This window comes from Lissotriton vulgaris, chromosome 11, assembly GCF_964263255.1.
Source record: "Lissotriton vulgaris chromosome 11, aLisVul1.2, whole genome shotgun sequence".
NCBI lineage: Eukaryota > Metazoa > Chordata > Amphibia > Caudata > Salamandridae > Lissotriton > Lissotriton vulgaris.
In genome coordinates, this window is record NC_141699.1 from 1,000,450,697 (window position 1) to 1,000,594,875 (window position 144,179).

Sequence of the window (144,179 nt, forward strand, 5' to 3'; positions counted from 1 at the left end):
CAGTCACTCCGCGACTCACATAAACTACATCAAAAAGGAATCACTTATTAGTAGGGCTCCCAGTTTTACGGTATTTATTTGTGTTTTTTTATTTTAGTCATCCTATCACCATGGTGTCTGCAAATCTTGGACCTTTTTGGCACCCTCGATCCATCTCTTGGTCTGTTGCATTCACTCGCACAGAACCTCCAAGGCTCTGGTCGTATCAGAGGGGCAATGAACCACCCCCAGGTCCATGACCTGGTGTAATCATAGGACTGTATATAGATATTTCCCAACAGCCCTTCGCAGTATCATAAGTACTAACCTACCCACTTAATAAAGTCTTCCCAAATTGCCCTTGACCGTCGTGGGTTGCATTTAATGTCCATGTTGCTTGTCCACTTAGCTACTTTTAACCATGCCATAGGGTGTGGGGGAGCAGGATCTAACCAATGTTTACAAATCTCCCATCTGGCCAAGAGCAACAGGTAGAAAGCTAGACCCCTTTGTCTACTATTCAGTATGTTATACGTGGCACTATCCACCCCTAAGAGTACCAAGGCCTCTGTGAAAACTATGCGTTGCCCTAAAATGTCCCTCATGATGGTTTCCACAATCTTCCAATATTCTTTTATCTCGGGGCATGTGAAGAAAACATGTACATCATTGGCTCTTAGAAGATTCTATCTCTTACATCAGGTGACCGGCTGTGACACAAACTTAGCCCCTCTTTGTGGAGTCCAGTACTGCCTGTTGATAACAAAGAAATGATGACGTTTAAAGTTTGCAGGCGTAACTATTGAGTATAATAATTTTAGAGAGTCCATCCAAAGAGATTGTATATTTTCTTCCTGGAGTAAATCCAACCAGATCGCATAAGGGGCCCCCAACTTCTCTTCCTCTGCCTCCAGGAATTGTCCATATCATTTTGACACTTCTTTACTTTTCAGGTTAACTTCCTGAAGGAGGACTTCAAAGTCCCATGACCCCCCTGTCTCCCGAGAGGCAGTTGAGAACCATGATAAAAGCTGCATTTACTTAAACCTATACAGTCTATTGCCCATTTCTGAATTCAGCACCGCCCAGGGTAACACACATTCTGTTGATATCATTCTCCCCTCTTAGTTATTCCTGCTTGTTTTTAGGGAAGACTCAGGCCCTCCCTCAAGCATTCCGGCGTCCCAGGGTATTCCGAGATTGAGGCGAATTCTGAGAAATATCCAATGTTTAGCTTCTTCCTTACTCCACACCAAAGACTCTTTTTAGAACCTTTAATCTTACTTTTTTTAAAGAATTTGGGCTCCAAATTTATATAGGAAAGCTACTGGTCCAAACTCTTTAATCATTTTCCCTTTTAGTAAGCCCCAGGTGGTACAATCGGGCTCCCCCAAAGGCATATAGAAGTTTTTTAATTGAAAAGCCATACAGTAGAGCCTGAGATCTGGGAGAGCTAACCCACCCTTCTTAAGAGTACGTCTTAACTTTTTCCAGAAAAGCCGCACACCACAAGATGCCCAGATGAAACTAGTTATTTTCCCCTGAATTCTAATAATTTATTCCTTGGGGAATTTGAGTGAGATGCAGTTGAATAGATATGTCAACTTCGGAAGAATAGACATTTTTACTAAGTTGACCCTCCGATAGATAGTTAAAGGTGAGTTCTTCCAACTGGATAATGCCCTGTCCACCTCCTTGGCCACCATCTTCAAGTTAGGTAATGGGATCTCTCAATTTTCTCAACTATGACTATCCCTAGATATTTCATCTGTGCACACACACTACCTCCCCAATCCTCCACATTCCAGCACATTACCTCTGTCTTAGATATATTTACTAAGTATCCAGATAGTGCCCCATATTCTTTTGTCAGCTGTTCCACCCTAGGTAATGTACGAGCCAGGACAGAGGTGTAGATTATCAGACCATCCCCATATAAAGCTATTTTGCTGCGCGAAGTGAGTAGGTGGATGGGGGCTATATGGTCATCTTTCCTCAAATTGTGCGCCAGAGGTTCGATATATATGTCAAACAGGAGGGGAGACATGGGGCAGCCCTGCCTCGACCCGCTGTAGATATTAAAACTCTTCATCAGGGAACCATTTAAGAGGATTTTAGCTGCAGTACACTTGTATAGCCTTCAGAGTGCCATAACAAAATTAGCACTAAAGCCCATTGATCCCAGAACTGCCCAAAGAAAGATCCCACCTACATGGTCGAAAGCCTTGGCGGCGTCTATAGTGATCACCAACAGGGGAATCAAATGCAAAACTGCTAAGTATATGGTCCCGATTAATGATAGTGTAAGTTCTTGAATTTGTCTTTCCGAGACAAATCCCTTCTGGTCTATATGTATCAGCTGGGGGCCACCTTTGCCAATCTCCCTTTCAAAATGCCAGTGTAAATTTTATAGTCTGCATTCAACAAGGAGATTGGTTCTTCCCCCGTATAGATTGAGTTAAAGATTGACTTCATTTCCTGAACTATTTCAACTATTGTTAGCTTGTATACCTCAGCCGGTAATGAGTCTGGGCCCGCCGCCTTTCCATTCCTCATATGCAAGTGCTGCTCTTTTATTACCCCCTCTGTGATTGGAGTGTCCATACTTTTCCTACCCTCTGTTGTAAGAGCGAGGAGTCTGACACTGTTTAGCCATTGCTTTAGGCTCTCCTCATAAGGGCGCTCTTCTTCCACATACATTTCAGAGAAGAGGCTTGCATTTCCTCTTCTTTATTTGTAATGTCGCCTTGGGGGTTAATAGCCAGCTCCCCAATGTAGTTTTGCGCTCGCTCGGCCTTCGACTTCCATGCTAACAATGCTCCAGCCTTCTCACCATACTCAAATTGTTTCATACGCCAGTTACCCACCTCTCTCTACATTTTGTCTCTAGATTAATCTTATAGTTTACTCTGGCTTCCTCCAAATGTTTCATGACCTCTTCTCTAGTCTGTATGTTCCCTGTCCCTTGCAGCAACTTGGCTTCTAGGGCCCCAACTTTTTCCTCCAATTTTCTCAACTCTGCCCTATCCACCTTATTCTTATAAGAGACCTGAATTTGTAGGGCGCCTGGTGCATAGGCCTTAAAAGTATCTCAAATAACACCAATGGGGGCTGAATGGGCATTATTGTGGAAGAACTCCGTAGTTGTTTTTTTCAGAAATTCCAATTAGCTTAACACTAACCACAGCATGATCAGAAATATGTCCTGGTGATATATGAACCTCTTTTGATTTCCCAGCCTAGGCTCTATCCACTAACACGTAGTCCAACCTTGAAAAATGATTATAATTTTTGCTATGGAAAGTGTAACCTGGCTTTTTCCCCATTAGATATCTCCCAGTATCTACCAGTCCCATTTCATGTATCATATGCTTAAGGGCCTGTCTTGTCTTTGGTGCTTGAGCTTGGGTTCCCCTCCTGCAAGTGGACCTATCCAATGTAGGGTTTAAAAGAGTATTAAAATCACCCCCTAGAACTATGCGGGTGTCAGGACTGGACTAAAGAAAACCCCTGTTAAGCTGAAATGTCTTCCTGTGATAGTTAAAATACACAGAAGCAGTCACAGTCGACCCTGTTGGTATTTGCCTAATCGATGGTCTTCCTGGCTGTTCTCCACCAAAATGATCGCAATATGGCGGAATTCCAAGATGTCCGCCGGTGCGAAGCTTAACTGAGTGGTCTAGTGTTCTAGGATTCTTCAGCAATCTCACCTGTGCTGAAGCATCCGCGTGCTGAGAAGTGTGCACTTCAACTGGAATTCGAAGTAAACGGTCGCCTTTTCCTGAGGCTGCCGTTTCCACTCATAGTATTCTGCGTAGTGAGTACTTGAGAGAATTTACTGATGTGTGACTTGTCCGCGGCTGCGGTAAGTCCAATTTCCTTAGTTTCTGGGATTTTGAAGAGGTTTCTGGAATAGCGAATTGTGCTAAGGTTGGGAAGCGCTTAAATTCCAGAGAGTTAAATTCATGAGCAAGCCCTGACAGAAGGTTTGAGAGAGCATTCCTGAGAGCATTAGCAGCACTAGAAATGCAGAAGTGTCGGCAGAGACTGAGCATTTGAAAGGAATTAAACGAACATTTCTGAGACATTTGTTCATACAAGAACAGTTACAGAGACAGAGTTAAGTAGCACTTTGGAGTTCATTTCCTGCGAGCAAGGAATGGGCAGTGTATCAACCTAGGATAGTACAGTCTTTCATTTAAAGGAAAGAAGAGAAGATCTTTCAGTATGTGGGTTTATATATATATATAAAATTACTTACCAGCTATGACGCATTTCTTCTTCTGGATGATTCTACTGGTACAACGTCGAGTAAGGGTTGAATCCAAAATCTAAGAAAGAAGAGTAGACATATTTTAAGGTATATTGAAGAGTTAGTTAAAAGAGAGTCAAGACACCAATATAAAATATTTGTTATATAACAGGAACTGTTCAATCTTATCTCTATAGTCTACATAGGAAAGAAAACACATTGTAGCCGCTACCAGACTACACCCAAAGAGAAAGGATATCCACTAAACTAGGACAGGTAATCAAGGTTTATAAACAGTTAATTAGCAAGAATTCTGATTTAGTGTTGTTGCTTAAAGTTGTTCTTTCCTTAGGAAGGTCGATACGAAGAAGTTGCAGACCAGTCCAGCTGAAGCAGTGTGTGGCGTTTTTCTCTTTTCTTCCCACTCCCCTTTTCCCCCTATTTGCTGCTTGGATGCTATAAGCGCTGAGTAGTGGAGTTTGGGAATTGAGGACTAAGCATCAGCTTCTGTGGAAGTACAGCGTTCTGGATCAGGTACTTGACAGCGGGTGGTTACCCCTACATGGGTCAATTGTAAATCCACGCTCTACGAGTGATCGTCGACATTTGGGACAAACTCTGTACCTGAGCATTTGAGAGTTGCTAAATCCCACTTACCTGAGCTGTCCGTTTAAGAGGAAATCAGCTTGACCCCTGACCCCCTCCTAATAAGTATTGCGACACCCTTGCAATATTCTGATTGGTTGGATACTGCATAACTTTCAACCCATCTCAGTTTAGTATAGAGACCCCCTGCCCTCACCTGCCGTTAGATGGGTTTCTTGCAAGATAGCACCTGGACTTTCGAGTCATCCAGGCATTTCATCACCTGCCTCTGTCAATTCTTAGATCTAAGGCCATTAACATTCCAGGTTGAGATTTGTAGCTTATTTTCATCCCCGCCCATCTACTTCGAATTGGGGAACATGGCGGCCGTGAGAGAAAGGGTTGCAGACCCCCGGAGAAGGGAGGAGAGCAGTCGTGTGTGAGAGCGCTCCCCTGCCACCCTCCCTCGCCTAGAACAATGAGCAGATTGTGATGGGGAATAAGCCGAACACTTATGGTACCTTCATGAACCACGGATGCAACTGCGCAGCGCTCGTTTGTGGAGCTGTCCAGGACAGGGAGGAGAAGAAAGAGAGGACCTTGTGTGGAAAAGGGCCACTGTGTTGTTGTGCTGCCTGCGGATAGCGCAAGTCCTCTTCCTGAGTGGCAGAGTCAGCACAAATTCCTCAGAGGAGGCCACAGATGAGAGGAGCAGGGTGAGGGAGACTCTTGCTAGTGTCTGCAATGTTACGAATCTCCCCAGAATGTCAGGGAAGGCTGGAAGGGAAGTACAGGAGGTCTCTTAGCACAACAGCAGTCCCATATGGAGAAAGAGTTTACCACCTCTAGAGAAAGTTGGTACCATCCCTGACAGGATTTCGAGGTACACTCTGGAGTAAATCTGGACCTCAGCCATGGTGGTCCCCCGTAAAACAAGTACTAACAAAGTAGAAGTGCCAACCCCAATAAAAGGCAGTGAGGGCTGGGAAATCTGTGAGGCAGCCCGGGAAGAGCCCAAGCGGAAGGGGGGGGGGGGGGAAATCACACTCCCACAAGTTAGGGTCACTCTATCTCTCAAACATATAATAAAGATTTGATCCACTCAATGGCATCGGGGGTGGAGGGCAGTAATATAGCAGCCGAGCCCCAGATGGAGCATGAGATGGACGGGAATAACCCGACGTAGATTGAAATCAGTGTAGCCCAAGAGGATAAAGGAGGTGCGGAAGCAGGAAGCAGGCACGGAGTGGAGGAGGGCATCCCTTTTCAGATACCAACGCAGAACAGTTTCAGTGTACTTGCATCTAGAGTTGAAGAGGTGGGTGAAGGGGGCAGCAGTATGATGCCTGTTGCATACCTGAGACCGGGGGCCTGAATTCACAACCCGAAACTCCACTGGCTCCATTGGCCTCCATCCTTCTTGACCTGAAAGAGTAACTTAGGAACAGGTTAAAGACTTTGGAAGCCAATCAAGCTGACATACAAGCTTCCTGCATGGCACTCGCACAAAAAACTGGATGACACTGCAGCACGGACGGGCATGTTAGAGGAAGAAGTTGGACTGTTGAGGAAGGATCTTGTTAAAAAATACTGAAGGGCTAGGAGCATTGGTTAAAGAAAACGCAAGCATTAGGGAAGATCTGGAAAGAATTGAGAATCATTCGAGGAGAAACAACTTGAGGGTTTTAAATATCCCAGAAGTGGAGCAGGGGACTAACATCAAAGATTTTATAATTAAATTACTAAAAGAGACTGTTTTGAAAGATAGACCAGACATTAATTTGGCCATGAAATACAACGAGTACATCGGGATCCTTTTAAGCAGAATTTTCAGCGGCAGAAGCCAAGGAAAATACTTGTAAATTTTCTCTCATATACAGTCAAAGAAACCATCTTGACGGCAGCATTGAGAAAGGGTCCATACACAGCTAAAACCGTTACTTTCTCTATCAAGTCGGACGTATGCCGCACAACGGATCTGAAGCAATGGAAGCTGGGTAAAAGGATGGAGGAGTTAAACAAACTTGGAGCTAAAGCTCAATTTATATTCCTGGCAATGCTTTGCGTCATGTGGAACAATCAGATACACAATTTTGGACAATAGAAGAAGCAGACAGTTTGATAGATAGTATAAAAAAGGGGGAAATATCCTGAGGATGGTGCTAAATTGGAATTAAAAATGAAGGAATGAGGTACTGGAGATTGGCTGATTGGTGGGGGCGAGAGGGGGCACTGTTATTATTACAGTTTAGAGAGGTATCTCCTTCTCTCCGGTATCCCAAAAGGCATCATGCCAGATAGTCAAGGGCGGGTTCCCATGGGAGGGAGAGGGGGATAAAGGAGGAGGGAAGGGCACTAGGTGGGGAGCAGTAGGACAAAAATAAAAATCAAATAGTCCCTAATATTTGTATCGTCTTGGTCCACCATCAAAATAGATCACTAAAGACCCCCAGGTCCTATAAAATTTGCCCAGTATATTTTTTTTAATATTTTCGTCTGTATTTATCCATAATTATTTTTTGCTCATTTTTTCTGTATTTATCACTGTTTGATTTTGTGTTTTCTGTATAAATGAAGTTGCAGTGGGTATTTTTTATGTTGATGGAGCAAGGATTCACACGTGAAGCGACTTGCTTGCATTCATGAACCTCGAATAACGTTAAAACACTAATCAACATGTTTTATTAATATCACATTACCAGATTCTAAATGGGTGTCCGAGAGAAGCTTGCTTTTGTGTTTTTCTAACTGTAATACGCTTGCATCTAAAATGGCTGCTGCTACGCGAGGGTTTCTACTGCGCATGCGTCTGTCACACTCAAGTAACATGACGTATTCTTTGCTTTGGAGGGAATCTGTCTGTTTTGCGCACTAGTATTAATATGGCTGCTCTGTTTTCTCACATGCAAGAAGCTTGCACTGCTGCTTTTGCTAAACTGTTCGTTCTGCCTAATCCTAACGCTAAAGTTAAATATAAATTAATGGGTATAGAGTAGAGATACATGGTATACAGTGTATTCATTTATTCTGTGTTCTAAAACTGCTTCTTTCTATTCTTTTATGAAACAATAAATTTGGGCCTGGGAGACGTTGTAACTCCATTTTGAAAGTTCTTCTGCGCATGACAAGGTCTAGAGAGAAGCTGAAAACATTTGTCATTGAATGGGAGCCAAAGACAGTCACAGCCAAGATGCACCTGGGAAGCTGACCCTTAACCCTGCCAGAGGAAGCTAAACTGTGCCCATTGTATTACAATGTATTCAATGTTAAAATTCCCCCTTGTTGGGTGGAATAAAGATGTCATGTAAAAATATATTGATGGGCGGGAACGTAAAATTAATATTCAACACTGAGGTATCAAAATTTGGTGTGGTGTGATGACCTCTCCTCATTCTTTGTCCAATCAAAATTGGGAATCCTTACACTTGCAACATTGGGGGGTGGTACACTGACCTGGAAAATAGTATAACTAGAGTAGGCTTAGTTAGTTAATTTGTCCGACTTGTCCGAATAGCTGACCTGTCACTGACCCAACGCACTCAATAGGTGGTCAAGAGCAGAGGGGCTGCGAAGCACTCAGTCAGAAGATTCGCTAACCCAATCAATGTCCGGAAAGCTGAGGTGCTGGCGAAGCACTTTGTCGGGGTTCTGGCTATCAGCTGCAGAGAGGGAGTAGCGCAGGCGTTGCAACTGAACTGCGGGTGCCGGTCTTAACCTTTGGTGGTCCTGTCTTGATCCAAATCTGGTTTTCCCTGTCCTGATTCTAATCTGCACCTGCTGGCCTACTGGCAACTGCAACTTTTGGGGTTCTCTTGTCTTTCAACTGACCCGTGGCCAGGGTTGGTCTTCACACCATTCTAGGTAAATATAAATCTGTGTGGGTTTGTCATTGTATTTTGTTCCTTCTCTTTACCCTCCCTAACGTGAAATTCTGATTACATATATATATACATGTTCCCTTTTCTTACCCGCCCTATGATTAGAATCTTTAGCAAAATTGTTTGATTATATAGCATGTTCCCTTTTCTTACCCGCCCTATGATTAGAATCTTTAGCAAAATTGTTTGATTATATAGCATGTTCCTTTTTCTTACCCTCCGTTTAAATAACTGCTCAAATCGTTTGATTATATAGCATGTTCATTTTTCTTACTCTCCCTTTGAATACATGCTAAAATCGTTTTATTAGCATGTTCCTTTTTCGTACCCTCCCTTATTTACCAATTGATCGAAATCAGTTTAAAACAGCTTTTGCATAGTTACATTCTGGTTCTGATTATCATTATTGAGAGTCTTGTGGTGTTTAATCCTTGGATCATGACCATTTAAGAAATTTAGATAAAAAGAGTTAAAACCTTCCAGAGTATGTGGTTATTATATGAGTGCAAATGTTATTGTATATTTATCTATCTTCAAACTAACTCCCTGATCCAATAGGTTACAGGTACCAGCGACAAGGATTGGTAAGTCAATGGTATAGGACATAGTAGGTAAAATATCTGGTAGTAGAGCAAAGGTTACCTGATTAAGAAAATGTGTTATTGATTATGGGCCAAGGCGAGTATGATAAAATTATAGTCGGGTGACCTACGCGCTTTATCAATGTAACTGATAACTGTATTCTCACATTTAAATGTCCAAAATGTCTTCAGCCGTGTACACTGCAACAGGCTTGCACCTGTATTGTAGATTAGCATACATAACTGTAGGTCTGCACTTATTTAGAAAATCTGTTAACTTTTTTCATCTCCCCTACCTCTCAATCTGTACACCTACTAACCTGGCACTCATGATTAGCATAGATCATCCCAAGAAGGCCTATTTTCCGTATTTTTCTGTCTTTAAAAATAAATAGAGAAGGAAAATAAATATTTTTCTGTCTGTATTTATCTGTAAAAAAAAAAGGAAAAATGGAAAACTGGAAGCCTTACTCATTGGTAGTTTACAAAGTATACTAATTCAACTTTTACGGTACCTTAATATATACGTTTAACACACAAAAACGTTCAGAAAACACTCACAATTACTGGAGAATATCATCAGGGATGTCATTTGAGATGTCTTGAGTGATGTCACTGACCATGTTATGAGTGATGTAATATGTAAGGTCATCAGCAGTGCATTATGGGGGCATAAGTTATAGCTAGCCCAGATAACTGTAACTGCTGAATTTCACTGGCTTTGTACGAGCAAAATCTGAGCCTAAGTATAACATCCAGGTAACTTTTGTTGTTTTTCAGTGAATCTCCAAGGTTTTCTATTTTCTAACTATAAGATAGATTTGCTTAACATAATGATACTTGCCATGCGTGGTAAAAGCATTTGTGGTAAAGGCTTTGCATGGTAAAGGCAGCAGTACAGAGGTTGTTGTCTGTCCACTGGAGACCAAATTATGGAGCACAGTAACTAAACTATGCAGAAAAGGGTAAGTTATGTGGCATAATGTATATTCTGTGGCAGTAAAACAACTATGCAGAAAAGGGTAAATTATGTGGCATCATGTACAGTCTGTGGCAGCATTTTGTTTAGCTGCTATAACATTTTAACAGATATTAATACTGGATGGCCACCTCTTAAGTAGCAGTTTAATATCTAAATAACCAAAAAAGGAGCAGCAAAGTAAACATAAAAAATCTAATACTGCATAGCACCATGTGTGTACTTGTTTTTAGTAACTTTTCATCCATTTAAGCTAAAAACCCTTTTGTTGAAAATTCAAATTATGCAGTATATTGTGGTAGCAAATATAGACATTTAATAACTATGCAGAAAACACTGCAGCCACATAATGTTGAATTACTAAGGCCCTTGATAATATTAAGTGTCTTCAACATATTGTCACAATAAGTGGCGTAAACAGCCAGAACGCGTTTCTCGCACATAGATGCGCTATTTTTCGGCTAGAATATTGTTATAAGTCAATTGGACAACAATAAAAATGCAAAAAAAGTTTTGTCTTTTGACTTGGGAGCAGCACACACTGTAATTTCACATCATTAACTTTTTGGAACCATTTTGGTGTACCAAATTTCTAGTGGTCTATTCCACTATAAAAACAGAATCCATTTTTAAACTGAATGAAAAATAAAAGAGGGCTGACGTGGCCCGTGCAGGTAAGAGCAGTGGAGCGGTGGGGCCGGTTGATGGGATATTTCAACAGACGACGACGTGGGAAAAATAATTATTTATTTAATTTTCCCTCATTGTAGTCTGTCAAAATCCCTCTTCCCTCCCACCCGGACCCATCACGCTTATCTGCACGGGCTGTGGCTGAAAGAGGGGTACAGTTCAGAAACATTTGGGAGCATATCAGCAAGGACTTTATGTCCGCTTTTTTTGGCTTTAAAAGTCAAAAAAGCGGAGATAAAACTATCGCCCTATTAACAAGAGGGTGCTAACATGCATAATCGCATGTAGGCACCCTTTTTCCCTACGCCTCCCTTTGCATCTCTAATGAGATGCAAAGTGGGCGTTTCTCCCCAAAATAACTGGAGAAATGTTGCTAACCGACATTTCTCCAATTATCAATCGGCACGCTAACAACCATAGCGATAAGAAAAGTAGCACTAACTGCGTTTATCGCTACTTTACTTACGCCTGCTTTTAGTTTGACTTAGCCATGATATCCAATGGAAGGTGGATATCATGGTTAAGTTTGCCATGCCTTATCAACAACGTAGCGCCAAACGCTGTGCGATTATCGCTGGATTCCCAGCGATAATTGCACATTTGGCAGCTAACTCGGGTATTTTTTATCGATCTGGAGATGAGCGTCGCTGATAGTGCTCTATCTCCGCGATAAAAACAAGCGATAGCCGGCGATAATTATCCTAGCGCTAAGTGCACTTAGCGATAATTATCGCCGGTTGTTGATGATATGCCCCTAATTTCCTTAAAAACACAGATTTAAGAGTAGCAAATCTAAAAAACAGCTGTCATTTTACAGTTGTAGCCAGACTAACAGTTACTGTTACTGTACAGAACCGAAGCCACTAAATCAGTGTGCAACTGATGCCATTTTGTGTTAGTGGTGCATAATATTCAACAAATTCCTATTAACTACAGCACTAAACTGGAAACACAATGTATTAGTAACATACTTGATCATCACATTGAATTTAATGCAAACATTAGTAGACACTGAAGGGAAACTGTGATGTTCAAATATTGTCAATAAAATATAGACAAAGCAATTGAGGTTAGTTACAATACTACCAGATACCTTCAAATTTAAGCAAGGTAATTCAAAATAGGAAATAAATAAAGTAGGAAATAAAAGAAGAGTACCAGAAGTTGTCTCAGTGTTTAACCTACTGATGGCAGTCAAACGTGCTAGTCTCCACCCTGCCTCCTCTCTTCCAAATACCACCCTTTAATCATAAGGTTCTGATCAATACTTGTAAATGTCAGATACCAAGTCAGTTGTTTAAGACTTTTCCCTTTGTAATGCATAAGTAGAAGATATTTTTAGACTAATATTTATTCTTTGTGATATATTCAGGCTGCCACATACTGCAATTGCCTGCTTCTAGTGGTTCTCCCTTCTAAGAGGTGGGACTTCCAGCAGCAAGGAAGTGCTGGTGTGCAGCTGGTGGGGAGCTTACATTTACTAGCTGCTGTTCAAGGCTAAAGGCAGTCCAGACTGCTAGGGGGTATCATTAATGCTTGCTGGTTGCTATATCCTGTCTATTCATTGCGATAGCCAAACACCAAACAATTCTCTGCTGCAGGAAAATCTACCTTTCTGGCAGGGAGGACATCTGGTTGCTTGTAGCGGATGCTACTTGACCCAGGTGGTGTTGGGGTGCAAAAAAAAAAAAAAACACTTACCTGAAAACATCCGCCCGCCACCTCTCCTCCATTCTCTTCTTCCTGTCACTGGTACGGCAGCAGGAAGCAGCAGGAAGCATCCGGGCTCCCGGGCTCCACTGAACCAATCACAACCCGTTGTGATTGGCCTGAGCGCCCTGGTTCGGCACTCAGACAGGGAATGGGAGGCTGGGGATGTTCCTCACCAGGTTGTGCATTACAGCCTGGTGAGGAAGATGCAAAGTATGCATGACTGTTTGGCCGGGCAAAGAGTGCCAGCCAAGCAGTCGTGTGCACTTAAGGAGTTCAAACCACTCCTCCCCATGTTCTGACCAGCCCTGCCCACCCCAAGAGCCACTGACTGCAATTGGAAAACTAAAATGATAATAACGATACAGTGAAATGCTTTTAAAATTGGTAAGTAAATTCGTGTTATTTTATTTTTCCTTTTGAGCAGTGGGGCGACGCTCCTCCACCTTAGAGGAGGAGCCGCCACTGCTGGCTGCAAGAAATCATTTGGGACACATTTATCAAGGGCTTTTATTGTCCTTGTGTCATGCAAGGTGACATAAGGGCAACGCAAGCCCTTAAGTCAGATTCACTATGCCCAGCACAGCCACCTTGCATGGCTATGTAAATCTGTAGTAACGCAAGACAGTGCAAGTGGCAGCCATGTATTATTTTGCAATAGAATAGCGTTCCATGGGTTCCGCATGGGTGTTCCCAAGCACCCACCCATGGTTTTTGGGGCATTCCCAAATTTACTAATACTAGTAAACCTGGGAATTTGTCAAAATGGTACACCTTCCCAGAGCAGGCATAACAAGGAGAAATATATATTTATTTCTCCTCACTTTTTCCTCTCGTTCTAGACAAGAAAAAGCCTCAGAGAATTGCTTTTTGCAGGAAGGTGTCCTTGCTTGCACAAAAAACAATTCTGTCTGTAAAATAGGCATCCTTGCACAATGGTGCAAGAATGCCTGCATTGGTACGGCGCAGAGACAGAATATTGACGTGGAAATATCGAATTGCAGTAATATCAACTCAAGAATATCAATGGTTGAAAATTTCGAGGTAAGTTTTCTCATTGTCAAAAATATCGAATTTAATATTATGCTAAAATATCGAATTTGTAAATGTTGATGTCAAAAATGTAGTTGTAAGTTATATTGAATTTTTGAATGTTAGTATTTTATTATTATTAAATTAGTATTAGGTATTATATGTTTAATTAATTAATTTATTTATAAAGCTTTATATAGCGCGAACTTGACCCAAGAGGGTATCGGAGCGCTTTACATCTAGGATCGTAGCGTTACAAGTTACATCAGATACAAGAGCAAAGTAAGGTACAGTACACATAAATAATGTTTCAATAATTCGTAGGAGGGAGGGGAGGAAGGAGTAATAGCGGGGAGACGAGGAGGAACAATGCCCAATGTCCGGCTGGGTAGGTGACCGTCAAGGGGGAAAACCAAGGCCAATCTCCTCATTAGCTGTCAAGCAGTTCCACTGGTCAGCGTTCAGGAATAGCAAGTTTTTAGTTTATTTGATTTCCGAAAATTATATAGCGCTATCTAGACCCTTAAGGTATCAGAGCGCATAACCAAGGGAACGTTGCATTAGAAGGTACATCAAAAGGATTATAAAGCACTGGCTAGACCCGTAGGTACTAGAGCGCTATAACAGAGGAACATTGCGTTACAAATAACATCAGTTACCATAGCGTAATAAGGTACAGTAAACAAACAACGAGGTTGAGGGAATTTATAGGAAAGGAGGGGAGGAAGGAGCTATAGCAGAAAGACGAAGAAGAACTGTGTCCAATGTCCGCAGAGAAAAATAGAGAGGACAAGGGGGGAGGTGGAGTGAAAAGGGAGAAGACAAGGGGGAAAATGGAAAAGAGATAAAGGGAAAGTAAGCCCAAAGACCAAGTGGGTAGGTGACAGCCAGGGAGATAATCCAAAGCCAGTCTCCTCTATAGCTCTCTAGGAAACTCCAACGGTCATCGGTCCAAAAGCTGGAAAGAAAGGCGACGAGGAGAAAGCAGAGCACCAGAAATATGATGAGGGGGTGGTGGATGAGACAGGGAGAAGGGGAGAAACTGTGTCCAAGGTCCGGCTGGGCAGGTGACAGTCAGGGGATGAATCAAGGCCGATCTCCTCATTAGCTGAACAGAGCAGCTCCACCGGGCATCGGACAAAATGCTCAGACTCCACTTCCAGGGTAGAGATCATGTATACTCCGGGGGAGACAAGTAGAGAGGGAAAGGAGGAGAGGGGGAGTGAGAAGTAAGTGGATGAAGGGGAAGATGGAATAAGAGATAAAGGGAAAGTCGGCCGAAAGACCGGAAGGGTAGGTGATGGTCAGGGAGGAAATCCAAAGCCAATCTACCCTATATCTATTTAGGAAGCTCCCAAGGGCATCGGTCAGAAAGAGGGAAAGAAAGGAGACAAGGAAAAGGCAGAACGGCAGTAATACGCAGGGGGGAAGGGTGAGACAGGGAGGAGGGGAGAAACTATGTCCAGTGTCCGGCTGGACAGGTGACGGTCAGGGGATGAACCAAGGCCGATCTTCTCAATTAGCTGAACAGAGCAACTTCACCGGGTGTCTGATAAAATGCTTGAATTCCGCTGTCCTGGTAGGGGTCAAGTGTACTCAGGGGAATGTCAGAATAGTGCGGGGGGAGCCATGGTAAGAGAAAATTCCAGATGTCCTCTTGAGGTCAGGCACAGTTTTGGCAGGGTTCTTTGCCCTCCACAGTGGGTGGAAGGGGGTCTGACGAGGTTTACCCGCAACCCTTTGAATTGTGGCCTGATTTTGAAAGCATCAGGCAGTTGTCAGGAAAATGAGTGGCATCTCGCTGTTCAATTTGAGGTAATATGTCACGAGGAGCCGCCCTTTTAGGGTCAGGCATTCATGGTTACGTGACCGTGTCTCGGTAATAAGTACAGTTTTCCACTCAGATGTAATTTGCGTTCTACTCACTGTGTCACCAGGTCTTATTAAAGAGGGCCTCGTTATCTTCTTGCCTCCATCTCCACTAACAGCTGCCCAGTCTATCAAAGGTAACTTCTGTACCGCCGATACACCCTGAAGGCCACCGATTCTGTGGGCACTTGTTATGCTGGACCCTCAGAGCAGTCAATTTACGGCCCTCTCAGAGGCGGGTCCCTCTCACGGTCCTTTCGATGTCTCTGGGAGACCCAGATTCAGCCCTCAGCGATCCTAGCGGCCAGGCATGCCTTCCATTGCAGTGTGGGTATTTAAAAAACTGACTTGTTAATTGACACTGCCCAGAGCCTAAAAGTACGTTATATGAAAACCGCTCCATTGTCGGGGCCTCGATCACGGCCCGACTAAGCCCCACCCACACCTCATCTCAGCACGGTTGGGGCATGCAGCGGGTCTCTGAAAGCTCTGCGGGTGCGCCTGTCATCCTGGAATCAGCGGGCACCCCAGTTAGTTCTTCTTTGCTCAGTCAACGGATTGCCCCACCATTTTGGAGGGTCTGAGCTCCGGCGGGCACCTGAGGGGCACCACGCTGATTGAGCAATGCGCCATCAGTCCATGCCCAGAAATAGTGTTCAGGGGGTCACGACTAGAGCCTCACACTGCTCAGTCACCTCGCGCCTCTGTGTGTTCTTCGATTCAGCCAATTGTCGCGGGGAGAGCAGCCATTTTGCGGGAATCCCTCCGGGGTGTCCGCAGTCCTCCAGCGGCCAAACGCTTCTCTCCCTGAGGACGCTCTGCTCCCGGTTCCGGAGCTCAGATGTTCCCCCACTTTTGGTTGCCCCGTGGGACGGACAGGGAGTGCTGCAGAAAGCCTCAGGCTATGAAAATTATGGGGCGAGGGACGCAATCTGGTCTGGAAACGAATCAATCAGTCAATCAATCAATCAATCAATCAGAGGGTTCTTGTAGAGCGCAGCTTGTTACCCCGGGGGGGGGGGTCTTCAGTCACTAGGTCCTGCCGTCCATGATCGAAGAGCCATGTCTTGAGCCTTTTCCTGAATTCCATAAGCAAAGGGCATGTGCCCAAGTAGAGGAAGAGGTCGTTCCAGGAATTGGCAGTGATGTAGGAGAAGGATTGACCTCTGCGTCGGTTCAGGTGGATGCAGGGCGCGTGGGCCGAGGCAAGGGAGGAAGAGCCGAGCTCCCTGGTGGTACGATAGAGAGCCAGGCGGTGGTTAAGGTAAGTGGGTCCAATGTTGTAGAGAGCCTTGTAAGTGTGAGTGAGGAGCTTGAAGAGGCATCTTTTCTGTACAGGGAGCCAGCAGAGGGTTCTGAGGTGGGGTGAGATGCTGGTTCTTCTAGGGAGGTTGAGTCTTGCTACGGTGCTGCTTTGCTGTAGTCCAGGAGCTGGTGATGAGGACCTGGGGCCTTATTTATGAAGGCCTTGCGCCGCTGGTGCGTCACTTTCTCCCATTTTAAAAGTGACGCACCGGTGGCGCAAGGCCTTCATAAATAAGGCCCCTGGGTCACAAACAGAAACCAAGTGCAAACATAGGGTCAAGCGGCCATATAGTTATTCATATATAACAGGTGTGCTTTATCCTGCTCCCATTTGGCAAAATATCCACAGAAAAAAAATGCGGTATCTCTCTGCACGTCCTAATCCTGGTTCAAGTGCAAAACGCTGTTTGCATCCGCTGGTGAATTGCCAATCACAAGAAGGATGCTAGAAAGCTGATCTAACGCTCAGTCAAAGGTATCACGTTAGATTAGTTTCGAGCACGGCTTTCGTGTTGGTGTTTAAATCCTGAGCATGCTGCAGTACAGGCAAGAAATTGCATTAAACGTAAACAAAGCGATTTTCGTAGCTTTCCGTTTCAGGTATTTCGCAGTGTTCCACTTGTAATATTTCATGGACTATACTTTCACCAACCTTCTTTTGAAATACACATTTAAATCCCCTCCTGAGACGTAGTTTGTGCTGAAGTGAAATGTAGAACACAGATAACGCCTTTTATCAAGTTAAAAAAAAGCTGAGCTGTGTCACAGGTAAGTGCCCGTACGGATTCCTGCCAACAGGACCTGGTCATTCCCAGAGGAATTATTAGGACGTGCTGCAAGGCTGGTACCAGCACGAGACGTGTTGTACTTTGCGTCTGTGCACTGTGCTTCCCGACTTCGGCACTAATATGATCTGCACAAATTATTTATTTTGGGCTTGGATCAACCGAACAAGTACAAGAATCTCGAGGTGGATAACAAGCATACATTTATTTCTGATGTAGGTGGGAGGAAGTTAACACATCTTTATATATGCAAGGTTGTTCCAATTAGAGATAAATTAGCATTACTTTGATGGAAGGAAGTGGCAGGAAAAAAAAACCTTGAAGAATTAAGCAAGATATGGAGCAAAGGTCAGCAGCACTTTACAGCATATGGGAAAAAAACTTCGACAACCACTAACAGTCAAAGTCAAAACAAACTTTTATTCGGCAAACATTACCATAAAAGTGCATAATTAAAACTTTTTATACAATCGTCATAGCAGCATTTAATAAGAATATTAAAAAGTAAATAAGTCAATCAAATAACACATTTAAAAAATACCATACAGAGTACAGAAAAATGTTATGCTTGTAAGCCAAATAACATCACCAGGAGTATCTCTTTCTAATACTGAGTGCCCCTCTGATAAAAATTAGTGACTGCACAACACATTTCGGGCGACTCTAACTGCTGAAGGTATTGGAAGCCCAATGTATATGACTTAAAATTAATTAGACGTAAAATTGGCACTAAAAACAGGAACATACTGTCTTATACAAAGAGCATAAGATGAAGTGAGGATTGGAGTGAGTGATTATCACTAGTCAGTGGCGGCTCCTCCGCTAAGGCAGAGGCACGTCGTCCCACTGCTCCGCAGCTGGAAACATAAAATGATAGTAACTTGCGTAATTATCATTTTATGTCTTCTTCTGCTGCGGCTGCTTTCTGTTAAGTCTCAAATGGGGTCAACCCAGTATCCCTAAGAACCTGGGCAGTTAATCAACATTTTAAAACAGTTGGTTCCTTCGGGTGTACAACATTTCTTTTTCTTACTCATAATGTATGTAGTGTGTAAAGCAAAGATCAGAATCCAACACCATCTATGTATTTATGTACTATTTTATGAATTATAGTCATTCCTAAATACTCTTTATAAATTGCAAGATAGGCTGTACAAAAAGGTGATAAAACAGTGCAAATAGTGACTTATAGTGCTCAGTGCTGGCGGCGCAAAAGTGACCAAACAACTGTACAATGATTATATACAAGGGGAATACAAACAATAATTTAACTTGGTCTGTACTGTTTCAATTATACCACTGTACACTGCATATGTCAATATTAAATACAGGATATTGATATAACAGATCCAAACATTTGTTGACGTTTCGACCCTCTACAAGCGCACATGGGGCGTCAGACACGGGTCTTCATCAGGACTAAGGGGGACAATGAACAGCCTTCATATAACCCAACCGGGTTCAAGGTGGAGCTTGAACTGTGTTCATCTGTCGGCGTTGCAGAAAATTCTCCCCCGACGAATATTCTATTTACCGGCTTGCTAATGATATATGCCAAGCCTTTCTCCTAACTGGGAATCGAAGTAAGTATTGTACCCAGCTGTAGTTTAAAAGCCGTTACAAGATTTACCGTGACGTAAATAATTAATTTACTCTCTTAATTTCTATGCAGGTAAGTACTTAATCAATAATAACTCAGATCGGATGAAAAAAGACAGAGTCCGTGGTGTTAGAGTTTCTAAGGGTTTTATTCCTCATAAAGGAATGGTCAAGACCAGGATATCATGTTCTGAACACCACAGGGGTGTCAGAAGGGATAGAGCGCTACCGTTTATTAACAATACATAGCTTATATACTTGATTTATACCATAAGAAGTAATGTAAGAGGCGTAACAGCTGAGAGAAGACAAGATAACAGTATACACGTGTTACTAGTACGTAACCAAGAGGCGTAAACTAGGCGTGAATCAGAGGTGTGTGCTGGAAACGTCACTGATAGGTGACGCAAGTGGGTGACACCAAGGGGTGGTGCTAACAGAATTGTTGCAGTGTCAGCAGAAATCGGAAGCTTGGATGCGCGCGCAGCTGCATGACGTGTGATTGACGGGGTGCAGGGGACTTGACATTTACACTGACGGAAAGAGACAGAAGTCTGGCATGTCAGATCAACTTGTACTTTTATCGTATCTGATATCTGATGTTTAGGAACCATACTATCTGGGCGGAAAGGTCTCTAGGGCAGAAGCTATTCTATGCTAACTGTGGATGCGTGTATAAGCGCCTAAGTGTCTACATGAGAAGCGTGGGGGCACGGGGCCTTCCATGGAAGCATGGTAACAGAGGCTATGAATTACTTGCATTGAGACAGGTCGGCCCTTTGGCTCTGCAGCTGGAGAGGATGTTTACAGAAACTAGTAGGCAGGAATGTATTTCTCGAGAGGCGGAACAGATAACTCGAAGGTTATAGTCAATCTTGGCAGAAAGCAGGCTGAGCTGAGCGCGAGGGGCCGCGCTGGAAGTAAGTCAGAGTTCACGGGTACAGAGGTAGCCTGGGCAGAGGCTGTCAGAGTCAGGAAGCCAAAAGAGGCTCGATGGCAGAAATCAGGGCCTTCTCTGTCAGAGCAGGAAAACACGTAAAGTGTACTACAAAAAGACGGTGGCATGGCATACTTAGGAACGGACTATATAATCCATTCAGGGTGGATCTGAAAGAGGACAAGTTAATGTTGGACGCAAATGTATTTGCGTCTTCATAGCTGGTACAGGAGGGAAGTTACATGCACTTTAAGCTGGTACATGGAGTCGGTGGGGTACGCGCTAGGGAACATAACATGACCAAAAATTTATATTTCCTCATTCCCTCCTTGTTCCCTACGGACCCTTCATGATATATCGATCCTCATAAATCGATCAGATTGTTCTTGTAACATCATTTGTTCTTCTTTCTTTCGTTTACGTTTTGAGAGAAAACTGGAATGTTCAATACATGACGTGGCACACAGTCCACAAATCGCTGGCCCACACTGCAGGCACAGGCAGCAACTGAATACTAGGACTAGGCCAATGCCTAGGAAGGATAGGATCTTCCATCCCCAAGCTGTTAACGTTGTCCAGAACCAACCGGACCAAGTCCAGGTGCCTGGATTCTGATGTATCTGATTTGCAATTTTATGGAGACGGGTGATAGCTTGATATACAGATGGTGCGTTTTGTGGTATGAAAACACAGCAACTTGACCCGATGACCTTACAGGCTCCACCTCTATCTGCCAAGATGACGTCAATAACAAGACGATTCTGAAGGACAACAACCCGCATGGCGGACTGCTCTTCGGTTAAGTTACCTAAGGCGGAGGCAGTTTCATTTACTACTGCTTCAAGTGTTCTAGTTAATCTGCGTATTAATTTACTATTCTGAACAGGTCCTAAAAAGAAAAAGAATCCTTTATTAAAGTCGGTGTACTGTTCCCATGCCGTTTCTGTGTAGTCGACAAGTGGGATATCTCTTCTGTGTCTATTTTTTACTAGATTAGTATTTCTGTGGTAATCAGGAGGAGCTAGAAAAACAGGTGGCAGAAGGAATGCGATGTAACAGGTACCATCCCAATCTGGAGGTAGACGTATGTATGCGGTATGGCCACAAACAAAGTAAGAGTGACTAATAGCTTTAAAAGACGATTTTCCATGATCACTGAATTCGACCACAGTAGTGCATTTACTATGACCTAAGTGTATTGAACCTTTCTTCTTGATACATAATTCACCAGTGACCGGCAATACGGACATAATGGGTAGAACTGGTGTAGCTTCGGATTCAACAGTAAGAATCATAAGGCTAATTGTATAATTACCTAATCCATATACTTCATTTTCTAGATCAGTTCCTATTCTAGTGGGGAGTCCCTCCTTATCTGGGTAACAGACGTCTAGCAGGACTAAGTTCATATTTCCCCAAACCCAACCCCCATCGAAAACAGCAATATCAGGATCTAAGGAATTAATTATTTTAAACCATGCTCCGCAGGAGCCATTGTGAGTGAACGGATACGGAAAGAGGGGCAGGGCTCCCTTGTAATTCTGGTAGGGAGGGAGTCGGCCACATATCCAGCAATTTGTAGCATTGTTAGTTTGATGAGAATGATGTAGCATACTAATGAATGTATTGTTGCGCAGCGCAAGTCTGAAGGAAAGCTCGTGTGGAGGTAACTCACTAAAAGTGTGTTCAGCAGATACATTATAGGCAGAATGTTCACGCTTGAAAATAGGATAATAGATGGGTAATACGATGCTGACAACAATAATTAGAATACTGAGAATAAACATGATTAATAGTGTCACTATACAGTGACTACGAAGTGATTTACAATATGTACTTTTCTTGGCCTCTCTCTCTCTCTCTCTATCTCGATCTAGGGGATACATGTCAGAGACTATTTAACCGATTCACCTAGGGGAGGACTTAAACAATTAAACTGTCTGACTTGCTAGATCGTAATTTCATGCGATATTGTTCTTGAGGAGTCTTTTCTCGTTCAGATTCTGTAAAGTCTTTTTGTTCGGCACAGTCTTTGGTGGGGGTGGACGAGTCTCGATCAGGTTTCAGTCCAGAGAATTTTTTTATATGACTCGTGTGTACCCACCCCTTTCTTCCTTCTATTTTCACGGCCGTCCTGGTTGTTAGAAGAACGGTCTTCGGGGACTTCCAGCGGGGCTCCAGCGAACTCTTTCTGTCGAAGTTGCGGACGAACACAAGGTCGCCAGGACGGACGTCGTGTGGCTTCACATCAGTGTTGTCAGGGAAGGCTGCGGCAACCTGTGAACGACATGATTGGAGTGCAGACATCAAGGAGGCAAGGTAATCTGTCAACATGTTACAATCAACATCAGTAATCTTTTTCGGAATGGGCGTCCCCCACATATTCCGTGGTCTGCCAAAGACCACCTCGTACGGGGATAGCCCTGATCTCGAATGGGCGACCATTCTCATGTAGAATAGTGCCACCGGCAGGGCGACTATCCAGTCGACCCCTTTCTCCTGACATATTTTGGCAAGGCGGATCTTTAGTGTCTGGTTATGCCTTTCTACAAGGCCTGCTGCTTCGGGATGTCGGACACAATGGAACTTCCACTGGTATCCCAGTAATAAGGAAACTTCTTTCATTAATGCAGATGAGAATGGCTGACCGTTATCTGAGTACACGACACGAGGCAAGCCGTATCGTGGGAAAAATTCACGAACCAGCTGCTTGGCAGTGGTCGGAGCAGTGTAATCTGGGACTGGGTATGCTTCGGTCCAGCGGGACAGAGCACAGACAACTACGAGAACATATTTAAATCCTCGACAACGGTCCATCTGGATATAATCCATCTGGAGGACTTCAAAAGGGTGATCGGGAGGATGAAATCCACCTTGCTCTACAGGGACGCTTTTACCTGGATTGAACTGACAACAGATCATGCAAGTACGCATTTTCTGTTTTGCTGCTGCTCGTAAGTGTTTATTGTTCCAGAGATTTTGTAAACTGTCTAACATCGCTTTCTCTCCTAGATGTGCAGGACTATGTGCTGTATTTATCATAACTTGAACCATAGAGTCAGGGAGAAACCATGTAGATTTTCCCTTCGTCATCCAACCTTGATCTGTTTGGATCCCTCCTAGTTCAATCCATTTCTTTATTTCTTCTGGAGTAGCATGTGTCTGAATATCGATAACATCTAGTGCAGGATCCCTGACTGTCATACAATTTGTCGGTCCTATTGCCTTTGTCGTATCAGTTGTCTGAGTGTGAGTCAGTGCTGTATGTTTTGCTGTCTGGTCTGCCAGGTCGTTACCCTGGGAAACAGAATCTGTGACTTTAGTATGTGCTTTACACTTCATGACGGATATGGCTGAAGGCAGATGTATCGCTTCTAACAGTGCTTGAATGAGAGGACCGTGTTGGATTTTGGCACCATGAGAGGTCAGAAAACCTTGTTCTTGCCACAGCATGCCGAAGTCGTGTACGACTCCGAACGCATAACGGGAATCAGTGTATATGTTGACATTTCTGTTCTTGGCTAGAATACAGGCTCGGGTCAGAGCGATGAGCTCTGCCGCTTGTGCAGACAGTGTGTCAATACGATGTGTGTCTTTAACTTCAGTTTCAGTGGTCACGGCATACGCGGCCACTAACTCTCCTGTACTTGTTCTCATACATGAACCATCCACATAAAGTGTCAGGTCTGGATTTGTCAATGGAACATCTGTTAAATCTCGTCGGGGCTTTGTTACTGCATTAATGACTTCTATGCAATCATGCGGAGCTGGATCTGTCATAACTGTAGGTAACAGTGTTGCTGGGTTCAGGATACTGCAGCGTCTGATTTCTATGTGTGGCTGGAATAGTGTCAATTCGTAACCTGTCAGTCGTGCTATAGTCAAGTGTTGAGTTTGGGTTCTGTTTAAAAGAACCTCTACAGAGTGTGGAACTTGTACTGTTAACTGATGGCCTAGAACAATTGAATCGCTCTGTCTGATTGCTAACGCTGTTGCTGCTACTGACTTTAGGCACGCAGGGAGTGCCTGGGCTACTGAATCCAATGTACTTGAAAAATAAGCGCAAGGCTTATGTGAACCTGCTTGATCTTGAGTGAGGACAGACAACGCTGTACCATCACGTTCTGTAACAAAAAGTGTAAACGGTTTGCTGTAACATGGTGTCGCTAAAACTGGTGCTTGGCATAATGCTTTCTTTAATTCCTCAAAGGCTTGAGTGTGTTCCTGAGTCCAAGGGAGGACAGTCGAAGTCGCTGCCTCCTGCGTCGTTAACTGGATAAGTGGTTTAGCTAGAAATGCATATTGAGGAATCCATTGTCTGCAGTACGAGGTGAGGCCTATAAAGGCCCGCACTTCCTTTTGTGTCTGGGGTCTTGGCATATTTACAATTAACTGAATGCGATCGGGAGTGAGCTGTCTCCCCACTTTGGACAGCAAGTGACCCAAGTACACAACTTGCTGAACACAGAATTGTAGCTTCGAAGGAGACACCTTGTGTCCCTTGTCGGCCAGGAAATGTAAAACTGTCAATGATGCTTGTTCACATTCGGGCTCACTTCGTGCGGTGATCAGTAGATCATCGACGTATTGCAATAAAGCGGTGTTAACTGGCATTTGAATACAATCTAATTGTCTTTTCAGTGCTTGACTATAGATGCTGGGGCTTTCTGTGAATCCTTGAGGTGCGCGGGAAAATTTGAAGCTTCGTCCATTTAAACTGAATCCGAAGAGATATTGGCTCTCCGGATCAATAGGTACACTGAAGAAAGCGTTCTTGAGGTCAATTACGGTAAAGAACGTTGCTTCTGAATCAATGGCAGTCAATAGGGAAGAGATATCGGGGACCACAGGGTACTGCGGTACAATGCATTTATTCAGCTCTCGAAGATCAATCACCAGCCGATATACTGGCGGTGCATTGGGGTCTGTACGTTTAAGAATTGGAATGATGGGTGAATTACAGATATTGGAGTCGGTCTCTACGACCACTCCCTGGGCAATAAGCTCTTCAATGATTTTCAGTAAAGCCACTACAGCATCGGGTGGTAACTTGTATTGTCTGATTCTGGGTAGAACAACTCCTGTCTTGAGTGTAACACGATATGGAGTGATATGCATACAACCTACATCAGCTGGGCCTTTTGCCCATAAGTGATCTGGTACATTTTTCAATCTGGCATCAAAATCGCGCAAAACATAATGACCCTTGAAATCCCGTAGAAAGAGTCTAACTCCCTCCGGGGAACAGCATATTATAGCTCCTAGAGCCTTCAGTGTTTTAATTCCTAACAGATTTTCTGGGCATGATTTCGTAAGTAACAAGTCTGTAACTCGTGATAACGGACCCACAGCCAGTGGTACTGGTTCCGATACTTCATTTACAATAGGCTGTCCTGAAAAACCAAGGGAAACATTCTGTGAGCCTGAGAGGGGTGCCCCTGGGACTTCATTGTGACTGATGGTAGTGCGACTTGCCCCTGTGTCAATTAAAAACTTTCTGTCTTTTCCCAATACGTGACTGTGTACATAAGGACCTTCTTGATCTACAGGAATTTCAATAAGAGGCAAACCACCTTCCCTCTCTAGGCTGTTTCATGTATATCGGGGGTAATCTGGATATGCAGATTGGGCATACTGGTACATCTGTTGTGAGACTTGCTGAGTCGCGGCAATGGGCTGTGGCTGTGGTACTGCTACTGTCTGTGCTGTGTGAGATGAAGCATGCATAGGCTGTGTATTCTGCATTGGCTGTACATTCTGTGAGGTCTGTTGCTGGACCTGATCTTGTCTAGGCGGATGCGGTCTTTCTTTAGTTTTACCTGTTGAGATGTTATGTTTCAGGACTGGGCATTCATGTACATAGTGACCTGGCTGTTTGCAGTAATTACATGTCCCTTTAACGGGAGCTGTATTGTGACTTGTCTGGGCCCCACCTTTTCTCTGGCCGTCGGCTGGGACCGTCTGAGCTACTAACATTTTCATCTTTGTGTCCTTCATACGCTTCTGTTCCTGATCTTGTTCTTCCCTAATTCTGTTCTGGTGATATTGTAACATTTGTAACATCTGGGATGGCGTATTTGCCTGCCAAGTACTTTCAACCTTGTACACTCTATTTTTAACTAATGGTAGGGAATTCTCGACTAATTTTGATACGAAAAGATGTGGATATGACTCGCTACTTGGTTGTAGGCCACTATTTATAATAAAACATTTCTCGAATCTTGAATAGAAGTCACTAGTATCTTCATCTTGTTTCTGTTTACAGGACGAGATTGCGTCCCAATCTTCCTTTCTAGTTGTCAATAATCTTGGCAAAACCTGTACTATTAATCCGGGCAATGCTTTAGTTTTGTCCCCAAGGCCTACTCCTGGGATTCGTTTGCTTTCTTCGTCCTCTATTTCTGCCCATGCTATCTTTGCCTCCCCTACCTCCCAATCTTTTTCCTTTAATTTCTCGTAAATGCCCGTGGGCAACAGTACTTTCAACATTTTCATAATATCATCATACGTATAATCCCCCATTAACAACATGTCTTTGAGCTCTCTGTGAAAACCTGCAGGGTCTTTATCATGACACGGGACTAATTTCTTCATTTCTAACAGTTCTAACTTAGTTAGTGGTGTGTGAACATACACACGCCTCAAGACTTGATCCGTACCCATAACTGGGTGTACTTCTCGTAAGGGGTTCTGACTTTCAATGCCACTCAGGCATTGCATGTGATACGTTTTTCTTTCTGGAGGTGGGGCGGGAACATATTCAGGACTTATAAAGGTGTTATATTTACGTCGTTGTTCTAGAATTATTTGTATTAACTTGGTACTGAAACCTCTCCATCTATCCATGAGTAGTGCTTCTAATGTTTCGTGTAAGGGACCTGGATCAGAATGGTTGTTCCTGAACTTGATGAGGAGGTGCTGAATCATGTATACACCTGCTAATTTCTGCTCGTCTGGGGAAAAGTTCAAGAATGTCTGTGCTAACGTATCGTCATTATATATGTCTGGGTTTTCGGCCCATAACACGGCTGACCGGGCTAGTTCCTGTTCATCCATAGAATTGAGTACATGGTACCCCATTCGGTCTCGAAGCCTTTTATCAGTTTCCTGGAACTGATGTTCAGAAGAATTCGGGTTTGTTAAAGCAGAGAGAAAAACTCTCTTGCTTTCCGGACGGATGCCTTTCCTAAGGTAGCTTCCCTTACCTACATACGCTATAGTATCTGTAGTCCTTCCTTGTTCGGTAAGTTCTTCTTCCTCCTCGGAGGAAGCTTTATCATTCCCTTTCTGATGTGCCGTTATCACTGCCCTTCTAATTTTCTGGTACATACTGGCTATGCAAGCCCCCCTGTCATGTTTTCCTTCGGCTATATTTTGACCCCACTTTGTTAGTCCATCTAATTCACTTTGATCTGTCTCGGGCCTGTCTCGTTCCCTTATTAGACAATTTATGAAAAATCGTAATATCTGTGCTTGAATGTCAACTTTCTGTTTATCCATGGCATCCTTGATACTGTCAGGGTCTTTCCCTGTCTGTATAAACTCATATATTCTATCGAGGCGCTCCTTCATTCCTACATAGCATAGCAAGATATCAGTGGCAGATCTTAACCGTAGTGATGCCAATATCATTAGATCGTTTTTTCCGGGTACTGGATCATATCTACAAACTGACATGTTTTCCTTTAATGCGTCAAGACGGGGAGACTGGAAAGGATTCTGCGTGTCCCTTAAATTGAATCTGTGTGTTAATGGCGGGGTCTGAGGACCCGCAGTCGCACCTCCTGAGGCGGATGCTTGGGTATTATCTCTCCGCGGAGTCTGTATCTGAACTTGAATTTGTCGTTTAGTAGGATCAGGTAGGACCTGTTTCGGTAGGTCAATCTTGAGTGCAGGAAGTGGTGGAGCTGGCGGAACAGGGGAAGTCTGTCGCGGTACTGGCGGAACATGATCTGGGGGCGTAGTGCCACCCCCATCCCTGTCAGTAGGCAGGGCACGAACAGGCAGATTGGTGTAAGCTGGTGCTACATCCTCTAGATAGGCATTTAAGAATATGTCTTTAGTAGTCTTATGCATTACTTTAGTTGGAACTAATGGTGGCGGTAAGTTTTTCGGTATTTCTGATAGGCCTTCAGATGTGCCCTCGGCCGCGAGATACATACAGTTTACAAGATTGTTTCGGGCACGGTCTATTTGTTCTGTTTTTACTCAGATCCCTTCAGTAACTAATTCATTCTCTTGGGCTTTTTCTGATTCTTTAAGTCTGTCTTCTCTACGGAGTGCTTTCTCAGCACGCTTACGTGATTCCTTACGCCAGAATTCTATGGCGTCTTTCTGGGATTGTCTAGCTTTCTTTTTCCATAATGCTTCTTCTACCTTCATGATGCACTCGGCATCCCATGTTCCGGTAACAGGCCATCTGTGTCTTTCGTCTAGGTGCTTGGTGTAATCGGCCCATAAATCTAGATATAGTATGGCGTCTATGCCATGTTTGTTGTACATAAAATTACCTGGAGTGTCCCTAGGGGGAATGGGAATTTCTTCCTCCAGTATCCCTTTCCTAGTTCCTATCTGTTTTAACTTGTTGAAAAACGGCATTTTGCTTACTTATTACTGAATGCTCAATCCTTACTATTTTAATACGAGTTACAGCTAGTTGTTACAAGAAACACAATAATACACATTTAAACAGTCACATTCAAACCACGACATTAATCACATAAGAAGACATTTAAAACATAGATGACTACCCCCCTATACTGGATGTACTGCTCAACAGTACAGATACACTGATGTAACAGTGCAGAAATTCGGAATACTAGATATACTGCTAAACAGTACAGATACACTGCCTAAAAACAGTGCAGACCGGACTTGCGTACCCAAACCCGTCTAGATACGACCCAGCAATGGTACTCACCGGGAAGCACGGAAACAGAAGGCCTCGGAAAACTCGACTGGACTCGACTCGGTACTTCGGAAAACTTCGGAGAACTTCGGAAAACTTCGGAAAACTTCGGAAAACTTCGGAAACCTGGTGGGCCTCTTGACACCTCGGACCTTGCTTCTTTCGGCTAGGCTCTGGTCGGGATCCTCCGCACTCCTCACCGCCTCGTCTGGGCACTGATCGCAGTCTTCGTCACCTCCTTGAGTCAGAGGGAGATGCAGGAAATCCTGCCAGTACGCGTAGGTTCCTTCTAACTGATGGCAGGGGACATAGCTTGCAACGCACCAACCGGCGCGTGAGGTGGGGGAGGGGTCCCTATTCGGGCGCCAAAATGACGTAAATAATTAATTTACTCTCTTAATTTCTATGCAGGTAAGTACTTAATCAATAATAACTCAGATCGGATGAAAAAAGACAGAGTCCGTGGTGTTAGAGTTTCTAAGGGTTTTATTCCTCATAAAGGAATGGTCAAGACCAGGATATCATGTTCTGAACACCACAGGGGTGTCAGAAGGGATAGAGCGCTACCGTTTATTAACAATACATAGCTTATATACTTGATTTATACCATAAGAAGTAATGTAAGAGGCGTAACAGCTGAGAGAAGACAAGATAACAGTATACACGTGTTACTAGTACGTAACCAAGAGGCGTAAACTAGGCGTGAATCAGAGGTGTGTGCTGGAAACGTCACTGATAGGTGACGCAAGTGGGTGGCACCAAGGGGTGGTGCTAACAGAATTGTTGCAGTGTCAGCAGAAATCGGAAGCTTGGATGCGCGCGCAGCTGCATGACGTGTGATTGACGGGGTGCAGGGGACTTGACATTTACACTGACGGAAAGAGACAGAAGTCTGGCATGTCAGATCAACTTGTACTTTTATCGTATCTGATATCTGATGTTTAGGAACCATACTATCTGGGCGGAAAGGTCTCTAGGGCAGAAGCTATTCTATGCTAACTGTGGATGCGTGTATAAGCGCCTAAGTGTCTACATGAGAAGCGTGGGGGCACGGGGCCTTCCATGGAAGCATGGTAACAGAGGCTATGAATTACTTGCATTGAGACAGGTCGGCCCTTTGGCTCTGCAGCTGGAGAGGATGTTTACAGAAACTAGTAGGCAGGAATGTATTTCTCGAGAGGCGGAACAGATAACTCGAAGGTTATAGTCAATCTTGGCAGAAAGCAGGCTGAGCTGAGCGCGAGGGGCCGCGCTGGAAGTAAGTCAGAGTTCACGGGTACAGAGGTAGCCTGGGCAGAGGCTGTCAGAGTCAGGAAGCCAAAAGAGGCTCGATGGCAGGAATCAGGGCCTTCTCTGTCAGAGCAGGAAAACACGTAAAGTGTACTACAAAAAGACGGTGGCATGGCATACTTAGGAACGGACTATATAATCCATTCAGGGTGGATCTGAAAGAGGACAAGTTAATGTTGGACGCAAATGTATTTGCGTCTTCATAGCTGGTACAGGAGGGAAGTTACATGCACTTTAAGCTGGTACATGGAGTCGGTGGGGTACGCGCTAGGGAACATAACATGACCAAAAATTTATATTTCCTCAACCGAACCGGGGATGGCTTTACTCTAGGTCCCACTTTGCTGATACTGTGCTTGGCAATGGATGCTTAACGCTGGAGGAGAGTTCTCTTCCTGCTCGGCGTAGCCCCAACCGAGTTTACTAATTTATAAAGAATATTTATGAATGACTATAATTCATGAAATAGTACATAAATACATAGATGGTGTTGGATTCTGATCTTTGCTTTACACACTACATACATTATGAGTAAGTAAAAGAAATGTTGTACACCCGAAGGAACCAGCGGCTGCTTTCAGGGCGGGCGGGAATACTTCGAGGACAGAGGAGATGGGGAGGAGTGGTTTGCCCACTCCTAAGTGCACATGACTGTTTGATCAGCCCTCTTGGGCCACCCAATACAGTCATGCGCACTTCCAATATTCTCTATGCATGCTGCATTACAGCCTGCATGGAGAACATGCCCAGGCTCCATTCCCTGGCTGAGCACCGCTCCACGGGGCTCGGATCAATCACAACGCTGCATTGCAGCATTGTGATTGGTTATCGGGAGCCGGGTGCTTCCTGCTGCTTCCTGTATTCTGCTGCAGGACTGGAGCAGGAAGAAGAGTAAGGTGGAGAGGCAGCGGCCAGCCGGCTGTCACAGATAAGTGTGTTTTTTCAATGTTTTTTTCACACACTCCCCACCCTCCCTGCCCCCGCCCCACCACTCCAGTCGGGTAGCAGTCGCTACTGTCACAGGTGCACAAAGGAAGGCTATCAAACCATGGGGCATATTACCAACAACTAGCGATAAATATCGCTATATTGGTTTAGCGGCAATATTTTTATCGCCGAGCTGCGGCGATTTTTATCGCTTAGGAACCTTGCTATTATCAAGGTTTATCTCTTAAGCGATAAAAATCGTCCGAAATGCATGAATATTGCTGAAAAGTCAGCGATATTCATGCATTACCGAGCTAATGCTCTTAGCCATGTTGTCCACCTACCATTGGATAACATGGCTAAGAACTGCTCAGGGCAGGTGTTAGCTTTTGGAGATATTCGCGCTTAGCGCGAATATCTCCAAAAGTTGGTAATAGGAGATAGCGATGTTAGCGACTGTTTCCAGTCGCTAACATCTTGGCTCGCCCACTTTGCATGTCATTAGTGATAAATATCATTGACATGCAAAGCGGGGCCCAAGATGGTCGCTATCTCCTACTAGCTGTCGCTAACTGGTGTTAGCGACAGCTAGGTAATAGGGAGATAATTTTATCTCCGCTTTCTTGGCTTTTAAAGCCAAAAAAGTGGAGATAAACCCCCTTGATAATATGCCCCCATGATCCTTGAAGCGGAAAAGCAAAGGAAAAATGCAAGGTACCCAAAATTTAATCTTGTTAAATAAGGACAAATATCTGTTCATGGAAGTCAACATCCTCAAGGCATTAGCACGGCAAGAGCCCTGAAATTGCTCATAAAAGAGAGACCTTATCTGAGCTTTTGTCACAGAGCCTAGTAATTCCGTATTATTATGCAACTCAGGTGCCTCCGGGCTCGAAAAAGTGCCGTTCAAATATGCTAGCCACGGGATATGAGCCACGTTGTTGAGGCTCATGCTTTTAATGAGACCGAGCTCACTTGATTGCCATATTTCTTTTCCAAGCAAAAGAGGTTCAAGTCATCTATATCTATACTACTATTATAAAGGAAGAACTTTGAACCTTTGAGGCGGGTAAACTCGAGAACCACAGCGCCAATCCACACACCCGATACATCGTTGTAATTGTCAGGGTGTGCAGATAGACATAGGCTATATAAATGAAAAAAATATAGGTTATTTAAAAAATTTACGAGAAACAAAAAGTAGTCCCATGGAAGTAGCGCCGGCCGTAACGTGCGTGCTGACATCAGGAGCACGGGGAGGAGCGGCGTCCAGGAGCACGAGGAGGAGCGGCGGACATGAGCGGGGAGGAGCGGCGGACAGGCGGGGAGGAGCGGTGAGGAGCGGTGGACAGGCTGGGAGGAGCGACGGACAGACGGGGAGGAACGGGGAGGAGCGGCGAGGAGCGGCGGACCGGTGAACTCAGGAGCGCGGGGAGGTGCGGCCGGTGAGGTAAGGCTCAGGGGGACCCACGGACAATGTCGGGGCGGGCCGGGGGTCCTGAAGCCTGATTGCTCCCGGACAAGGTCGGGACGGGCTGCTAGTACTAGATAATCCAGATAGGACAAGCCAACCACAGAATGACAAAAACAGGTGGCTGTGTCTGAAGTAATCGATAATACTATTTACAAAAAACTATTTTGTATCTTCTCAAGATAAGTATTGTTACAATACCCCCACACACCTGCCCCACAAGAGGCAACAGAAATGCATTTAGATTTAAAGGAGTCATAAATTCCTTCCCTAGCCTGTGCTCCAATGTAGTTGCAAAACTGAAAATCCCTTCAATAGCTCTAGAAAATTGCAATGCTCTTAGTGACAGCAAAGGTGTCCATTTAAGTTTGCGATCGAAAGGTATACCTAAATTGCTCAAACTTTAAAACTGGGGTTCCCTACATCAAATAGTTTTTTGATTTGGTAATTTTAGGGCCACAGATTTAAACCAATGACTTAGATTGGTTAACCCTCAAGTCTAGAGCACTTATCAACTGTAAAACCATCCAAAACCCGCTGAAGAGCATTTGCAGTTCTAGCTATAAGGACAGCATCATCAGCGTAAAGGAGCGTGGGGGTAAATCGATTCCCCACCCTCAGCATATCAGTCCCCTTTTTTCAGAGGTGGCCCTCAATGCTGTTTATATGAATTAAAAATAAAAATGGGGCTACAGTACATGCTTGTCGGACTCCCTGACTACTATTTATGGAGGATGTACAATCTCCAAGGTGTCCGAGTGCATTCTACGTAAAAGTATGACTAGAGGTTTTTCCATCTCCAAGCCTGCGAAGATGCTGAGTGATTATGGTGCCAAAAGCACTTGGCAAATCAATAAAAGCCAAGTGCAAAGCAGTATTTTTAGGATGGACGTATTTACCAATTAAAGGGAAAGATTAAGACATTGCTCAGTGGTTCCATTCCCTTGCCTAAACCCATACTGGGGGTCTGAAATAATATTATTGATCTTTGCCCAGTTCTCCAATCTCACCAAAAGTACCCTTCCTAAACTCTTCATGGTAGAGTCCAACAAGGATATTGGACGATTACAGGCAGGGCTCGACCTGTCCGCTCTTAACAAAAATTAATACAATGACTGCTTCCTTCCACGTAGGTAAAAGGGGTCTGGTTATTGTGACAAAGAACACATACGTGAGAAGTGGGGCCCATAGATCTATATCTTCTTTAAAAATGTCCACAGGAACGTCACCGGGCCAGGGGAGTTATCACTTTAACTCTTTCTAATAGCTGAAGTTACCTCATCAACCCTAATGGTCAAACTAAACTCTAAGGCCTTGGCCCTATCAAGCTGTGTCCTCTCCCAAAGATCTTGCTCTCTGCAGTGGTTGTTCTTAGAATCACATATTTGTGATAAATTTGAAACCCAAGATTCCACTGAAGTTAGATAATAAATCTTGGTCGAGGATCCTGATGCAAACATGTAAAAAGAATCTTCTTAAGTGGGAGGATCTCTTGAAGCTTGCAAAGAAAAAAAGCTCTAAAAGGTTTTTGGGAATAGTGAGAAAACATACTAAAACGCCTTTAGAGGAGAATACTATCTATTACAAATAAAAATGTAAGAACTTTTATATCTTCTTGAAGATACGCTGAAAAAGATAGAGCTCTTTTTGTTAGTGTGTCCGCAACACTGCTCAGAAATATGAGGTTACTGCCTCTAAATAATTTATACACATGGAAAAGATCATCACCATTGCTAGGACCAGATCATCCTTGCATATCTGAGAACCCATATGCTTTACACTTTTTAAAGAACACTGGTTGTTCTCGCGCAACTCTACTGGGCGAACCTGACCAACTCCTCTGTCACAAGTTACAGCCCTGTACAGTCTAAAGATTGCTCGAGTCCCTTTCTCAAAATCACAAGTAAGGATTTGGAAGATGCTATGTGGAGACGGTGCTCGAACTTTTCATAGATGAACACAACCTAGTAGAAGAGCTTCAGATGGCTTCAAGTCATAATGTAGCTCAGAAGCCACCGTTCTAAGAAAAGTTAAAGATGCACTTAACATGCTAGGCAAAGACAATGTGTGCCTCTCAATCTTCTATTCCGGTTGATAACTTTTCTCAAATGAAATCACCCCACTTTCCTGGAAATTCGTAAGTAGTGTGTGTTTGAATGGTACTGTCCTGGGTTGTTTTTTATCGTATCCTGAAATTCGATTTCAGACATTTTAATTGAGAAAATGTCTCTCCAACCCTTTTATGCTCCACCAAGGTGCACCTTAAGGATCTATTCTATCCCCCACTTTTTTTTGTGTTTAACTGGAACAACCTGCCTCCTCACTCAAAAACCCGGGGGCATATTACCAAGGGCCTTATCGCCGCTTTAGCGGGAATTTTTCCCGCTAAAGCGATAATTTTATCACCCTACTAGCAGCCCGTCCCGACCTTGTCCGGGAGCTTCCCCCTACCCCCGCCTGCCCCGACATTGCCCAGCAGCCCCTGCCCCCGCCCGCCCCGTCCCCCGCCTGCCGCCTGGCCCGACCCTCGCCTGGCCTGAGTCAATGGAGGTGTTAGTATCCGTCCCCTGCCTTCCCGGACCCCCGCCTGCCCCCGACATTGCCTTTTGTAACTCCCCGTCCCCCGCCTGGCCCGACACCCGCCTGCTTACCTCAGCCGCTGCTACTGAGTTGACAGCTCCGCGCCGCTCTGCTCCTCACCGCCTGTCCGCCGCCGCTCCTCCCCCGCGCCATGTCCGCCTCTCCGCAGGTCGCACCGCCGCTGGCCTGTCCGCTGCTCCTCACGTGACCGCTCCTCCCCCGCGCCATGTTCGCCGCTCCTCTGACGCCGCTCTGACGCCGCTCCTTGACGTGAGCACGCACGTCGCGGCCGGCGCTACTTTGGGGGGACTACATTTTTGTTAAAATAACATTTTTATATAAGGTTCATTTTTAAACTTTATATAGCCTATAACCATCTACACACCCTGACGATTTCTACGGTGTATCGGGTGTGTAGATTGGCGCAGTGGTTCCGGAGTTTACCCGCCTCAAAGCCTGAAAGTTTCTCCTTTATTATAGTAGTATAGATTACCTAGCTATCGCTAACACCAGTTAGCGACAGCTAGTAGGAAATAGCAATCATCTTGGGGCCTGCTTTGCATGTCAGCGATATTTATCGCTAATGACATGCAAAGTGGGCGTGCCAAGATGTTAGCGACTGGAAACAGTCGCTAACATCGATATCTCCTATTACCTACTTTTGGAAATTTTCGCGCTAAGCACGAATATCTCCAAAAGCTAACGCCTGCCCAGAGCAGTTCTTAGCCATGTTATCCAATGAGAGGTGGATAACATGGCTAAGAACATTAGCTCGGTAATGCATGAATATCGCTGACTTTTCAGCGATATTCATGCATTTCGGCCGATTTTTATCGCTTTTGAGATAAACCTTGATAATAGCAAGGTTTATCTGCAATTAAAATCGGCGGAGCTCGGCGATCATAATATTGCCGCTAAGCTAACATAGCGATAATTATCGCTAGTTGTTGGTAATATGCTCCCAGTTTCTTCCCAGCTAGGTTCACACCGCACTGCTTTTTGTCGAGTCCGTTCTCTTCTCCCCAACTGCAGTACAAAAAGCAGAATAGATGATGCAGAATTCTATGGTATTCCACAAGGCTCTTTCATACCCTGTCTTTTTTTCAACATTCGTGTGAAACTTAGCACAGCTTATTGAGCAGTATCAAGTAAAGTTCCAAGTTAATGCAGATGACACTCAATTACATTTCAGCTAGACAACAACTCAAACAACACTACTAACATCTCTTTAACTTAGACAACAGGATGTGGGAGCACACCGCTGACCTCTCAGGCAAAGTTCGCCCCTGGCATTCTGGGAAATGCAGTCTCTTTGTAGCTCGCTCCAATATTTTCGAGTATTTCGCCAAGGTTGGGCAGATAGTGCTGATCTCTAGACATGTGTTTCTGGTTTATTAACTGTCATCAGTAGAGAATACAGTCTTGTATTTTGGGGTTTGGTGAGTAGGCTGCCAAACATTATATCAGGTCCAGTACCTCTCACTGGCGTGCATGTGCTTCATCCACGAGCTCATCAGCTCAATGACTCACAGGAGTACTTTAAATAGACAACAGGATGTGGGAGCACACAGCTGACCTCTCAGGCAAAGTTCGCCCCTGGCATTCTGGGAAATGCAGTCTCTTGTAGCTCGCTTCGATATTTTCGAGTATTTCGCCAAGGTTGGCGCAGATAGTGCTTATCTCTAGACATGCGTTTCTGGTTTATTAACCGTCATCAGTAGAGAATACAGTCTTGTATTTTGGGGTTTGCTGAGTAGGCTGCCAAACATTATATCAGGTCCAGTACCTCTCACTGGCGCGCAGGTGCTTCATCCACAAGCTCGTCAGCTCAATGACTCACGGGAGTACTTTAAAGAGACAACAGGATGTGGGAGCACACCGCTGACCTCTCAGGCAAAGTTCGCCCCTGGCATTCTGGGAAATGCAGTCTCGTGTAGCTCGCTCCGATATTTTCGAGTACTTCGCCAAGGTTGGTGCAGATAGTGCTCGTGCTCGTGGATGAAGCACCTGCACGCCAGTGAGAGGTGCTGGACCTGATATAAGATCCGAGGCAGGGTAATTCTGTGGTGTTGGACGCTATGGGCCCCGACTTTGAGTTCCCTATGGGTAACGCTAAAAATATTATGGTCTGACTAAATAAAAAGGGCCGCTTAATAAATCTGGTGTCTGATTCTGTGTTTGCGCGTCAGACGCCTAATACAGAAGATGACTTAGCCCAGTGGAGTTGGGTAGCAAAAACGGTGAATACCAACTGTCCAGAGGTAGAAAGAAGTGCTCCTCCAAGGTAGCCAGGGGGGGTTACTTCTGTCCTGGAATGTGGCCGGCCTGGGGCATGATGAGGAAAAATTGAATTATTTAAAATCCTTAAATCCTCTGATTATATGCCTACAAGAGACTTGGGTATGCAAAGATTTTGATTGTAACGTTTTTTTCACTTTCTCTTGCTATGCTAAACACTCTGAAAGGGGACATGCTAGTGGGGGGTCTCCATTCTGCTTAAGAACAGTATTAATTGGAATCAGAACGTTTTTTACCATTCAACAAATCTCTGTATTTGCCTGAAGTTGGCATGTCTGGGAGAGTTGGCAGGCCACCTTCTTCCGGGTGGCAAATCTCTATATCCCCCCTGGGAAAAATCATGATCATCTGTTGAGCTTACTCTTTTTATATATCAATGAGATAGCCACCACGGAAGAATGCCCCTTAGTGGTATTAGTGCGAGATCTAAATGCAAAAATTTCTAATTCCGTGCAGGCAATATATGCTAACCCAGATAAAGAGGAAATCTGGCATGTTTCTGAATCCTTTTTACCAGATAAAATAAAAACAAATAAACCGGGATTCCTCCTGCTTGATAGCATTAGAAGCGCAGACTTGGTCTTCCTAAATGGGAGGATGCCAGTCGATAAAATAGCTCAATTTTCTTTTCATTCTCTTCGTACACAATGCCTATTGGACTACGTAGCCATTTCTTATAAAATGTTTGGGACCTGTGAACATTTAGAGGTTTTCCCGTCAGTATAGAGGGATCACAGTGTAATAAGCTTGACTTTGGCCTTTAATCTATCTGCACTGAATCAAGGGCACTTGTGCCAGGGCTCGGTGGTTTTTAATAAAGCTAATGGTCATTCATTTTGGACACAAAAAACACCGTTGGGGTAGGTGCGTTAGTGAAAAAAACTTTTCCAGGACAGCACGGCCATATTTCCGCTAATATCATACAATATTTTGAGGCACAAATGAGGGCAATAAAAAATCTAAGCTCAGAAACCTCTAGCCAACGTAGGGTAAATCAGGTTCCTCCTATCCTGAAGACATTAAACCAAGAAATTAACAATCTAGTTCGAAAGCAATATAAACAATTTTCAACAGGTATGCAACAGGAAATTAATCGCCTAAAGCGAGTTAGAGGCCGTTATAACTTAAGAGCAAAGACAAACAAGATGGATGCTAAATGGATAGGGTTGAGAGAAGCAGCGAGAGCCAAAGATTCAAAAAAGTATTGGCACCTGATTGCAGAATATTGTGATTCTAGACTGAGGGCACCCCCCATTCCTATCCCAGAAAGTGAGTGGGTGGACTATATTTCACTACTATATAAACTTAACAGCTCAGTGCCGGTAATAGAGGAGGCTGTCTGTGTTTATTATGGTCCCCCGTCAAGGGTTGAAGTGATGGGCAATATAAAGAACGCCAGAACGTCCAGCGCACAGGGACCGGACGGTATACCGATTACGCTAATTAAAAAGGAACCAGCTGCATGGGGAGCCTTCCTGGTGAAACTGTTTAACTTCTGTTTTCGATCGATTAGTATTCCCTCCTCTTGGAAGGGGAGCATTATAGTTCCGCTGTTTAAAAAGGGCCCAAAAAGGTCACCTACTAGCTTTAGACAAATCACGCGGCTGGATGCTTCGGGCAAATTATTTGCAAGAAGTATACTTCAGCATTTGAAGCAGTGGGCCCAAGACCAGAACATCTTACCACCAGAACAGGCAGGTTTCAGAAAGAACCATGGAACGCTGGATAACATTGTGGCTGTCCAGACCATGGTAGAGAAATATGTTTTCTCACGAAGCATGTTAGTCTACACAGTTTTCATTGATTTCTCCACGGCGTTTGATAAAGTGGATCGTCAGACGCTGTGGAGAAAGCTCTCCCATCTTGGTATGCCATACCATCTCCTAGGCCTCATAATAGAATTACAGACAGACACTTGGTGCCAAGTGATGAAGGGAGGCTCGCAGGGGCTTTCCTGTAGGATTAATACACATAATGGTCTTAAGCAGGGTTGCCTGTTGGCCCCTCTTTTGTTTTCCTTTAATATATATGACCTCCCCGAGAAATTAAACTCAGTGAGGGGGAACGCCCCTAAATTGGTACACTGTCCATTGACTCTCTACTATATGCAGATGACATTGCAATTTTTGATTGAACCCCTATTGGCTTGCAGCGTCGTCTAGATGCCCTGAGTAAATATGCAGAGGACGATTTTTTGAAAAGGAATATTGCTAAAGGCAAAATTTTAGTGTTTTGCAAGAAAGGTTTCAGAATAAAGAAAGGGTATAAGTGGTTGTTGGGGCCGGAAGAACTTGAATTGGTCAATACGTATCTGTATTTGGGGAAGGTTTTTTCAAAAAACGGGCGTGACTTAGAGCACATCAAACGGTGTGTTGATAAGGCGGCCTCCCAGGCTGGAGCTCTAAATAGATTTTATAAGACCTGTGGGAGACGTCATTTTGATCACGTTCTATCAGTATTTAAGGTCAAAATCCCCCCTACATTAACATATGCTGCAGAAGTATTGGATAGGAATAACTGGCTCGCTTTTGATAAGGCTGAAGGCCGTTTTTTCCGCCAAATTTGTAATTTAAATTCTTTGGCTGCCCCACATGTTCTTGGCTTGGAATTCCATTTAGTTTCTTCTAATACTTCATCTTTGGCAGCGGTCCTGAGGTGGGGGAACTCCCTCTACTGGGGGATGAGGGCACCCTAAGGGCCGCCTTGAAGTTGGAAATCTTTGTTAAATTAAAAGATAAATCAGCTTTTTTTCAGATCATTTGCCCATGCAAACCACTCATTTGGGCTTAATTTAGATTGTGATTGACCTATCTCTAAGTCTTTACTGAAGTTATTCCTAAAGAAGTCAGTAAGCACGATTAGTACAGTAAGAGATACAGCTTAAAGTCAACCTAAAGCCCGCAATGAGGTGATCTGTGTGAGTGCGATGGGGAGTAGACCCCAGCCCTATCTTTCATGGAATGTCCCACATGGAATTAGAAGCTTAATACTACTTTTAAGAACCAACCTGTTGCCCTTGAGAGAAGTAACAGGCATTTGGGAAAAAAAACTCCTAGAGAGGAGAGAATTTGTGAATTGTGCTGTTCCCAAATACAGGATCTTAATCATGTGCTATTTGTGTGTCCTGAACTTCTAATGGCAAGCCGAATGTTTTTGAGACCCTCATTTATCAAATGTATTATTCGTTCAGCTCAGGAGGCCCGATCTTTTGTGTTGTCCCCTCCAAATGAAATGGTTTGCCATAGAATATTTACATTTTTTAAAACATTCCTGGCCATTTATTAGAACTTTTTTTTTAAAGAGTTTAGTTGGTATGTGTAATGTTTGCTGGTTGGCCAATGTAGAATTTTGTATTTGTTATAAAGTATGTTTCTTTTATTGTATTAGTGTATTTATGTGGACCTCCGTAGGAGTTCCGTAACAAATAAACTAATTGAATTGAGTATTTATAGCTCTATGAACATGTTCTCCAGTCCCAGTCTCTGAACCCCCCCTCCCAGCTTCCTTACCTCTTTGATCCAGGGTCCATATAGCCCTATTAAGGTGTCTATGTCTCCCTCTGCCAATATCCACATATTCTAGTCACAGTGTCTCTGTCTCTCTAGCCAATGACTGTGCTGACTAGTAGAAGTTATTTCTCCCTGTGCCAAAATCTGTATCTGCCTGTCCTCAGTGTTAGTGTATCTTGGATCCAATGTGTGTTTCACCCTGACAGAGTGTCCATGACGCCAAGTACTTGTCCTTTCCCAGTATTCATGTCGCCCTGTCCAGTGTCCTTTTCTCCATGTCCCCCATGTGAGTGTCTGTCTGTCCCTGCATTCCAGTCTCCCTTTCCCAGTGTCAGTAATATCTTGTCCACATGTATGAGCCCTCTTGTCTATTTTTATCTGTCTTATGATGTTGGGGCTGCTAATTCCAGGGCATAACCCCCCACTAAAACGTAAACTCCAGCTGTGCTGACCACTTGGTTTCAAGGGACTGCAATTTTAAATGAGAGTGAAGAATAAGAGAAACAACACTGAAATCTCCACAGGTATCACTTGAGGAATTACTCAAGTGGGACTCACTAGGTTTTATAAGAGCTTAAATGAAAAAAATAGTCATTATAGAAATCTTGAAAATTGCTTGATTTGCCTAAACCTTTAAAAGAGGAACACAAAGAATTGCTGGATACTATAAGCCACACAATTTAAGAGGGGCAGCAATTCACAGATTTGGATTGGCTCTATATATCTGACTAAGAGTGAAAGTGAAAACATAGGAATTGGTAACTGTAGGCTGCCTCTTTAACAGCCATACCCCTTCATATGTTTTTTAGTGACTTTGGGCCAGATGTACAAAGCATTTTTCCGCTCGTGGCTGGTAAAATGCTTTTTCAAATGTTCAAAATGCCATTCAGTAACTTGTTGTTAGGGCGCCCCCTCTAAATACTGAATCGGTATGGTATGTATTACTGTTGTGCGACCGAATGTAAGTTGCAAAACCCATAACACATTTGCAGAGAATGTAAATAATAATATTTTTATCCACGGACTACTACCTACTCTTAAAAAATGAAACTTCAAGTTTCATTTTTTTTTTTTAAACGCATCCCATTTTCCTTTAAGGAAAACGGGTTGAATGTAAAAAAAAGATTTCTTTATTAAAAAGCAATCACAAACATGGTGGTCTGATGACCTCAGCAGGCCACCATCCCTGTGATGGCTGTGATTCCTAGTGGGTATCTCAATAACAGTCATGAGGTAAGCCGATGTACAATCTACATGGAATCCCTAAACGAAACTCAATGAGTTTCATATATTAGGAATGCTGACTTCCTAATTGCATTTCAGAGAGTATCACAATTAGGAAATAGATATTCCCAATGCTTGTACATCTGGCCCTATGATCAAGTCAAAATGTAGCTATGTTCTACGACAGCCTAAAGTATACAAAAAAGTAACGGATGGAATGTTTATATTAATCTCAGCCACTGGTAGTTACTTGGCAATTTATCACGGTTCATTGGTATTTTGCACACCATGCCACCCCAGTTTGGACCCACCCATATACAAATCAGTCTTGACCCTGCTGCTCATGGAAACAATCCAGCCCAAGCTGCCGGACCAGGCCTTCCCTGGCCAGAACACAAGAAAACCAGGATAGGCCCTCTGCATCCGCCTGAGTGCAAAGTGAAAATATACCGCCTGATTCATCAAGCTAAATTGCACTCGCAAAGGGCAAGATTCTCAGAATCTTGCCTTTTGCGAGTGCAATTTTTGCATTTGGGATTCATCATCCCAAATGCAAATTTCGCTATTTAAGAATTCGCACATTTGCGAAGAATTGAATTTAAGGAATCTCTATTTGAGATTCCTTAAATGCAATTCATGGAGCATTTTAAAATTGCGAAATGGCAATTTTGGGCCACTATTTACCGCGAGGTCAAACCTCTCTGTAAATAGCAAAAACTTAGAAAAATGCATTTAAATGCATTTTTCTAAGTTGCATGTTACACACACACATGTCCTTTGGACATGTGTGTGCGCAACACCAATGTAGATTACAGTTCAGGGGCGCTACAGGGTGTCCTTTGGACACCCCTGCACCCTTGAAATCGCATCCTTATTTGCGATTAGCTAATTGCTAATCGCAAATAAGGAATAACTCCCCATGCATTCCTATGGGCCTGTAGGCCCATAGGAATGCATGGGGAGTTATTCCTTATTAGCGATTAGCAATTAGCTAATCGCAAATAAGGAACATGTAGGAATCGCAATAATTATTGCAATTCCTACATGAATCCCGTTTTGCAAGTCCTTAATAGCGATTCGTTATGAATCGCTATTAGGGGCTCGCAAAACGGGAGAATAATGAATCAGGCTGATAGTAGCTGTGAACTGAAGGCAACCGCTGTAACACTCATACCCCTGCGTACAAGTTTTTAGTGACTTTGATGTTAGTCAAAATGTAGCTATGTTCAAAGACAGGGTTCTCTTTTCTAAAAGAAGAATTTGTGGCAAATGTCAGCATTTACCAGCAACTGTTCAGATGTAAGCAGAGGGAATACTCTTTAGAATCATCAATGGAAAAATTGACTTTTAAAAAATTATTTTACTCAGACAAGTGTAAGATAAATCAGAATCAAATGTGAACCCTAAGGTTTTTAAGCGCGTATTTTTTGGGAACTCCTAGGGTATTGTGTTCGTAGGACCATATCCCAGAGTTATGATTTCAGAGAAGACCAAATGCTACTAATGTCCTCAGCAATGTTTCTTACCTTACCCAATATTTTGTGTATTTGTGCATCATCCATCTGCAAATGTACTTGGTCCTCATTCAAGTAAATCACCTCAGCTTGGTGTTTACACTGAACTGAGTTGCAATCTACAAGATACCTTTATGTGGAGTTCAAGAAGTTACAATCCTGATCTCCCTGCAGCGATCTGAGATTATTTTACGCCATTCAATCCAAATCTAGTCATGATTCGATTCCTATCTGTTCCGAGGATTTTTATGAACAATTGTGTCATATTATACTGACCGGCCCAGCAGGATGAATATTGGTTCCTGAAGTTGCGCTCTGGGACTGGAAGAGCCCAAATTGATAGAAAATGAGGGATGGGCTACTGGGTCAATAAAGAACACATCAGTCTCCTGGCCACTGACACAAAGTCAATTATGTGATCATTCCAATACAGATTAGTCTAGAATCTGGATTCTCTGAGCTGCACCCCGACTGACAATTGAGTTGCAAAAAATAAAATTTGACATATGCCTTTGACTGCTTTGCCGAGCTGGGTGAGCCTTATCTAGAAGATATAATTAGGGTTGCTCCTGTTCTTTTGTGGCATAACATCTGGACGATGGAGGAATGTGCCTTTAATCGCTCTATTCTTAGGGACGTAATGAGTCTAGAGAATGGGGGTAAGTTGAGGTGGTTAAGCTATGTAATGACTTTTTTGGCTAACATAGGTCACCTGGAATATTATGAGAATCCCTCACTTATGAATCATGTTTCCAGGAAAACCCTCAAAGATATATGTAAGAGGTTTTTGTGCGACCAAACAATTAGTACAGAAATTTCGAAGAAAATTGTTGCCGCACATCAATTAATTATGACCTCAGAACATATGCAACCTTATATTAAATTACCCATGAATGCTTTTGAAAGATTTTCATTGACGCGCTTTAGATTTAATCTGTTTTTTAGATCTGTTAGCTTTCCTGTTATGAACACTTGGTGTAAACAACTCATTAAGTGCCCATGTGATGATCTGTCTGAACAGTCAGACATCCACATTCTTTTTTTCTGTAGATTTTATACAAACCCCAGAAAAAGATGAATTGTCCCTTTACTAAAGATTATGGACTATAACCAGTGTCGCCCTGCTTTCCTAGAATTACAACGGCTTGATAATATTTTAACAGTTGCATCTCTGTCTGTATATTTTAAAATCGTTTTTAAATTTCGGAAATCGATCACTTGAATGAACTGTAATTAGAACAAGCATATTCTATAAACTTGATTGAAATTTTACTGTGTTTTTACATGTACTTTCATGGTTGATTTTCTTGTAATAACCGAATAAAGTTTAAACTAACTGACTGACTGACTGCTTTGCAACCTCCTCTTCCAGGAGTTTGCAGTGAAAAAGGAAACTGGAAATTTGGTGGAATTTTGGATCTGCTTTTGGTGTCGTCAGGAGTGGGTTTGAATGGCATGCCTAAATCCCTGATCTCTTTAAAGATTTCAGTTAGGTCTGTTAGTTGAATTGAGATTTACTTGTTGAAGAAAGAGGCAGGCTATGGAGACATTGAGAAGAGTAATGCTTTAATTCTAGTAGCTGCCTGTGAAATATGGTTTTAGCTAGTTGGGTAAAGGACTTGAGGGTAGTATTAATGTGAAAAGGATCCAAAATTGTCCTGTAGAGTATCTCAGATAGTTGTAAATTTGTTTAAAATGGTAACCAGTCTTCGTTACGGTCTGCGTAACACACATACAGACTTGCTGACAGAAGGCCCTGAGACGCTCTGGTGGAGTCTAAAGATTAGCACAGACATGATACATGTCGAATGCAGCACAATATTGCTGGGAGGCTGGGAGGCTGGGAGACCTGGGTATTGGCGGTACAGTGTTGAGATGGCTCTCTTCCTACCTGGGTGACCGTACTCAGCAGGTATACACCCCTCCCTACACCTCCACCGCTAGACCACTTAAATGGGGAGTTCCACAGGGCTCCTCCCTGAGCCCGCTCTTGTTCAATGTTTACTTCTCCCCCTTGGCTAAACTGATTGCGCAAACTGGGATTAAATCCACCTCCTACGCTGACGACATTCAGTTACTCTTCACCTTTGATACCCCCACTGCCTCTGCCTTCGACCCATTGAAAAACTGTCTAAGAGACATCTCTAGCTGGATGGACTCCAATTCCCTCCGACTCAACGCTGGAAAGACAGAGATTCTGTTTTTTAACTCATCATCCCCTCTTGATTCTAATTTATGGTGGCCGGATGATCTCAGCCATGCCCCCACGCCTAAAGACTCGGTGAGAAACCTGGGAGTGCGCTGGGATAATCATCTCAGTTTCAACGCCCAGGTTCAAACAGTAGCAGCATCCTGTTTTGCTAAGATCAAGACAATTAGACGGCTCATCAACTACCTGCCGATGGACTGCCGTAAGACTGTGGTACAAGCCCTGATAATATCTCACCTGGACTACGCCAACGCACTATATCTTGGCATCACAGCAGGCCTATGCCACAAGTTACAGACTGTCCAGAATGCTGCTGCTCGGCTGGTGGAGAGAATTCCTGCCAGACATCACATCTCCCCACACCTCCGTAAACTCCACTGGCTCCCCATTTCCAAGAGATGTATCTTTAAGGCCATGACCCTGGCTTTTCGGGCCTCCAAGGGCAAAGGCTCGGCCCATCTGAAAAGCACTCTGAGACCGTATGTCAACACCAGGACATTACGCTCAAATTCCCTACTTCTGCTGGAAACCCCTAGATTTAAACGTACTCGCGCCGGAGGAAAAACATTCGAGGTCTGTGCCACTCGGTGTTGGAATAACCTCCCGGTTGCATTACGAGCCTGTCAAACCGAATTAGCATTCCGAAAGTCCCTGAAAACACATCTCTTCCCCATATAATGCCCCATTGGTGCCTAGCCTCTAAGTTCCATGATTTATCAGCGCCGGGACGCCCCGTTGGGGCAGCTGTTGCGCTTTACAAAATACACAAATAAATAAATAAATAAATAAATATTGCTTTCAGGACAGATTTATGGCACCCTATAAATTGCAGGGCTATGGTTTGTGTCCTCTGGTGTCACGGTCTGTTTTCAAACATGCTCAATTTTAGCTCCTCCTCTTTTTGATGCTGGAACCAGGCTGAAACTTTTACTTTCTTTAATTTGGGAGTGCTAGTTTATCATGAATATGGGCACAAATAGGTAAAGAAAATTCATAAGCTGAACAGTGCCTTTTCCATATGGTCGAGGGGTACGATTTGCAGTAAACATTTCTTGCTTTTCCAATGGTCTTACCATTATGGAGGGTGTTGATGTTTTCAGACTTTTAAGTAGTTTTGATAACATTAGATGTCATAAGCTAAGGTACCAGTCTGATAACATTAAAGGCCATAAGTAATTTCCCAGTGACCAGTTACGATGGTGTAGCAAACAATTTAAGTTGAGAAAATTGCATTTTGTGAAAATGTGTTCACCTGTTTATCCACCAAGAGGCTACTGTCACCCGTGATGATTATTTGATTGGATAAGTGTTACACCTGGGGTCCTCGGTGAGATATTTCCCCAGACATTTTGCCTTCACTCCCTAATTTTTGCTGAACTCGTTTTTATTGGCATTAAGACTGTGCACTTTTCCCCATTATCGAAGGCAAAGTGCGTGTGCTCTCTCCTTTAACCGCATCGCTGCTGCGGTGATTTTTGCGCTGTGCGGCTGTTTTCGATTAACCGCGATACATGACGAGCTCAGCTCGTCATCCGCACACGTCACCCGTGGCTGATGACGAGCTGAGCTCGTCATCAGCATCGAAGGTGTTAAACAGTGTAAAATTGGCATACACCCAATTAGCACATTTCATTTACTTATAAATCCCTAATAAATGGTACTAACTGTATCCAGAACCTCTCAATTGAATGCTGCAAGTGAGCGGCAGCACCGATTGTGCCACTCACTAAAGTAGCCCTGTAGAACATGCACCTGCAGTGTGTAGTGTCGTTTTTAAATACCATCATCTAGATTCATGAAGCATTTTTGCGGGCGCAAACGGTGCGAAGCGCAGAATTCGGCCGTTTGCGCCCGCAAAAATGGCATTTGAAATTCATCATTGGGTCATGTACTCGCAATTTGAGAAATCGCAAAAAAATGCGATTTTTCAAATTGCGATCGCATTTAAGGAATCTCAATTTGAGATTCCTTAAATGCTATTCATGACCCAATAAAAAATTGCGAATTCGCTATTTTTGCCGCTATTTACCGCGAAGTCAGACTTCGTGGTAAATAGCGAAAACTGAGAAAAATGCACTTTTGTGCATTTCTCTCAGTTGTATGTCACACACACACATATCCTTTGGGCATGTGTGTGCGCAACATAAATCTACATTTTCATTTCAGGGGTGCTACAGGGTGTCCTTTGGACACCCCTGGCACCCTTGAAATCGCATCCTTATTTGCGATTAGAAAATAGCTAATCGCAAATAAGGAATAACTCCCCATTCATTCCTATGGGCCTTTAGGCCCATATGAATGAGTGGGGAGTTATTCCTTATTTGCGATTAGCAATTTGCTTATCGCAAATAAGGAAAGTGTAGGAATCGCAATTTATTTAGCGATTCCTACATGAATCCCGTTTTGCAAGTCCTTAATAGCGATTATTAAGGAATCGCTATTTAGGACTCGCAAAACGGCTCCTTGATGAATCTGGCAGCATGTCAACATGGCAAAATAAGCCTTTTGCCACACATAAACCTTCTTTTTGAATACTTATAAGGTAGGTCCTGACTACCCGCAAGGCAGAGTGCATGACTATTAAAAGTGGGTTTAAGTTTTATATGTCCTGGCAGCGAAAAACTCATACTGTCGTTTTTCACTGCTGAAAGGCTATCTCTCTCATCGAGTAACACTGGGGTACCTTAATACGCTTAATAAGTTCTACATTTAGATTGGGACTACAAAGAGAATTACTACTCAAATGAATTGTAATTTAAACTACTCTGTAATGGTAAAGTCAGATTTTAAGTTACAATTTTGAATATTTGCCCAAACCATTTGTGGCTTACTGCCAATATCCTGTGTTGCATGACTTTGAAAGGCTCTCCTGTTGTGGGTTGTGTTGTGCTCTCTGCATTGAGAAAAAAAGAGGCCTAGGTGTGAGAGGAGAGAGTCTTCCTGACAAGATGGCTGAGGAAGAGTTGTGCCATGCCCTGATCACACTTCAAAGGGCCCCCCTGCTTGCATTAAACAGAAAGGAATTTGACACTGCCTAGATGCGTCACTTTGTAAATATGGCACAACGTGGCACATTGTTTACGTTGCCGCTGCGTCACGAAGAGTGACGCAACGGCAGCGCAAAAGTGTTACAAGGGACTCATAAATTAGGCCCTAGATTTTTTTGTCATGTAAACTTTATTAGTTTCATTATTCAAAATGAACAAATACAGTGCAATAAATTGCTTGCACGTTATGACATTACATGGCATAACTTTTACATACCTTCTTTACTTACCTATTTTCAAAGCCATTTAGCCACTTTCTCTCACAGTTATGCAACAATTACAAAGTTTACTGAATTTTCAAAGCTAGTTTACATAATTCGGTTTTACATTGTAGGGAAATGTAAGTATAGGTACAAGGGAGCTGCGGTTCGACGCTGACGGCTAATCCATTGGGAGAAGGATCCGTTTTCCTAAATAAATCTGATGATGGAAAAGAAAAATATCCAAGCAACATCGTCTTCTTCCACATGCCTCTACCCCCACTCCCCACGGCTTCCCTTCCCCGGGTAACTGTTTTCCTAGAATGCCTATCGAGGGGATAAATTGTAAATTAAGTGACTTAATTTGCATTAATGTGCTCAATTTAAGCATAAACATATTGCTAAGGCAAAAACAGACAGCAAAACTCCTGTTAAGGCAAATTGAACATTTTAAATATGTTTGAGGAACTGTGCAAAAAACACTTAAATATGGTGAAATGTCTCAAATTAAAATGTAAGCTTTATCTGTTTGGACCGAGTCTGACCGTCACTTTCATCATCGACAGCAGCTATGAACGTGTGAGCAGGCATATCTGTTTTATTACCAGAAATAGTTCTGAAATCAGAATCTACTTGATCGCTATTCACAAGCCTCCCACACAATAAAAATACATAATGCATGTACATTGCCCACTTTAATGTCTGTACAGATATCAATAATTCATTTGTGAATAAACACGTAGATACTTGTTAATAAATTCAGAGCGCGGGCTGTTTTGTCGATTCTCGATTTAGATTAAATTGTGAAGGTCTGTGGAAAGTACACCACGTTCTTCAAAGCTGACCTAGATATGTTAATTTTAGTTTTGAGCAGCACTATATGGAACGTCAACACAGCATTAAATTTCTCTTAACAGCCAGGGCCGTTCCTAGGACTTTTAGGGCCCTGGGAGTAAGGGAACATGTGAGGCCCCTCTAATATACATGCGATGTGACATCACAGGAAGTGACATCACATGACTATTAAACTTCTTTGTCATTGATCAAGTGACCTAGTGTTGATATCAGTAATATTATTAACCTCTTCGGTGCTCATGACGCTTCCGGCCGGCCGTCATGAGTCACAGTAGGCGTGTGCTCATGACGGACAGGAGCCGTCCGAAAGTTGCCGCTCCTCCGATCTCGGTGTTAATTCCCCACCTGTGCGGGAGAATTAATTAGAGGGCGGAGTTCGGACAGCTGCCGGCCGTCATGAGCACACGCCCACCATGATTTATGACGGCCGGGAGCCATCATGAGCACCACAGCGCCAAGCCCACCCCCTAGCCCCCCCCCCGCACTGCGGCGTAATTCACGCTGCGGCGAAGGGGTTATAAAATTAAAGACTCTAATTAAATTAGTCCATCTAGCGCTTGTTAACAGTATCAGATAAATGTGTTCGAAGATTGACATTATTGTGAATAATTAGAAATGAAATAGTTTGAATTCAGAAAATATGGGACAGAGTCAAATGTCAATTAAGCCTGTGAAAGGGGTAGTGGGCTTTAGAGGGCCATAAGTGTTCCGAAGATCTCTTCACACCACTTTCCTCTGCCACCTCTCTCTGAGACACTTACACTTTGTTATACCCACATCTTTGAGAAATCTTCCAGGTGCATATTTCAGACCCCTTCTCTTTCCTTTCTGAACCCTGTTTTCAGTTTCTCCTTCTGCACACATATTCTTGCCTTTGCTTCACTTTACCATTCTCCACGACACACACACAACACAGCCATTCACCTGTGAACACTGCATTTGCCCTGTCAATATTGCAACAGGAGTGTGTACCCCTTCCCATGCTTTTGCACATAATTACGAGTGCAATGTGTAAATGTCACCATTGTTCTCTGCCCTCCACAGAGATGCCAAGCAAGATTGGTTGAACAGATATTCTAAACACGTTTGTGATCCACTAGCAGCTAATGTGACAACCTCACATTCAACTCCAGTGCTCTCAATCATGGCCTATTTTGCTCACTCCCTCTCAATCTGTGCTCACACAAACACCTATAGACGAGCCGATACTCAGTGTGAAGAATAATAGTCTGATATGTTGAATGGCAAAAATACTAAAACAGAAAATCCAAGAAAAAGCAAACATTCTTAAGGAAGTAAGGGGCATATTACCAACAACTAGCGATAATTATCGCTATGTTGGTTTAGCGGCGATATTTTTATTGCCGAGCTGCGGCGATTTTTATCTCCTAAGCGATAAAAATCGTCCGAAATGCATGAATATCGCTGAAAAGTCAGCGATATTCGTGCATTACCGAGCTAATACTCTTAGCCATGTTATCCACCTACCATTGGATAACATGGCTAAGAACTGCTCAGGGGCAGGTGTTAGCTTTTGGAGATATTCGCGCTTAGCACGAATATCTCCAAAAGTTGGTAATAGGAGATAGCGATGTTAGCAACTGTTTCCAGTCGCTAACATCTTGGCACGCCCACTTTGCATGTCATTAGTGATAAATATCACTGACATGCAAAGCGGGGCCCAAGATGGTCGTTATCTCCTACTAGCTGTCGCTAACTGGTGTTAGCGACAGCTAGGTAATAGGGAGATAGTTTAATAAAACCCCCTTGATAATATGCCCCTAAATTAGGCAAGAAATGGGAAATGTAAATTGGAGCAACCGCACTGCCATGACTGACATGGATTACCGTCATGTTTTTTTACAGTCACTAGTGGGATATCTACCAGTGTTTTGCCCTGTAAAGAATATCAAAGTAAAGCATAATATAGATGTCTTTCAAAGTCAGATTTCAATTACTGCGGGCCGGAGTACCAAAGGGACCTGCCTCACTGAAAGCCCTGGCCCTGGGTTTATTTAGCTCACATTGGTTTGGTTTAGTGCTGCCTTTTAATGAATGCTTTTGTCTGCCCCAGACCTTGGAGACATAAGTTAGCGCTTTTGAGGCTATGGAGAGGGTCATCTTCCCTTGGGCCTCACAGTGATGGATCATACCTGCAATGAGGCCTAATGTAGTTATGACCCAGAGGACTCCAGGATAATTGAATCTCAACTCTTAAACAACTCTTAAGATACTTTCTGCTAACACCCATGAATATTCTCCTGGCCCTCATAGCTGCCATGTTTCCCAGGTCCATGCATGTTGTGCTGTTCCAGTCCTGGCTATTTTCTTTGATTTCTGGGACTTGTAGTCCTATTTTATAATGGAATAAACACAACTACAAGTCCCAGAATTCAAAATAAAAACCCGGGCTGCAGCAGCATATCTTGCATGGACCTTGGAAATTTGGCAGGGCTTGCTCCTTAGGGACCATAAGCCAACCTCCAAGCTCACTTGTTATTGCCCGAATCCTATTTTTATTTATTTTTAAATTCTATTATGTGTAAGAAAGAAATGACATCCTATAGCCTTTCCTATCACATCAGCAAGATTGTCACATAGTTCATTTTTGCAAAGTCCTCTCACTTAGCACTCGGAGAAAAAGTTTCCAGGAAACAATTTGTCTGAGTAAATCTTCTGACATTTGATGTCTGTCTTCGAACGAAATTTACAGGAATCTTTATTGCTCATTCACCTTCGGAACTCCAGCATTGTAATTTTGGGATACCGCAGCTCCCCCCCCACCACATACCTCCAGCACCTATGGTCTTCTTTATCTCCAATTCATTTTCTCTCTTATGCATGTACCTTATCTTCCTTCCTTTCTTTTGCCTCTTCCACATACTCTGTCCTCTCCCAGTGGACATCTTTACACTTTTCCTCTCCTTCTCCTTGTCTATGCATCCTCATTCCTCCTTTCCTTACTATTTCCCATATTCACTTCCTCATGGGTTGCTGTTATTCACTTCTCTCCATTATCCTCTTAGCTCTCTTCTCCTAGCCTCACTCCAACATCTTCTCTCGATTACCTTTCTCCTCTCAACCCACGCTGTCTCACATTTGAAGTCTTCCCATTTTCCCTCCATTGCTTTAATTTAGCTTTACACTTTTGCTCTGCAGTCTCCCATCCACTTATCTCCTTAAAATTTGAGCTTCTTTCAAGATTCTCCCCCATACTTTCTGTTTCGTAATGGGGTAAAAGACCAGTGTAAAGTGCACTGCAATGGGCTTTTCCTTATTACCCACAGTAAGGTTTTTAATAAATTGCAAACTTTACAGAACGCGGCAGCGCAAAATTCCCAAAAGCGAACAAGTGTCCCACTTTATTGCCAAGCTTCTTTGGCTCCAGGTGAAACAGAGGATAACATTCAAAGCATTTTGCACTGTATATAAGGCCCTGCATGGAAAAAACCCTTTCCCTTTTACTTACCTTTTTGCTCCCTTAGATCTGCATCAGCCAACCTTGTCTTAGTCCCTAGATTCAAACTTGCTAACTGGGGTGGCAAAGGTTTTGTGCTTGGAGCCGCAAAGGTCTGGAATAATCTCCCTTGGCACATAAAAACCAAACCAAAACTCTTGGCTTTCAGGAAGGCCCTCAAAACATGGCTTTTCGTCTTTGAACTTCTGATCCACTCACCTTTCACATTCAGCTAGCACCAAGAAGCCCTCTGGGGCATATGAGCAGTTTACAAAAACAGTTAACATAAAATAACATAACATAACATAACATATCATAACATAACATAACACTCCAGAACTAGATGTCAACACATACAGCAATGTGACAAGATAAAAGCAATATTTTAAAAGCATCTTTATTGCTCATTCACCTTTGGAACAACAGCAGGGTTCTTTTGGGGGTGCTGTAGCACCCAACTCACCCCGGGGGGTGCGGTGGGTGCGGGCAGCCCCGGGTGTCATCACTGAGGGGGGTGACAAAATGGCAAAAATATGTGTTTCTAAAATAACACTTTATTAAAAAAAAGAATATTATTTAAAATGAGTTTAATAACTTCGTCTGACAATTAATTAACCTCAACAAGTCAACATAATATGTAGAAACGTTTTAGTTCAGTCAACAAATGCAACGAAACACGGCTGAACTCGACACTGTGTTGTGGAGCACGTATGGATAAGTAAGGGGAGGGTGTATTTCTTTCCACCGAAGTCTGTCTCTGCAGTTTGTACTCGAGCGAGACGTAAACAACCAGTGACTCATTATCACTCAACCCGCAACCAATCCTATCCGCTGCCGTGCCGGTCAGTCACCCCACGTCATTCTGTTGAGTTAGTTGTACATTATTACTGAAGCTTATAAGTGCTGTGCTGAATTTATTTTTGTTAATTTTTTTAGTTCATTGATTCATTGTGATCATCCTCTTCTCTTTGATACTGAGTTTGGTAAGTAGCGTAAATTTTATGATGCCTGCTATTTGTTTGTACGTTAAGCCGGGGGTGACAAGAAATGTTCTGAACCGGGAATCACCTGACCTTGCTACGCCACGGAGTAGGGGCCTGTTTATTCAGAGTACATGGCTCCCTACATAGTCCACATCCTGGGCAATTACTAGCATCTCAGTTTTTGTCACAATCTTCCAGCCAATGGCAAACTAGTTTGGGTCATAGCATGAATGGGTGCACTCACGCATACACGCAAGGCACAGATGTGCAATTGCAGGGACTCATTTATGGAATTTTAGCATAGGGTAGCGTAGCAAGGCACCTTGCTGCGCTGCCCTATGCCAAATTCAAAGGGCAGGAATTAACCGTATTTAAGCAATAGGGTGCTTTCCTGTCCTTTCTGCCTGCCCTGGAACTGTTTTGGCAGCCTAGCGCCAATGAAGGCACTCTTACACCATGGTGCAAGGGTACCTCCATTGCAGGCAGGATTGTTTTTGTGGAGGAAGTGACTTCTTCCTGCACAAAAACAATCCTACAGGGCATTTTCCTCTTTCTATGTGTGCTGCACACAAGGAAAGAGGAAAAAACTAGGAGAAATTACATCACTTTGTAATCTGGGGCAGTGTAGAAAAGATGCACTGGATCCCTTGAGTAGTAATTCGTTATTCGCTGAAGAGCACAAAAGGACACAACCAGCATTTCTAGTCCCCTTCCTTCAGCTGACCAAAAGCGGCACACAGGTTGAACATAAACATTCCAAGAATGCTTGCCAGTCAAACATTCCTGGTATCTAAGCAACACAACACTTCCCCCTCCTTTTACACCAAGGAGGAAAAAAACACTAAAAAGAAAATAATACAATAGAATGCCAAGAAATAAAGAACATAAGAGAGAAGAAAAGATAAAACCAGAGAAGAATTCCAGGAAAGAAAAAAAAGAATATTAACCTGCAATAAAATTGTAAAATCACTAGACATTGTTTGATAATAAACAAGTAATAATCACTTAGTAATACAACTAATGAAATGCTAATAAAATTACAGTATTTACATATTATGAATTGCATATGACATAGTCTTTCAACCAACCAGGAACCGTCCTTTCCCTTACAAATCATTGTTTTAAATTCTGGTTAGATAAAGTATCAACATCAGTAATGGTCTCCTTGGTCACACCAGGAGTTCTTACATCGTCGTGCTCCTCAAACATGGCTGTTTCAACTCCTTCGTACATATTTCCACTGTGTGTACTAATTTTCAATGAGGACTGCCCATGTTTCTCAGAAACCAAAACAGATTCTCCAAGGTTCTCAGAAATCAAAACAGATTAATTCCCAACACCATCATCCAACAGGCAATCCCAATTGTTTCCTACTCAGCTTACATCACTCACATCCGTCCTTCTTACTTTTGCCACCCTTTTTAGATTCCAAACGTTACCATCTCTAAGTCTCACAGCATTATGCAATACTTCCACAACTTCCTCTGCATCAAAACAATGACTCTCCCCCCTACCAGCAAACCCAGGTTTCTTAACATGTACCCAGTAATCCACTTCAATCTTGATGGGTCTCACACCACCTTTCATGTCATAATATTGTTTACTCCTGTCATGCATATGTTCCATTCTGTTTCGTACTTCCTCCTTTGAGCAAGACTCAACTCCAGATGAACACAACCAACCTGGATTGAACTTGGAGCTAGGTTTGTGTCCATGCATAATTACAAATGGTGGTAACCCCTTGGCATCTATGCAAGTGGCGCGGTAGGCCCACACCATCTTACCCACTTGCGTGATCCAATCTTCACCTCCGTTCACAGCTAATTGGATGATGCCTTTGAAAACACAGTTAAACATCTCCACCATTCCATTTCCACTGGGATTATATAAGGATATGGTCATGGCTTAACACCCAACCTTTCAAAATACACACTAGCTTTATTAGATAAAAATGTAACTCTATTATCAGTTACAATACACGCAGGAATACCTTTGGACGTAAATGTTTTGTCCAAAAATTGTAATAACATATCCATATCAGCTTTGTCAACTACTTTGACCACAGGCCAACGTGAGAATAAGTCCATCAATACAATTAAATACTTCTGTAAACCATGAAGAGGATCACACAAAGGCCCCATGATGTCAATTGCTACAGTCTCCCATGGTTCCTTAGGAATAAATTATTCACACATTGGTGGCCTTAAGGTTTGCAAGGACTTATCGGCCTTACAGCAAGCACTGCACTCCCTTATCACTCTCTCAGCAACAGTATCCAACCCAAGCTACCAAAACAGACCTATTTAGAATTGATTTTGTTCTGCTGATCCCCGAATGCCCTTCATGGCATAATTCAACAATCTATATAACAGAAAGGAGGAGTACCATCGGAAAAGTCTCAAAAAGCGATTTTGGTGGGATGGTTTTCTAGTGGAAAAAAGAAGAAAGTCCTTCTTTGATTTTAATAAATCCCTCACTCACCGACCTAGTCGGTGACATGCTTCATCATCGGGGCCACCTTGACAGCCGAGTGCCATCAAGGTGTGCTGCGACACCTGGAATACAGTGGAGCTGGTATATGAGTGATGAGTGCAAGAAAAAAGTAAGTGTGTTAAAAATTGTCCTGGTATGGCTTATAGGAGAAATATTTTATTCTTAAGACTACTGAACAATATTAAAAACGTGTGTGTAGATACAATAATAGGTTATTTATGACCATGTGTATCTGTAATTAAGTGGAAGGTCTACATGTTTCAAACCGTAATGGAAATTGCCGGTTTTTCTTCAGGACCAAGAAAGGAAATGGGTGGTCAGTGTACACTAACGCCCTGCCATACCTGCATTCCTTTGTTCCCTGGTAACAAAAATAGTACAGGGCGAAAAGAGCTGTAACCCGGGGGTGGTTACGCTAAGAGTAAAAAATGACTCCTAATTTAGGGTCATTAGGCTGCACGGGATTAGAGGGAAGGGAGGCCACTGTTGGAAAACATATTAGTTTTCGAGTGGTATAGTCAAGCGGTATACCTGGTTTGCCCCTCCATGCAGGGGCGCATGGAGGGGCAAACTAGGTATAACGCTTGACTATACCACTCGAAAACTAATATGTTTTCCAACAGTGGCCTCCTTTCCCTCTAATCCCGTGCAGCCTAATGACCCTAAATTAGGAGTCATTTTTTACTCTTAGCGTAACCACCCCCGGGTTACAGCTCTTTTCGCCCTGTAACTATTGGGCTGCACGGGATTAGAGGGAAGGGAGGCCACTGTTGGAAAACATATTAGTTTTCGAGTGGTATAGTCAAGCGGTATACCTGGTTTGCCCCTCCATGCAGGGGCGCATGGAGGGGCAAACTAGGTATAACGCTTGACTATACCACTCGAAAACTAATATGTTTTCCAACAGTGGCCTCCTTTCCCTCTAATCCCGTGCAGCCTAATGACCCTAAATTAGGAGTCATTTTTTACTCTTAGCGTAACCACCCCCGGGTTACAGCTCTTTTCGCCCTGTAACTATTTTTGTTACCAGGGAACAAAGGAATGCAGGTATGGCAGGACGTTAGTGTACCCTGACCACCCATTTCCTTTCTTGGTCCTGAAGAAAAACCGGCAATTTCCATTACGGTTTGAAACATGTAGACCTTCTACTTAATTACAGATACACATTGTCATAAATAACCTATTATTGTATCTACACACACGTTTTTAATATTGTCCAGTAGTCTTAAGAATAAAATATTTCTCCTATAAGCCATACCAGGACAATTTTTAACACACTTACTTTTTTCTTGCACTCATCACTCATATACCAGCTCCACTGTATTCCAGGTGTCGCAGCACACCTTGATGGCACTCGGCTGTCAAGGTGGCCCCGATGATGAAGCATGTCACCGACTAGGTCGGTGAGTGAGGGGTTTATTAAAATCAAAGAAGGACTTTCTTCTTTTTTCCACTAGAAAACCATCCCACCAAAATCGCTTTTTGAGCCTTTTTCCGGTGGTACTCCTCCTTTCTGTTATATAGATACCTAGCCTAGGGGACCAGGAGTATTTTTCCGTCCACTCCGGTGGATTAAATCCCTTTACTCTCTTCATTTGTTTATTGTATAATTCAACAATCACCACACGTAAACTCTCAGGGGGAATAATTCTCTCACCTCTCAACAAAAGCCGATCATCCATGGTCAGTTCCTATCTGACTTCCCAGAAGGGTCTTGAGGCTTAACTGAGTGATTATTTCCTAGGCCAACCAATAATCACGCATGGAACAACTTCCTGCAGAACCAAATCCTTTTGAAACTCCAACTCTCACTTCTTATTAATTGCTAAACGCCCTTGATCATGATATCAACACCACTTGAAAATCCTTCCACTTATCAACCTCACACAGCTCCAGCATTACAGGCATTCTGGAGAGGGAGTCAGCCATAACATAATCCTTCCCCGGGGTATAAATAATCTTGTAAGTAAAATGTTGTATCCACATAGGTATTCTCATCAGTCTTGAGGAAACAGTGGCTGAACCTTCTGAGCGCAAGATTTTTATCAAGGGTTTGTGATAACATCTCAAGGTACAACCCTTACCCCAAATGAAGGATTTGAAGTGCTCTAAAGCCCAATTACAGGACAATGCTTCCTTTTTGATAAAAGGGTATTTTCCTCACAAGGAGATAAAGATCTAGAAGCATATGCAATTACATGTTCTTTCCCCATGTCATCCACCTGGGTCAAAACCACCTCCAGATCTTTACTACTCGCATCCGTAGTGATTATGCAGTTAGCTGCGGGGTCAAAACTGCTTAAGGCCGCAGCCTTAACAATTGCTGCCTTGCTGCCTTGATCATTTTAAATTCACTCTCAGTAGACCAATGAAACATGCAATCCTTCTTGAGTAACTGGCAAATGTTGTGTGTTTTATCAGCAAAGTTAGGAATTCACACAGAACTCTGCCATTCCTAAGAAGGACCTTACATCATCCTTGCTAACAAGTGTAGATGCACACTCAATAGCTGTTATTAGAGTGGGTTTTGGTTTAACACTAAATTCCTCTATCACATGCCCCAAATGCACTTCGAATGTTCCACAGTGAGACATTTGTTTTCTAAAATCGTTTGAACCTTAACCCCTTCTGTGCTGCGCGAATTTTGCCCCGGTGCTGAACGTTCCATTGGGCCTATGGAACCATGACGGAACGGTTCCGTCATAAGCACAGGCCACCTTACGCTCATGACGGAACCGTTCCGTCATGAGCATGGAAGGGGTTAAGAAGCCTAGATTTATGATCCCATCTATTTGCACCAAAAACCAGGTTGTCGTCCTGTTAAAAGGTAACCCCCTCTTCTCTATTAAAAAGCTGAAACATAGGTGCTGAAATATGGCTGCCGCCGAGGCTAAGCCAAAAGGCATACGCTTAAACTGATAGCAGCCGAACAGAGTAATAAACAATGTGAATTTAAATATGTGACCATTTAATTAATTTTGTGCAGAGGGAGCCTGTCAATCCCTATGTTGTTGTTTAAGTGGCACAAGTCCACACAAAGTCTAATTTTTCTGTTGCCCCCGTCTAGCAATAACTACCGGAGAAATCCAATCAGAGTCTTCAATAGGTTCATTTACATCAGAAATAATTAACTTCTCAAGTTCTTTGCAACTTCAACTCTCACCAATAAGTGAATATTGCGACATGTGTGTACTTTAGGAACCGCATCATCCTGGAGTCGGATTAGATGTTCAAAACCCAGAACGTTATCCAATTTATCACTAAAAACGGTGGGAAATTGTTCATGCATTCTTTCTCGCAACGTACTGCGCAGGTCTTCAGCACTCGTCACCAGTGTAGGAAAGATGCACTGGATCCTTTAAGTAATAAGGGGCAGATTTATGAGTTCTGGCGCATCTCTGCAAATCAGGAGGGATGCGCCAGAACTGATGCGTCACTCAATTCCCTCCTTGCGGCACCACAAATGCGCCGCATTTAGAATGCGGCGCACCATGGTGCAAGGAAGGGCAGATGCATGACGCATCTTGTGGTGTACGGGCGGCGCATTGCTGGAGTAGCGTCGCAAGTGCGACGCAACTCCTGCAATGTACAGAGGCCACCCATACATAACGTGGTGCGTCACTCCTTACGCCTGCTTCAAGCAGGCACAAGGATTTGACCCAGCAGCGTCGTAAAACTGACTCAGTGAAATCTTGTAGATTTCACTGCGTCAGTTTTACGGGGCTTTCCTACGAGGGAACGCCCACCCTACTACAGAACGCCCACATGAAACCTGACACAGGTTTCATGTGGCGCAGGGCTTTACAACGTGACGCATCTGCCTAGATGCGTCACTTTGTAAATAGGTTGCAGGGATGCGCCACGTTTCCGCGCCGTTGCGTGACGCAACAGCGGCGTAAACGTGGCGCAAGTCCGACATAAATCTGCCCCTAAATCTTTATTAACTGAAGAGCACGGAAGGACATGACCAGTATTTCCTGTGTCCTTCCTTCAACTGACCAAAAGAGACACACTGGTTGAACATAAACATTTCAGGAATGCTTGCTAGTCAAGCATTCCTGGTTTCTAAGCAACACCTCTAAGCAACACAACATGCAGCGTCAAATTCCATGGGTGTTGTGTGGGAAAACCCACCACAATCCCCATAGAATGCCTCCCAAGGGCAGAGTAAAACGACACTGCAATTTGCGCTGCGTCGCCTCACTCATTGTTTATGAGGCCAAGCCACGCAGGGTGGCTTTGCGTGGCTCAATACATTTTTTTGAGAGCCCTGCATCATGCATGCGTAACTTTACGTGGTGCAAAAGTGACGCAGGGCACTCATAAATAAGCCCTGCAGTGTATAAAGCACATACATTTAGTTTAGAATTTGTCCGAGCTGGTGCTTGAGATGAATCAGTGCTTGATTTGCAAAAGAATGAGTACTGGTATCCAAAGCTCTGCTCAGAAGTTGGTGCAATTATATATATTTGCACACCCAATACCAAGGCCGCATAGTCTTAAATCCACCTCATGTCTTTGTAATCCAATATCAGACACACCCTGCCTCTTAATCTCACTTTTGCAGGTTGCTATGTTCTTCCTTTGTGACGTTATTCCCTTTCTCTTCATCCGTCTTTTAGCTTAGTTTGTTTTTTCCTCTCTTGCTCTCTGTAAATTTTGGATGCAGAACAACATGAGCTGGTCCAGAAAAATGAAGGCTGGTGGCTACCACCGGCTTAAAATAAGCAATGAGCTGCAGGAAGCTGTGCTTGCAAAGAGATAAAGGAAACTTCTGTTCACTGTTTCTGAGCTCTGCTACCTGCAGTTCAATAACCAACTCAGAGAAATTCTGAGTTAAATATATGTTCTTTAGAAAGTGTAAATTGTATAAAACCACAGTGCTTCTGCTGTGCCTTACACAAGCACACAGACTCATGATATTGCCAAAGGAGTGCTACTTATATGAGGATTTTAAAGCTTAGTTTCTATTATAGTGCAAAAAGGTGTGGAAATTATAAAGCCTCAAAAAACCTGTAAAAAAGTAGCAACATTTGAATGTATTAACAAAAGGGTCACATCTTAAAAAATAAAATTGAAAAAGTTATCTTTAAATGTAACGTGCTAATGACGTTTCAGATCTTAGGCAAAGTGGACTATTGCCTAAGGCCCCACCTTTCAAGGATCTCACTGGTAAAGTAATCAGGATAGTCGCATCATAATAGCCGTGCATTAAAAAGAATATTTTTCTTTCATTCATTCATTTATTCTTTGTGATTGCAAGCCGAAGCCAGACAACTGCCTCACTTTCTGACACCCAGCCTTTCAGTAGTCTGAGAAGATTACCTGGTTCACACTGCGCTATCAATGTGCACTAACATTTGGTTACGCATAAATGCCCAACAGCCAAGTTCCACGGCATATGCCTTTATATTATGCAGTTACCACAAAAGCAGAGGGGATACTGTGGGGCATAACTACAAGCCCCTATCGCAACAGGATTGTCACTTAAAGTGACGTTCCTGTGGCGATATGTGCTTCGCCCTATTTACAAGGCAGCATTAAGCCACTTAACGTGGCTTAATGCTGCCTTCTAATTAAGGATCCCTTTCATGCTATACTTAGCGTGAAAGGGGAAGGCACTGGGAGTTGCGTTGGGCGATCCACCGAGATACCTATTGATTTTGCCGCTGCCCCATATTTACAAGGATGGCATAAATGGGAGGCAGCGCCAAAATTAAGACCAGGGAAAAACTAGTCTTAACTGGGCGAAATGACGAGAAATTTTTAATTTCTCCTCGTTTTTACTGTTTCCATGTGTGCAGCATTGTACTGCACACATAGAAACAGCAAAATGCCATTGATTGTTTAAACAATAATTTAAAAAAATGCAGCACACATAGAAGTTACAAAACAAAATGTTAAGATTCTTTATGTGAAGGAAGGGAGACCTTCATGCATTTAACCAATCTTCCCCTCAGCACAGGCACCCTTGCTCTATGGTGCAAGGGTGTCTGCTTTGGCGCTAGGCTGCTAAATGTAGCGCCAGCGCAAGAGGAAACAGGGGGCTGCACCATATTGTTGTAAATATGGTGCTGTCCTGCATTTTAGAAGTGGTGGAGTGCAGCGTTAAGCCAGGAAGGCTAACTCCGCACTCCGTTACTTCTTAGAAAATATGCCCCTCTGTGCTTATGGCACCTGGTACCATTCTGGTGAGATTATATTGTTAGAATTGCTCCATCACTCACTTGCAACAAACTAAGGGGCATATTTACAAGCCCTGACCACCACAAGAGCGTCACTTATTTTTACGGTGGGTTAGCACCATTTTCCATTTTTACTAGGTGGCGCTAAGCCCCTTTGGGTGGCTTAACGACACCTTGTAAATATGCCCCTTTCCCCCGCAGTCCTCTTCTGCAAAGGTGCATGCAATGGGTGTTGCTGTAGGTGTTCCACCTCAACACCCATTGCTTTTTGACACTGACCCAGATTTAAAAGGCTGAGGCAGATGCCAAAAACGAATGACATGGTATGGCAGGCATTAGAATGGCAGAACGAGGAGTAATTATTATTTTCTCCTCATTTTGGCTCTTTCCATGTGGGCTGCATTCTACAGGACCCATAGAAGGTGCAAATCACCATTACTGATTGTTTATGTGCAGGAATGTGTCCTTTCGTGCATATAAGCAATCATCCCTGCAGGGAAGGCACCCTTGCAACATTGCTGCATGGTGCATGTGCTGACGCTAGGCAGCAGTTTTTTTTCACCAGTGCTTGGGGAAACACAGAGGTGCGCAGTATTCTTGTGAGTATGGCGCATTCATGCGTTTTGAAAATGTCGGAGCGCGGCGCTACCAAATTTGGCACAGCCCACGCTCTGATATTTACTTGGGAATATGCCCCAAAACACCTGCCAAAAAGGTATTATTATTTTTTTTTATTATGTAATTTGATTAAGCGCACGGCTACCCCCACCGGGGGTGTCCCGGCGCTGTGGAAAGATACGGTAGTGACTAAGGCGGCTAGTAGCTGGAGAACAGGTATGTTTTTAATTTGGACCTGAATAGGAGTTCTGATTCAGTGAGTCTGAGGTTAAGTGGTAGGGAGTTCCACAGCTTAGCAGTGACCACCGCAAAAGCTCTGCCTCCTCTTCTAGAGCGATGGAAACGGGGAGGGAGCAGGAGACGGAGATGGTTAGATCTAAGGGAGCGGACTGATTAGACCTGCTTCAGTCTGTCTCTGAGATAGCCTGGTCCATTCTTATTAAGTGCTCTGAAGGCCAGGACCAGGGCTTTGAACTGGATGCGATGGGATATCTGAAGCCAGTGCAAGTTCTTTAGGTATGGGGGAATGGAGTGACGATAGGGGACGTGACAGATCAGTCTTGCCGCCGCGTTCTGGACAATCTGTAGTCAGTGACGTAGATATGCAGGAGCCCCTACATAAAGACTATTGGAATAGTCCAGATGTGAAGTGATGAGGGCGTGCACAACAGTCCTCATCGAGTCCCTAGACAAATAGGGGGAGATTTTTTAAATCATTTTTAATTTGCCAAAACAGGCAGATGTAACCTTTTGGATTTTTGTTTTGCATGATAGTTCATTGTCAATATAGAACCCAAGGTTCCGGGCTGAGTTGGCCGGGGTGGGGGGTGGGGGGTGGGTTCAACTCAGGTGGCCACCATGTGGAGGACAGCAGAGGGGTTTTCAGATTAAAAAATAGCACCTCAGTTTTATCGGTGTTCAGTTTTAATGTATTAGATGTCATCCATTGAACAATGTTGGTGAGGCAAGATTTAAATGTATCCAGTCCTTTGTCAGAGTGGTCTCTAAAGGAAAAAATCAGCTGAGTATCATCAGCGTAAGAGACCACTCTGACACCATAGGCTTCAACCACCCTTGCCAATGGTGACATGTAAACATTAAAAAAGAGAGGGCTGAGGGCCGACCCGTGGGGGATTCCTCAGCCAAGGGGCATCCACAGCCAAGGGGCATCTTATCTTTCGACAAGTAGGGGCGACAACATACCTGTTGCGTTCTACCTGACAGGAATGATTTTATCCAGGCCAGTGGTGTGCCCTGTATTCCTAAGTCACGCAGCCTTTCCAGTAGTATGGAGTGGGTCACGGTGTCGAAGGCCACGGACAGATCGAGGAGAACCAGCATGGCCACCTCATCTCTGTCCACGCTCTCTCTTATGGTCTCTGATACTTCCAGAAGGGCCGTTTCTGTGCTAGATCCAGATCTAAATCCGATTGAGTGTCATGCAAGAGGGTGTTGGAGTCCAGGTAGCCGGCCAATTGCTCCTGTACGATATTTTCCAGAATTTTGGCAGGTTTAGCGAAGAGAGAGATGGGTCGGTAGTTGCTAAGTACCGACGGGTCAGCATCCGCAATCTTCATTATGGGGATTAGCATTGCCTGTTTCCATTCCGACGGGAATTGGCCAGAGGAGAGGGAGGTATTCCAAATAGAGATTAGGGGGGTGATGATAAGTGGGCCCAGCTGCGAGAATATTTGGGCTGGGACGGGGTCTAGGGGAGAGCCAGATTTGCATTTTTGTATTCTGTGTTGGACAGAATCCCTTACGATTGATTTGTATGCATCAAATGTAGCAGTGCAGGTCGGTAGGGGAGGAAGGACTGATATCACCTCACCCTGCCCTTTAGACGGTGTAAAAGAGGAGAAAATATCTACAATTTTGTGATGAAAGAAGTGCAATAGGCCATCACAGAGTTCTTGACTCGGTGAGGAGAGACGGGTAAGGGCTGAAGGTTTTGTGAAGTCTTTCACAATTTGAAAAAGGGTTTTGGCCGAATTGTCAGCAGAGTTAATCTTGTTGGCAAAGTATTCCTTCATAGTGGCTTGTTTTAATTTGTGAAACCTTTTTAGCGCGGTTCTATATATATTTTTTTCGAGAGGATCATAAGTGTGTTGCCATTGGCGCTCAAGTTTTTTACATTTGCTTCTTTCCGAACGGAGCTCCGGGGAGAACCATGGGGCGGAAGGGTTCAATCTGGCAGAGGAGAGGGGGAGTAAGGGGGCGATCGCATCAATCGCTGTGCTAAGGGTGGAGTTGAGTTTTTTCACACAGGCGTCTAGATGTAAATGTAAATGTAAATTGATACTTGTATAGCGCACTACTCACCCGCAAGGGTCTCAAGGCGCTTGTACGAATACCGCTGTGGAACCCATCCTGGCTTTCCCTGTGAGGCGTCCACCCCCAAGGTGGAGGCCAGGCATCCTTAGCATTGTGGGGGCTTTTGTGGAGATTAAGCAAGCTATTGTCCAGAGTTGCAGAGTGGGACTCCATGATTGGAATAGGCACCGAGGCGAGAATTATCAGGTCCGTGGAATTTTGAGCCCAAGACCCGCTGAGGCTGGGAATTGAACCCTGGTCCCAGTCTAGACCTCTGCATCAGAGTCTACCGCTCTAATCATTGAGCCACACTTCTCCACACTTCTCCACCCAGATCTCCACCCAGATCCTTAGACGGGAGCCATTCCATGTTTGAGAGTACTGGTTCAAGAGCGTCGTAGGTGACTTTATGCCATTTCCTACCCAGGTTAGGTCTTACACTATTCGTGATTAATGGGGGTGGGATAGACAGGGTGAAAGGACTGAGCGAGTGGTCGGACCAGGCCAGAGGGCATGGTGCCAGAGTAGAGAGTGCTGACAGGCTCGAAAAGATCCAATCTAGGGTGTGGCCTGCCGTGTGGGTGGAACTATGAACTCTCAGGTGCAAGTTTATTCCAGCTAGTGTTTCTACCAGAGACCTCGCTTTTGGACAGGAAGCATCATCCACATGTAGGTTGAAGTCACCTAAGATGGTAAAATGCGGGTGTTTTAGGGCTAAGTCAGCAAGGGTGGCCAATAACTCAGTGAGGTGAGAGGGCTGGGTGCCCGGGGGGTTGTAGATTAGGGCGCCCGCTAGGATCAGATGAGTAGGGTCCGTGATACTGAAATACATTGCCTCGATAGGGCCTGAGTTAGGCAATTTCCTGGAGGTTATTTTCCATTGGGACCGAGAAATAATGGCGACCCCCCCCCCTCCCTCTTAAGTCCCTGGTCGATTAATCCCAGCAAAACGGTAGTCTGGGGGGATGCTAGCGATATGTCAGGGTTAGAGGACTCTTTAACCCACGTTTCGGTAAGGAACATCAGGTCCCATGAGTGGGTGGTGAGAGATAGCCAGATATCGCCTGCATGTCGCGGGAGGGAATGACAGTTGACGAGGCACGCCATGACCTGGCAATGCACGGTCTGGTGTTCTGTAGCGTTCTTTACTGGGGCAAATGGTAAGTGCTTCTAGAGGGAAGCCGCAGTCTTTGCATATGAAGTGGTTGACAAGTAGCTGAGAGGGGTTGCACTTAGAGTTGCAGCTACTGGTCTGCGGTCTTATGGCTAGCAATTGAGCCCTGAACCAGCGTGTTTGCCCTGTTAGGTGTCCACCGGCAGCCTGCCTGGCGCTGGACGCGGCACAGGCGCCGATGGGCGCAGACGGTCTTGCCTTAGGCGCGCCTTCGGCGTCCACTGCGCGTCCTAAAGTGCAACGCCTTAAATGGCTGGTGTACTGACCCCAGACTCCGCCCTCCCAGCATCCAGAGATTGCGATTGGCCGCCCCGCTTACCCTCCACAGCAATCGGGCAAACCCGTGGTGGACCGGGGTAGGGGGCGGAAGTAGCTGGAAGTAGCTGGTGTATCGAGCGGGTGCCGGGGATTCACAATGCACACACACAGGTAAAATTCAAAGTGATTAAAACTGATCGGGCAAAGTTAAAACATAGCGTGACCTGAAGCCGCAACCGCATTTAAAGACTGCGCGCGTCCAGGTGAGGCTGCTCAAGGAGTGTCAGCGACCGCAAGCTAGCTGATGAGAAGGTGGTAGCATTTTATTGTCTTTGGGACCTTCTTGTGCCAGGATTGGCTGGCCGTTCTGCAGGCAGATTGAGCGTTCTCAGCCTGGTGGCACTAATGCTCCTGCCTTGCACCACACCATGGATTGAAAGATTGTTGTTACACCTACTGCCACTCACCTTTCTGCTAGTTTCTGCAAGCTCTCAATGCTTGTGCAAAGGACTTGATCTAAAAAAGGAAAACTTGGCTGTCTCTCCTTAAGAAGAAAGGAATTTAGACCAGGACTTATGGAAAAACATGCTGAGGCTGTGATCTGACAGAAGCAGGAGTTAAACCAGAAAACTGACTTAGCTGAAACCCTGAGCTCCAGGCTTGGCTACTCCTCTTGATGCAGTGAGGGCCTTTGATTTACAAAGTGTGCAGAGGCAGCAGACTGTTGCTGCTGCCCATCCCGACTCAAGATTTCCAATCTGAGAGTGAAGCTCTGCCCTTTCACAGCTCCACATCTTCCCACAGAAAAACGGCTTTAGCGACTGCACCCAGCAAATGAGAGGAGGGGAAACAACCTTTACAACACAACTTTTACAATGCACTACCATTACAACAAAGCTTTTACAACGCAAGATCCATTACATGGCATGCCATTAAAACGCAACCATTACAATGCATGACACTACATGGCATACCACTACAACGCATATCATTACAACGCAGTCATTACAATGCATACCATTACAACGCATACCATCACAATGCATAGTACCCTTACACTATCCAAAACATACCCTACTGTTGCACCCACTGGAGTTAGAATAGTAAATTTTACCCCTACACTATCTAAAACTTACCTTACTGTTGCACCCCCTGGAGTTAGACTAGTAATTTTTACCCCTACACTATCCAACACTTACCCTACTGTTGCACCCACTGGAGTTAGACTAGTAATTTTTACCCCTACACTATCCAACACTTACCCTACTGTTGCACCCCCTGGAGTTAGAATAGTAATTTGTACCCCTACATTATCCAATACTTACCATACATGCAATGTAATGGTATGTGTTGTAATGGTATGCATTGTAAAGGTAGTATGTGTTGTAATGGAATGCGTTGTAAAGGTAGTTTTTAGACAATTCGTTGTAATGGCATGCATTGTAATGGAATGCGTTGTAAAGGATTTTGCGTTGTAAAAAATGTGTTGTGAAGGCATGCATTGTAAAAGTATGCGTTGTAGGGGGGCGGAGCTTGCCGGCGTCCATGAAAGACGTGTGAGCGCTGAGCTCCTCGCCTGAGCCCCTTTGAAATTCGACAAAACTATCCTTTCGGCGCCTAGCTGGCTCTGAAACCTGTGGTGGACTCTCCATCTACGTCCCGACCTGGAGAAGGGCTTTTCCCCGGTCGAAATCCGGTGTGGTGTCGCTTTGCTGTTTGGAGGAGGGCGGAGTGGCGGACCAGGCCGTAGTCCACGGTCTATCCTGAGAAGCCGCCCGAGCTGCGTCACGCTGCGTGCGGCCCGCGATACTAGAGTGGTGCCGGTCTGCCTCGAATGCGACTACACAGCTGGCCCTGCTGAGCGATATCAAGCCGAGTTCCCGAGAGCAGCCGTGCTGGCCTGACCCTCGTTTGTGCACCCGATGGGAGCAAAAGTGTTGGTGCTTTGAGGTACCATTGGACGCTGAAGGAAAGCACGGGCGGCCCGCCATCTCCCCGGGGAAGGTTACATCGGCCGTTGCCCGAACCTTTCACGTCTCCAGGACTGCTGTGGAGCTGCGGATTTGGAAGTGTTTTGGATTGTGGTGGCCCAACTGCTCGACATTGGTGTGGTCCGGTTCTGTAGGAGTGCTTGGTGGTGCCCCTCTCTGGCTTTTAGGCCTACCCGTACTGCGGGACGATTAGCCGCCATCTTGGACGCATTTCTTGCTGCGCAACATCTCGCCCTTCGGAGCGTGCTCTCCCAGTGTCTCCTCTCTACCCCACTAACACTCGCTGGCGTTATATTACTCGCTGAATGACAACCAGGAACACTATGGGGAAAGGCGACAAGAATCAACCCAAACTGTCGTTTGATCAGCGGAAAGCGAAAGGTGCTGAGGGGCCTGCCTCGGAGGCCTCGCCGCGGCCTACGGCATCCGACAGCACATTGTGTGCAGACATCCGTGAAATGCTGGGCACCATGGAAAAGGGCCTACAGGACAGCATGGCAGCGATTGGCACTAAAATCGACGCACTGTCATTTAGGATGGACCGCATGTCTGAAAGGGTGGATAAGCATGCTGAACGGCTGGATATGGCTGAACGGCGGCTAACGGAAGCGGAGGAAGCCCAAACAGAATGGGATAGAGACCGCAAGCAGTTTGGACGCCTCCTTCAGGTCATTCAAGACAAGACGGAGGACTTGGAGGCACGCTCAAGGCGCTCCAACGTTCGCATCACTGGGGTGGCGGAATCTACCAACACTGGCAAAATGGAGTTGTTCGTGGAGAAGCTGCTCCGGACACTGTTGGGGGAAGAGGTCTTCTCCCCTATGTTCATCGTCGAGAGGGCTCATCGCACGCTGGGGCCTAAACCGCAACCAGGACTCCCACCGCGACCGATAATTGCAAAGCTTTTGTACTATAGGGACAGAGATCTGGTGCTCCGGCTGGCGAGGGAGATAGGGACTTTGCAATTCGAGGGCATGAACATCTCCCTCTATCCGGACTTCACGGCGAGAGTGCAGGAAGAGAGGAAGCGCTTCGCCCCGTATAAGAAACAGATGAGAGACCTGGGGCTGGACTACGCCATGTTGTATCCTGCGAGACTCCGAATCAACAAGCAGGGACACTCACACTTTTTCACTGACCCTGCGGACTTGAAAAAATCTCTGAAGGAATGGGCCAAGGAACAACGCAACAGCCCGAGGAGCCAGCGTGAGGACTCGGATGAGGCTGCTACTATGGACGGCCAGGGGTAACTGAATGTGTGGACTCTTTGCTGGGTCGACTAGGCCCTTCTGTGTGATTGACTCTGCTGCAGGTGCTGTGCATCTCATTAATCGAAACTGTGGGGTACGATCTTGCTACTAGTGGACTGCATTGGGGGTATAACAGCTGCACGTTTTACTCTTGGCTGGTAGCTTGGGGGAAGGCTCTCCCGCGCTCGGGAGACTAGTTCTTTGATAGTGGGTTTCCTGAGCTGGTGAGGGTGCTGAATGGTATTGGGGGGCGGGGTGTTGGAGCCACCGAGGTTTGAGGTCCTTGACCCATCTGTACTGTTGTCTAGCTGGGAACCTCTGCCCCTGCGCTTTCGGCCTTTATTTTGGCTCTCCTGAGGGCTCCTTGAGTCTGTAGTGTTTTTTTTTTCCCTGGGGTAGGGGGATGGTGGGGGGTGGTGGGTCCTGTCTGACCGGGTTGGGGTTGGTCGGCTGTGGGTGGGTGAGTGGTTGCTCTACTCTTCTTTTGTTGATCATGTTCAGTATGTCTTTTGGGGTTTGTTGGGGGGAGGGTTCCGTGTGGCCTACTATCGGATTGTGTCTACTGTGCCACCTGTGCGACGCTGATTTGTTTCCTGCCCTGCGATGGTTGATGTTGAGACTCTAGGGCCGGAGAGTGGCCCCAACTCTCTCAGACTACTATCTTGGAATGTGAGGGGGCTGAATGATTTCCGTAAACTCAGGAAGGTACTAGCTTATTTGCAGCGGCACCGGGTGGATCTTGCCCTGCTCCAAGAAACGCACCTGCCTCTGACTAGTCCTATGTTGCTGACCAGGGGTCTGGGGAGTGCTTGTGTTGCTGCAGGGTTCACTACACATGCGAGGGGTGTGCTTACGTGGGCTAATCCCAAGTCTCAGTTGACATTGCAGAAGGTTGTTGTGGACCCGGAGGGTCGGTATGCTGTTACTCGCTGTGTGGGGAAAGGCCACGACTTGTTGGTTGTGAATGTGTATGGCCCCAATTACGACACACCCGCTTTTTACACCTCACTGGCGGACCTCTGTAGACAGTATGAAGGTTCCAGGTTGCTGTGGGAGGGAGACTTCAATTTCGTGTTGAACCCGGAGCTGGATAGGTCGGCTGGTGCTCCCAAGTCCCCGGCGGCCTCGGCGTTACTTATGCAGGCGGAGCTGGTGAAACTTGATCTGCTGGATGTGTGGCGTCATAGGCACCCGGGGATGGGTGGGTTCACTCATTACTCAGCCTATCATAATGTACACACGAGGATTGATTATTGGTTTGTCTCCCACTCCCTCCTTAATTCCGTGAGGGGGTGTGCAGTATTGCCCCGTACGTTATCTGACCACTCACCGCTGCTTTTGCTGTTAGAGGCCCCGGCTAGAAGGATACCCCCGTTCACCTGGAGGTTCCCCCCGTATTCACTGCTAGATGAGGCCTTCAGAGGGGAACTAGCTGAGGATATAGACACTTACTTCTCGACTAATGTGGGGTCTGTGGAAAGTGTCCAGGTGCTCTGGGATGCTTTCAAAGTGTATATACGTGGGATGACGATGGCCAAGCACTCAGGGGTGCTTAAGGCTATCAGACAGCGATTGAAATACCTGGAAACTCAACTGTCTGATCTGGAACGACAAGCGGGGGTGTGGGAGATACGAACATAACTGAGAGGCTTAAGTCCCTGCTATCGGAATTCCATGATGAGGCGGATAGGGAGATACAACATATGGGAAAATACGCCACAGCACGCACGTATGGGGAACAAGACCGCCCTGGCTCCCTGCTGGCTAAATTGATGCGAAATAGCAGACCGCCCCTGGTGGTTGAGGAGTTATTGACAGCTAGTGGTGAGGTGGTGACCGGGGAACAGGACATACTGGCGGAATTCCACGCTTATTATACCGCACTATATACGTCGAGATCAGGCCACCTAGAGGAGGAGATAGATGACTATCTGAGTTACATCCAGATGCCTTTTTTAGCCGATTGGCAACGAGAATTCCTGATGGCGCCATTCCAGAAAGAGGAGATTACGGAGGCGCTAGAGGGGATGAGGTCAGGCAGCGCACCGGGGTCGGATGGCCTTACGGTGGCCTTCTATAAGGCTTTTCTAGACAAATTAGTACCCTACTTGATGCTCCTCTTTGACGACATTTGTCAACAGGGTAGTATGTCGAAATCTATGAGGGAGGCGCTTCTCATCACCATCCCGAAGCCGGGTAAACCCCCTAACGAGTGTGGCTCGTATAGGCCGCTCTCACTGATTAACGTAGACGCCAAACTATATGCAAAAGTTCTGGCGGCCCGGTTGGCTCTACTTGTCCCAGACCTGGTTGCCCCGGAGCAGGCAGGGTTTGTCCCCGCTCGGAACTTGACTTACAATATTCGTACGGTGCTAGGCACCATTCAGCATGTCCGGCAGGAGAACAAGGCTGTGGCTATTTTCCTGGACATGGAAAAGGCCTTTGATTCAGTGGAGTGGCCATTTATGCTTAGGGTCCTGCGTAAGTATGGGCTTGGCGAACCTTTCCTTCAGATGCTAGGGGCCCTGTACTACAAGCCGACTGCGCGGCTAAAGATAGGGAACTCGGTCACTGCCCCAATTGAGATCAGCAGGGGCACTCGGCAGGGTTACCCCCTTTCCCCGCTTCTGTATGCTTTGGTGGCGGAACCTCTGGCCTGCGCCATTAGGGAATACCACGGGTTCGAGGGGATCAACTTCCCTACCTACCAGATTGGCATATCGACGTACGCCGACGATACTCTGTTATACGTTCGAGAGCCGGAGGTGAATCTGTCGTCTGTCTTGCGGGAAGTAGTGAGGTTCGGAGCCCTTTTGGGCCTTCGGGTCAATTGGAACAAGTCTGTGGCCCTCCCTCTGACCCCGGTGACCCTCCCATTTGACTCAGAATACCCGTTGCAATGGACCACGGACTCTATTCGTTATTTAGGGATCCGTATTCACACTGATCCTGAGATCCTGGTACGCGAGAACTATGGTGTTGCGTACACTAAACTTGTGGATGAGGCTCCCACTATCTCTGATGGGCAGGATAGCAATTATGAAGATGGTGGTTCTTCCCAGGTTCCTCTTTCTCTTTACTAACATACCTGTCGTGCTCTCGAAGGCCTTTTTCCGTCAGCTTACGCAGACGCTTATCAGGCTAGCGTGGGGGGGCAAACAGCCGAGGGTTCGATGGCAAACTTTAATGCTCCCCTAGGAACGAGGAGGCCTGGGGGCTCCTGATCTAGAACGGTACTACAGGATAGCACAGGGGGCTCATCTCCATACCTGGATCCATGGGGACCCTGGCATCCCACACGTGAAGCTGGAGCGTCTCTTCGCGGACCCCACCCCACTCCCGGCCACGATATGCTGTCCTGTTGATCGTAGGGTTGGTAATTTGGACTCTATCGCAGCCACGAACCACGCTTGGCATGAGCTAGTCCGCTCCCGGGATAGCTAGCTATTGTACTCTCCCCTTATGCGAGTGGAATGGGCGGTGTGGCTAGCCCCGCTGACAGAGAAGGGAGTCCTGAAGGCGTTAAAGGACTTGGGCATAGAAAAGGTGGGGGATTTCTTTTTGAATGGCACGGTGAAAACATCGCAACAGGTCCTCCGATCCCACTCTGGGATGACGCTGCTACACAGCTTTCAATATCATCGGGTCCGTAGGGCTTTGCAGGTGTTGCTGGGCCCGGAAATGGCAGAGCCGCAGGAAGTACTGGAGCTCACATATGTTATCAAGAACCCATCGTCCAGTAAGTTGGTAACAAACCTTAAGAAACTGGGGGACCGGCACCGGCAGTACCCGCTCTCCACGGCTAGATTGGCCTGGCAGTCTGATCTCCAGTTGACGATCTCCGATGAGATGTGGCAATACTGCTGTACGAATACTAGAAAGATCTCACTTAATAGTAGACATCGTCTGATACATTTTAAGTATTTACAGCGGGTCTACTACACACCGGAAAGATTGCACAGGTACGGATTGCGGGAGTCGGCGGAGTGTGAGCGATGCCACTTTCCCACGGCTGATTTCTTGCACATGTCCTGGACCTGCCCTAGTATTCATAAGTTTTGGCGGGAGGTATTCTCGGAAGTTAGTACGATGTTGGGAACAGAGGTTCTGCCGTGCCCGGCTCTAGCGCTGCTGGGTTTTTTCAAACCGTTGCCAGTGGCGGTGCGATGCTTGGCCGATATTGCTCTGCTGACGGCCAAGCGCCTGGTTGCGTTGTGCTGGATGAGGGGGCCGGTTCCCACTAAAAAGCATTGGGAGATGGATTTGCTGTATTGCTGTACACAGTCAGAGGTGTATAATGAACTGCTTCCCCCAAAGAGTCGCCCTAAGAATTTCTGGGGATTATATAGGGAATATCAGTGCGCCAAGGGGGGCGGTGAGTCGGACCCTGAAGGGGAGGAGTTGGATGTGCTGCAGGAGGGTGGGGTGGAGGCGGCGGAGGTCGGCATGTTACATGGTTGACTGTCCTCTTCCCGGTGATGGTTGTCTGGTTCCTTGCTACTGCTAGTTGAGAAGTTGGGCGCGTGATTCCCCGGGATGGTTGTACAAGGAGGGTGGTCTTCGTGGTCCCTTTCGAACACCGCATCACATCATTGGGCCCTCGGGTCCTTAGCCAAAGGTGCAATGTCCATCTGTAGAATTAGTAGTTATTGCAGGTGGGTGGGTGGACACAGGTAGGCTGGCTTGGTTGAGGGGTGGGGGGGGGTTCTTAGTTGTGGGCTTGTTGCACTCTTCTTCCTCCTTTTTTAAGGTATTTTGTTTCCGTGATTCTGAGACTTTGTTTAGCGCAAACGAGCTAACTGCATTATTTTTGCACACCAATCTATGGTCATGGGTGTCGATACTAGCATCAATGTTTTATTCTTGATAAGTGCCTGAAGCTATTCCTGCAGAATGGTTTGTCTTTCCTATGAGTACGCTGCCAGGCCTCCGGGATGCTGGCACTACGGCTGTGAATGAGACTTCTGCCCACTGTCCTAGGTGCTATCAATTGTTGCCGCCGGCCTCCGGGTTGTAGGCGATGAGTGCTGTGTGCTTACATCGAAGGTGCAATAAAGTATAAATTTAATTTTAAAAAAAAGTTTGCGTTGTAACGTCATACATCCAAGAAGAGGGAAGATTCAAGATTTGGTTATATATTTATAGATGTGAAGTCGCAAGGGATTCCAGTCTCCCGGCACCTAGAATTCCTCAATGCATAGTATGTCCAGGAAAGCCTCCTTACCTGGTGCTTCTCCTAGGTTGCATGACAGAACCACGCATGGCTAAACCACGCGTGCCTTAGGAACGCGGTTGGAACAACAAATACATATTAACCACGCATTCCTTTACCATGCAATCCCTACAACATCTTGCCATAGGGAAATCGCTGGACTTTGGAACAGTATAATTTACTATTCCAACTCCAGTCTGCGCAACAGTAGGTAAAGCATTGGACTTTAAAGTTCAACACCGCTTTACTTAAAGCATGTCTTTGTAAGGACGTGTGGCAAAGGAATGCGTGGTTAAGGCGCATCCGTTGTTCCGATTGCAGTGCAAAGGCATCGCAAGCTTCGGCTGTCATTGTTATTGCTGTTTCCTGCTTCTCCTAAGGCTCCAGACCTTGTTAGGGTCTAATCTACCATTACCACACTACTGTGCAGTGGCTGAACCTTTCCATTGTCATCCATTCCTCCTGATCTGAGCTTCTGTTGACACCTAGAACCTGTTCTGCCACTTCTGTGAGAATCAAAGGATTTTTGTGTCTGCATTTGATCTCCACAGCCCCTGCTGACATGTACTGCTCACCCCTGCAAGAGTATAAAGGTTCTCAGAACTTTTTCCAATCAGCCTCTGCCCAGTATCATCAGTGGAGTAACGTAAAAACATGGGGTGACCCTGCAGAATGTGACGCTGGCCCCTGAGTCTCGTATCTCACAGATACTCATTGACCTTGGGCGGAATGGGGCCCATTTAAAATGCTAGGGAGCACTTGAAGGGTTGGGACCCCCTGCCCCGTAGGGGCTGTAGGGGCCTGTGTTACGCCACTGAGCATCATCCAGCTGATCACCACACCCCACACCTAATTCAAGTTAAAAGCTGGATAGACTGAACTGTACATGATTGTGTTATTTGCACACACTTAAAGCAAGGAAGAAAGATTATTGCGTGCCTTTCTAATTCAGACACTTCAATTTGGGCCTTAATTAAAGTTTGGCAGACGGAGTACCTGGTTCCACTGACATGGCATTTCTAACTGTATATAGCACCTAGAAACCTGTCACTCTAGGAAGAAGCGGTCTGAGGGCCCCTAAGGCAGGAGACCTGACTTCTTCCTTGCTAATTAGCAATGATGCATGCATTTGGTACCAATAAATAAATTTCACTCTGTTTCTGAGCAAACCTGCTATGTCTAGTGAGTTTCATTCATTTGCTCCTGGGAGGGTGCCAGTATTTCCCCATGAGTACCCTGTCACAAATATGGTGGCTGTACCATCCGCCGTATCAGAGGAGCATTATTGCCTATGGCACTTACCGTGAACACAGCCTGATAGAGCAGAGAAGTGTTTATGCTCCCCTACTCTGTAACTTGAACTTGACTTACTTGTAGGTCTAATTGAACCTGTCTTATTACTTGTCATAATGATTGCTCAGTTGCCTTTGATGCCCATTGACACTGGAGTACTTGCCTCATGCATGGATTTATTTGATTCTATTATAGGCCAATTCAATCTGTTGTTGATTAATTGGGAAGCAATGTCCTACACCTAGGTCCTTCCAATCCTGCATAACTTGTCATGAATTACACAATCAGAAGCTGCTGTGAGGTCTACGAATGCTAAAAACAGCCTGCCCTGCTTTGCCAGCGTGTACTTCCCTACAATAATATGAAAATTTAGACTCTGCTCAACAGTACCTAGACCCTCTCGGAAACCAAATTGTAATTCATAAATTATCCTATTGTCTTCGACCCAATCCTGTAGTCTTTCAAGTAAGATACAACCATACCTCACCTACAATACCACAAGTTACGAACGACATCTCCTCGTAAGGTTTAGGATGAATTTATTCCATAGATTGGTCACACACCCCACAAGAAACAATTGGGCAAAAGTACTTCCTCCTTGTCCATGTGATGGCCACTCGCTGCAAACAACTTCCCATATTTTATTTTTTTGTATATTTTATCATAACCTTAGGAAAAAATGGCTCGTACCTTTTCTAAGGTCTACTGGTTTTAAACAATATCGCCCTGCATTGCTGTTTTTACAACTGCTACAAGGTGAATATTTGGTTTTCCTAGTGGCAAATTTTCTTAAATCTGTTGTTCGCCTTCGCTTAACCTTCGAGCACTTACCAGAATAAATTGCAACCCCAATTTAATAGATTCAACAAATAATGCTTAGACATTCAAGTCCAATTTGCAGGTTGCCAATCGAAGTATACTTTTTTATCTTGTAAATAATGTATTTTAAATGTATGAAAATATGTTTAATTGATGATTTGTATTTATGAAATATGTATGTTTGTAATGTATGCTTTTATGATTTGCAACTAAAATCGAATATAAAGCGATATTGAATTGAATTGAAGTAAGATTCACCCTACTACTTTGACCAAGGAATCTAATAATGATATGGGGCGATAACAACCCGGGTCCTGGCGATCGTCTTTTTTTGAAAACTGGAACCTGGATTGATTCAGATCAGCTTTCTATAAAATGAAAAGAACAGCTTGCTGTTATTACCCGAATTAAAAGTGGGCCCGTAGCAGCAAATTAGATTTATATAAATCTATGGGGACACCCTTGGGCCCGGGGCTTTTCCACCCATACTTGCCATTGTAGCACAGTTAACTTCTTCCAGTGTAAACTGGAGATCAATTGGACAAGTAGGAGATAACAATACGGTGTCATGTAGTGGTTGGATTCCCATAGATATTTCTTGCATGGTGCATTTATACATAGTAGAATAATGCTCCACCCACTGTTCTTCTGCTATTGCCATCTTTTCTACCACCTAATTTATTTTTCTGCACAGATAGGGCCTCTTTTATAGCTCCAGATATCTGCTGGAATGAATGCAAAACATTATCATAGGCTGTTGTTTCATCTAGGTAAGCTATAAAGGCGATTTACATTTGGTCACTACTTTCTATGGAATTTCCAGTTGCTCTACCATAGACCAGTACAGGGAATAACCATTTACTTTACTTAGGGCTATATTCTGTGCCGCATGAAAAAGTTTATCCTTAGTTTTTCACTATTTATTTAATAGTGTAAACGAAACACTTAATGGAAAGTGGTACCTCAGTGCATTTTTATGAGTTGTAAAAGGCTTTACCCTAGTTGAATGTCTATTTGACATCAATATATAGTCTGTAACCGAAAAACATCCTCTTCCATTAAAGGTGTGCCTGACGGGGACAGGCGGTATGCATAACTCATTGCCAAACCCTAAATCAAATCCAAACATAACTTTATTTTGGACGCAAACCTGCATCCTTCCCCCCATTTTTTGAACATAGAACAGAGTTAAAGTCCCCACCCCAAATTATAAACACATCTTTTGCACTACCATTTTGAGTAAATTTTAAGGCATTATCTATTTTTTTCATCGCCACCCGATCTGTTCAGCCAACATATAATTGTAAAAATGTATCAGAACAATACAATGCAACCTATCAATATGGAATACGATTAATTGATAATATATTAACTCTTTTTTCAATTAAAATGTTCTCATATTCACAAGATTTGAAACATATGTTGATAGCCCACCCTTAGACCTTCCATGTTTCACTGGAACAGCTGCAGTATGAAACGTTCTATAGCCATTGATGTGCACAACGTCCTCTGCCCAGGTTTCTTGAAACAACATTATGTTAAACTTCAATATGAAATCCAACCATAGTGTGTTAACGAGCTTTGAGCATTTGCCTGAAATATTCTAGAATACAAGATGACAAAGGTCTGAGTTGTTACTGCCTATAGTGTTTGCAACTTTGGCGTTGTCAGAGGATACCGGGGGAATAGAGAGAGTTACGGGGTTTGAGCACTTGACTTGGGTGGCTATATTATCCTCAGTAGTATGCAGGGTTCTAGCTACTTCGTAAATATAATTTGGAGATACTTTTTACAAGTTCAACTTATTTACTATATCAGGACTTGGGCCAGGATCAGGACTACATATTTGTGGCTCAATTATTGTGATTTGACTATATTCCTCAATTAGTGTAATGTGTGGATCTATTGCTTTTTTTAATCACTCTACCTCTTCTAGGGTTTGAAGACTGTCAAAGTGATTACTAACTGGAACATTATATTTGCGGTGTGCCATATCCAAATAGTTCCTGCTAGTAGGTCTTCTAAATTGTTCCTCCTTTGGTGGTTGATAAAAGTAGCCTAAAGGTACTATATTAATACCCTGAATTTTAATGAAATGGTTCCCTGCTCTCCTCAGAATACTTTTCACAAAGTATGTGGATTTAAATGTTAAAACCACACAGTCTCCTGGAAGGGTTTTATGAGCTTTACCAACCCAACTAACTCTTTTAACCATTTTAAATTCAACAGAAAGTGCTTCAGTTAGCCCTGTTTTTGTGCCCAACCAAAATAGAGATTTATTCCTCAAAGCATCCCAGGCTTTGGGTGTTGTATCGGAGGTTTGTGGACATTTGCCAGAATTATCGTATATGGAGTAGCTTCTGGTGGTAAGCCTAAACAAGCCAACTCTGGCTGTTCCCTGATTTGGGTTAGGGACGTGGTAGAATAGACGTTGCTTAGTTGAGTGAATAAAGGAGTGCTGGCATTTATTCCCTTCTCCTGGTTTACTCTGTCAATATCTACAAAAGAGGAATCAGATGAAGGCCTTATAGGTCCTGTCAAAGTTTTTGGGACCAATTTTGTTGTACGATCTTGAGAGTTAGTCCCTACACACTTTAAGTCCACTGAAAATGGTGGTCCTGGGGCTTGCCTAAAAGATATTCCCTTACCCATATTTGCCGGCGTATCGGCATTGCCCCTTGCTATATTATTGTTATTAAAGTGGTTGATATTTCCTAGGTTTTTGCTTAGAGTCTCCTCAATTGTTGTTAATCTCTCAGTTAAATTAGCTAGGGCATCTCTTAAATAGTTATCTTTCTCATCCAGCTTTACAGTTAGGTTTCCCATATCGTCCTTCGGTTTATAAGGCCGGGTATTTACAAGTAATTTTCCACAAGTGCCTGCCTCAGATGGAATTAGTGCTTAACCCGGTTAAGTGACTTTTTATGTGTCTTTACGTATGGAGTTCTTATTCCTAAATTAGAGTCCTTTAGCAACTACATCCGGATTTCTAGGGTAACAGGGGTTGTGTATCACGTTCCTGGTCACTAGCTAGTATTTGATCAGATACATTTTGGACACAGCCATTTGAGGACTGTTAAACTTCTGTTGTAACAGATGGACAAGCATGGTAGTCTTTGTCTGTTTTCGGGCCATTATTTGATGTTACCTCTGCTCGCAAGGTTTAAAAATTCAGTGTCTCTTCCACTGACAGTATCTGTTTTTTATTGCCCCCACTGCCCCTGTTAAATAATTCATAAGTGTCAAGTACAAGCCGCTACAGTTTTAGAAGTTGCCAGGGTTTTCTTGGTTTCTGCCTTTTTTTCCCCATTTTTCATTATATGTATGGAACTCGATGTTATAGGTATAATAACGGTTCATTCATCTTGAGGCAGTCCACCAGCTTAATGCCAGGTTAGATTCAAACCCAAAAGGCTACTAGGAAGCCTTTACAACAGGTATTCGGGTATTGAGTTCCTTATGAGATGCACTCACCAAGACTGAAAGGCGAGGCACTGAAGATCGCCAAAAAACCAAGCGAGGGGCCCAGCCCAGCCTCTGTCGGTATATGGCGGGCTAAGACGGGCCCGTCTTGGCCCGGTCTTTGCCCGGGCCGAGCCTAGGCACGCTCTGCATGCTCCCTGTGTGCATCCTGGGCTGCGGGACGCCTCCAAGGTTTTTATAGCGCTCCTGAGCTCGGTTTCTGGAGGAACCACTCCCCTCTCCACCAGGGATCAAGGGAGCTGAAAAAAGTGCTCACTGCAACAGCAGCAGTCCTTAATAGAGGGTTCCTATCTCTTTAATTGTATCCCTCTTGGGTTCCCAAAACCTAGTATTGATAAAATCCAGGGGAAAATAGTTCATTTTAGCTGGGCTGCTAGGGGGGCCGGACTGGCTTGGAAAACGCTTAGACGCAGGCTTCATGAGGGTGGCCTGCACCGCTGGACTTAAATCTGTACTGTGCAGCGCTCCAGTTCAAGAATGTCCGGATGTTGGGGGATGCTCCTGGATAAAATGGTTAGAGAATTGAGTTTGGTGCCCCTCAATTCTTTAAGAAGGTGCTGTTGAAAGTCTTGAGGTCTGCATTGAATTTATGGTACAGGTTTTGGAAAATGCTTAGCTTAGGTTATTACTCTGACTGTACCCCAATATGGGATTCCCCGGGTATCTCAGTCTGTTTGAAAGATGGCCTTAGTCTCAAATTAAGGTGGGCTGGAATCGCCACCCGAGCGGATTTGATGACAACTGAATGGCTGCTCCCCTGGGAAGTCCTAAGAGCGAAAGTTGGAGATAGCCTATCCAAGTTTACGCTTGTGGAATTATCCTCCTGGTTTGCGGCCTCAAAACAGGAGATAGGGGGTGACTGAGATTTCGAGCTTTCCCTCCAGGATGTTAGACCTAAGAAGTCAGGAGGTAGCAGCTTGGTATTGGAGACTCTTGACCACTGACAAAAAGGATTTAAAACATCTGTACTTAGTGTGAAAATATGTTTTTTAAGAGGTGGCTCTTCCACTGGTATGGAGTGACTCTCTGAAGCTCTTATATTCTGTTGTTAAACCAGCGAATTTAAATCGGAACCACTTTTTCACCATTAACCGGCTTTATTGGCTGCCATTTAAAATAGCGAAGTTTGCCCCTTTGCTCCCCCCCCCCCCCCAAATTCAGAAGGTATGGTTGTGTGGAAGCCAATGATGACCAACATTTCTTCCTGTGTCCCAGGAATAAGGAATTTTGGAGTGGAACAGCGCTTATCCTGAGAGATATCTTCGGGTGGTGAATGTCATGAATCCAATGTTTGTTATTTTGGGAATTGATACGATAACGCGTAATCTCCTGTGAAGGGAGCAGAGTGGGTTATTATTTTATCTGATTATACGGAGGGAAGTCTGCAAGATGTGGATTGATCCGCTACCCCGAAGGTTGAGGACTGGGTCAGGGTGGCTGTCTGAATTTGGCGTTCAGATTTGGGATGTAAAAACAGGCTGTTCATCTGAATTATGGCCCGATCTCGTTTAGTGGTGTAGGGACCAAGGTATTGGCCAAGTATTCCAATGATTACACCGCCGAGGCACCAGCAGAGGTGATAGTCCCGTCTGGACCTCAGGCGAATGCAGTAGTCCGCAGTAGTCCGCAGTTTGGATAGATAGAGCGGTCTGAGGTTTGAGACATGTTAGAACCGGCTGTCTCTAGTTGGCAGAGGTATACACTTCTGATAAATAGGGACACTCCTTTTCTAGTTAGGGCAAGGGGATCACACCCTTCGATAACCCCTGCTCACCCCCTTGGTAGCTTGGCAGAGCAGAACAGGCTTATCTCAGAGGCTGTGTGTTAAGCAATTATGACCACGTACAGTAATAAAGTGAATACACTACAAATGGACACGACACAGTAGTATTATAAAAATAAGTATTTTTATATAAGACTTAGCACAAGACCAAATAACGGCAAAACTGTATACAATCGGAATAAATACGTTCGGGAAGGAAAAAGGGGTAGTTCAAAGGTAGTTTCTTCTTTAGCACAATAGTCTTTTAGTATCAAGCAAATCTTCTTCTTGGAAACACAGTTCTTAGCAACAGGGTAACTCACACGGGAGCTACACAACGCTGGGCAGAGATAATCCACAGGTTCGGCGTCGACCGCGAGGAGCGCTGCGTCGGGCCGGGAGTCACACGGACCCCCAACAACACAGTACCTTAGGAAAATGAAGCACACGATGATCAGCGGCGTCGAGCAATCCGGCGTCGCGTCTTCGGTGTCGATCAGGCCTCAGCAGACGTTGTCGATGATGCAGTTGCACAGAGTGAGCAGCGCTCACGGCGTCGAAGGGCACACGGTTGATGCGATCAGCAGCGGGGCAGACACGAGGTCCTCTGGAGTTAGAGCCGTACTCCTACTCACTGGCGTTGCTGCTGGCGTCGGTTGGGCCCAGCGTCCGGTCGTCGTGCTGCTGTTCTTTTCAGAGGTGCTGGATTCACACTTCCAGCGGATAGCACTTTTTAGCAGGTGAAGTCTTTTGGCCCTGTGACTTCGGCAGGAGACTGGCACTCTTCCAGTCCTTGGAGATTTTCTTAGCAAGCTTGAGAGTACACACACAGTTCCTCTCTCCTGGTTCCTTGGCAAAAATAAAGAAGCACTGCAGGATTCCCCCAACAACAGCACACCGGCAGAAGGGGTAAGCAGTCCTTTAGATCAGCAGGCTTCTTGTCCTTGGTTACAGGGTTCCTTGTCAGAAGTGATCTACATTCTTGGTTCAGGGGTCCTCCTCTTATACCCCTTTTCGTCTTTGATCCCTTTGTCTATGCCGGGGATTTCCCAACACCCTGGGTCTGTGGTGGGTGGAGCTAGGCAGTGGCACCTGGCCTATTCATTGCGCCGGGCCGGGTCCTCAGACGCCCCGCAGGAGGTGGAGCCAGCATTGACACCGGCAGGAGCAGAGCTATCGTCCTCCTGGCAGGAGGTGGGGCCAGGATCGTCCAGGGCAGGCACAGAGCCATCAGTCGCTTGGCAGGAGGTGGAGCCAGCATTGTATCAGGCAAGGCAGGCTATCAACAACTACTCTCCCCCTACTCTCAACTTAATGTCCCACTCATCCCACACTGACTCATCCAGACCTCTTGGAGCCACCCCGCTCCTGTCACACACACGCAAGACCAGCAGAGACCAGATATGGTTAGACAAGAAAATAGACACTTTCTAAAAGTGCTATTCTCGAACCCAGAGTCCAAAAACCATCCACACCAACGGATGCGTAATTAAACCCCGAGTTCAGGGATACCAAACTCGACATTGCACCGTACCCTCCGAGCCAGCTAGGATCATAGCATTAATAATCCTGGCGGCCCATTCTATCCAACGGAGGGCAGGCTACCTCGCAATAGTGAAGCCCTAAGATGGCGGCACTTCACTATCAGGACAGACCAACTTGGTCAGGCTTGTCCTGCCTTACACTTACAATGCACCCTGCCCATGGGCCTACCATAGGGGTGACTAACATGAAGTTAAGGGAAGGTTGGAGGGGCTGGCAAGTAGGTATACCTGCGCAGCCGACGTGACAGTGCAAGACTGCACGTGGGTCTCGCAATGACCGACCCGTAGACATCCTTTTACAAGGCCGCTCCTGTGGGTGGCACAACACGTGCTGCAAGCCCACGAGCGGCATTTGCATTTACAAGCCCCGGCACTCCTGGTGCACTAGACTAGGGACTGACAGTAAACCAAATAAGCCAAACATGGATACAATAGATACATCATTTTAACATAGGGAGCACTTGCGCTATGGCACTGATCAGCAGTGACACGGCGCCCAAAGCATATACCAGCAAAACATCGTAAAACAGTAGAGGCAAACAGAAAAAATGGAGGAGAGACTCAAGCCAATGATGTCAGGTCTAACACGTGTCCCCTCCAGCTGAAATGTGGGGAGAACTACCCTTAACCTAGGGAGTCCTCATCACTAAGGCGGAAAAATCTGGACAGACCATCAGCATTGGCGTGATCTGTACCAGGGCGGTGTTCCACCGTAAAGTCCATCCCCTGTAGAGCAATGGACCACCTCAACAGTTTCGGATTCTCACCCCTCATTTGCATCAACCATCTGAGGGGCCTGTGGTCTGTCTGAACCCGGAAGTGAGTCCCAAACAGGTAGGGTCTTAACTTCTTCAGCGCCCAGACCACAGCAAATGCTTCTCTCTCTATCGCACTCCACCTCGTTTCCCTGGGAAGTAACCTCCTACTGATGAAGGCTACAGGCAAGTCTCGGCCCTCTTCATTCACCTGAGCTAGAACAGCCCCCACGCCATGCTCTGAAGCGTCCGTCTGAACAATGAATTATTTCGAAAAGTCGGGTGCCTGGAGTATAGGTGCTGTGCACATTGCAGTTTTCAGGGTGTCAAAGGCCGTTTGACAGGCATCAGTCCAGATCACGTTTCGTGGCTGCTTCCTGGAAGTCAGCGAAGTCAAGGGGTGCACAATGTTACCGTAGTCCTTGACAAACCTCCTGTAGTAACCCGTGAGTCCTAAGAAGGCTCTCACCTGTGTTTGGGTTTTGGGCGGTGCCCAAGCCAGGATGGTATCAATCTTGGGTTGCAGGGGGGCAACCTTGCCGCTCCCTACTTGGTGCCCCAAGTACACCACAGAACCCTGCCCAATCTGGCACTTACTGGCCTTGATTGTGAGGCCTGCTCCGCGCAGGGCCAACAACACTTCCTGGAGGTGGCGCAAGTGTTCCTCCCAGCTGGCGCTGAACACTGCGATGTCGTCCAGGTAGGCGGCGCTGAATTCCTCCAGTCCAGCCAAGACCTGGTTGACCAACCTCTGGAAGGTGGCAGGGGCATTCTTCATCCCAAAGGGCATTACCCGGAACTGGTATAGCCCATCTGGTGTGGAGAACGCCGACCTCTCTTTTGCCCCATCAGTCAAGGCGATCTGCCAGTACCCAGACGTTAAGTCAAACGTGCTAAGGTACCGGGCAGCCCCCAACCGATCGATGAGCTCATCAGCTCTGGGGATGGGGTGCGCGTCAGTCTTCGTGACTGAATTGAGTCCTCGGTAGTCCACGCAGAACCGCAGTTCCGGTGAAGCACCAGGTGCTGCAGCCTTCGGGACCAAGACCACTGGGCTGGCCCAAGGACTGCTAGAGGACTCAATCACCCCTAACGCGAACATTTTGGAGACCTCCTCCTTAATGTACGCTCGGACCTTGTCAGTCACCCTGTAAGCCTTGTGCTTCACAGGAGGGCTGTCTCCGGTGTCGACGTCATGGACACACCAATGCGTGACACCCGGAACCAAGGAAAACAGATCCGGGAATTGTCCCAACAGGTGGCGACAATCCTGTTTCTGCTCAAGGGTCAGTGTGTCAGAGAGGACCACACCATCCACTGACCCGTCTTGCTCTTTAGCATACAGGAGGTCAGGAAGAGGCTCACTCTCCTCCTCCGTTCCATCATCTGTAGCTAGGAGCATGCCCACTTCGGACCTTTTTAAGTGGGGCTTCAAACGGTTGACATGCAGGACCCGCAAGGGGTTCCTGGGAGATTTCAAGTCCACCAGGTAGGTGACATCGCTCTTCTTCTCCACAACCTTAAACGGTCCAGTCCACCTGTCCTTGAGCGCACAAGGTTCCACAGGGGACATGACCCACACTTCCTGACCAGGCTGAAGCTCTACCAGAGTGGCATTCCGGTCGTACCATCGCTTCATCTCCTCCTGGCTGGCCTCCAGATTTGCCTGAGCAAGTTCTCTGAAGCGCCGAGTCTGGTTCCGAAAGGCCAGCATGTAGCTGTATACATCCTGGGGAGGTTTCCTGGGAGATTGCTCCCAGCCTTCCTTGACCAGACTCAAAGGTCCTCTTACCGGGTGACCGTATAAGAGCTCAAAGGGGCTGAACCCTAGAGCCTTCTGCGGCACCTCACGGTAAGCAAACAACAGGCATGGCAAGAGGACGTCCCATTTCCGCCTCATTGGTTCTTCAAGACCCATAATCATGCCTTTCAGGGTCCGGTTGAATCTCTCAACCAGCCCATTTCCTTGAGGGTGGTAAGGAGTGGTGAACTTGTAGGTTACCCCACACTCCTTCCACAGAGACTTCATATAGTTCGAAATGAAGTTGGTGCCTCGGTCGGACACCACCTCTCTGGGGAACCCCATCCGGGAGAAAACACCCATCAGTGCCCGTCCCACCACGGGGGCCGTCACTGTCCTGAGAGGGATGGCTTCCGGGTACCTTGTGGCATGGTCCACCAAGACCAGGATGAACCTGTTGCCTAGGGCTGTCTTGGGGTCCAGGGGCCCAACAATGTCAATACCCACCCGGTCAAAGGGGGTGCTGACCACTGGAAAAGGTTGGAGGGGAGCCTTCTGCTTCCTTCCGCTTTTCCCACTTGCCTGGCAAGTGCGACAAGTCTTACAATGGATGTCTACATCCCTACGCATCTGAGGCCAATAAAAATGGGTGACAAGCCTGTCATAGGTCTTGTCCTGCCCTAGATGTCCAGCTAACGGTACGTCATGAGCCAAACCCAGTAGGAAGGCTCTGAAGCGCTGGGGTACCACCAGCACACGGGCTGACCCAGGCTCAGCAGCCTTAGGCTCGCTATACAGGAGGTCGTTCTCCCAGTACACAAAATGTGACCCTGACTGATCACCTGAGGATTGGGCTGAGGCCTGCTGCCTCATGCCCACAAGAGAAGGGCACACTTTCTGTTCCGCACAGAATTCCTCCCTGGAGGGACCACCATCCTGCTGCCAATGGGTCAGCTCGGGCAGATCTCCCAGTTCGGCAATTTGTTCCCCTGTGGGCTCCAGGGCATCCCCCTCAGGGTCTACCTCCTTCTGGACCACGGGAACAACGGGGGCCGGTTTCCCGCGCCTCCTGCCTCTTCTCTTCACAGCTGGGTCCTGGGCCGTACTTTCAGGCTCCGGGACCCCATCAACACCCTTACTCGCTGTCATGGATCGAGTGGTTGCACACACCCACTCTGGCACACCCAACATTTTCAAATGCGCCGCTCGCTCCACCTTAGCCCAAGGGGAGTCTTCCAAATCATTGCCCAGGAGACAGTCGACAGGCATGGCGGGCCTCACAGCAACCTGAAGAGTACCTGAAACTCCCCCCCATTCAAAGGAAACCTGAGCCACCTCACACTCTTTCCGGGAGTTATCGGCAGCTATCACGGGATAGAATGCGTGGGGAACCACCTGCTCTCTGGACACCAAGTGACACTTGACAGCTGTCACACTCACTCCGGTGTCTCTGAGGGCTTCCACTCTATGGCCATTAATGGTCACCCACTGCCTATATTTACTAGTGTTACTAGGCAGAGGGGGTGGAGGGACCATTTGCATGTCTCCTAGCGAGACCAGGGACATTTCTGCGGGACCCCTCCCACCGTGGACAACCATCTCCTCCCCTCCCAAGGCTACACTTGCCAACTGACGAGGGGGTGCACGCGGCGGTGCATTCGAATCCTTTTTGGGACACTGGGGGTCATAAAACCGGTGTCCCACCTGCCCACAACCGTAGCAGGTTAGGGGGCCCCTATGAACAGGTTTACCCGTCGGGCCCCTGACTTCTTCTCAGGGGGAGGCTGGGAACCTTTCCCTTGGTTCCCTTGGGGATTACTTTGGGGCCCTTTCTGAGACTCCTTCTGTTTTCCCTTGTCCCCCCCACTCTTCTGCTGGGGACCCTGCCCACCTTTGGCTGAGTCTCCCACTGGACCCTTGTGGACCCTGGTACTGACCCAGCGGTCCGCCTCCTCAGCAAGTTTTCTAGGGTTAGATATCTTGCTATCAATCAGGTGCTGGCGCAGCTCTGGAAAACAGTTATTAGACAAGTGCTCCCACGCAAACAAATCATAAAGAGCTTCATAACTTTCCACTTTGCTGCCCTTTACCCAACCATCCATGGCTCTGCAAAAATAAGACACATATTCAACCCACGTCGTACCAGGCAACTTCTTACATTCTCTAAAAGCTTGTCTGTACTGCTCGGGGGTTAAAACATATCGCAACATTAAAGCATCTTTCATATGAGCATACGACATCCTATCTGCAACAGGCATGTCTAACAGGGTATCTCTTCCCTCATTCACAAAGCGACCCCACAACCCCGCTCCCCAATTCTTCTCAGGGACCTGGTGGGCCAACAATGCTAACTCATACGCTTTAAACCATTGACCAATATCTTCATTCTTATTGTAATCTTTGATCACATCTTTCGGGAAGTAAAACTTACTTTCTGCAGGCTCGGATGGAATGCTGCCACCAGAGGGATTCAACTCTAACTTTTTAGCTTGGATATCCAGTTCCCTCAACCTGGCTTCACGCTCCAAAGCTAACTTCTCTCGTTCAAACTCCAACTTTTTGATCTCTAAATCAGCTTCCCTTCTACCTCTTGCATTTTCTAACTCCAACTGCCCATTTATCTTTAGCCTTGCCATCTCCATGTTGTAAGCTCGTTCTTTCGCCCTTTCTTCTCTTTCTTCAGGGGAAAGACCTTTGGAGGAAACACTGCTTCCGGGAGAGGGCACAGGTCCATTCACTGGCACCTCCTCATCCCCTTCCTCTGTGGGTACCACCACCACATCAGAGGGATTTCTGGATTCCCACCAGGCCTGTAATGCTTTATAAAAATCATCTTTTCTCGAGGGGCCGGTGGTAGGAACTTCAAACTGGTTGCAAAAGTGTTTCAGCTCATCTTTCTTGTATCTTTTGAGCTTACTCCTCTCGAACTCTTCAACAACAACGATAGCAGGGGCAGTGACTCCGTTGTCACTCATGGTTAAAACTGGCAGTGTTCAGAAAATCAAGTTTCAGGAAAGCGGAGAACAAAAATAGGATCCTTCCGAATCAGATTGTGACTGCGTTATGGTCTGCTTTCACTACGTAGCGCACACTAATCACTGTACATGGGTCATAAATGCAAGGTCCAAATCCTCACCGCTGCATCCAATGTTAGAACCGGCTGTCTCTAGTTGGCAGAGGTATACACTTCTGACAAATAGGGACACTCCTTTTCTAGTTAGGGCAAGGGGATCACACCCTTCGATAACCCCTGCTCACCCCCTTGGTAGCTTGGCAGAGCAGAACAGGCTTATCTCAGAGGCTGTGTGTTAAGCAATTATGACCACGTACAGTAATAAAGTGAATACACTACAAATGGACACGACACAGTAGTATTATAAAAATAAGTATTTTTATATAAGACTTAGCACAAGACCAAATAACGGCAAAACTGTACACAATCGGAATAAATACGTTCGGGAAGGAAAAAGGGGTAGTTCAAAGGTAGTTTCTTCTTTAGCACAATAGTCTTTTAGTATCAAGCAAATCTTCTTCTTGGAAGCACAGTTCTTAGCAACAGGGTAACTCACACGGGAGCTACACAACGCTGGGCAGAGATAATCCACAGGTTTGGCGTCGACCGCGAGGAGCGCTGTGTCAGGCCGGGAGTCACACGGACCCCCAACAACACAGTACCTTAGGAAAATGAAGTACACGATGATCAGCGGCGTCGAGCAATCCGGCGTCGCGTCTTCGGTGTCGATCAGGCCTCAGCAGACGTTGTCGATGATGCAGTTGCACAGAGTGAGCAGCGCTCACGGCGTCGAAGGGCACACGGTTGATGCGATCAGCAGCGGGGCAGACACGAGGTCCTCTGGAGTTAGAGCCGTACTCCTACTCACTGGCGTTGCTGCTGGCGTCGGTTGGGCCCAGCGTCCGGTCGTCGTGCTGCTGTTCTTTTCAGAGGTGCTGGATTCACACTTCCAGCGGATAGCACTTTTTAGCAGGTGAAGTCTTTTGGCCCTGTGACTTCGGCAGGAGACTGGCACTCTTCCAGTCCTTGGAGATTTTCTTAGCAAGCTTGAGAGTACACACACAGTCCCTCTCTCCTGGTTCCTTGGCAAAAATAAAGAAGCACTGCAGGATTCCCCCAACAACAGCACACCGGCAGAAGGGGTAAGCAGTCCTTTAGATCAGCAGGCTTCTTGTCCTTGGTTACAGGGTTCCTTGTCAGAAGTGATCTACATTCTTGGTTCAGGGGTCCTCCTCTTATACCCCTTTTCGTCTTTGATCCCTTTGTCTATGCCGGGGATTTCCCAACACCCTGGGTCTGTGGTGGGTGGAGCTAGGCAGTGGCACCTGGCCTATTCATTGCGCCGGGCCGGGTCCTCAGACGCCCCGCAGGAGGTGGAGCCAGCATTGACACCGGCAGGAGCAGAGCTATCGTCCTCCTGGCAGGAGGTGGGGCCAGGATCGTCCAGGGCAGGCACAGAGCCATCAGTCGCTTGGCAGGAGGTGGAGCCAGCATTGTATCAGGCAAGGCAGGCTATCAACAACTACTCTCCCCCTACTCTCAACTTAATGTCCCACTCATCCCACACTGACTCATCCAGACCTCTTGGAGCCACCCCGCTCCTGTCACACACACGCAAGACCAGCAGAGACCAGATATGGTTAGACAAGAAAATAGACACTTTCTAAAAGTGCTATTCTCGAACCCAGAGTCCAAAAACCATCCACACCAACGGATGCGTAATTAAACCCCGAGTTCAGGGATACCAAACTCGACATTGCACCGTACCCTCCGAGCCAGCTAGGATCATAGCATTAATAATCCCGGCGGCCCATTCTATCCAACGGAGGGCAGGCTACCTCGCAATAGTGAAGCCCTAAGATGGCGGCACTTCACTATCAGGACAGACCAACTTGGTCAGGCTTGTCCTGCCTTACACTTACAATGCACCCTGCCCATGGGCCTACCATAGGGGTGACTAACATGAAGTTAAGGGAAGGTTGGAGGGGCTGGCAAGTAGGTATACCTGCGCAGCCGACGTGACAGTGCAAGACTGCACGTGGGTCTCGCAATGACCGACCCGTAGACATCCTTTTACAAGGCCGCTCCTGTGGGTGGCACAACACGTGCTGCAAGCCCACGAGCGGCATTTGCATTTACAAGCCCCGGCACTCCTGGTGCACTAGACTAGGGACTGACAGTAAACCAAATAAGCCAAACATGGATACAATAGATACATCATTTTAACATAGGGAGCACTTGCGCTATGGCACTGATCAGCAGTGACACGGCGCCCAAAGCATATACCAGCAAAACATCGTAAAACAGTAGAGGCAAACAGAAAAAATGGAGGAGAGACTCAAGCCAATGATGTCAGGTCTAACAAGACACTATGGTGATATGAGGACAAAAAAAAGAAAAAGAGATTTGACATTGAACAATGGCTCCTCCTGTAAACCGAGGGTAAGGCTCGGGAGGATTTGGGAATTAGCGTCGCCACCCATTGGAATAATCATAACACTGTTCTTTTCACCAGTGCTTAGTTTGTAAAATATTAACTGCTGGGGCCCAAACCTTTGCTCATAAGCTGTCACCGGTGCAGTGGAATGTCATGGTAACAAATAATAAGACATGATTATCCCTCATGCATCTTTAGTCCATCACCACTCACTCCCTGCCCCTCAGACTCACTCCTGCATGCTCTTTATCGTTGATGCTTTCAGTCTTTGTCACTGTTTTTCCATCTTTCTCTACTTCCTTTTTTCCCCTTCTTGTATTTTTCTCTTCTTGTCCTGAGTCAAAGACTGATGAGGAAAATTAACCCCTTGCCTGCTTATGACGGAACCACGCCGTCATGAGCTACAGGTGGCGTGTGCTCATGACGACGTGGTTCCATCATGCTGCAGCCGCTCCGTCCACACGGCATTAATTCCCCGCCTGTGCGGGAGAATTAATGAGCGGGCGGGGCCGTGACGGAACCACGCCGTCATGAGAACACGGTGCCCGTGGCTCATGACGGTGTGGTTACGTCACGAGCACGGCAGTGCCGTGCTCAGCCCCCACCCCCTTTGTACCGCGGCAGAATTTGCGACGCGGCCAAGGGGTTAATTGTAGGCACCCCACAATATATCTGCCAGTGTTCCCCATCCGCAACTAGCTCAAATTAAGCACTGCTTTTCACCTCTCCTTCCAGTGAATTCAGCCCAGGTGTTTAGCTAAGGGAGGGGAGGATTAATAGCATGAAAGGAGCTTCTGGGTTGATGCTGGTTAATAGCATGAAAGGAGCTTCTGGGTTTGTCAGGGCAGTTGGCTCTAAGACCCCTTGGCCAAGCACGGACTGTGGGACCAAAGAGAAATAGGTAAGTACTTTATTTATTTATTTTTATTTTTAAAGTTTTATTTTGCCCACTCCCAGGTAATGTGAAAAACTCACACTGTCAATTTTGGAAAAGGTGATGGACAGAGTTTCTGAATGATGCAGAATACTCCTACCCAGTCAAGAGATCAGGGCTTGATCCATCACCATTTTTTAGCTCACTGCACCATCCCAGCTCAGAACCTGGCTATATGCAAATTAGTCTGTTCCTGTCCCAGTGCATGATGGGAACAGGGCAAACCAAACTACCAAGCCAATTCTTGTACTGGGAAGGAGACAAGCTACCGGGGACCGGTTTCTGGCATTTCAGCCGTCTTCGGCCCGGCTTGCTTGAATCCTGATGGTGCAATGAGCTAGGGACTCACGTCTGAGTATACCCTCCCACACTTAGTGTGGATAAAATCAATTTTGGAAAAGGTGATGGACAGAGTTTCTGAATGATGCAGAATACTCCTACCCAGTCAAGAGATCAGGGCTTGATCCATCACCATTTTTTAGCTCACTGCACCATCCCAGCTCAGAACCTGGCTATATGCAAATTAGTCTGTTCCTGTCCCAGTGCATGATGGGAACAGGGCAAACCAAACTACCAAGCCAATTCTTGTACTGGGAAGGAGACAAGCTACCGGGGACCGGTTTCTGGCATTTCAGCCGTCTTCGGCCCGGCTTGCTTGAATCCTGATGGTGCAATGAGCTAGGGACTCACGTCTGAGTATACCCTCCCACACTTAGTGTGGATAAAATCAATTTTGGAAAAGGTGATGGACAGAGTTTCTGAATGATGCAGAATACTCCTACCCAGTCAAGAGATCAGGGCTTGATCCATCACCATTTTTTAGCTCACTGCACCATCCCAGCTCAGAACCTGGCTATATGCAAATTAGTCTGTTCCTGTCCCAGTGCATGATGGGAACAGGGCAAACCAAACTACCAGGATTCAAGCAAGCCAGGCCGATGACGGCTGAAATGCCAGAAACCGGTCCCCGGTAGCTTGTCTCCTTTCTGGTGAAGAATTGGCTTGGTAGTTTGCTCTGCCCTGTCCCATCATGCGCTGGGACAGGAACAGACTAATTTGCATGTAGCCAGGTTCTGAGCTGGGATGGTGCAGTGAGCTAAAAAACGGTGATGGATCAAGCCCTGATCTCTTGACTGGGTAGGAGTATTCTGCATCATTCAGAAACTCTGTCCATCACCTTTTCCAAAATTGATTTTATCCACACTAAGTGTGGGAGGGTATACTCAGACGTGAGTCCCTAGCTCATTGCACCATCAGGATTCAAGCAAGCCAGGCCGATGACGGCTGAAATGCCAGAAACCGGTCCCCGGTAGCTTGTCTCCTTTCTGGTGAAGAATTGGCTTGGTAGTTTGCTCTGCCCTGTCCCATCATGCGCTGGGACAGGAACAGACTAATTTGCATGTAGCCAGGTTCTGAGCTGGGATGGTGCAGTGAGCTAAAAAACGGTGATGGATCAAGCCCTGATCTCTTGACTGGGTAGGAGTATTCTGCATCATTCAGAAACTCTGTCCATCACCTTTTCCAAAATTGATTTTATCCACACTAAGTGTGGGAGGGTATACTCAGACGTGAGTCCCTAGCTCATTGCACCATCAGGATTCAAGCAAGCCAGGCCGATGACGGCTGAAATGCCAGAAACCAGTCCCCGGTAGCTTGTCTCCTTTCTGGTGAAGAATTGGCTTGGTAGTTTGCTCTGCCCTGTCCCATCATGCGCTGGGACAGGAACAGACTAATTTGCATGTAGCCAGGTTCTGAGCTGGGATGGTGCAGTGAGCTAAAAAACGGTGATGGATCAAGCCCTGATCTCTTGACTGGGTAGGAGTATTCTGCATCATTCAGAAACTCTGTCCATCACCTTTTCCAAAATTGATTTTATCCACACTAAGTGTGGGAGGGTATACTCAGACGTGAGTCCCTAGCTCATTGCACCATCAGGATTCAAGCAAGCCAGGCCGATGACGGCTGAAATGCCAGAAACCGGTCCCCGGTAGCTTGTCTCCTTTCTGGTGAAGAATTGGCTTGGTAGTTTGCTCTGCCCTGTCCCATCATGCGCTGGGACAGGAACAGACTAATTTGCATGTAGCCAGGTTCTGAGCTGGGATGGTGCAGTGAGCTAAAAAACGGTGATGGATCAAGCCCTGATCTCTTGACTGGGTAGGAGTATTCTGCATCATTCAGAAACTCTGTCCATCACCTTTTCCAAAATTGATTTTATCCACACTAAGTGTGGGAGGGTATACTCAGACGTGAGTCCCTAGCTCATTGCACCATCAGGATTCAAGCAAGCCAGGCCGATGACGGCTGAAATGCCAGAAACCGGTCCCCGGTAGCTTGTCTCCTTTCTGGTGAAGAATTGGCTTGGTAGTTTGCTCTGCCCTGTCCCATCATGCGCTGGGACAGGAACAGACTAATTTGCATGTAGCCAGGTTCTGAGCTGGGATGGTGCAGTGAGCTAAAAAACGGTGATGGATCAAGCCCTGATCTCTTGACTGGGTAGGAGTATTCTGCATCATTCAGAAACTCTGTCCATCACCTTTTCCAAAATTGATTTTATCCACACTAAGTGTGGGAGGGTATACTCAGACGTGAGTCCCTAGCTCATTGCACCATCAGGATTCAAGCAAGCCAGGCCGATGACGGCTGAAATGCCAGAAACCGGTCCCCGGTAGCTTGTCTCCTTTCTGGTGAAGAATTGGCTTGGTAGTTTGCTCTGCCCTGCCCCATCATGCGCTGGGACAGGAACAGACTAATTTGCATGTAGCCAGGTTCTGAGCTGGGATGGTGCAGTGAGCTAAAAAACGGTGATGGATCAAGCCCTGATCTCTTGACTGGGTAGGAGTATTCTGCATCATTCAGAAACTCTGTCCATCACCTTTTCCAAAATTGATTTTATCCACACTAAGTGTGGGAGGGTATACTCAGACGTGAGTCCCTAGCTCATTGCACCATCAGGATTCAAGCAAGCCAGGCCGATGACGGCTGAAATGCCAGAAACCGGTCCCCGGTAGCTTGTCTCCTTTCTGGTGAAGAATTGGCTTGGTAGTTTGCTCTGCCCTGTCCCATCATGCGCTGGGACAGGAACAGACTAATTTGCATGTAGCCAGGTTCTGAGCTGGGATGGTGCAGTGAGCTAAAAAACGGTGATGGATCAAGCCCTGATCTCTTGACTGGGTAGGAGTATTCTGCATCATTCAGAAACTCTGTCCATCACCTTTTCCAAAATTGATTTTATCCACACTAAGTGTGGGAGGGTATACTCAGACGTGAGTCCCTAGCTCATTGCACCATCAGGATTCAAGCAAGCCAGGCCGATGACGGCTGAAATGCCAGAAACCGGTCCCCGGTAGCTTGTCTCCTTTCTGGTGAAGAATTGGCTTGGTAGTTTGCTCTGCCCTGTCCCATCATGCGCTGGGACAGGAACAGACTAATTTGCATGTAGCCAGGTTCTGAGCTGGGATGGTGCAGTGAGCTAAAAAACGGTGATGGATCAAGCCCTGATCTCTTGACTGGGTAGGAGTATTCTGCATCATTCAGAAACTCTGTCCATCACCTTTTCCAAAATTGATTTTATCCACACTAAGTGTGGGAGGGTATACTCAGACGTGAGTCCCTAGCTCATTGCACCATCAGGATTCAAGCAAGCCAGGCCGATGACGGCTGAAATGCCAGAAACCGGTCCCCGGTAGCTTGTCTCCTTTCTGGTGAAGAATTGGCTTGGTAGTTTGCTCTGCCCTGTCCCATCATGCGCTGGGACAGGAACAGACTAATTTGCATGTAGCCAGGTTCTGAGCTGGGATGGTGCAGTGAGCTAAAAAACGGTGATGGATCAAGCCCTGATCTCTTGACTGGGTAGGAGTATTCTGCATCATTCAGAAACTCTGTCCATCACCTTTTCCAAAATTGATTTTATCCACACTAAGTGTGGGAGGGTATACTCAGACGTGAGTCCCTAGCTCATTGCACCATCAGGATTCAAGCAAGCCAGGCCGATGACGGCTGAAATGCCAGAAACCGGTCCCCGGTAGCTTGTCTCCTTTCTGGTGAAGAATTGGCTTGGTAGTTTGCTCTGCCCTGTCCCATCATGCGCTGGGACAGGAACAGACTAATTTGCATGTAGCCAGGTTCTGAGCTGGGATGGTGCAGTGAGCTAAAAAACGGTGATGGATCAAGCCCTGATCTCTTGACTGGGTAGGAGTATTCTGCATCATTCAGAAACTCTGTCCATCACCTTTTCCAAAATTAAAAACTCACACTGTCTTCAGCCTCAATTCGAGAGCTCTTAAACTTAGCCCGTTAAAAATCTGTTTACATCGGACCACAATTGTGTTTATAATGGGCCACAATTGAGAGATTTGGGGTTGCGCCTCAGGGCATTCCTGGTTTCTAACAGTGCCTGAAAGTGGGTCAAAATATTCGCCTGATCAGCCCACCACTTTCAAATGCAAGCAGCCGCCACTGCTTTATTTGCTTAAATGGTGTTGTTGTTTTTTTTAAGCAAACAGTTTTTCGCACTGTAACCTGGATGCAGTGTGATGTCACAACACCACTATAATACATTTTTGCAATAGAAGTGTGACATGTTTTTTTTAGGAAATTAGAAATTTACCAACTATAAAACTAACGCAAGCATTGCAAAAAGTAAATAGATCTCAGCTTTATAGGGTTGAGCATTTGACTTTGCCAATACTCTTTTAATGCCGATCACATGCAAAGGTATGCATGTTGGCTCCCGTGAATGCATAGATGGCAATTTAGCAAGGGATTTTCTGTTAAAGAAAACCCATTTCGAGATGGCCACTGATGTGCGTGCATGCATTGTGAATGTCTGTGTGTACATCATGCATGTCAGCCATTTTTTATGTATTATTCTAACATTGCAAATTGCCATGTTAGAATGGTAAATTCAAAGTAAACAAGCATTTGCAATGCAATAGGTCTCACATTTACAAGAGTTTGAGCTATTGCCATTTTAAATGACAATGCCTTTTATTTATATTTTGTTTTTACACAGATAAATAAAAGAAGTTGTCATTTATAATGCCAACAGCTTAAACTCTCGCAAATGTGAGACCTATTGCATTGAAAACAGTTTGTGCTATAACATTTTTTTTTAAAGCGTTAGGTGGGAGTGTGTCCTGCCTGCAACTGTAGGCAGGTCAAAGCTATTTGAGAAAATAGTGCTCGGAGGCTGTAATTAAAGCCTACCGAGTAACAACACTCTAAACGGGGGGTGGGGGTCGCCATGGGAGCTTAGAAAATGAGACAAGGCGGTAGTAAGGGTAAGGATATGGTAATAAGCCTATTGACCAATGAATAGCCACAGTTTACAGTGCACAATGACACAAGCCAATGAAAAATATGGGCGGAGAGTGGGCTGAGCTTCAAGTTCCTACCTGAACACAGCAGGCCTGGCAGAGCAGCACATGCGCTGCCCAAGCTCGACCTAAAATAAGAAAGCAAAGTAAACACAAGTTACCGAGCAGCTCAGTAGTACTTTGCAGATGAAAGCTCCTCATAATAAATAAACAAATAAATAAATAAATGAGGTTAAACAGGAAGTGGTACGGGAAGTGGAGAGTGGGGGGAGACTAAAACGAGAGCTTGCAGGGGCTATAGAAATCAGCAAGGGGAGAGAGCAAGGAACCCCGTGCCCTGTAAAGGAGTGCTAAAGGCTATATATAAATGTGCCATCCAGTCAGCAGAGGACGGATGCAAATCACCAATTCAAAATACTGTGAGGCTGAAATGTTCCTAGACACAAAAAAGGGGGACATCGTAGAATTCAAAGCAGGCAGACGTCAGGCATAGCTGAAACTTAAAAATGACAGATTTGTACAGACATTTCAGTCTCTCGTGTATTTTTAATGTGCTACGGTTCACGGGTTTACTTGTATATTTCTTAACACGTTAAACCAATTGACTAAACCAACTCTGGAACTTTTTTCTATTAATAAAGGTTGAACCAGGCATGAGTCGTTTGTGCTATTCAACAAAAGAATGGCTGGGCCAGACATAATATAAATATTTCTTTTCTAATTCTAATTTAGAAAGCCAGTGAAGCGTCACTGTGTGTTTCTATGTAATTTAAAATTACTGGAATGCTGGGCCTGCGTACTGTTCCCGCTATTCACCTCTCAGTGAGTAAGATGGCGTCATCGTGCATTATTGTACAGTACGCTGTGTTCTTCCCTGCTGTCTTGCTGTTAGGGGCCTTTGTGAATATAGTCCGCTCTGACGGCGCACCCCGCCTCCTTGGGATTTTGGTCACACAGCAGAACCCCCCCCCCTCGTTCAGGCCGCTTTTGCCAGAGTGTGAAGTGTGCCTTGCGTTACACCTCATCCATGCACTTGTAAATGTTTAAAGCAGTCATGTCTTTCTATTCCTGTCTCGCGTGCTGGAGAGGGGGGGTTGCGTGGGGGGGTCGGATAGCAACACGATGGGCTCTGCAAGTTGAAGAGACAATTGCCTGCTGAAATAGAAGAAAGTGTAATAAGAATAGGTGCAATTAAGTATAGTACATGGCATCTGTTATTTAACACCCAAGCCTGGAGTTAAGCATTTAATTAGCATGATGGTAATTAGAGTGGATCAGTCTCTTCGGGATATTCTTTAAAGATGCATGAAAGTGTTTCCTGTGCGCAATTTAAGAATTTGCAATTATTTGAGAATTCCTAAATTGTGATTATATTTAGGGAATTGCAATTTGCGATTCCTTAAATGCAATGCTAGAAGAACTTTAAAATAGCGATTTCGCTATTTGGGACTGCAAATTACTGACAAATCAAACTTGTCTGTAATTTGCAAAAACTTCGAAAAATGCATTAAAATGCATTTTTTAAAGTTTTAAGTTACACACACACATGCCCTTGGGGCATGTGTGTGCGCAACATGGGTGCACAGTTCGATTTCAGGGGTGTAACAGGGTGTCCTTTTGACACCCTTGAAATTGCATGCGTAATTTCCGAGTACCTATTGGTACTCGCAAATTGTGCATGCAATCTCCCATTCATTTCTATGGACCTGTAGGCCCATAGGAATGAATTCCTTAATTGCAACTTGCAATTAAGCTAGTCGCAATTAAGGAATGTTTAGGAATCACGATTTTTATAGCGATTCCTACATGCATAGGCTTTTGCGATTCCTTAATTGCGTTTCCTTAATAATCGTAATTAAGGAATCGAAAAAAGCCTACCTTGATGCATGTGCCAGTTAGGGGCACATGCTTCAAACTTCATTTTTGCAATTACCAAATAGCGATTTTTAAGAAATCGCTATTTGGCAATCGCAAAATGCAATGCATCAAAACAGGCTACCAATGGTGATTCTCTAATTGTGATTTCTTAAGAATCACAATTAGGGAATCGCTATTTGCTATTGCAACTCCTTTCTTTCATATGAGCCTCATGGCCCATAGATGGGAATGGTCGTGCATTGCCTAAATTGCGATTACCTAATTGGTAATTGCAAATTAGGTAATGCAGAGGCAAGGGTGCCCAGGGGCTTAAGGCCCCCTGAGGCGCCCCTATCAAAAAATGTGCACATGTAAGGCACACACATGCCCTAGGGACATATGTGCACCACACAGCACTTTGAAAAATGCAGTTTTGTGCATTTTTCAAAGTATGTACATGGTTAACATCAACTTCAAATCGATGTTAATTAGCTTTTCCTAAATGTGCAGTTCGCATTTAGGAAAGGTTTCTTGCATGTGCATTAGGGAATCGCAAATTGCAATTCCCTATTTGCATTCGCCATTTAGGTAATCGCAAGATATTACAATTACCTAAATTACAAATCCCAAAAAAACTTTCATGCATAGCAAAGGCCATTTTGCGATTGTAAAAGGCTGATTTTTGCGAATCGCACTCTTTATGATAGCAAAACTGCTTGATGCATGTGCCCCTTAGTATTTCACACGTGAGTTGGTAGGGTGAAAACATGTAGGGTTGTATTCTTTATCGTAAGACCACTGTGCCATGAAAAGGGGCTTAGTGTTTCTTTTTCTTCTCCCTATATCACTTTGTCTTTTTCATTTATTATGACTCCTTACCTCCTTCTCATGTTTGAGAATATTGTCATTCCTTTCCTTTCCTTTCCTTTCCTTTCCTTTCCTTTCCTTTCCTTTCCTTTCCTTTCCTTTCCTTTCCTTTCCTTTCCTTTCCTTTCCTTTCCTTTCCTTTCCTTTCTTTTCCTTTCTTTTCCTTTCCTTTCCTTTCATTTCCCCTTCCCTTCCCATTACCCTTTCCTTCCCTCCTAATAAATGCTCTTGTGAATGAGCCCCACAGAGGTGATCATTTGCATATGGGATCTTTGGTGGCCTAAACAATGTCCAGGATCAGCTATATATCTGTCTGGCATGTCCCTTTTGACACATAAAGTGCTACTTCTGATACATGAGAGGGGCTATTACATCCTTTCCAAGGAAGTATGACTGTCTGATCTCATGACACCCACCTTCGCCTGAGTGTAACCCCCTGACAGAATTTGGAGAAACACAATCCCACAAGAACCTGACCTGTACAGAGCTTCACCTTGCTGTATGAAGCAGCCTTTGTCAACATGGCAGTGGAGCTGTTTGTTCAAAGAAACTCTGCACTGGGAAAACTATAGTCCAATATATGTATTAACCCCTTTGATGCTCATGACGGAACGGTTCCGTCATGAGCGTCGGTTGGCCTGTGCTCATGACGGAACCGTTCCGTCATGAGCCTGTTGGCTCATTAGAACCTTCAGCACAGCGCGAGAATTCGTGCCGCGCTGAATGTGTTAAAACAGTTACCAGTCCCCACCCCACCCACCCCATGGAAGCACACAATTGTGTAATCCCCAACCTTCACACTGCTACTGAAACAGTGACTTGGGCAGTTGATTATTAGATAACCCAGCCAAACTAATAGTTATTTTTGTGAGCCCGCAATGCTGATCACCAGAAATTGGTTAGGTGCTTACAAATTCTGCTTCGACTGGTAAAGGTGGGTTCCTATACAAATACACCTAATTATTGGCCTGACATATGAAACCACTTTGCAGTTGGAAACCCTATGATTTAGAAAATCATAGGGTTTGCAAACTAAAAAAAGCTTTTTTCAATGTACTAAATCACTTTTGTGATTTGGAAATGGCTTTCTGAATCACAAAAGGGGTTTCACAACTCATACTGAACCGCAGTTAGAAGGATTGGGTGAAAGGGGCGTCCCTGGCTATTTGCGATTCTCAATAAGATGCATCAATGTTTTCATTTGTGACCGTCATTTTATTGTAAGACCTGAGGCTCCTATTATGCTACTTTGATCTTGCTCTAATTAAACAGCAGCAGTCGAGAAATAAATAAAAAACTACAAATCCGATGAGGCCTGGGGACAGCCAGCCAATGGGAACACAACACGCAGTACAACAGTGGCCATAGTAGTACAGTACCATGCATAATACTCAGCTTAACTGCAAGCAATCCTCTTTTCTTGCTGCTCGCAGTCATGATAAGTATTATACATTTTACCTTTCACAATTGTCATCATATTGCTTGTTTTATTGTCATTTGAGTATATATTGCTGATTTCATGCTTGTTTACTGTTTTCCCCGATCAGCATATTGCCGCTTTACTACGAAGTGCTCTGTTCCTTGGGCTCTATCGCGTCTCGCACCGTGGCCGCCATTTTGTTGCAGTCCGAAACGCGCATAATCTCCTAAAGTGGCTTTTGCCCGGCTTTACCGTATTTTGACCCTTCTTTCATGACCCCTTGCCTACAGCTTTGCTCCAGTCCGTGTTCTCCGACTGGGACGTTTGCCCCTCCCAGAGGCACGGCCTCAGCTCCCAAGCCTTGACCTTCCTCTCACTCCCCTTTCATTTTCCTTCAGGTTGACATGCCCAGAAGGAGGCGTTTGTGTTTTTTCCCTCCCTCCTCTCAATCTTAACCTCTAGTTTGGTGTTTTTTATTAAAATAATACAACAATGGAGATAGATAGTTCTCCTTCCTTTCAAGAAAAAAATGATGAGGAGAATTCTCTAAAGGACAATCTGAATTCTTTTATTTAGGCTTCGGTGGAGCAGGATGTTGCCGCCTCCATGGACAAAGTAACAAAGAATATTGAGAATGCTATGATTAACCTAATGTCCAAAATCATTTGGGCCATTCTGTGGAGGAAAGCAGAAGGTGCAAGGCTATGGGATTCCCAATGGTAGCTAATATTAAGGCTACATCTAAAGCTAATGTGGCGCTACTGACTGGTGAGGTTTCCTCACACAAGGCAGAGGCGTGGTTCATTCAAGGCCTCCTTCCAAGGAGGGGAATAACACTTTGCGATCGGCTTAGTGTAAAGCAAAGTCTAAACATTGCAATATTAAATTGTCTCCTATTTTAATTACGCATATTCCTGATACGGATGATGATATGGGTGATCTGGATTCAGACAATGACAAAGATGGTATTGGGGACTTTTTTTTTGCACATCCACAAAGAAATCCAAGTTGTCTTCTCCCTCTCATAACCTTTTTGCACCCGAAATAGTATCTCTGACGGGGGTCCGACGTTTGATCCTAATTTGATTCATCATCCCAATTCCACTGAGTCATTCCCTTCTGAACACGTTGGAGATTACATTGCCTCTTGCCTACTCTTACCTCTAGGCAAGCAAACAAGATCTAAATTAAAGGAAGAATTTCCTAGACCTTCTTTACCTTCCAAATTACTGTCACTCCTACTATCGACCACTCTATGCTCACCTTCTTCTCAAAATTCGGCAAAGACCTCCACAAAGGGGTGAACAAAGCTTGGTCCACCTGTCAAGATAAACTTCTGGATATCGCTGGTCCTCTGGCTTGTATTTTTGACCTGGCAGAATCCGCAAAACTTGATTAGTCCTTTATTGAGCCTGAAGTTCTCTCTTTGTGATTCGAAAGAGCTTTTTGTTTGCTAGGCAATGCTTCTTCTGCCATAACGCATGACGTCAGAAAGAACTTTAGTTAAAATTGCTTCCCAAGTTGGTAAACTTTGCGTCAATAGACCCGGGAATTAAGGCGGAAGGTCTTCTGTTTGGAGATTCTTTCATAAAGGAGTTAAGCAATATGTGTCCACCTTTCAGTCCTTCGACAAGGTGCAACAGTCACGTGGGCAAGTTTTCTCTCAGAGTGTTTTCGCCAGGGCCTGTAGAGGCAGGAACTGCTTTATCGGCCACATTTACCACAACCAAGGTTTCAAAGGCTCCTTCAGCTCAGGATATCAAAACTGTAAGCCTCAATTCTATCCCCAGAGAGGTAGAGGATTCTGCGGTCGTTGACACAACACCGAAATAGGCAAGGCTTGCTTCTGGCCTTCCCAAAGGGGGCTGTTTCCAACTATTCATACCAACGTGGCAATCCCTAACGTCAGACCCATGTGTTTTGAACGCTGTCCAAGGTTATGCTACAGAACTGTATTACAGGCCATTTCAAATTATGTTTCCCTCCCCTCCAAAATCTGCTTCTGAAATGTCCAACCTCATTTCTCTGGAGACACAGTCTCTCCTACATACGCAGGCTATTCAAATGACCTTTCCCAATCCAGCAGGTTTCTTCAGCTCTATCTTTCTTGTCCAAAAGAAAAAGAAGAACATTAGAACAGTCATCAATCTCAGACAGTTCACCCAGTTTGTCCTTTATCGACATTTCAAGGTGGAGACTATTATCCTTGTTAGAGATTCTTTACTCCAGTTCAACTGGATTGTTTGTTTGGACCTTAAATGCTCTTATCTAACTGTACCCATTCTCCCAGACCACAGGAAATTCCTCCATTTTCAGTGGCAAGGTCAACCCTATCACTTTTCCTCTCCTCCTTTCATATTTTCCTCGCCACTATGCTGTGGTCAATTTGGTCAGAGCCCAAAGTATCCGGATCATCATTTATTTGGAAAATATTCTTATAATGAGCCAAAAACTGCTCACCCTCCAAACACAGGTGCATCTCACATGTTCCCTAATTTTGGACATGGGGTTTCTTATCAACACAGAGAAATCAATGTTAAACCCTTCAAAACAGTTGGAGTTCTTAGGTTTTTGATAAACTCTTCCAGGGCAAATCTTCATCTTCCTTCAGCAAAAAATCAAGACCATCAAATGCTAAATATTCCAGACCTTTTGGAGTTCGGTGATTTCTCTCGGAACTTCTGTCATCTTCCACACAGGCTATTTTTCCAGGCCTTCTTCACTATTGGACTCTTCAAAAACTAAAACTTCACTACCTATGCAGAGACTTCGCCTACTTCAACCTTGTTAGCTTAGATCCAGAATCCCGTTTAGAGCTTCAATGGTGGACAGACCATTTCGACACCTGGAATGGCAGAACCATCTTTGCCTCAGCCCCTGATCTTGTGTTAGAATCATATGCAAGTCGTATGGGGTGGGGCGCTAGATGTAAACTTACCTCAACTTGCATATTTGGTCAAGTGAGGAGTCCATATTCCATACCAACTGTTTAGAGATGCTGGCAAGCTTCTTTGCGATCAATAGCCTAGCAAAAAACAGGGTACACTGCTCTATCCTTCTGTGTGTGGGCAACATTTCTGCAGCCTGTTACATAAATCATTAGATCAAAGCCCCTGGCAGAACTAGCCAATGTTTTAGGGAATTCTGCCTTTTAAACAACATTTCTGTACACGCAGAATACTTGCCAAGAGATCTAAGCTCTGTAGCAGACTGGCATTCCAGCCACTTTCGAGACTTGGCGATTGGAAGCTTCATCCTTCAGTTATCAAGTCTCTGCTTCACAAATGAGATCCTTTCCATATAGACATTTTTGCCTCTAGACTAAATTGTCAACTTCCTCACTTCTTCAGTTGGCACGAGATCCCTTGGCTTCAGCTTCAGATGCTTTCTTCAGGACTGGTCCCTTTCAACCCATTACGCAGTCCCTCCTTTTTTAATGATCAGCAGAGTCTTGTCTCAGGTCAGACGCCAACAAACAATTCTGGTTTTGGTGGCTTCCTTCTGGAAATCACAAATTTGGTTTCCTCCTCTTCCGGCACTGGCGATCAATTTTCCCAGTTCTGCTACCTTCATTCTCCAACCTTCTCCTAGATCCCGTCAGCCTTCCCCACAAGCTGGTACTAGACAATTCACTCAGTCTCTCAGTTTGGAAGATAGCAGGAGCTCCCCATCTGTCCTTCTCATTTGACCAGAAGCTTCAGCTTACATCAATAGATCCTGGTATTACAAAAGCTTACAAGTCAGCTTGGTGTGTGGGAAAATGTGTCAATCCCTTTTCACCGGATATAATGTACCATGTTAATTTCAAGGCAGCCAACGCTAGTGGGAGAAAACCTTACCATACTATGAATCTTTACAGAGCTGCCATATCTAATAATCATTCTTACATCAATGGAAAACCAACAGGAGATTATTCACTCGTCTGTCGTCCATTAAAGGGAGAAACATTTTCCAATCTTCCTGTTCCTAAGTACATCATGTTGTGGAATGTTAATGTGGTTTAAAATGTGTTTATTTTGTGCCCGGATAATGCTAACCTTTCATTAAAAATGTGGTCAGCAAAGCTCACCATGCTAGTATGTCCGATATCTATCAAACGTTTGTCTGATGTTAATGCTATAGATATTTCTTCTCAACAGTTTACTCTAACACGTGTGCTTTTTATAGTTCGTAGACATAATAAAACAAATTTAACCAACAGTTTTCTATCCCTACTTTCTTGATCAACCCAAGCTTTAAATTGGACAATGTCTCATAGTAAATGGAAAGAACACAGTCAGACTCTCAGCTTCTAATTTAATTCGGAAAACCCCATAAACCAGTATCTTCCCTCCCCCTCGCTTGCTGGGTCAAGTGGGTCATGTGCCTGGCAGGTATTGAGACTTCCATTTTTGGTGCCCATTCCTCTAGAGGTGCCCTGGCCGTCAAAGCTTTTTGGGCAGGCTCCTGCTGGAGCACATTCTGAGATCAGCTGATTGGTCCAATAATAATGTTTTCCATACTTTCTTCTGTAAACCCGTGCATACTGCATCTTCTGTTGTAGTTAACATGCTTTGAAAAAGCATAAGAGGAGCCTCTGGTCTTGCAATAAAATGCAGATTTTCCTAGTAAGTTATGAAGGAAAGTCTTCATTTTATTAAAGACACAGAGGCGAGTATTATCCCACCACAACCTACGTTTTACTTGATGTTTCCTTCCCACATTGACAGCGACACCAGCACCTGGACTATTTCCTCGTGGAAGACCATTCCTCTTATGAATTTTCCAGATGTTCCTGTTTCTTCTTCTCCTTCATTTGCTATGTTGTGTCATAGAACTATTGAATTTTGCCAGGAACTGTTTACTTTTAAGTTGGCTCTTTTGATTGTTATATATTTTTCCTTTATTTATTGTTTAACCTTACCTTCTCGCACAAGAAAAGAGACTGTTTGCAGTCATGCTAAGTATTATACATGGTTCTGCAGTACTATTGGCCACTGTTGTATTCTGATTGGCTGCCTGGCCCCAGGCTTCATAGGATTCACCGTTTTTTATTTAGCTCTTGACAGCTGCTGTTTAATTAAAGCAAGATCAGAGAAGCATAGTACTCGCCACTGTGCCTTAAATACAATTAAGACTTTCCTTCATAATTTACTAGGAAAATCTACATTAGGGTTGCAAATAGTTGAACAGTTACTGACACTTTAAAGGAGGCGGTTACTGTTTTACAATTGATAAGCTTTCAACATTGAACAGCTTCCGAATTGGGAACTGTCTTACGACATCAGGAGAGGTAGGAAGTGGTAGGCAGAGACCCCAATATGCTTCCCTCAATGTCGCCCCAAACCTTTTAAAGAAGCCTCTTCTGCTCCTTTAAGAAACACGAGCCGCTTTAAAAATAAATGTCACCCATTCAGACATGCCAAGGCAGAGATAGTGATCAACATCTATATTTTTCTAGTCAGTCACAGGAGCTGCAAATAGAGACCTGCCTACTTAATATTCATTAAGCAAGTTATTCTACAACCCCCTGAGACTAGACATTTGAAAACGTAACTTATTGGTACATAGGTGGTCTCATTCTAAAATGAAAGACAGTTCCCAAAAAGGCAGTTTGCAATTTGAAACCACTATTTGTGACCTGCCTTTTTGTACATCCGGCCCAATGTGAGGTATGTGGGAGTCATGCTTGACTTATGTCTCATCATCACACACTCTGAACAGCCCCAGAATCATAGCATGAACCAAGAATTTCCATCAGGCTCGAAATGAGTATTTCCAGACAGAGGGAGCCAATGTAGAAGGGTTTTATCACAACCTGTTGGAGAGAAACTTGCTGAGCAATCGACAGAGCATGTTACTAATGCCATATGAGACAGAAGCACCAGGTGCTCCAAAGGGTGAAGAAGGCTTATTACACCAATCAGTGAAACTGAGGGGCATATTATCAAGGGGGTTTATCTCCGCTTTTTTGGCTTTAAAAGCCAAGAAAGCGGAGATAAAATGATCTCCCTATTACCTAGCTGTCGCTAACACCAGTTAGCGACAGCTAGTAGGAGATAGCGACCATCTTGGGCCCCGCTTTGCATGTCAGTGATATTTATCTCTAATGACATGCAAAGTGGGCGTGCCAAGATGTTAGCGACTAGAAACAGTCGCTAACATCGCTATCTCCTATTACCAACTTTTGGAGATATTCGTGCTAAGCGCGTATATCTCCAAAAGCTAACACCTGCCCTGAGCAGTTCTTAGCCATGTTATCCAATCGTAGGCGGATAACATGGCTAAGAGCATTATCTCGGTAATGCAGGAATATCGCTGACTTTTCAGCGATATTCATGCATTTCGGACGATTTTTATCGCTTAGGAGATATACCTTGATAATAGCAAGGCTCCTAAGCGATAAAAATCGCCGCAGCTCGGCGATAAAAATATCGCCGCTAAACCAACATAGCGATAATTATCGCTAGTTGTTGATAATATGCCCCTGAGAGTCTAAGGAAATATTTTTAGAAGTCTTGTGGGAAGTGATAGAACATAGAACAGTAGTGTTCGATGGCTTCCAAGCATCCCTATAACATGTGCATACCTTCCTTAAGGAAAAGATCCAAGAGTATTCTGTGATATTTACCTTCACCCCAATCTCACTTCCAACATTTTGACATCCTTCTTAAACACAAAGAAGAGCATACAAGGAGGTGGAAAGCATCAAAACATCAGGCATCCCAACCAAACCTTGCTCACCATCAACTGTAGAAGGTTTGCTTAACATACTTGGCTCAAATACGATAAAAACAATAAATGTATTTATCCAACAGGGTATATTGTAGACACCAGAGATGTAAATAATGACATAAGTAAACTCTTGTCGAATAAATCAATCCATGATCCCCTGGAACTAATGAGAAGGAAACTCATCTCGAATTTCAGCTTCCGAGGAACTCATCATGCTTGGCACGGTTGGGCTCCGGGTCTAAGAGTTCACAACAAAACAGAGAATTGAGCATCAGGCCAGATCGAGCATCAAAATTGCAGTAGCTGGCAGTAGGATTTGGGGTGGGCGTAATCACGTATAATTACCAAAGAACATAGCTTTAATTACGCAAGAAGAGCACTTCTGCGTTTAGCGCCATTTCTAGACCATTTCTAGACCATTCTAGACAAAAATGTCCCCTTGCATCCAAAATGGATGTAAGGAAGTAATTTGCACTAAGATATAGCACTAAATGCAACACGAGCAGCCACTCGCACTCACTAAATGTCCCCCAACTTACTACTGGCATTTAGCGCTATATTCTTAGTGCTCAGTGCACCCTAACGTCCATAATGGAGGGGAGGGTGCATTTTTTTGCACTAAGAAACAGTGCTAAATGCTGCATGAGATAAATAGTGAAAGCCAGCGCCACTCATGCTTGCTGAAAGTGCTCTTGCAGGAAGATTTTTCCCCAAAATTTACTCATATGCATATTTAATTGGTAACTCTATGTCAAAGAGTAATAAAGAATTACTAAAATTACTCGGGAGACATTGTTTACATCGAATGCACTACAACGCATTCCATTACAACGCGGTCGTTACAAAGACCGCGTGGTTACATCGCAAGTTGTTTCAACGACTTGTTGTAGAGGGCGCACTGGTGTTGGATTTACAATCCAACACCATCCCTGCTGTTGCACAAACTGGAGTAGGAATAGTAAATTATACTATTCCTGAGTCCAGAGCGCCACCTACAGCAAGTCGTTGTAACGACTTGTGCTGTAATTGTTCGTGTTGTAACAACGCGGTTGTTGAAACAACCGCGTTGTAATGGAATGCGTTGTAGCGCATTCGTTGTAAAGATATATATTCAAATTACTGTGATTACCCCGGCGTAATCGAAATTCTGCCCAGGCCTAATTAGGATAGGCCTGTCCTCATATCGGATTTTGGCCATCGGAAATCCGAATTATACTCAACCTTCCCACAACTTATGACTCCACAGACCATGAGATTCTAAGCATCTACAGAAGTTGGCATTTGCCACTGGTACTGCCCTACATGGAGTTCTTTAGAACCTCTCAAACCAATGGCAAGAGATCACAATTGGATTTTACACACCGCCAATTAGTTATATTAATTGTGGCATCAAACACAGTTCCATGTTGTCATCATTAGAGTCAGCAGACAAGTATTCTCACAGGTCCATCTTCAACTAGAAATATTTGTCTCTAATATGTGAAACAGTGTAAAAACCCCACAAATTACTACATCAATGTCATGTGGTGTAGAGTAGCAATAGAATTGAATTGCACATTCATTTTTTAGCTGTCAAACTAATATGCCTTAGTCTATCTTGGTCTAAACTAAGGTAAATGGATACAAGATGTTTAGTTAATGCCTTCTGCAAAATATAAGCCAAGTTGTTTATCCTACGGCTTAGGACATCTGTATCTTTGGTATTCAATAGACAAGGATGACTGTTGAATGCTGCACATATCTCGCTCTTGCTCTTTCTCTTGTCCTATTCTGTATTCATCCATGGTCAGTCATCAGTGGCATTTCATACTCTCATACATGATTCAATGATACCCATACAGTAGGCATTGTTATGTTGCTAAAGTCCAGTAATACCTTTATGTATACATTACATAAATCATAATGCTCATTCACGTTTCAGTATAGTAAGGATGCTATGAACAGGCCACAAATCTCACATATTGGTGTAATATTTGGTACATATGTGTACATTATTATGTAGGGCCTTTTCAATATGCCCTTAAGGTTTTTTTTTTTATTTCGGCACCCTAAGATACCATTGCTGCAATTAATGTTGGGCTGTGACGTGATTTCAAACTATTAATGAATATGTATCATGTGTGTATTGTATGTGTAAGATACTAAAAAAATAGGCAACTTGTCAAGTTGAAGACCTTGCTGAAATAATTACTTGCAAACATTGTTTACAGTTTTCATAGCCTTGTTATGTGCTTCAAATTGCAAGTACAAATTATTCATGAATGTACTTAGGGTTTATTCCATAAAATTGATGAACATAAGATGGCTGAACAATGTCTGCAAAAATCATAGTACTTAAATGGTAATCTTCAGATCAGTATCTGCAATGCCTCAGTACCTTAAGTAGATATATACTCAGAATGTACTATCCACAATGGTATCATATGTAAAACATTAGTAATACCCAGACTCCAGGACATTGTGGAATGCCCCAAAATGCAAAGCACAATATTCAGGCAGTACTCTCAAAACCCCACAGACATGATGTCCCAAATATTGCTCCACTGTGAGAATTTGTTCTGCTGTTTATGCGTACGTACCACTGCTGATTGCTGCCTTCCCTGCAGCGGCAACACGTGCCATGCAGGACCATATAGTAAATTGTAAAAAAAAAATGTAAATTGATACTTGCATAGCACACTACTCACCCGCAAGGGTCTCAAGGGGCTTGTACGAATACCGCTGTGGAACCCATCCTGGCTTTCCCTGTGAGGCGTCCACTCCTGGGCACCCCCAAGGTGGAGGTCAGGCATCCTTAGCGTTGTGGGGGCCGTTGTGGAGATTAAGCAAGCTATTGCCCAGAGTTGCAGAGTGGGACTCCATGATTGGAATAGGCACCGAGGCGAGAATTATCAGGTCCGTGAAATTTTTGAGCCCAAGGCCCGCCAAGGCTGGGAATTGAACCCTGGTCCCGGGCTAGACAACTGCATCAGGGTCTGCCGCTCTAACCATGTGGCAGATCTCTCTGTGAAACCGTTCTTCTTCCTCTACGGAGGGATCTCGAAGCAAATTATCCTGTAGGTGAGATCGACAGATGCCTTCGAGTTAGGACGCATGGTGGAGTATTTTGCACCAGCCTTTGGAGTAAGGTGTAGAGCTCTTCCACTACAGAGATTAACCTACACTGTCAGATAACTGCTGGAAGGGAAGATTGTACTACTGAAATTCGAGAATATGAATATTGTGATACAAGAATCTTGTGGACAAAATATCGAAAACAAAGATATTGAAAGGTAAGCATACAGAGGAAATATAGATTTATGATTCCTAACTCCGCATCTACATACCTTGGAGACAATTGCCTCGCCAAGGTACGTATAGGTGGAGAAAAGCTACACTTCCTTACATTTAGATATTTTAGTGACAATATTTTGTCCTGAATATTTCAATACAGTGATATTCTATCTTTGATATTCAGGGGGGCACCAGGAGGGATCTATCTGACGAGTGTTGAGACTCCTGGCATACAAATCACACTCAGAACCCAGCAGTAGGTGCATTAACTTTATTGATCTGCACAGTAGCATGTGCATTACTGACATTGTTTTGCAGTAGATACTTTCTCAGGTTTCTCAGTGTGGTCACAGGCTTTGCAGTTGGGGCTGGTATTTGATGGTGGTGGGGAGCATGTCGCAGGGGGAAATAAAAATAAAATTACACTTACTTGTCTGCCTCCACCTCCGCCTTCTCTTGGTCCTCTTCTGCCCGCTTCCAGGGCAGGAGGCCCCCGGCTCCCACCCTCCCGATAGCCAATCACAACACTGCAATTGGTCTGAGCGCCGTGGATTAGCGCTCACCAAGATAACGGGAAGCTGGGCATGTTTTCCAAACAGGTTGGAATAGCAGCCTAGATAGAGAACATGTAAAATGCCCATGACAGTTTGACCGGTCCAAGACGGCCGGTCAAAGCGTCCTGTGGACTCGGAGTGGGCAAACAACTCCTCCCCTCCCCAGCTCAGTGAGCAGAGCAGTCCCGCCCCACCCCAGCTGAGCAAGAACGTAAAAATAAAATAATAACAAAAAGTTATCATTTTATTTTTTACCTTTTTGACTTTCTCAGTGAGGCGACGCTCCTCCGCCTGTTAACCGGTATGCAATGAAACACAGATATCTGCAGGGGACGCACACCTACTTGTTTTCTGACTGGAATTAGAACCTGCAACCTGAAAACTGCACAGAGCTAAACCCGCATTCCTTCTTGTCACCACCACCATACGGGCCTTCTTTTTAGAGCCACACTTCTGCCTTCCCCACATCCCGAGAACCTTCGGGATTAAACACCGTGGGAAGGAAATCCCAGAATGCAACGCGTTTTAACTTGTTTATCCGAACGTCAAGGCTCTGTAAGCTGCACGTGCGCTACCCTGAGAAACCTAAAGGGATGCTTTCTATAATGCGAAAATATACTGAAGCACACTTCGGTCAGGCTGCAGTCAGTTAAGGCTGTGACGCACATGCTGACAAGCTCTGATGTGCTGACCTTATTCCTTGAGCCAAGCCAGTAGAAATGAAGTGAGACAAATGCGAGGGCATTCGGCTCTTCTTTCAATAACTTCCTAATTTCCACAGCGTTGGAACAACAAGTTGAACTAAACAGATGGTAGATGTATTAGTTATAAATGCCGGTTCATTTGTCTTGAAAAGAATGACGAAAGGGAGTTATTTATTGAAGCAATATGTGCAGGAAGCATTTTATAATACGTTTGTCTATAATAATTAGGGCTCCTGGTTTTATGGTATTTATTTTTTGGTCATTTACATCTGTATTTATCCATATTTATTTTTTGTCAACTTTATCTGTATGTATACTTATTTATTATGTGTTTTGTGAAAAAGTAAAGCTGAAACTAGTATATTTCCATATTTATTTAACAAATAAATATGCAGTCAAGCTTGAATGCCTGCCAGGTTTCAGTGATATGAACACCAGCAGAAGAAAAATCAATGCATTTATATCAAAATATGCACATTTCAGTTTCAGCCATGTGCATAGTTATTGCTGTTTAAGCCTCTTTACTAAAAGTACTTTATTTTTAACCCCCATACCTATCAATCAACACAGTGATTGGCTTGGGAGTCATGGCAAGGTGTATTTAGAATAACTCAAAAAAGCACCCAATTTCTGTTTTTATCCACATTTAAAAATAAATACAGACAAGAAAATAAATGTTTTTCTGTCTGTGTTTATCTGTAAAAATCAGTAAAAACGGAAAAGAGGGAGCCTTAATTATAATACAATTCATGATAAGGCTGATAATGCCCAAATTCGCAGGAAGGACGCCATCATCCTTAATTGCTTTCCATACATCACAGGAACTATCTCACGCACACACTGTGGATTACGGATTTCAACCAGCGAGAAGTTTTGAAATTAACATATTGGGCCTCATTTATGAGGCTGTGCGTCACTTTTATGCCGCTGGTGCGTCACTTTTTGTGACGCACCAGTCGCGTAAAAAATACACCTTGTTGCGCCATATTTACAAAGTGCCGCATCTAGGTAGATGCGTCACTTTGTAAACCCCTGCGCCACATTATACCTGCGCCAGGTATAATGTATGCAAGGGGGGGCGTATTGACGCAAGGAAGGGTCGTAGAAGTGATGCAGTGAAATCACTTTTAGGACGCCGTTGCGTCAAAATCTTGCGCCTGCCTCACAGCAGGCGTAAGAGTGACGCAGGCCCTTTCTCATGGGGCTTGTCCCATGTGAAAGGACGCATTGCTGGAGTTGCGTCACTTTTGTGACACACTCCAGCAATGCGTCATTTTTGCGCTTACAGATACGTCAGAAATACTGACGTATCTGTAACTCCTTGCGACATGATGTGTCATACATTAAATATGACGCATCGGGAATGTCGCAAGGAGTGCCCCCTGAGAAGTGACGCATCGCTGCTTTCATACAGCGATGCGTAATTTCTCATAAAGGAGGCCCATTATTCCGAAGCGTCCCACAGTATTCTGTAAAGCTATTTGTAATACATATTTTGTGGTAACATTTACACAGTGCTTCGCCTTGCACTCCGCTTCGGGTACAGTTTTGAGGCACTGGGTCCCTCATTTAGTAACGGAGGACCAGATGAAGATTAGATTCATGGCACATCCCTTGTGAAATGGAGCACAGGATTACCCTAGCCTTTGTTTGACAATTAAATACCAATAGCTTTGACAGCTACTCCTGGACAATTGAACAGGCAGACGTTATTTTCTAAAATGAAAATAATAAGCAATGCGTCTTGCTTGACATATTGGTTTTGACACCGCTTTTTGCCGACAAAATGGGTGCTGCTGAAGGAGGTGCCATTTTCTTTTCATTTAGTTATCAATCTAAAATTTAGGATACCACTTCTTAGATGTGGTAATCAAGCAATAATTCTATTGTGCAAAAGTGATTTTGGGATGGCAGAACGGTCTGGTAACATTATTGTTTTTTTTCAGAAATACCACATGGAGTGACTTAGCAATGGAGGAATAGATGTAGGGGGTTAACGGGGAGTGGCCAGTAGTTTTTTTTTCCGGCAAGTGAGCGACAGACTGGAGGCGCCTAATTGTGCAATTTACAATGTGGAGCACCAAGGCTGCAAATAGGAGCAGCCGGGCCTTCTAAAAAAATTAAACATTAAAAATACATATTGAAATGACTGCATGGGCTGTAGAATCAATTAAGGAGCAGTGGGGGTGCAGGTGAAGCATCATGGGGGTTGGGTCTTGGGACAGTAAAGAGAGGGCAAGAGGGATAGAGAGAGAGAGAGAAAGAGAGAGAGTGTGAGAGAGAGAGAGAGAGAGACACACACACACAAGGACTCTCTTGGAGTGCTTAACGAGAAAGAAGAAAGTAGTTCCCTAAATGCGAGCAAAGTCAGCCAGCAATGGAATCGTTAAGAGGGTATTCTCCAGGGGAGGGGCAAATACAAGTAGAGTAAGGCAAGCCATTGAATAATAAGTTAGCATATGAGCATGATGATAAAGCCAGTCATTGGAAAACAATGGGCGTGGTCTAAGCCATCTCTACATTTCTAGTATGATCCACAAGAGGCTTTCCTTTATAGTGCGCAAGAAATAGAGATGTTATCTTTTAATACTCTGAGCAGTGTAGTAAGCTTGACAACTTTATATCTGAAACAGAGCACATTGTTCCTAAAATGTTGCCTAGAATGACAATTCCTTGCATCAGAGTGAATATCAAAGTTGGCATAATCTCTTCAGTTTTCTTCTGTTCTCATCACAGCAATCACAATTATCACTCCCAGGCCAGAGAGGGGGCTGGGTAATCCTCATGGCCCAAGGCAGAGCCTGCTAGAGACTTCGGGTAATGTCCCTGGCACAGTAGTTCTGATTTCACCAAGGTTATTCGAATAGTCTGTGGCCTCTGGATAGCACCTCTCAATACAGTTATGACTGGGCCTCTTCTCAGGCAGACTCCTTCTTGCAGGAATACAACTAGCACCCTGGATCTTCCTCCAAGAATGTTTGATGAGGTGGCACTGCTTGTCTGCAGATAGAATAATTCAGTGCTTAATTTGAGCCGGTGGGTTACGGCGCTCGGCACCGGCACTTGTTACATGGTGGCGCTGCTTGTCTAATTTCGAAATGAGCACAACAGCAGTTGTTTAATAATATAATATACATTAAAAATGAGAAGTATCTTCCACCCAAGCCATTCTTATAGCTTTGGGTGGCCGGGAATAGTCTGAGTTGTCACACTTGTAGGAGTGAGATGGGCAGTAGTTGTGTAGGTCACGTCATTGGCAGCGGTGGCAGGAGCAATGGCTGGTGCAGTCGCAGTGGCATCCTGACAAGGGCCTGGGTACTTACGTTTTTTCAAATTAAGCACTGGAGTGATTCCTTTGGTTGAAATAGTAAAGTTTGGAGAAAATTATTAGATGATCACCCCGCATTTTAAAGTATTCTAGTGGGCATCAGCACCACCGAAGAGAAGAGCTCTGTGAGGGGATAGTCTAGATGGGGTATTCAAGTTGGTGATAATAATAGAATGTGGGAAAAAAAGAGATGTGGGAAAGGTGCTGGTAGTGTAAAGGGTAGTCATCATCAGACACTTATATCGGGGTTCCTAACTTTAATATAGTGGGTTTAACACTCAGTAACCACCTTCCACACTCATCACTTAACATGTTGGGTGATTATGCAATGATAGTATGTGAAGGGGCTAGAGATCGACAAGAAGGAGTGGAGATTCTAGAGCTTTAAAGCGTGTGAAAGAAGGCATTTAGTAGAACTGGGTATAAAAATGTATAAAACATTGATAAAAATGGAAGGAGAGGGTCTAAGAATTGACATTGGCAGAACTGCAGAGAACCAGGGGCCTCATTTATGAGGCCGTGCGTCACTTTTACGCCGCCGGTGCGTCACTTTTTGTGACGCACCAGCAGCGTAAAAAATGTGCCTTGTTGCACCATATTTACAAAGTGACGCATCTAGGTATATGCGTCACTTTGTAAACCCCTGCGCTACATTATACCTTCACCAGGTATAATGTATGCAGGGGAGGCGTTCTGACGCAAGAAAGGGTCATAGAAGTGACCCAATTGGATCCTAGAAGTGGCGCAGTGAAATCTTATAGATTTCACTGCGCCACTTCTAGGATCCAAATGGGTCAATTTCTTACGCCTGCCTCACAGCTTGCCCCATGTGAAAGGACACATTGGTGGAGTTGCGTCACTTTTGTGACACACTCCAGCAATGCGTCACTTTTGCGCCATACAGATACGTCAGAAATACTGACGTATCTGTAACTCCTTACGCCATGATGCGTCATACTTGTAATATGACGCATCATTGGTGTCGCAAGGAGGGCGCAGTGAAAAGTGACGCATCGCTGTTTTCACGCAGCGATGCGTCACTTTTCATAAATGAGGCCCCTGGAGTCCACATTCAAGGGATAAGGCCCTGAATATTAGCCCCGAATATTGGTAAGGAGAGAAAAGGGAGGCAAGTCAGGAAGGAAAAGAGGTAGCCAGTGCATAAATAAACAAACACTGGTAAAAGCTTTAGGTTTCACCTATGGGATTAATAATACGCTATGTATTGCAAAGTATGAGTGCAGGGAGAATGGTGTGAGTGCTCTGTGCAAGGCGAGTGGTGCATGAATAGAGGTTGATAAGTGTCTGAGTGCAGGGTGAGAGTGCCTCAATGCACGGTCATTGATAAGTGTTCACTGCAGAATGAGAATTGTGTTTGTGTGTACAGGGTAGAGATGTCACCCTGTATAGGGTAAAAGGTGTGCGACTATGGGGTAGGCAGTATGTCAATAGTATAAGTACAGGATGAGTGGTTTGAGTTCAGAGTGAGAGGAATGTGTGTTCTGGGTGAGAGGTATGTCAATGGTGTCAGCACTGTGTGAGCAGTGGGTGAGCAGTATCTGACTGCCAGTGCAATGCCAGGGTGACTGCGCAGAGTAAATGGTGGGTGAGTGTGCAGGGGGAGTGGTGTCTGAGAGTAGGTTGAGGGAAAGAATGGATCAGAACAAGGTAGGATTGGTTGAAAGGTGTGCATGCTTCACAGAAGCATTGGTAGGTACATACACACTCACTGGTGAGCAGGAGCAGGCATCACGTGTAGCATGAAGAGTGGTAGCAAGCAGGACCCCACCCTGCGTGTGCTTTCACAGCATGTAACACACCAGTCTCCTGCACGCTCACAGGATAATGCACAAGGCACTCAGACACATTGTCTATTCACTACAACAACTTTAAAGCATGATCTGCAAAGGAGACAGTCATAAACAGTGATGAAGGACCAAATATGACAATTAGTTTCTGAGTTTGGGCAAAATCATCTAGACCGCAAATGAGAAGAGCGGCCACATTAAGGTCAGTCAACTCGCTGTAGTTTATGAACATCGGAAGATGGGGCGAAACGAGGGTTCGGAAGAAATGTAATTCATTGTACCTGGTTTTGGTACTGCTACTAACAGCATGATAGGTTCTACTCTATTTAGTCTACTGTGTGGGATGTCCCTCACCGAGGTCGCCATCTTTGCTTACCAGGTGTCGCCCATTCAATATTAAACTTAGGGAAAAAAGATACATTTTGTAATATCATGTAATGTTTCTTCTTAATTTACGTTCAGTCTACATGTTACGATTTACATTAAAGGAAAGATTTAAGGGAGTTATTTTTGTAAATTAATATTATATTTTGCAAAATATATAATGAAGCTTGCGCGGCATCAACATGAACCTGCAGGTGTGTGGTGATACTTGTGCTGCCAGCAGCAGAGCAACAGTGCCCACTAGAGAACCGTAGTGGAGATGACCAGTGGGGCTGCAGATTCGAGACTGGCTCGCGATTACACCAAAGGTATGGGCTTCACATACCGGAGCGGGCAAAACATGTAGACAACAAGCACGCTTCAAATGTGTGCAGGCAGAGAGAGATTACAAGCAGGCTTCAGATGTGGAAAGGGAATAAAATAAGGTCCACCAACCAACGCGGATGAAAAGGAGTACCTGGGCCTCTGGAGATGGATAAGAGAAGCACAGAGAGGAAAACAACAGGAAATAGTATGCCACAGTCAATAGAAATGGAGGCAAGCACTTGAACCAATGAAAAAAGAGGGTGGATGTAAGCCCCTTTTAGGATTTATATGAATTATAAGAAATACAAGAGATTTCACAAGCACATCGCAAGCGCTGTGTGGGCGAAACCTAAAAATGTTGCCACCATCAATGTCCATGCATCAGTGAACGGAGCCATGTCAAAGGGGCATGACAAAGTCAATTCTCAGAGAGCAAGTATCGGATGGAGAAGTCAGTCTTGACAGAATGGACCAGTATTCGGAATTTGAGGGTGGGTTCAAGGGTCAGTGTAGGTAGAAAACAAAAATAGGAGAGCACCTGCTAGGAGTTATAGAAAGGGATGGGATGTGAGGAAAAGTGTTCTTCTGATCATTCGTTCATTTGTACCGAGACTCGATTGCTTTTTCATTGCCATCTCATGTCAAACACTTCCACACGACCCACCTGGTCATTTCTGCTGATACCTGAGGAAAATCGGACTAACACGACAACAGCCATCTTGCAGCCTGCATTTCTGCCCAGGAACTGTTGCACACCCAGCCCCCCTGTTCTTGCAGTTCAACAGAAAGCCATGAGAAACTCACACCCTGTGTAAATGATTTGTTTTCCATCTCCTGCTCCAGCCTGGTAAACATCCTTGACACGTGATCAGGTTATCTGGACAATGGTCTCACTGCTGGGCCTTGATCAGGGTGATTTAACAATGACCTGACAGACCGGGCTTTGATCAAGGTGATTAAACAATGACCTGAAAGACTCAGCCTTGATCAAGCCGAGTGAACAATGATTTGCGTTCCAAGCCTTGACCATGTCACCATCTACAAACGTCGTCTGGATCTGGTTATCAACTACAAACACTGCCTTGATTGAACAATGAACTAACAGCCAAAAGGCTGAGATGAAAAAGTATAAAAGGCTTGTAAGCTGCGGAGTAAAGCCTCAGCCTCCTCTGTCTTGTTTCTGATGAGCTTGGGACTCTGTTCCATAGCCCGGGCTATTTGAATAAATCTGGGTTCCTCCTGCAGACGAAGGCTCCTGTGTCTCCTTTTACTACGTATGAAGGTTATGGAAGGCTTGGCGGTTGCCCGCCGCCGAGACCGAGTAAGTGGGTTAATCCGGTTCTTCACATTTCTAATTTTCGTTAAATGGTAGAAGAAGTATTGAGCAGTGGGGATCTAGATTTGCCTCTGTCCTTGGACATCAGATGCTCCTTAGACATGTCTTGCTATCTGCAACAGACAGGGTCCGAATGAGGCAAATCTAATAGTCTTACTTGTGTAATGCCAGCAGTCTCATTGGGACTGGAGAAAGTATGCAATGGTCCATCTCCTCCATTTTCAATATCCATCACTGATGTTTCAAAAGAATCCAGGAATTGTTAATGGGAAGAAGGCATAGTAGAATTGCTTGGGATTCTCATTAACTTTGGCTAGTTCAAGCAGGCCAAAATAGATGTCCCATTTTGCTAGTTGATTGTACTGATGGAGCAGGGTTTTCCGTAAATAAACCTGCTCGGATTAAACCTGCCATTGTGTGAAAATCATTAACAAAGATTTCGAAATTACCAAGAATGCATTAATAACCTTTTGTTTTGGAAAAGAAATAAGAAAGATGTGGGAAAAGGACAATTGGTTTATGTAGGCCACAAACAATTTGTGCATGAAAGGAGCAAATAATGTTATTTTCATGATCAAATGTGAATAAAAACGTGTCTACTTAAGTAGTATTAATAACATAGAATAATACTTAAAAATGATTGTGTTTATATTAGATACAGATTGAAATGAAAAATGAAATGGAGCTTTTATTTTGAGCAAATAACTGAAATCTGTTTATTTTTCCTAGAGACAACTGCACACTTTACAAAGAAGGCGTCAGAGCTGCCATTAGGGTTAATTTGCCTTTAAAATGTAGAAATACAGAAAAATGTGTTTTATTCTTCATAGATGACTATTGTGTTCTTTCTTGTCGATGGTTGCTAAGATGCATGCCCGAGATAGATGCCAACACCTCATCGGAATAAATCTCTACGGTGTCTTGGACCGTTCATTGGCATCTTTCTCAGGCGTGTAACGTAATGTTCTGATGGTGATCCCTCTAATCCTTTAATGGGATTGAAACATCGTTGACTCCTTTACACCCTGACACAATCAGATGTAACATTGTAACATTGTAATGTGCTGTGGTGATTTTCGTCATTTATGCTTGCCAATTTGTTGATCCCCCTTCAAGCATTGAACTATGCCTGAGTTCTTTTATTTTTTTGTGTGCTTATTTGTTACACCGTTTGTGCTCCCACTTTATTGCTTTGTCTTTATTCACCAAATATTAAAATATTCTTGTCCCGCTGGACAATGCAATATAGATCTCATTGTTAGTCTATATTTATTGCTTCTCCCTTATCCTTCCTGTGAGGGACCACTGTTCATGTAATATTGCCTTCTATTCGGGCAAATACTATAACCCGGTTGCCTAGGTAAAAAAAAACCAGGTATGAAAAACTGCAATCTGCAAATGTGGAATTTGCCAACTCTGTTTCCGGTTGAGGTTTTTGACTAATGAAAGGTGAATGTAGCATTCGGGATTTGTCACTAGCTTTCTGTGATGCTGGACAGACCCTGATGGATTGTCATCAGGCCTTGGATCCACTGGCGATCAATGGTCCTTCCCGCCCAATGATGTTAAATTTAGAACTTGAGTACGAGTAAATCTAAAATAAGAACAATACCTATACTGTGGGTGAAAAACAACCAGAGAAAATTAAAAAGACCTGCACTTTAATTTTCTACCAGGATAGATTTGCTACAAGATTTTTTCAGTACATTGCAAGGGCTGCCTTAGGATCTGTGCATGTACTAATCCCTGTATATTGAGCATGTATGTGCCTTGCCTTCTATTCAGGTGAATATTTCAATCAGCTTGCAGTACATTCTCCAAATGTGGAATTTGTCCTCTCTCTGGTGAGTACAGGTTTTTGGCTAATGAAAGGTGAATGTAATTGACAAGATGCTGAACAGACTCTGATGGATTGTCATCAGGCCTTGGATCCACTAATGATCAATGAGTCCCCCCACCCAAATAAGATGTTACATTTAGAATTTAAGCACAAGTAAATCTAAAATAAGAACAATATATAACTTGGGTGATAAACAACCAGGTAAAATCAATACCACCTGCAATTTAATTTTCTACCAGGTTAAATTAGCTTCAAGGTTTTTTCAGTAAATTGCTAGAGATGCCTTAATTCAAATCTGTGCATGTTCCGTGACTGAGCAGGCATCTAACATATTTGAAGGCCTGGCTTCTTTAGCGGCACACTGTTCGTTTTGCCAATACAGCCAACAGTGTATTACATCTGCGTAAATTTGCTCATTTTCATATTCCCACTATGTGATCAAATGTACTGGAAAATTGTTTGGGTTTGGTCAAGACAGAATTTTAGAGCCATGATTTCAAAAGTAACCAAAGCTTTGCTCTCAAATACAAGATGATAAGAGAAGAAAACCCGCCACACAGATTTAAAAAGTGTGTTCAAACAGGGGAATAATATGCAGAAAATGCAAGATAAATTTAGAGAAAATAGACATGCTTCTGTTCTCAATAAACACACGTTATCCTCTAGTATGAAACCATGTTTGGTGGAGATACGTGTTTATGTGGAACTATTGTCACAAGCAGGTATAACCTTCTTCAATCTAGGGCTCTGCTGTAGCCCAGGAAAAAACACCATTCATGGTAAACACAAAACTATTTCCTACTGCAGTCAGTTGGGTAACGGCCACTACAACGCGGCCCTTTCCACACAAACCTTAACCACGCATGCATTACAACGCATGCGTGGTTACCACGGCAGCCTTTACCACGCATACCTTTACTACGAGATAGGTAGTAAAGGCATGTGTGGTAAAGGCTAAAAAAAGAAAAAGGGAGCTTGGGAGTCTCCCCCCCCCAAAAATAGTGTGGGAATAAAAAGGGGGGTTGAGGGGGTCGCCCACCCCAAAAAAACGCACCTGATGTGGCGAAGCGGAGGCAATCAGCGCCGTTTGAGAGGAAACGGAAAGAAACTTCCGCTTCCTCTTTACAAAGTACGTCACCAAGGAAGATGGAGAGGAGACGACGTGAAAAGGGACAACGTCACCAAGGAAGATGGAGAGGAGACGACGTGAAAAGGTAAGGGGAATTTTAGTTTAAAAAAAAAAAGATTAATGGTTAAGGGCAGGGGTAATTATAAGGACTGGGGGCCCATGTAAGGGTACATGGGGAGGGGTATAACCTTTACCAACAGTATGCCCTTACCATGCATAAATTTACAACGAAAATCGTTGTAAATCTATGTGTGGTAAAGGAATATTCGTGGTAACGGTTATGCGTGGAAAAAGCATTCCGTTGTAACGCATGCGTGGTAAAGGCATGCGTTGCAACGGAATGCGTTGTAACGACATACAACCCAGTCAGTTCAGCTCTTTACAATTTACATATGATGGATATAATCGAGTTTCATTTATCACAATATTCTTCAGGTGGCATTGAAATTTAACTCTGTGCTAATTATAATGAGGTTTTAAAACCTTAGATAAGTAAGAATGATAAACAGCAAGAACTTATCTAATAAAAGGTAAAGTCTACTTTAGTTACCACCTACTAACTACATGATAAGTAAGGTACTGGCATGGTAAGGCACAGGTGTACCATGAGGTGGAATCATGCTAAGAAATGGGCACAGCTGGGCACAGGCATGAAGTTGCCTACTTTGAATGTCCAGGCAGAACAACCACATGCACAGACACAGTCACAAATCACAATCCACAGGTTCAAAGGTTTCAAATGCTGCACTGCAACATCAAATGCCCAGGGACAGCTTCAGGTCCCAGATACACCCATAACTATGGAGACACAGGCTAAATCAGCAGAAGCGTCCTTAAATATAGCCTCACATGCCCACAGTGCCACATGCCAAGACACAGCTAAGATACCAAGGCACTGACTCAAGTGCCCTTGTGCAGCCACAAAAGCACCTTATGAAGAAGCCCAAGCAGGACTCCTTCTTATGCACAACCATCACATTGCTCAGACAGAAGCTCAAATGACAAGAAACAACCTCTAGATGCTAATATTTCCATGAGTATCTAGGGTTGGCATCTCTTCAAATGTACAGGAGCTGCCTCATGTGGCTGCCAAAGGCGCAGAGATACTCCTCCGGGAGTCGAATATAGCGCGATACAAACCCGCAAATAAATAAATAAATAAATAAATAAATAAATAAATAAATGTGTGGAATTCAGTCTCATGCTGGATGTAGTCCATGTTGTGCAGTGCAGGCACATATGCTGAGTGCAGATCCTTATACTCAGAGCAGACCCTTATGCTCAGTGCAGACCCATATGCACAGTGCTGCCTGTTCTGTGCAAGGAAGCCACATACGTTTTTACAGTACAACATCAGTGTCACAGTTAAACCCATATGTGCGGTGCACCTACATAGTGTAACACAGTTTCATATGGGAAATATTCCTCATGTCTATGGTAAGCCACATATGGGCTTTGAGGTGTTGTCAAGGGATAAGAAATCGCTATACAAATGCTACAATACACTTCGCTCAGTATCACCCACAGTATAGCCAATGCAAGCACAGTCTAGCCCTGCATTCATATTTCAGTATTGGTATGGTAGCCCCAAGAGCCCGGTACTACCTCTGGTACAGCCCGACCAATGCGTACAGTGCAGCTTCAACTGTGCAGAACAGCCCCCATGTACAGTGCAGTTCATAAGTCCATTCCAACTCCATAAGTGCAGTGCAGCTCCAAATCTGGGCTTCAACACCCTTTGCATAATGTAGACTAATATGTGTAGTGTTGGGCAGACCGATATGTGCAGTGCTAACATATTTCTGCAGTGAACCAATATCCACAGCACAAGCCCACATTTGAAGGACAACCTCATATGTGTTGAGCAATGTTATCTGTGCAGTGCAACCCAACATCTTCATTACAGTCCCCTATGCAGAGTGCAGCCTCATATTGAGCATACAACACCTGCTTGAGCTCAGCCTGCATGTGTAGTGCTGTCCAATGGCTGCAATGGACCTCATGAGCAGCCTGACACCAGTGGTGGCTCCTCCGCGAAGGCGGAGGACCGTCGCCCCACTGCCAGGAGCAGCAAAGAAAGGAAAAAATAAAATGATAACGGAATGTTATTATCATTTATTGTTTCCTCCTGCTGCGGCAGTGGGTGAGGGGGCGGGTGGAACGGCAGGGGAGACGTGGTAGACACTCCGGTGTGCAATGGCTGTTTGGTTGGCCCTCTCGGGCCGCCCAAACCAGGCATGCGCACTTCCTTACAGCCTGCATGGAGAACATGCCCACCCATCCAGCCCCTGGCTGAGCGTCGTGTCACGGCGCTCAGACTAATTACAATGCTCCATTAGAGCATTGCGATTGGCCAGTGGGAGCCTGGCTGGTTCCAACCTGGAGTCGGTCACAGGCAGTAGGAGAGAAGACGCGGGACCCGGCTGCGGCAAGGTAAGTTTTATTTTAATATTTATATTTTTTTTAAAGCATCCCGCGAGCCACGCCAGCAACCCCGCGCCCTGCAACCCACCCACGAGCTGTGCCGGCCGCCCCAGTCTGACAGCCTCCCTCCAGCCAAGCTTCCACTTCACTTCAAAGAGCTCCTACGCTTTCACAGAGTAGGCTGTGGCAGGCGACCTATATGGTGGTCTGGCTCCCTTGACAGTGGTAGTTATGGGGGAAAGAGAACTATAATTCTTTCATCCAGCATTCGCACTGCGCTCTTCCCTCCGTGTTTGTTACAAATATCGAGAGGAAGAGAAGCCCGCAATCATGGGCAACCTCTCTTTTTGAATTGACTATCAACTCTGTGTTCTGCTAGGACACTGAGAGATTTTTGCAAAGGTTGGTTTCACACATTTAAATGATTTTACTCAAAAAGAGGTGTCCATATGAGTAAATCTACTCCCATGGGTGCGGAGTGTAAGTTTACAGATTGCTGTGGAGGGTTTTGACCACCACAAATGTGTATTTCTCCAAAAGCTTTCAAAACTGGAACTACTCATGTTTCTGCTAAAAGGACCAAACCAATTCTTCAATCTTGGACACTTGTTTCTTCAATTGAGGAAATATGGAACAAATTCAGCAGGACTCAGGTGTCATTTGGAGATGTGCAAAAGTTGAATTTATGAAATGAAAAATGCGGACCCTTTCGTCGCTTCTTACCAATAAAGAAAATTATTATTTACATTTTTTCATTTCCAAAACGTGCAATTCTGATAAAACAGTTCAACATGTTTCAGGTGATCCATCTGCTTTTCGTCAGCAGAACATATTTTATACTTTCATCTAAAATAGACAAACTTAAAAAACTAAAATAGTCATTGTGATTGTCATCACTAAAACTGGGTGGAGGGGTAGCTACCATTTTGATATACATATCAATTATGACTCTGTCATCACAAGATTAAAAATGACAGTCATGTCAACTACTCAAGGTATTTTATCATGGATATCAACATGTTTCAGAGGCTTTCATCAGGGCTGTTTACAAAATTTACATTAACTGGATAATATGGTTTCAAGAAGGACTTCCCGATTGTTATTCCAGGCTTCTATCATATGTTGTTTTATAAGTATTTTCAGGTATTGTTTGGTGGTCATTTTTACACTCAAGAGCAGGGATTACTGATTACATGTTTCTATATCAATACAGTTTCTAATGACACTACGGTATTGGCTATTTGAATCAAGAAGCTGTCTATGTCACAACATGTACACTGTATATTAATACTATCGGTAAAAAAAAGTACCAATAAGGAATACATTAACACCACCATTAGGCAATATTGAGGTCTATAAAAATGACAGTTCTGTCTACAGGAGTATTTGTGGCACTACCTTATAAGAGACCATTGCCATCACTTGTATGTATAGTTTGAAACAGTCCTGATGAAGACATTCTATCTTAAGAAATGATGAAACATGTTGACAGTCATCATAAACAGGGCCTACCTGCCTATCACTTTTAGTCTTGTTGCTGGGAATGCATAAATAAAAATATTAAAGTGGTAGCTGAACCCCATAGGCGATCCTGATGATCACAGTTCCACTTTTGATACGTTAAAGAGACTCTGCGACAATACCCACACTCTATGGTCACCTCCCAAATGACAGAACAGCAAGACAAGCAGGGTCTGACCAGGATGATCCCCAATTATAAAAGATGAACCATTGCACATAAGGTGAACGAGAGTTCATCTTCCTCGTGGTAAGTACTGCCTTAGACTGTTCACAACATGGTACTCTGACTGCAACACATAAGAATAACACTTCTTGAACTGCACCTTTTTTTGTAAGACTGTAAAACAGCCTATCATGCACACCAATGCACGCCCTCTATTGAAAGAAAAAAAATGCACCCTAACAGACTGGAGATGAAACAGTAATACTCCTCAGGGCTGATCCAAGATGTGATTGGCAGAAACTCAAGCCAATGAGAGGATGTGGCCTAATGGGCTAGGGCGGTCAATCTCAAATCTGGGAAACCAGGTTTGAGTCTGGAAATGATGCTCAACATCCTGCGATTCTGGGCAAATCACTTAATCTCTCGTGCCTAACAAAAATGAATGTGTCTGTGTGTAACGTAACTGGTGCTCATGTAAAGCCCTCTTATACCTGATACCTGCGGGTTAAGTTTGTGCTATATAAAACTCCAGGGGGGGGGGGTTTAAAGGGGTATGCGACCAGTCCACTCAAAGCTCAAAGTACATTATAGATAGACAATAGGTCTGTTTCACAGCACACTGTCAATTACCAAGTCTAACAACCTATTTTAACAGAAATTATCAATTTGCTGTTAATCAGAAAATAACAAAAGTCATTGTCACTGGTTAACATATGTTTTCCAACCTAGCTGAATCTTGTTACCACAGGTTCTAAAAATGTCAACTTCTAGACTTGCTGATAATGCATGTCACTCATAATGGTCTTTCTCTTCCAACTTGGACTTCCATGAGAGCATGAAAGGGCTGCAAGGACATTTCTGGATGCTGCTGCTGATGGAAAGAAACAGTGGAAACTGTCCTTGATTGACTTTTAATGTCAGCTCACATTCCTGCAATGTAATTGGCCGCTGAAGGCTCGCTTGGTATTTTATCAATCTGGATGAACACTGTCGAATTGGTATTTTATCATCTTTGCTTAGCTGGTTCTTAATTATTATACAATATTTAAATCCCTGTTAATAGTACACAGGTACATAAAGGAGCATCCACTATTGTAAAGTACTTTTTTAGGTCTTGGACCGTAGGCTGCGCTTGTGCAGTCGCGCTCCGAGATTTAATGTTTCTTAGTATGGGGACTTGAACCCGGCCCTCTTCTCCATTGGCTGGCTTCCTAAACGGAGGCCAGCCATTGGAGGAGAGGGGCGTCACTCCGTTCAAGCCCCGTCTTTTTCGGATTAGGGGGCGTGTTTTTTGCAGTTTTTAACTCCGTGACGTCATCCGTCACTCAACAGCTAAAACCAAGCCCCCGAATGTGAACATTTCGGCGCTTTTCTGACGCCATTTCTGCCCGACCACCGCCACAAGAAGTCGAGAAGCTACCTAGTCCTCCGGTGAGTGCTTGCTGTCCTGCCCCCTCGTTGCTCGCGCTTGCTGTCCTGCCCCCTCATTGCTCGTGCTTGCTGTCCTGCCCCCCCTTGTTGCTCGTGCTTGCTGTCCTGCCCCCCCTCGTTGCTCGTGCTTGCTGTCCTGCCCCTCCTCGTTGCTTGTGCTTTCTGTCTTGCCCCCTTGTTGCTTGTGCTTGCTGTGCTGCCCCCCTCGTTGCTCGTGCTTGCTCTCCTGCCCCCCCTCGTTGCTTGTGCTTGCTGCCCTGCCACCTTGTGCTTGCTGTCCTGCCCCTCGTTGCTTGTGCTTGCTCTCCAGCCCCTCCTCGTTGCTTGTGCTTGCTGTCCAGCCCCCCTCGTTGGTTGTGCTTGCTGTCCTGCCCCCTCGTTGCTTGTGCTTGCTCTCCTGCCCCTCCTCGTTGCTTTTGCTTGCTGTCCTGCCCCCTTGTTGCTTGTGCTTGCTGTCCTGCCCCCTTGTTGCTCGTGCTTGCTCTCCTGCCCCCCTCGTTGCTTGTGCTTGCTCTCCTCCCCCCCTCGTTGCTTGTGCATGCTGTCCTGCCCCCCCTCGTTGCTTGTGCTTGCTGTCCTGCCCCCCTGGTTGCTCATGCTTGCTGTCCTGCCCCCCCCCTCGTTGCCCGTGCTTGCTTTCCTGCCCCTCCCTCGTTGCTTGTGCTTGCTGTCCTGCCCCCCCTTGTTGCTTGTGCTTGCTCTCCTGCCCACCCTCGTTGCTTGTGCTTGCTGTCCTGCCCCCCCTCGTTGCTCGTGCTTGCTTTCCTGCCCCTCCCTCGTTGCTTGTGCTTGCTGTCCTGCTCCCTCGTTGCTCGTGCTTGCTCTCCTGCCCCCCCTCGTTGCTTGTGCTTGCTGTCCTGCCCCCTTGTTGCTTGTGCTTGCTCTTCTGCCCCCCTCGCTGCTTGTGTTTGCTGTCCTGCCCCCTCGTTGCTCATGCTTGCTGTCCTGCCCACCCTCATTGCTTGAGCTTGCTGTCCTGCCCCCCCTCATTGCTTGTGCATGCTGTCCTGCCCCCTCGTTGCTCGTGCTCGCTCTCCTGCCCCCCCTTGTTGCTTGTGCTTGCTCTCCTGCCCCCCTCGTTGCTTGTGCTTGCTCTCCTGCCCCCCTTGTTGCTTGTGCTTGCTGTCCTGCCCCCCTGTTGCTTGTGCTTGCTGTTCTGCCCCCCCTCGTTGCACATGCTTGCTGTCCTTCCCCCCTCGTTGCTTGTGTTGGCTGTCCTGCCCCTCGTTGCTCGGGCTTGCTCTCCTGCCCCCTTACTTGTGCTTGCTCTCCTGCCCCCTTACTTGTGCTTGCTGTCCTACCCCTCGTTGCTCGTGCTTGCTGTCCTGCCCCCTCGTTGCTTGTGCTTGCTCTCCTCCCCCCTCAATGCTTGTGCTTGCTCTCCTGCCCCCCTCGTTGCTTGTGCTTGCTCTCCTGCCCCCACGTTGCTTGTGCTTGCTATCTTGCCGCCTTGTTGCTTGTGCTTGCTGTCCTGCCCCCTCGTTGCTTGTGCTTGCTGTCCTGCCCCCTTGGTGCTCGTGCTTGCTCTCCTGCCCCCCCTTGTTGCTTGTGCTTGCTCTCCTGTCCCCCTAGTTGCTTGTGCTTGCTCTCCTGCCCCCCCTCGTTGCTTGTGCTTGCTGTCCTGCCCCCTCGTTGCTTGTGCTTGCTCTCCTGCCCCCCTCAATGCTTGTGCTTGCTCTCCTGCCCCCCCTCGTTGCTTGTGCTTGCTCTCCTGCCCCCTCGTTGCTTGTGCTTGCTTTCTTGCCCCCTTGTTGCTTGTGCTTGCTGTTCTGCCCCCTCGTTGCTTGTGCTTGCTGTCCTGCCTCCCCTCGTTGCTTGTGCTTGCTGTCCTGCCCCCTCGTTGCTCGTGCATGCTCTCCTGCCCCCCCTTGTTGCTTGTGCTTGCTCTCCTGCCCCCCCTTGTTGCTTGTGCTTGCTGTCTTGCCCCCCTCGTTGCTTGTGCTTGCTGTCTTGCCCCCTCATTGCTTGTGCTTACTGTCCTGCCCCCTTGTTGCTTGTGCTTGCTGTCTTGCCCCCCCCCTTGTTGCTTGTGCTTGCTGTCTTGCCCCCTCATTGCTTGTGCTTGCTGTCCTGCCCCCTTGTTGCTTGTGCTTGCTCTCCTGCCCCCCCTCGCTGGTTGTGCTTTCTCTCCTGCCCCCCTCCCTCATTGCTTGTGCTTGCTGTCCTGCCACCTCGTGCTTGCTGTCCTGCCCCTCATTGCTTGTGCTTGCTGTCTTGCCCCCTCGTTGCTTGTGCTTGCTGTCTTGCCCCCTTGTTGCTTGTGCTTGCTGTCTTGCCCCCCCTCGTTGCTCGTGCTCGCTCTCCTGCCCCTCTTGTTGCTTGTGCTTGCTCTCCTGCCCCCCTCGTTGCTTGTGCTTGCTGTCCTGCCCCCCTTGTTGCTTGTGCTTGCTGTTCTGCCCCCCCTCGTTGCACATGCTTGCTGTCCTTCCCCCCTCGTTGCTTGTGCTTGCTGTCCTGCCCCTCGTTGCTCGGGCTTGCTCTCCTGCCCCCTTACTTGTGCTTGCTGTCCTGCCCCCTCGTTGCTCGTGCTTGCTGTCCTGCCCCCTCGTTGCTTGTGCTTGCTCTCCTCCCCCCTCAATGCTTGTGCTTGCTCTCCTGCCCCCCTCGTTGCTTGTGCTTGCTCTCCTGCCCCCACGTTGCTTGTGCTTGCTATCTTGCTGCCTTGTTGCTTGTGCTTGCTGTCCTGCCCCCTCGTTGCTTGTGCTTGCTGTCCTGCCCCCTCGGTGCTCGTGCTTGCTCTCCTGCCCCCCCTTGTTGCTTGTGCTTGCTCTCCTGCCCCCCTAGTTGCTTGTGCTTGCTCTCCTGCCCCCCCTCGTTGCTTGTGCTTGCTGTCCTGCCCCCTCGTTGCTTGTGCTTGCTCTCCTGCCCCCCTCAATGCTTGTGCTTGCTCTCCTGCCCCCCCCCTCGTTGCTTGTGCTTGCTCTCCTGCCCCCTCGTTGCTTGTGCTTGCTTTCTTGCCCCCTTGTTGCTTGTGCTTGTTGTTCTGCCCCCACGTTGCTTGTGCTTGCTGTCCTGCCTCCCCTCGTTGCTTGTGCTTGCTGTCCTGCCCCCTCGTTGCTCGTGCATGCTCTCCTGCCCCCCCTTGTTGCTTGTGCTCGCTCTCCTGCTCCCCCTAGTTGCTTGTGCTTGCTGTCTTGCCCCCCCTCGTTGCTTGTGCTTGCTGTCTTGCCCCCTCATTGCTTGTGCTTGCTGTCCTGCCCCCTTGTTGCTTGTGCTTGCTGTCTTGCCCCCCCCTCGTTGCTTGTGCTTGCTGTCTTGCCCCCTCATTGCTTGTGCTAGCTGTCCTGCCCCCTTGTTGCTTGTGCTTGCTCTCCTGCCCCCCCTCGCTGGTTGTGCTTTCTCTCCTGCCCCCCTCCCTCGTTGCTTGTGCTTGCTGTCCTGCCACCTCGTGCTTGCTGTCCTGCCCCTCATTGCTTGTGCTTGCTGTCTTGCCCCCTCGTTGCGTGTGCTTGCTGTCTTGCCCCCTTGTTGCTTGTGCTTGCTGTCTTGCCCCCCCTCGTTGCTTGTGCTTGCTGTCCTGCCCCCTCGTTGCTTGTGCTTGCTGTCTTGCCCCCTCGTTGCTTGTGCTTGCTGTCTTGCCCCCGCTTGCTGTTTTGCCCCCTCGTTGCTTGTGCTTGCTGTCTTGCCCCCTCGTTGCTTGTGCTTGCTGTCTTGCCCCCTCGTTGCTTGTGCTTGCTGTGCTGCCCCCTCTTTGCTTGTGCTTGCTGTCCTGCCCCCTCGTTACTTGTGCTTGCTGTCCTGCCCCCTCATTCGTTGTGCTTGCTCTCCTGCCCCGCTATTGGCATTGTAAATGACAATGCTATTTATTTATGTTTTTTTAAAAAACATAAATAAAAATAATGTCATGAGCAATGCCAATAGCTCTAACTTTAAGAATGCCGAGACCATTGCATTGTAAATGCTTGTTATTATTTAGCATCTGTCACAGTTTTGTATACTTTCAATGTGGGCAGTACTATTACTTTTCTAAGAAGGGTATTGGTTGAATGAACGCAAAATTGTTCAATTTTTAAAACTAGCATTGACAAACTCAATATATGTGGTTTTGTATGGGGCATGCTCCAGAGATGACACGTACATGCATATTTGCTGCCATGACAACACACACAGAGACATCCAAGTGTGTACACACGCACACACACACACACACACATGCATGCCTGTGCACTTCCTTACACACAACATGCACATACTCCAACACTCAGAGACCTGTATGCAAACATATAAGCACCCAGGTACATATATCAACAAGTATTCCAACAAGCAAGGCTAAAGACACAGAAGCAAACAGAGCACTAGAGCTGAACAGAGACTAGCAGCCATACAGTTATCCAAGCATGGTGACTAATGCACAGTGGCTTAGATAAACAGAACACTCTCTTATACATACACAGGCTCATATTTACTAAAAAGTAATACAATTAAGTTGCTGTGCTGCATTGCATGAAAGAGAGAGAGCAGAATAGGTCCATATCTACTGAGATGTGGCAATGTGTTCCTTTTTCCCTGCACCGGTCCAATTTTGGAGGCCATGCGCCAATGCCCACAACCTTGGGACACACTGCCACAGTGTGTGCATTCTGTAAGGAATCGTTTTTGTACTAGAAGGGCGCCTTTTCACTTTGATAAGTATCCTTTAACACTTGTCCTGGTTTGTATGTGTTGTACAATGCAGCAGACATACAAAGTAAGACAACCAAGGAGAAAATGCAAACATTTCTCCTCGTGGCGCCTGCCTCGAAGAGGCGTAGGACTTTGGTGCAAATCCCTCTCCACAATCATTTGTGGATAGAGATTTGCGTCAAAACCCAGGGGTGGCGGCAGTGGTACACCATGCACGACCCATGGAATATTCCCCTAACACTGTAGCACAGGGCAGTGCATTGCGCAACTTTGTAATGCTTTGCGTAACTATCCAACGCAAATCCTGATTTCCGTTGGATAGTAAATCAAAACATGGTGCTTTTTGTCAGGTTTGTGTTATAAAAGTAAAGCAACTGTGACACCAAATGATGGTAAATCTGGGCTGTAGAGCCCCACATGTGAAGCCGGACAGCAAGACAAGCAGGATTTACGTACATGAACAGGGTTATGGACACATGGATATAGGATTCCTATACATTCATTATTTAGCTCCTGTGCAAGGAAATTAAGTTGAAGGTAGAGGAAATAGTGGAGTGCCACCATACATTCAATATTGGCCTATCATTGGGTGCAGGATAATGATAGACTTCAGTCCCCAAGCCTATCAATGTGTACAATGAAACATGGACATGTGATAGAAAATGATCAAGGGCACTTTCCAAGGGGGTGACAATATCTCTGTGTTTGTCTCTTGCCCTACTCACGTTTTTCTGGCTAGAAATGCTCCTGGCCAGAATGGGTGCTAAGGGGTGGGTGGCCCATCTCAGCATGCCCTGGGGAATACAAAGTGATTGGTGGCAAACCAGAACATACAGTGGGTGGAAGATCTATGAATTGCTTTGTGGTCCCATATAAGATCTTATACTGATGATTGTTGCTGTATGATTGGCATTGTATGAGATTGCATGTTTGCTAGAACTGTGTTCCTAGAACTATATGTACAATATAGAAATATAGAGGGGAATGTGACGAGTAACGTTGGAACTAGTGTTCAGGAAATGCAGGCTTTATAAATATTACAGCCTCTCCGCAAGAATGGTAGAGGAACAACATGAGGAAATGTTTCAAAAAGCTCCTTAATAAAGAATCATGGGAAAAGGTGATGAGACAGCAAAGGTAAAATGTGAAACCCTGTAGTACTTGTACGACACAACCTTGCAAGAAAGGCTATAGCAGACGGGGATGAGAACTGTTACTTACATTTCAAAATATGTCTGAATGAAGGAACAAGGGAACAAAAGTACTGAGAAAGCAAAAGTAAAGCTGGAGACCTTTTACAGTCTGTGTGCCTTGCCCAGGAAGGGAATGAGCAGCCCAGATAGACCTGTTGTGTTTAGGTAGTAGCCTGTATTACATAGTGTCACATAGAATGTTTAGGTTACTAAGTTACTGGGGAGACTTTATTATATGGAATGTAGTTTATGGAATGTTATGATGAAGGGATTGGAGCTCCAGAGTCCATTGATGCTGATATTCTGGGCCCTTCACACCTGTATCCTGTTGCTTAACCTTATTACTAATAAATTAGTGCAGGAAACCTATCTGGTGCCTGGATCTTCATCCTAACAGGACCAGTGTCCCTTCTCTCTTGTCACATTGTGTGAGAATTCTCACATTCTGCCAGGTCCTTTCCACGGTCGTCCTTTACGGTTGAAGACTAGGAAATGGGGTGGGGTGGATGGTTGGATACTTACAAGGCCCTTGGGAGATTCTTGTTTCTTGCCCACTTAATATTTTTCTGCGATGCAAAGGAAATTACATCTAGCATCAGAAAAGTAATCCAATCCATAGCTTTTCTGTAGATAAAAAAAACTTCTCTTCAGTCTTGGGAAAACTTAATTCTCCATATACCACCCGTCCTTGCCCTTTTTGTATGTCCATTTCATCCGTGGCCTCTTTAACCTATATGTTAACACCTTCCGTGCTCATGACGAGCTCAGCTTGTCATGAGGCACGGTGGCGCTGTGCTCATGACGAGCTGAGCTCGTCATGACCCGCGCGGCGCTCACACGCGGGGATAATTCACCTGCTGTGCTGAGCGTTCCACGAAAACGGGTACAGCGCCACTGTGCAGCGTGACGAGCCGAGCTCATCACAAGCTCCGTGGCGCTGCACGAGCCCCCCCTCCCCCTAGCGCCATGGGGGAATTAGCCCCACGGCGAAGGGGTTAAGAGAAGTGCCCAGTCTAAAATTGATACCTGCACACTATGAATAGATCTTGCAAAACTAGAGAATCTCAAGTAAGTTTAGTTATCTAAGCTAAGAATAAGGATTTTTTTGTTTCATCCCTATCACGACAAACCTTAAACACGTGACCAAAGGTATCCATAAACCTCCCAACCACCCTAGGTCCGCAGTGCAGAAAAAGTTCCAAATTAATGAAGCATGATGCATATACACCAGTGCAAAGGGTTCTGCTTTATGCCATTTCTGCCTTTAGTAACCACCCCACTCTGCCCATTATTCGGCTTGAGTCCCAATGGTCGGCTCTTGCGTACCCCATGTTGCTGGCTGTCGGCCGTCACTTCAGACACCTACCCTTCCTCTTTGTGGGTGAGATGCTTCCATGGTCACCATACCGTCTCAAATTTGCGGCGGCACGTGGGACCTATATTTTATTTATTTATTTTATTTAGTCACTTGTAGAGCGCGAACAGCTACCCCCAACGGGGGTGTCCCGGCGCTGACAGCGTGTGTAGTCCTAGAGGGTCCAACAGAGAGTTCCAACAGGCAAGATCTGAGAGAAAAACCAGGTTTTGAGTTTTCTGCGAAAAGCAACCTCGGATGAAAGAAATCTGAGTTCTTCTGGAAGGGCATTCCACAATCTGGAAGTGGCTAAATACCAATTCTTTCTGCTGCATACACCAGTCTAGGTCTGATCTCCAGTCACTTGTCTTTGGAGGTGCTCCCCCTTCCCAACAGTGGACTATGTCTCGTCTGGCCACTGTCAGCGCCACATTGCAGAACAATCATGCATATTTATAGAGAGACTACTCACCCCATTTACCCAGCATTACTAGGGACAGAGTAAGGTTCAGGGTGAGTTCCAGCCATCTCTATTATGTTTTGCATTTCATGTTCCAGTATCCACGTAGACGTGGGCAGCCCCATAACGTAAGCACCAGTGTGTCTCTCCAGCCTACAACCTCCGAGTTATTGGTCGCTGTCTATTTTGCACATTGTCAATAATCTCATTCTGGTATAATATGCTCTGTGTAGCATATTCAGCTATATAGGGCCAGATGTTGGAGAGGAAATACCGGTCGGTAACGGACGAATTCGGCCGTTACCGACCGGTATTTAGGAATCGGCATGTAGGGGCCAGTATTTTACAGAATCGGTAAATTTACCGATTCGGAAAATTTACCGATTCTGTAAAATACCGAATTGGTCATTTTACCGATTCGGTAATTCCACATGTAGGTGGCACTCCTGAGAGTGCCACAGGCCCTTTAGAGTTGGTATTTTACCACCCAATCCTATTGGGTGGTAAAATACAGAATGCAGGTGTGCATGCACATCTGTGCATGCACACCTGTGCCATGTGACACACAGGGATGTATGACGGTACAACGCGTACCGTCACAACGCATACCTTTACCACGCATCCCTTACAACGCAAGTCGTTACCACGACTTGCGTTGGGGGTGTGGATTTCGAATAGTATAATTTACTATTCTAACACCAGTCCCCGTGGACCCTAGGGAAGGTGTTGGGATAGTAAATTTACTATTTGTAATCCTTTAGCGCCCTCCAGCGCAAGTCGTGGTAACGACTTGCGTTGTAAGGGATGCGTGCTAAAGGTACTGCGTTGTGAAAACTTCGTGGTAAACGATGCTTACCGACACACAGACATGCCCTTAGGGCATGTCTGTGTGCCACATGGCACACATGCCTGTATTTGGGGTGCTAGAGGGTGTCAAAGTGACACCCCCTGCACCCTTGCAGGATGCGGTATTTACCGATTCGGTAAATACCGAATCGGTATTGCCCATTGATTCCTATGGGCTTCAAGGCCCATTGTCACAGGTATCTGGGATGCCCTGTAGTAGAGTTTTACATTTTAAAGAGCCACTCCCTCATCGTGGGGTTTGCTGGTATAGGGCAAAGAGGGCTATCTTATTGGATCCACCATCCCAAAGCAGCTCTTTTGTTGTTGCATCCATCTTCTTAAAGAACCAGTCCGGGGCCTCAAAAAGGGGTAGGACATAGAGGAATTTGGGTAACCAAATAATTTTGTACGTTGCCATCCCACCCAACAACGATAGGGGAGCCTTTGTCAGTGTTTTTTGCCAATTTTAAAGTTCTTCAGGATCCTATCAAGACAATTGGTATAAAATCTCTCTCATTTAGATGTCACGAAAATCCCTAGATACGTCAGTCCCATGGGTTCCCATTACAGTGGACAATCCAACCCATCTCCTGGTTCCCACTTTGTCAGGAAGTAAGCCGCTAACTTTGTCCAGTTTATGCGGATTCCAGTGTAGGCTCCGAACACCTACACAGTTTTGAGGAACCATGTGATTAAGTGTACAGAGTCCTCCAGATAAGGGAGTATGTCCTCTGCATAGAGCAAGATCACATCTTACTAGTCTAGTGCTCATCTCAGCCTCCAAAGAAGGACGTCTGTCCATATCCATCTGGTCAGCGGCTCAATTGCCACAGCGAAGAGCAATGGGTGCAACAGGTAACCCTGTCAGGTGCCTCTACCCAGGAGGAATTTGTGTAAGAATAGAGACCCTGTAACGCAAAGCAATAGGCGAGACAGTAGACCATTGGGGGCAGCTAACGAAAACAGAACAGAGTCAGACTTATAGTGACTCCACAAACGGGGGTGGGGTATTTAACTACAGCCCCTCTCCCTTGGTAGCTATGCAACATATTGCAGAGGGTTAACATTCTATAGGCTATTGATATCGACAGTGATTAGATCAGCCCGATAGTTTATGGACTGAAGCCTCACCATTCGACATTCTGTGTGGTTTATTACCTAATGCAGGGTCCGCCGTACATGGGGATCAGGATTACTAAACATGATGACGATGTTTTAAGAAGCAACCACCGAGTGGCATGGACTTCTGAGTAAATAAGAGGCGCTATAAAATACGAAAGAGCACACCAGAAAGACTGAAATTCAGGACATCAAACCGAGGTATATAACGGACCTTTTTGCTTACTGACTCACCATGAGTACTAGAAGCTGAGAACACCAATAGTTCGTTTTTGATGTTTCGAATACTGTTTGTGTGTCCAGCTATCTAGAGATCGAGGACCTATATATCAGAACAGGACAATAGGACATAAGACATCAACAGCTCCCGATTGGGAGATTGGAATAGCACCCGCAGAGTGGGTCAGTTTGTGTGAGCCTGATTCAGGTAAATATACCTTGGAGTTTAGAGATCAGGCAGTCCAATCTATTTGAGATGGTAGCTTAATGCAAAATTGTTATTAATTTCATAGATGGTCTATTACTCTCAAGAAGGGAATCTGACGATCCACCCATAGTGACCAGCATTGGGCATTATTAAAAAATGTATGGTACGTGAGTGTATGTGGAGAATGAATGTGTGACTGTGGATAATATACAGAACGTGTGTCTGGAACCAACACAGCCAATATGGTTATGAAGACAAATACTAGAATATGTTCACAATGCATGACCGGGAGGTAGTTTTAACAAACAATGAGTGGAATAATTGAATACACCATGTACAAAAGTTTTTATGAGTTAAACCGTAATATATCGGAGCTCCCAAATTGCCAATCATAAATGTGGGGGGGCTATACATTTTTCTAATTTGGGATGCAATGTGATGAAAATTGTATTTAGGATCTAGTTTGGATATTCTTTATGTAATATGATGAAATTAAGTATTTATCCTGAAAACGGTTTATCTATCAATGTGTAAAATTGTTTTTTATTGTTTGTGTTTTATCTAGATCATTTTTTATTGCAATATTGGCTGAGAAGGAGACATAATGAAATATTAGTCTTGATAAGGTGGTGCACATATAGCAATACACCGAAACGCGTCGACGCAATTCCCAAAAGTTAAATTCACGGAACGGATTGTCAGAAGAAATTCATGTGACTCTGACCTTTATACAAGATTCCAATGAATTAACATTCCGAAGTGTTATTTTTAAATATCACTGAGCCTTAGTCTCTTTCCTGTTCTTTGTATATTGTGGATATAATTTTTAAAAATAAGTCTTTTTCTGCATACTTTTGTATAATCTGTATTGTTTTTAATGTTTTTAAACTGCTATTTGATTTAAATAAATTTCCTCTCTTTAGAATATCTTGTTGGCTGTCATTGGGGTGACCATTGGTGGAGAGGACTCTCTGAGACTTCTTTCTTGATCGGAGTTCCTTGATTCCATGTCCCCAGATTCCTCCACCACAGTCGACCAACAGTTCAGTTCCAAGAGAGTGCTGTTGGTGAATGCCTGCCACTACTTTGGCACTCTCTGATTCAGCCTGATCTCTGGTGGGGGCCCCATGTGATCTACGTCACACTCGCTGGCGCCTTGTCTTGTCCCTCCTTCCCGGAAACTAGGCTTTCTCTCAATCCCCTGGTCCAGCCATTCCCATACCTTCTCTGCAGTGGAAAAGAAATGTAATTCTTCTTGCTCTATAATCTGTAACTTCTCCAGGAAAAGCAAAGTGTGGTTTAGATGTAATGTCTATAAATGTTGTTTCATCCAAAGGAATGTCTCCCTTTGAGGCTGCACCATTGCAGTGTAATTCAAGTAAATATTCACTATACCGCTCTCAAAGTTCCATGAGCCGCACATCCTGGCTTCGTTCAGGATTGCATCTCGATCATGGAAGTTAAGCAGTCTGGTCACTATTGCCCTAGGTGAGGCTTACGGCAGAAGAGGTTTCCCAGCTACCTGGTGAGCATGTTCCACAGTAAACCATTTGGACATTTAGCCATTCGTACTGCAGAGGATGTAGAGGCTAGCCATTCCTCTGAAAAGAGTTCTATGCTGGAGCACTCAGCCCTCTCTCCGAAATGCCTATCAGGCATATATTATTCCAGCCTGCTCGTCCTTTAGTATTGTTGAGTTTCTCTGCCAGGGTAGCCGCTGTTCTTTCCAATATCCTTACCCTAGTGGTATGTTCAGAGGCCATGTGGCCCATCCGGGCATGGATGGTTTCTGCTTTCACCACCATAACCGTCAATTTTCCAAGGTCGGCCTTTAGGAGATGGATGTCCTGGACCACCATATCTATCTTCGATTCCAAGGCTGTTTTGGCCAATATAGTTGTCATGTGAGTTTCCAAGCATTTGTCTGTCACCTCTGGGGGGGTGGGGTGCGGGGGGGTTCTTTACCTCCTCCCATTTTGGGCGTGGTTTCTGCTGGGGTGAACTTGATGGTTTTTGGTTGCAAGCAGCTCACCAATCTCTCACTGGTGCCCACTGGGTGGGAAGGGGTGAGTCTCCGATTGGCTGCTTCCTCAAATAGCAGCTGCCTTCAGACAACGTTGAGTCCCTGCCGGGGAATCAAGTGCCCCAAATCTGTCCCATGAACACATGGGTGGAAATCTTGAGTGAGCCTGGGCGCTTTTCCCCTGGGTCATGTCGGCCAAAAACACCCCAGGCACGAGCACCTCCACTCCTAGTTTGAGCCGTCTCCCAGATCATGGGTGCTGTCCACAATTGGAGACTCGGAATCCATTAGTTAGCCACTTGGGTGTCCAAGTAATATTTAGGCCTGTAGTGGGATCGCATCCCTCCCAAGGGCATCAGGCTTGTGGTGCACCTCACTACTTAAAGGTGCTCTCTGTCCAGTACATAGTACACTTGAAGCCCCTTGTGGGCTAACATGGGCCTATGCAGGGCCTTCTCTGGGTCTGTATCACAGGGACTAGGCTGTGCCCTCCCCAATGAGTGTTGGCACTTGTGAAGTAGCCGTTACCTCATCTGTTCTCACGTGTATGTGGGTCTGATGTTTGCCGTGGCACTGTTGGGCACTCTTCCCTGCCCTCGCAAGGGGATTCTTCTTCCCCCATTCCACACCCTAACACTGCAGTCACACCGTGTGGCTGGAGGTCCCATTTCAAAACCCGGGTGGCACTCTTCCGCCAGCGCAGATTGTGGTTTGGGCCCTGCCGCCTATATCATCCTCTGTGCCAGTCATGCCTTGGCTCACCTCACCCTCAGGGCATGCCTCCCTGGTCCACCCCCCTCCCCCTACGTTCCAGGGCTTGCATAGCCGATGCAGGCTGATGTTGTGCTGCATGACCCATATTCCGCAGACCCAGCTCAGTTCCTCATCTCCAAGTTTTGGCTGTGACCCGCTGCAGGGTGCCACTTCGGTCCCCCAGTCTTTGGGTGTCGGGTCGTGTGTTTTGGGTCCCCGGGGGTAGTAGGATGAGTGTCTCCAGTGGCCTGGGACGCCAGGACTCAGGTTTTTGGGCAACCAGGTCCATGAGTCCTTGGCGACACCCCTAAGCTAGCTCAACATACATTTTGGTGTTTTCAATGTGCTTTCTGAGAATAAAATATAAATGGTTGCATCAGCCAGGTGAAACCTTAATTCTGCTGGGCTAACAAACATTTCTCCACTCCTCAGTTTGTATGCTTACAGATAATTGGCCATGTACAATAAATCTTTGTTAAGTGGCCTCTAGGCGTAGACTAGACCTTCTTTGAAAGGCGTGCTTTGTTAACCTTATCTGGCATCAGCCGTCTGGAAAAAACTGGGAGGAGGGTAATTGCTAGGATGCCTAGGTGCCCCGTGTTGCAATGTTATGCCCCACATACTTCATTTTATAATTATAAGTACATTGACACATTGCTTTGTGCCTCTTTGTGCCATGCATAAAACATTAGTACATATAAACCTTCTGGTGTCTACTGTTCTCCTTTTTGACTTAAACACCACAATCAACAGGCCAGTAAGCACATTCTGTACTGTTTGACGAATATGGTACTGAAACTAAAAACAATTCCCTAATTTCGTAATTTGCAGTTTAACCGATCACAAAGCACACAACTTAATTTGCAACATTGTGTGTCCCTCAGTCATACATCACCTAACAATATAACAGCAGCAATTTGGTAAATTGCAATCCTATCAAAATCTAACCGTCTGTGCCAGACAGAACAAACAGCAGAAGGCCACAGGACAGTGCACTCTACGAATGCGCCTTTGTATCTGTGAGCGCTTCAAGTTCATTTAATCCCGTCTGGGTTATCCTGTCTCCAATGTCCTTTCCG

General features: G+C 45.1%; 1 long non-coding RNA gene across 1 annotated transcript; it reads right to left on the reverse strand.

The window, feature by feature from the left end:
• Positions 1–4,239: 4,239 nt before the first annotated feature.
• LOC147683860 (uncharacterized) lies at positions 4,240–114,318 on the reverse strand. Its single transcript, XR_015301069.1, has 3 exons — positions 114,184–114,318; positions 99,322–99,371; positions 4,240–4,310 (listed from the first exon to the last, which is right to left on the reverse strand). It is a non-coding gene; the product is annotated as an uncharacterized LOC147683860 (long non-coding RNA).
• Positions 114,319–144,179: the final 29,861 nt, after the last annotated feature.